The sequence below is a fragment of the Rousettus aegyptiacus genome, unplaced genomic scaffold, assembly GCF_014176215.1.
Source record: "Rousettus aegyptiacus isolate mRouAeg1 unplaced genomic scaffold, mRouAeg1.p scaffold_m13_p_4, whole genome shotgun sequence".
In the NCBI taxonomy this organism is placed as follows: Eukaryota; Metazoa; Chordata; class Mammalia; order Chiroptera; family Pteropodidae; genus Rousettus; species Rousettus aegyptiacus.
Genome location: NW_023416307.1, coordinates 10649370 through 10793548, shown reverse-complemented (window position 1 = coordinate 10793548; position 144179 = coordinate 10649370). Strand labels below are relative to the sequence as shown.

At 36.0% G+C, this 144179-nt stretch overlaps 1 protein-coding gene and 1 pseudogene across 1 annotated transcript; one reads left to right on the top strand and one right to left on the bottom strand.

The window, feature by feature from the left end:
- Positions 1-34339: 34339 nt before the first annotated feature.
- ADAMTS5 (ADAM metallopeptidase with thrombospondin type 1 motif 5) lies at positions 34340-78612 on the bottom strand. Its single transcript, XM_016121319.2, has 8 exons — positions 77061-78612; positions 66896-67028; positions 56847-57014; positions 47724-48007; positions 46146-46329; positions 45611-45786; positions 43814-43989; positions 34340-40883 (listed from the first exon to the last, which is right to left on the bottom strand). Exons 1-8 carry the CDS (start codon positions 78168-78170, stop codon positions 40316-40318), a joined length of 2799 nt encoding a protein of 932 aa, XP_015976805.1. The 5' UTR covers positions 78171-78612; the 3' UTR covers positions 34340-40315.
- On the top strand, positions 41602-41720 carry LOC118602438 (annotated as a pseudogene).
- Positions 78613-144179: the final 65567 nt, after the last annotated feature.

The following is a 144179-nucleotide window of genomic DNA, read 5'->3' as shown; positions in this document are numbered from 1 at the left end:
TTGGGGTAGAGTGAAGGATTAGAGTCTGGAAGAATGCTAAATGTTTCCCTTTCAATTTTCTCTCACGGTATTATTACTGAGTACTAGAAGGCTAGGATGGAAGTGCCTACAAGCCAAAAACTTTCTAGAAATAGAGCTTGCAATAAACATATGGCAGGTCTTTCCTGAGAGTTAAGTACAGCCAGAGGTGAAATGAATATAAATAAAATTGCAATCTGGCTCTAACTGAAATACTTGATTGATTGAAATAGTCCATTTCTCATTCTATCTGCTGGACAAAGGGCAAAGGAAACTTCCTCAGGGAGGAAAATGCTACTGACTTGAATATCCACTTTCTTTTAAACACCATATCTGGTATGTAAAAATAAAATTATACTCTGTGTGAAGAAGAATTTTTTTGAGTAAAGAGAAAAAAATAAACAATCAGACCCATAGTTTATCTTGATATTGGGATGGTTAGAAAACGATTTAAAAATCACAACGATAATCAAAATGTTTAAGTAAGTTAAGTAAAAGATATGAAAAATGAATGAAAAAGTGACCTTTCTATAAGAGAAATATAATCTATCAAAAAAAAAAAAAAGCACACCGTAGAACTGAAAAATAATATATCTGAAATTAGAAACAATTTGGGTTTAGCAGAAGTTTCAGCAGCACATAACAGAGTATTAGAGAACTATAAATCAGGACAACATAAAATATGCAAACTTGAACACTGAAAGAAGAAAAAATTTGAAAAGCTGTATAAGAAATACGTGATACACAGTAAAACAGCGTGGCATGTATATAATTGGGAACAAGAAGGACGAAAAAAGGGAACGATTGTAAAGTAATATTTGAAGAAATAATGGCTGAGAGTTTTCTAATATCTCATGAAAGGTATCCACCTAGATATCAGGGAAATCAAAAGGAGGTAAATACAAAAAGCCACACTTATATACATCATAAAATAGTAATCATAGAAAAAAAATCTTAAAAGTCAGAGAGAAAGATGTACACTTTTAAGATTTGTTTATCTCTCCTTATGATTGTGATTACAGAGAAGACAGATAAAAAATAGGATAATGGAATAAATATAAAATGAAGCAAATAACTGTATGAGAAGGTACGTTAAATGAGAGTCTGCTAAATATTCCAGTTAGACAAAAACTATCGGATTAAAATAATGCTAGAAAGGAACCACCTATGTGATATTTACATGAGTCATGGCTTAAGGAGCATAATATATATATGTTAAAAATAAAGATTAGAAAAGATATACAACGAAAACTCTAACAAAATAGATGTTGTGAATATTTTATCTCAGTCTGTGGCAAACTTTTTGACATACTGTGTCTTTAGGAAACCAGAGTTTTTTTTTTTTTTTTTAAAAAGTAAGGGAATAGAATGGCTCGAGGGATGACAACTTTACATAGTGCTCAAGAAGGCTTTTCTGCAGACCCGCTTGGTAAGAAGCCAGCCATACTGAAATGTGTGAGGAAAGACATTTCATGTCAAGTCATGAAAATGTTCATTGAATATCCAGATCACATTTTTTTTTTCCTTCAGATGAAGGCAGCTTTTATAAATGGGAAGAAAGCAAGTTCAGAATAGAAGATACTGCAGAGAGAGAGAGAGAGAGAGAGAGAGAGAGAGAGACAGAGACAGAGAGAGACAGAGAGAGACAGAGAGACAGAGAGAGACAGAGACAGAGAGACAGAGACAGAGAGACAGAGAGACAGAGAGACAGAGAGAGAAGGGGACAACCACAGGGGAGTTAAAAAAAAAAAGGGAGAGAGATTGAGAAAGATGGGTAGAGAAGAGAGATGAAAGGCCAGACCTGACATTTGATGATATCTTGGGATAGTTAAAACCTTTTCAGCCTTAAGTAACACATGCAACTCAAAATGGCTTAAACAAGAAAGAATATTACTAGCTTATACAGGTAGAATTTCAGAGTAATGCAGGACTTGAGCACGATTCCATCAGGGATCTAGCTCTGTTTTCATTTCATTCTTGGCTATGTGTTCCTCAATGGAGACAGACAGAGACAGAGATGGAGACAGAAATAGAGACAGAGATGAGAGATCAGTAAAGATATAGAATAGAAGATTATATATGTACATATGTCTAATATATATATAAATATTAGACATATATTTATACCCATATATATATGGATAGATATATATATATTTGGATATAAATACATGTCTAATATTTCCAGGCTTTTCTACCTCCCTTGCTTCCAAAAGTGTTTAGCTTTGATCGCTTGGTTTCTTGTACTCCCCAGCTCTCTGAGGCAGGTTCTGCTAGCATCAGACTAGTTCTTCAGATTTCGTGGTAGAAGCAGAGAAGGCTAGATGGCCAAAGGGCACAAAAGCTAGAACTGGACGTGGAACTTTTCTCGGAATTTTATAAACTGGTAGAAGAGAAGAAGCTACAAGTTGTGAGAGAATTAGATGAGTAGGTAATGTTTGAGCAATTTAAATAAAAAAACTTCAGTTGTTTTGGGGAAAAAAATGCTTTTAATTTTAATTACATACACTTTATCGACTTTTCCTTTTATGTTTAGTGTTTTCTGTCTCTTGTTTAAGAAATTTTGCATAATCGCAGGTCATAAAGAGTTCCTCTAATGTTTTTCCTGGATATTTCTCTTTTACATTTAAAGCTACAACCTATTTCAAATTAATGTTTGACTATATGAAATGAAGTAAAGGCCGCATTTTATATTTGTGCCCATGACAATCATTTGGCTCAGCAGTTCAGGTGGTTCATTTTTGATCTGTGTTATCAGCTGTAGCACCTGGGACCAAAAGATCTGCTTCCAAGATGTCTTTTTCATTCACGTTTGGTACTCAGGCTCTTGGACACACACACACACTCTCTCTCTCTCTCTTCATCTCTACATTATGTCTCACCTCAATCTGCCCTGCCTTGCTTGGAGAAAGGTAACCTCACAGGAGTCGGACTTCTTACATAGAGCCTTATGGTTCCAAGAGAACAGGTGGAAGCTGATAGCCCACTCATGGTCCAGAACTGGTATAGTTTCACTTCCTGCATACTCTGTTGTTGAAAGCAGTCACAGGAAAGCTCAGATTCAAGCAAGGGAAGGGAGGCTGACCACATCTCAATGGCAGGACTGTCCACAAATTTGTGTCCATCTTTAATCTACCACAGCATCATATTGGAAAAAATTATCCTTCATGCAGTGAATTACATTAGCAGACTTATCATCATTTAAATAAACATTTATATGTGAATTCATTTCTAAACTATTCTATTCTTGTAAAATTAAATATGTATTAATCATACGACCCAACAATCCTATTTCTCAATATTTTTATAAGATAAATTAAAAACTCTATAAACATAAAAACTTTTTCGTGAATGTTTATCTCAACTTTATTCATAATTGTTCAAACCTAGGAACAACTCAGATGCCCTTTATCTAGTAAATGTTTATTTATTTAGGAATATAAAGGAAAAAAACAATTGAGTTAAACATCGATAAATCTTAAATATATTTTGCTAAGTAGAAGCTAAACTCAAAAGATGACATATTACAGAGAAAGCAAAATTGTAGGGATGAAAAACAGTAAAAAGGAACCAGGGTTCCTTGGCAAAGGGGTTTGTTAGGCAGGGAAAATAAAGGATGTACTTGGAATATCTTGTGGTACCAGAAAATAAGATAGCTCTCGAACTAAAACAAAAACCCTAACCTAGATTAATTATCTAAATATATTTTTGAGCAAACAAAAGGTGTATTGCAGAATATATGCAGAATCATTCTATTTATGTGGTTTAGAAACATCCAAAAGTGAACATACTGTTAAAGGATGCTAGCATATGTGGTCAAAATCTAAAGAAAATCAAGGACATGGTAAACATGCAATTCTGCACACTGTTTTTCTTATTTGCTAAAAACAAAAACATTCTTGAACTTTCAACAACTTCATAGCTTCCCTAATCAGGAAGACTTCTTTATCTCTCATACATCTTTCTATTGTCACAATTAATTCCACCTGTTTTGCGTTCAGTAGATCTAGCGATTGCATCCTCTGGCTAGTAGCCAAGATCAAAGCTGAGGATTGATTTTAGCTCTCTTTTTCTAGAGCAAATAATTCCATGTCTTAAAGCGTATGTTCTCTAATCATTTAACCATTTTTGCTTTATTTCTCTGATCTTCTCTGAGTTTTCCTTATCTTTTGGCTTGAAAACTTTGTTCAGCATAATGCTGGGGAATTGACTACTTCTGAGTATGAGTTGAAGATCTCTTATTTACTGCATGCTGTATCGTCTATGCTATCAGTTAGCAAAACTGTATATATTTGTTACAAATTCAATTCCAAAAATTCTTTAATAAGGTAACTCTTTATTCCACAATTCCTCAGATGCACCCAAGCCTTGTATGGTTCAAGTTTTACTCTCTCTCCACTTTTTCGGATATTTCAAAGTATCATCTCTATTTATGTAGATAGTCCTTTTTTCTAAGTCAGATAGTTTGTAGACATGGAAACATAGCTTTCTATAAACTATAAATAATACTATAATAAATATATGGAGTATAAATTCCACTTTTCCAGAACATGTATGAATTTATTATTTCCATGTAATTTTTTACTTATACAATAAACTAAATGTAAGTTAATAAATATTGAGAGCAAAATAAAAATCATAATTACATTAGAGGTACTAAAGTTACTAAAATCAGAGACATATTTTTAATTTTCTTCTAAGTTTTATAAAACCTCCTGGCAAATAAGTGTATTAGACTTGTGCTAAAACCTTCTCTTAGGAATCTTTAGCTCTTGTGATGTCTGATTGTGAGTCTTTTTGCCTATTACCTCAGCATGTGTGATGCATGCATTTCCTTTACTTATCTTGCATTAGTTTTCATTTTCTTTGCTTTACTTCTCTACTGATAGTGATTACCAATGACCTCAGCTAAGACAGAAAATTATAGTATACATGTGTGAAATATTTTCTATGTCAGTTAATATTTTTGGGTTCCTGATTTTTCAGCGATCTACTTAGGTATAGGAATGGGATTTTTGGAATCAAGATGAATGGTTTCATAATACGCCAAATAGATTCTTTTCATGAATGACTTATATTAGTCAATGGCAGGTGCTGGTCACAGTCAATGAAATGTTTTCCATTTCTAACCTAAAGCGGAGAGATTTCAGTTACTGGCCAAGTTCAGAACTGTAATTTTTAACATACCAGATGTGAGTGGGCAAGTCTGTGTTTGTTGTGAAATTTTGAGAACAGATTTCTAATCTCACTTGGAATTCAAACCACTTGATCAAGATATGAGTATGAGTAACAGAGGACGTTGGTTGGAGCCAATGCTTTCTTTTCATGGAATTAGGATTATAAGACCTGGGTTTGATTTTTAACTTCATACTTGCAAATGGTAAGGTATAAAAAAAGCCTCTGCCTCTGCCTATACCAACGCTCCTCTAAGCAGTCATAGCTGACCACTGTTTTAAGTTTTCTAAAAATAAAGAGTAGATATAATTTAGCTCAAAGTTTACGTGAACGTGAGAGCTGGGGTTTGTGTTGGAGGATAAGAATATAACAGATGGGATGTGCCGAGGATGAATCTCATGATTTTAAAACCTCTAATAAGACATTACAATTCTTATTTTATTATAGAACATAAGTGAACAAAATTCTTATTTAATAAGCTATACAGTTAATGTGAACATCTAAGGGCCTAAACTTAAATTAATATGCTAGAGTTGAATTAACACATGTGTGTGCCCTCCCCTTACACATCGAATTCTCAGTTTTTTCATTTTGATGTTATGTAATAACAAGACCACCCAAAAGGTGGCACTAAAAAACAGATAGTCATTATGTGACCTTCAAGCAAATGTAAATCAATGAAGAGAAAAATAAAAAGAGTTGGGAGACAAGCTTCAGTCTTCTTTTACGTTTAAATGCATACATTGTTCTCTTAGCAGCTTGTAAATATTAAGCAGTAGAGGTGCTGGAGAAGTGCTTCTATTTCAGTCCAACGTAACACATTTAAAATGGATTTCTATGGCAGCCATGTCTGTTTAACACCATTTAGCTTTTAAGACTAGTGGTCTTTTTTTTCATCAGCAGACAATGGCATTTGTAGGCTAATTCGATTTTCTTTGGAGTCATATTTCTAGCATAAACTTTGAACAGATGATCTTATCTCATTCCAAATTTATATATTATTGCATGTCTATGGGTTATAGAAAATGCTGTAGAAATTTTATACTAGAACTGATTTTTATATTTTGCTTTTCTTGGACTCAGTGTAAACAATGAAGTTATCATACAAGTAGATTAAGAATACACATGTATATTAATACGTTTATATCAGATTGCTAATTAAATTTTTTTATAAAAAAATTAGTGGTAGCTACATATTCTAGTGACTGACCGAAAATGTATTAGCATCACTGAATACCAAAAAACATGTGGGCAGCTGATTCTCAAGAGACAAGAGAAGGAAGGTGCTGGCTTTATTTACCCAGTTAGAGAAGCTGTTCCCAGCGAGAGAAGGTGTGTGGGAATGAGTGAGAGGATGAGAGAAACTGGGAGTCTAACAATAGAATACTCCCTACATAGGAGGAAAGGCCAGGAGCAAAGAAGAAATATTTTCTACCCATCCACAAATGGTTTTCTAATGAAGAAGTTCTTGTCCCCTGTGAAGGAGCCTTAAGTATCCTCTGATAATGGGGTGCTAGAGTACACGGGAAATTCATCTAATGCAATGCCTGTTATAATAGAATGCTTTCTAATTATGGAGAACACTAGAAGAAGTAAACCAGCAAAACAAGACACCTGTTAGCTCGTACCTTTCAATGCTTTTTCTGGAAGCTCAAGATAAGCTGGTTGTATCACATTGGATACATTCTAGACCATTTTTATTGATAAACTTAGCTCACCATCAGTAAATGAAAGCCTTTCATCCACGCTGAGTAGAGAACTCCTAATGCACCTGGGCTCTTGGCCTTAAGAGTCCAAAGTCAGGCTTCCATCATGTTGCTTTCCACCTGGTCTCTGACATCAATGAGTCTGTTGGGAGAGGCAGTCATAGTCCTCATTTTTTCCCCTACAGATAGTAATGTTCGAGTGTGAACGTTGCAATGCTTGAGTTGAAAACCCCTCTTACACAGCTAAGCTGAGATTATTAATACAAATTCACTGTAATGGAAACAATAAAGCTCACCAAGTATTCTGCTGCCCTTCCGCATTTTATGGCCCACTTGGCAGTTAGATGACACCATGTGAGCTGAAATGAATTGTGCCACATCTGAGCAGAGGCAGTAAAGATCCCCTGCACAATTGTCTAACTTCTTTCTTTCCCTATTGTGGCCACTGAGGATAATGCAGCACCAGATAGATACTAAATCAGACAGATACTAGAGCCCTTGTTTGCTGGATTACTGAAGTGATCATTCAGTAGAGTTACCTGATAACCTACATGAGACATACAGTACAGATGATAAACTTTTGTTAAGTCACTGAAGTTCAGGGATTGTTTGTTAATATATCATAAATAGCCCATTTTGACTAATGCAGTTATCCAGAGCTTTTGTATGTAAAAGGAATCCAAGTAAGTTTGCATGTTTTATTGGAGGTACTATTATATTAGAGGAAAAATTTCATGGCAGAATTGTGCAGATCTTGGTGGATGTGAGATTAGAGCAAGCTTTTAGAAGGCAGGTAAAATTTTGGGTTGTCGGAAAGCTATAAAGGCATATTGAACAGGGCATTCTGAGCAAAGATGTGGGAAGGGAAATGTTTATAGTACAGTAAAACTGGCTTGGATACACAAAGAGTTAAGTTATAGGGATACACAAGATGAATTTTTCTAGGTATGATGAATCTAGAGTGAGAAAACTGTTTGAGAATCTATATGATATTTTTGAGGAAGATGGCAGTGGAAGTGGCCAAATGGAAGCAGTAGGCAATATGTTCAAAAGATTGTGTTAGTTGTGATGCTCACAACATCCAGAGAAGGAGATATCCCAACTAAATGGCTAGTAGAAAAATTTGACCTGCAATAAATAATTTATAATTGATTTCCTGGAGCATTCAATGATGAGAGACAGGCAGGTCTACAGTCTCAGAACCTCTGGAATTGCTTCTTGGTGCTGGTAGCCTTGGTGACCTTGAGCACATTGAAATGCACTGTCTTGCTCAGGGGTGGGCACTCACTCACTGTGACAGTGTTACCAATCTGGACATCTCTGAAGCAGGAGACAGGTGCATGTTCTTGTGGAGCTTCTCAAAGAGGGGTGGGAGAAAAAAGAGAGATGGAGAGAGAGATACATACAAAGGATAAAAAAGGAATTGAGGATGCTGTGATATTGGAAGATTAGCAGTATCTCTGCAGATATCGATGATGATAAGAGGAACTAATATTAGGTTGAAAATGATTGATTCCTCTTGAACAAATTTTGTTTGAGATAAGGGCAAGCTCATTGGACAGTTGTGTATATAAAAAAAAAAACTGGAACTTAATCAGAAGTGAGTTACAGACTTGAGATTAATGTTAATGGTGGTGATTATTGCCCTAAGATTGCAATTAAAGAAAGAGAAAATCATATACTGTCCCTCATCACAAAGGGAAGACAGAGAGAGAGAGAGAGAGAGAGAGAGAGAGAGAGAGAGAGAGAGATGGGCTAAAAGCCAATGACTGTCAACCTTTATTTCATTCTACCCTGGGAGAATATCTGCCATAATAGCCCAATTATCCACTGGTTTCTTGTACATTTTTTCATTATTTTTGTCTGAATTCATTTACTTAGGAAATATTGTTTAAAAATGTTACATATTTCTTCTTTGGCTATAATGGACTGGCTTAATTCATTCTTATTCTTTTATAAAACCAATTCTGTTGGACCGGATTATACCTCAGTAATGTATGATGCATTACTATGTGAAATGTCCCACAAAATCCAGAGCTTTATGGAAATCTATGCTTTTGTCAATATTTCTATCAGAATTTATAGATTGACTATAGTTTCTATAGTCAATAGAAACTACATAAATCCAGAAAATTTACTTTGCTATAATAAATTTGTTAAATTTAGGGTTAGCATCTTTGGAGAATCCTGAAAATGTACAATGTCTAGATATTAAGATGTGTCCTATGTTTACAAATAGAATGCTTAATATGTATCTATCCTGGTCCTCTGTGTTAATTGGTTTGGTCAAATAGACACTGTAAGCATTATTTTTGAAAATATTTTATGTGTATTTCTTCAGTTCCATAAATATTTATTGAAATTCGTCATGTGTTACACATTCTACTAAGCATGGAGAAAATAAAGATAAATCAGACAGAGTTTTCAAACTCAAAGAACAGAATCTGCCTTCAGGAAAGGAAGGCATAAAAAAATAGAAAATTATAATAGAGTGATAGTGTGTGTTATAGTATAGAGAGATTACTGTGTAGGAGATATGCACAGAAAAACTACTGGGGCAATTCCAAGAAGGAGACACTCTCCTGGCCAAAAAGGTGGAAGAGTAGGAGTTTGTAAGGTGAAATGCAGACAGGGAGCAGAGAGGGCATTCCAGGCGAAGGAGCAGCTGGTGCCCCAGGGCAGGGATAAGATGGTGGTGCTCTGAGGACCAGTAAGCAGTTCAATATGCTGGTAGCGCAGTGTTGAGAGATGAAGCTCAGAGATAAGCAAGAGCTAGATTATAATAGATGTTGCCTTTTCATTTGTTTGTTTAGTTACAGCTCACTTTGTTTCAGAAGAGTATTCCAGTGCCTTGAAGGGCTGGATACCATCCTAAGACATCTGGAGCTCTTCTGAGATGTGGGCAGGCCTCAGGGGAAGAGCAACAGGATCAGATTTGCACTTCAGGGAGAAAATTCTGTTATCCTAGAGGGAACAAAGCCCCAGGTAGAGGGGCCGTTTAGTAAATTGCCACTGTAATTAGTCAGGTGAGAAATGCATCATGAGGGGCTGAATTAAAGGAGAGGCTTTGGTGATGGAAAGAAGGAAGAGATCAAAAATAAGCACAATCTACAAGATTTGTTAATAAATGTTTTCTTAATGAATTATGACTAATTAGGTGTGTGGGGTAAGGAAGAGGGAGAAGTCAAGGATGAATTACAGGTTCAGGCTTGGGAAACTAAGTGGGAAAAGTCATTGCTTGGATAATGAAATGCATTCCTTTTGAGTTCTTCGTAGGCCTGGGAACAGTAATTATTGAATGTAGATTAATCTTAACTATACAGTAAACTCTCTGAGAATAAGTCAATGTCTTTTTTTCTCTATATTTTTTCCAGCACCAAGAACAGTACTAATCACACAAAATGTCATCCATTATCTTCATTGGATTATAATCAATTATAAACAATTCGGTGAATCTGATGCAAGGATGAGGCAGAAAATTAAAATGTTAGTTAAGCCACATTCAGAGACTGCAATGTGCTGATCAGCCCTGCAGCCAGGCCAGGAGGACACCTGCTGAACAAAGGAAGATTTCTACTGGGATTGCTATCAGCCCATTCTCCACACCTGTGAAGAAGAACCAGGAACCAAGAGTCATTCCCTCTGGCTAAAACCATGGGGAAACTATGGATTAAAGGCTAGGACTGCCAGCAGGTCTTTCACTCTACATGTTCTTACCATTTCATGCTACATTCCCTTCCCCTTCTTCACTGAATGACACATAAACTGAATTCCCTGAACACTCAGGGCTCGTCTCAGTGCCTTTACCCTGTCTCTCACTGTCCCACTCACTGCCTCTGAGAGGAGACCACACTCTGTCATCGGAGTGTTACTCCTTTTCTAATAAACTTTCCTTTTGACTCTAACTTTGGCATTTGTATTGAATTCTACTCTCCTCCAAAGACCCTCTTCTCGGTATTGGGCTTGGTCTCCCTGTCACTTGGGGAAATGTGCCCTGTACTGCATCAAATCCAGAATTTAGTGTTATCCATCTAAGAATTAATTAAATCTCAGCCGGAATTCTTTGCATGCAACAGGAACTGACTTCAACTAACATGAACCAAAGAGAATTATGGTGTGTTATTGGAAGTTTTCAGGCTCGACACAAAGTCTGAAGAAACCGGCTTGGATGCGAGCAGAAAGAAAATCAGATGCTGAAAACAAAGCAAGAACTATAGGAAGCATCCTATAACATGAAGGAGCTTGTCAGGAAGCCACTGTAGAAATGGATAAACCACAACAACTTTCTTTTTTTTTCCCGTATGTTCAAGATTCAAATTTCAGAGAGTTTTAAATTATCACTCATATTGAGTAACATCTCCATGGCCTAGCTAGCACAGGGTCAGACCACTAATTATAGATAGTCCCACAAGAAGGGAAGGGGACAATTCCTCAAACATTTGGAAATCATGGTGGTGCTGTTAGGAAGAAAAAAAAAAAGATGTCTACCAGCCAAATATTACAAATATCCACCTTAAGCTGATTATAACTTTTATTGTTTGCTGTTTAGAAAAACATAAATTCTTAGAAACAAAAATGAAGCTTTAGCTTTATGAAGTGCGAGTTTGAGAAATTAATTTTCTGGCTAAAAGGAACGTGCGCTTTCTTCAGTTTAGCTGCTCTCTTTGGCAACAAATTTAATCTGTGATTTAGCACCTAGAAAATAAAATGGACGTTTGAAAAATAGGAGAACACGAGCACTGAACTAATGAGACACAATAAGAAATTCTAGGCTTGGAAGGAAATATTATATAGATTTTACAGGAGAAAATTGAAGAGGGCAGAGGTGGGGTGGGAAAGAAAACATGTGAGAAAAAGGAGGAACACACACAGAAGAAAAATCCAGCCTTATTTGGATAAACTTCGGAACAACATTCATACCAAATCTCTAACTCTTGAGTGTCCCCAGGGAACACCCAACTCTAATTACAGGACTAAGATATGGAAGAAGCCACTTCAGGGCTGTGGGGCCTGAATCAGTCATTCTGATGGTGGCTTTTAAGATGTGGCCGTGGTTGTTTGTTTGGTGGTAGGGAGAGTTTAAATTTACTTCCCCTGGCCTTGGTAGATGTTGATATTTCTTCCATCTCTAATCTCACTCCAGAGCTAGGGAGAGACCTGTGCCAAGGAAGGCTTTGTTTGGTATGCAGACAGTCCTGTCCCTACAGTCAAATCGCCATGAAGGATGTTTACGCAAATGTGGGAAACAGGGTTCTCCTTTTTGAAGTTTTGCTTGGAGATCACTGTGAAGATTCCTTATCCGACCCCTTTTGAGAAAATAAGTTAAAGGGGCCGCTTTTACGTTTGATTTTGAAAGCTGTAAAAGGATTTTAAGTTGGTTTATAGTTGAAACCACAGTTTTGGTGATGTTTCTGTTTTCTTTTATTTCCAATATGTTTTTTAAAGATGACAACAATTCCTTTTTTTTCTGCAAACAAAGACTAGCTCAATCTTGAGAAAGTCCGCGTTCCTTTGCAGAGTAAAATACAGATGAGACATTAGACATGATGGGTGAGAAGTATTTTTTGAAACCTAATTAACATTTTATCAGAGAAATGTGGTTTTGTTATTGTATTAGACACATTATATATCGGCATAATAAAACTATATAGTTAATGTTATAACTCGCTCTGGAACTTTTCAGGGTTTCTTTTCTTTTCCCAAGCTAGAGAGATGTCCTAGAAAACAAATAATAACATAGTTCTTTATTTACATTTATTATTTTACTTATCATCGCTATGTTTTTTTTTTCTTTCTCTATGTAGGAAAAATGATTATGGAAGAGCAGGTAAGACAGGATAATTTTCAAAATTCGAAAATCAGTTGTTTGAGCTGCCTAAGGATTCATTTTAAACTATTTTAATTTGTCACACAGAAAAAAGATCTGACATGTTCCTTCTTCAGAAATATTTTCCTATTCTTACCGCTAGGGGAATTAATACATTGCCAGGGATGTTGTTGCACACATTAAACATCAGTTTGCAAGTTGGATTAGACAACTGCTTAAATTTTTCCAAAACTGAATTTGGATGTTACTGCTGTGATCAAGGATGTGGTCAGGGATGGGAGCCAGACTGCCCGGACTTAAACATCAGCTCTCAACTACAGAATCAGCTACGACCCATAAGTTGTAAATGAGTGGTCTTTTGCAAGGCCATAACTATATATTATAGTTGACACAGAAAATCTAGAAATTTCACTTCATTGGTTGCCTTTTCATTGGATGGTTCTAAAGAAAGTTATAAGAGAGTGTATGTATACATATAGATCATGGTTATATCATGTTTACCTGTATGTTTATATGTGGGTATGAAAATATATATATATATTTAATATGTGTGTATCATTAATAAAGCTGACAGCTCTAATAAAGATTGATTTAATAGTCTCAATCCTTCCAAGCTATCCTAAGAGGAAAACTTTCTTTGATTATCTTACTGCTGCTGTGCTAACCCACTTCGCAGGGAACACAGTTAGAGCAGGGTTAAACCGCTTTGTGCTAGCTCCTTCCTCTAGCACAGGCTACATTTTTGTAGAAGAGACAAGATGAGTTGGTGGATGGAAGTGGAACAGAATTCAAGGTAGATCCTATTTGTCTTATAAGATCCTATTTGTCTTACTTCAGTCTGGGACAGGGGGTATGGCTGAGGTGAGTGCTGAGATATTGCCCCATAAATGGCAATCAATATAATTTCTGATATGGAATATAGAAGAGCATGTTAGTGATGAAAAATTGGTAATTCGACTGGGTTACATTTTTAGGATTTATTTCAGCATTTCTTTCGTTAATCACTATCTGCTTTTTAGGCTGTTGTTTATTGAGCATGGTGAAGCTTGCATGATAACTTGGAGAAATCCCTTGAACTATGTTAATTCAACCTACTATTTACTACAAAATTATGTAGCTTTCTATGCATTTGGGGGGATTATTTCAGGAGAAGTTTGAAATAGAAGTTACGGAACCAAAAGCCATTTTGAACTATCTATTAAAATAAAAAATTTTATTCCTTGAGAAATGCCTACAAAATTGCATTGCATTCATGATTGTATTTACTGATAATTTTTCATGGATGGTAGGTGTTCTTGACATTATAATAGAAGAATAAATTCCCAGCTACAGAGAGTCGTCAAATCTGGGTTTATTCCAGTGTTCTATAAGTTGACTTTGTATGATTTTTCTTTTCTTTCTTTTCTTTTTTCCTTTCTATCTGTTTTCCTTCCTTCCTTTCTTTCTTTCTTTCTTTCTTTCTTTCTTTCTTTCTTTCTTTCTTTCTTTCTTTCTTTCTTTCTTTTTCTTTCTTTTTCTTTCTTTCTTTCTTTCTTTTTCTTTCTTTTTAGGGGCAGGAGTGAGAGTGAGAGAAGGAATTGTAATGTTACCATAAAAAAAGTTTTAAATCTTGCCTCATTTTGAGAATTTACATTTCTACATTGCTGCGTCTTGATTTGGGTGGGACAATACCAATGACACTTATTTGGAGTCTAAGGAACTTATAGCATATTTTCCACTATGAAACTTATATCAAAATTATTTAGAACTTTCTAAATTCTCCTTATGGGTTCATTGTCTATTCATGCCACAGTGAGAACATCATTAATATATGGCTGCCCATCTGGAAACTGAGTGGCAAGGTCAGGTTGAAGTCATGGAACATTCCAGAAAGGTTAAAATTCTAAATAAAAGCTACTTAACTCAGAATGTTTTTCAATAAGTGATGATTGTTTTGGCTTCTGCAGTAGCCTCATTGATGATCTGCCATTAACAAGCTTTCAACAAGCATAATTTTTTTTAAAAAATTTGAACTTCTAAAAGAGGAGTAAGAATTTTACTGACTGTAAGCATTAGATATAGGTATTAATTAAATCTGAGTGTTTTTCAGATGGTCGCACATTGTTACTATCTTTGGTGCTAGCCTTACAGTATACAATAGAGTAGCTGTTAGCTATGGGTGACCAGTGAGCATGTGAAATGTAATGACTGAGAAAAAGGAACGGAATTTTCAATTTAATTTAATTTTAACTCCTCCAAATGAAAAAAACTGAATATAAAATAATTAATAATTTTTATATTGATCATATGTTAAAGGTAATTTTTGAATATACCTGTTGCTTTATATTTTTTTATTAATGTGGCTACCAAAAAATTTAATTCAATTTAATTTTTTATAATTTATTTATTAATTTTTTAGTAGGAAAGAAAAATTTTATAAGGGAAAGTATACTTCCAGAAGTGGAAGTGAGCCTGAGCAAGAGAAGTATGGCTAAAAAGGCCTCCAAAAATTTAAATTACATATGTGGTTTGCATTATATTTCTATTGGATAGCCCAGGCTTGCCTTACACTTGTTAGTGATTCAGAGATGTTTACATTGCTTAAATACACTATCTCTCCTCATTTATCGCCCATAAAATGATAGTTATATATCTGTTTTCATTCATTGATTTAATAATTGGCTTAAAAAGAAGTAACTCTGATTCTTCCAAGTAATTTATCAGTTCCTCAGAGAGTGTTTTGTTTTTTTCTGAGAACAAATTTATCATTACCAAACAGTCAAAGTCACCTAGTGGTCCACAGTGTCTTTCTTCTATAATTCCCTTTAATTCTCCAGGCTAGCCCATGCCAACAACTACGAGCAAGACATTAAAAAAAAGTTTTTGCTTATATTTTTGATTCAGTAATGCCCCTAAAATCTCTTAATTTTGTCTGTTTTAGTCCAGCTAGTATATCAGCTCCTCCGGACTTCTGAACTTGGCCTTAAACTTCTGCTCTCTCTTCTTGTCCCAGATGCATTTGTTAATCTTGATCTGTTACTTCTCATGGCTTTCCTCAAAATGCTGCTTGCTGAATAATATCTTCCCAATTCTACTTCCCCGACTTTTGGGACCCAGGAGAGTGCCAGACTGAAAACAAAGGTGTTGTTGCCATTTGACACCATTCTGGGTATTGAATACAGTACTGTATGGGGTGACTTACTTCTGATTTCCTGTGACCCACAGTCTAGTGAGAGAGGCACAGAATAAACACACACTTTTCTGGCAGGCCGCTTGAACCTACCTTGCCTGCAAGCACAAAAGGGGATGTGCCTGAAAATTTAGTTCTTCCTGGAAGCAGCTCTTAGCCGATTCCTGATGCATGGGAAAAATAAATACCCCGGCCCCTAAATAGAACAGCTTGGAGGTGAGACTTATAATGAATGCAGAATGCCTGTGAACGATTTAGCTTAAGTTCTACTCTATGGGGCTTTGTCGTTAGCATACTTTTGCTTTCTTGGTATCCTTTCTTATCTGGTTCCATCTCTTCACTCTTTTATTTATACCCTGGGAATACGTCAAATATATCACTTTCTCAAAATTCTTATCTCAGTATTTGATTCTAGGAGATTCAACCCCATGTTAGTAATGTTAGGTACTGGAATTGGTTCTTGGAAGCCAGCTCTCGTGAATGGGATTTTGGAATTGGATCACTCAATGCCAGTTGGTAACAGAGATCCTGTAGTTTGTAGTAAGTGGAATGGTGACAACCTCTGGCCTCTTGCAGCATTACAATTGCTGATACTTTACCTGTTGTAAATAGAGGTGGGATACAAGTGAGAGCGGATTCACTGGATTGTACAACATCTAAAGAATTGAGTAGTTGTGGTCATTATAAGAAAGATGGAGTTTTTAGTTACTGCTATTGATGTACTGTAAACAAATACTATACTTTGGTTGGCCAATTGCCACCCCATGGCAGAACGAGAGATTAAGAATTTTGTTTTATAGATGCTTTGTTTGCATTCAAAGAGAGATTTCAAGGGTGGGGGGATAGGTATGTGTCTGCAGAAGGTATTAAAGATAGAGATGTATATTTTCAAATCATCACTACATACATGATATTTGACACAGTTTGTATTAATCAGAGTTCTTAGTAACAAACAACAAAAATTAGCAGGGACCTTTCTAAGAAGAAAAGAATGTTGAATGGATGTTGGGTAATTCACAGAATTGCCAGAAAGGCTGAGAAAGAGGTTCAGAAAATGGTCATGAACGAGGTGCTGGGGAGACAGTCAGAACTGCACAGACAATGATAGTAACACAGATCCTGTCCAGATAGGACACCTGCTACCGCCACCACTGCACAAAGTGGTGTCTCAGCTTCTACAACCTCCACGCTGTTTCCAGGGTTGTCTTCATAGGAACAACTGCTAATAGTCCCCTGGGAAATGGGTGTGGCCGTAGCCAGCATTAGAATGGATTCCTTATCATCTCTGTTTCCTTATCTTATAAATTCCAAATTTGAAGGTCGGTGGGTTCTTCTGATTGGACAAGCCCAGACCGTGTTGTCATGGGTCATGCATCAGCCACCAGTATGATACGTATTTTCTGAACATCAGGAGAATATTTTTGGCAGTCGATCATGTTATCATGTGCATCATGCAAGTTCATTCCTTTCTACTGCTAAGTAGTATTCCATCTTATGTGGCTACAAAAATTTGTTTATATTCTAAAAAATCCTTGCTTTCATCAGATTCTCAAAGGTGATTTCTTATGTTGTCTTTTGGAAGTTTTATAGCTTCAGCTTTTATATTTAGGTTTATGATCCATTTTGAGAACACTTTTTTTGTATGGTATGAAGTAAGTGTTGAAGTGCATTCGTTTCAACATAAATATCCAGTTATTCCACCACTAAAATTCCTTTCCTCACTGTATTTTCTTAACACATTTATTGAGTAACATGTTTATACATTTGAAAGTACCACCCTGTCTTGATTACCGCAGTTTTGCCTTGTCTTGAACTCAGTACAATTACTTCAACTTTATTCCTTTGAAAATTTTTTTTTGGCTATTCTGATCATTTGAATTTTCAATCAGTTTGTTAATTTTTTATTAAAAAAAGATTTCTGTTGAAAGTTTGATTTGAATTAGCAATATATCAACTTGGGAAAATTGACATTTTAATATTGTCTTCCAATCCATGAACATGATATATCTCTCCATGTATTTTCTATTTCAGCAATATTTTAAAATTTTCACTGTAGAAAACTTGTACGCTAATATTTATCTTAATACCTAAGTATTTTATGTTTTTATGTTATTAGAAATGATATTTGAAAAAATTTTATTGTTCCATTGTTTCCTGCTAATCTATTGAATTAAAAATTAATAATTATTAATTAAAATCAATAATTAATTTTAATATTGATTTTTAATATTAATCTTTAATATTATATCCTGTGACCTTACATCATTATAAATTTGTCAGGACGTTATCGATAGATTTTCTTTGTAGATTCCTTGAGATTTTTTAATGTGCGCTATCACACTGTCTTCAAGTAAAGACAGTTTCTTTTTATTCTGTTTGTTAAAAACATTTATCATGAATAGATGTTGAATAAAATAAAATTCTTCTGTAACTTCTTGGTTTATATGATTATTTTTTCTACCTTAAATGTTTAAAAGAATTCACCGGTGAAGACATTTGAGCTAAGGACATTTTTCTCTCAAGTGCTTCTTCTTCTACTTCTTCTTCTTTTTTTTTTTTTTTTTACTTGTTTTCAATTATATGATTAAGGTATGCCTTCTTGTGGTTTGCTTTGTCTTTATCCTGTTTGTTGAGTTTCTTGGATCTGTGGATTTATAAAGGTATTAGCCAAAGAATACAAAGTTTCAGTTACACAAGATGAATAAGTCCTAGAGATCTGTTGTACAGCATAGTGCCTGTAGTTAATGATGCTGTATTTATACTGAAAAATTTGCTAAGAGATTAAATCTTATGTTAAGTGTTTTCATCATTCAATAGTAGTAGTAATAATAATAATAAGTTGTGAGGGTGGGAGAAAACTTTTGAAGCTGATAGGTGTGTTTATGACATAGATTTTGGTGATGGTTTCATGGACATATACTTATCTATAAACTCATCAGGTCGTAATACATTAAATATATACTACTTTTTGTCAGTCATATATCTAGAAAGTAGTTTTTAAAAAAAATTAGAGAAATTTTTATCATTATTTTTATTTGCTTTTTTTTTTTCTTTTTCTGGCAGTCAAATTGTTCTATAAGTAACTGAAGTTCTTTTTATTATTTATTTTTTCAATTTTTTCCTTTAATACTTTAGTTTGCATTTCCTTTGCTATATCTTCATAGTCATTAATCTTTTATTGTCCAGTCTCTAATTGGATATTAAGTCAATCCAGTTAATTTTTCTTCTCATAGATTATGTTCATCAACTCTAACAATTACATTTGTTTTTTAAATCTTTAATTTTTCTTGTCATTATGTTCTTGGTTTTATTTAAATCCTTGGGAATGTTTATAATATTATTTCAATGTACTTATCTGCTAATCCATCGATTCTATTATTTTTATTAAAAATTTTCCTCCTGATTGTGAGGTACATTTTCCCACTTCTTTCCATATTCGGTAATTTTTTATATAATTATAAACATTGTAAATGCTATGATGATAAATGTATGGATTTTGCTGTCTTCATTCACAGAGTATTGAAGTATAATTTGACAAAAAGTTAATTACTTGTGGATTATTTTGAACTTACCTTTCAACTTTTTTAGGGTGGCGTAGACTAGATTTACAATGAAGACCCCTTCTGGGATCTTTATTGAATATGTTAGGCACTCAGGGTTTCTCCAGTTTGACTGGTCAATACAGAATAGTCTCTCACCCTTGTGTGAGTTTTGGATTTATTCAGTTTTTAACTCCCTAGTAGTTTTTCATTTTTTCTCAGGCTTCTTGCATTCTACTCTATGCATCGCTTAGTTTTACCTTATGCATGTTTTTCTTAGTGTTCAGCTAAGGTCTTAAGCATCCCTATGCAGGTTTTGGGGGCGATTTCTGTGGGATCTTCCTCATCATCAGTTCTTTGCCTTGCAAATCCAACTGACTCACTCACTCCAAGCTCAATCCCTGTCCCATCAGCTCAGTGGGATTGTCATGCTTTGCTTGAGCTTCTTTCCTGCTTTGAAATGTAGACATTGCTTTTGGGAAGAAAGGTGCACTGACCACTTAGTTCACCTCATTTGTTTCTCAGGTATCACAGTTTTGTACTGCCAGTTGTCCAATGCCTGAAAATAGTTGTTTTACATATTTTGTCAGTTTTCTCATTTATCATGGGAAGGCAAGTTCAGTTCATAGACAGAAGTGATAATTCTTTATTAAATTTTTAATATCTATTTAATCTGTCAAAACAATAATTCATGATGGTACACTTTTGAAATCTACGTGTTTGTCATAAATACTATATTAAGTGGAATTAGTAATAAAAGCTTTTATTTTGGGAATCTTGATATATCTCTGACTATGAGGGTCACAATATAGCTTCAAATTTGATGATGACATCGAAAAATAAAATCTTTTAGCAAACAAATTCCTAAAAGCAACCTCGAAGCAGCCAAATGTGTTGTTTGCTTTAGTTTTTCATTTATAGTTTTCAGAGAAAAATTTATATTATTTAGAATGAATGAATAGTGCGGGGAGTTTCTCATTCTCTTATCTTATTTCATATACTAGAATCATATTTTTGTATTGAATTCCAAAGGAAATAAACAGAAAGACAAGAAACAATTAGAACATTAGCACGCACATCACGCGCGCACACACACACACACACACACCACACACTCCCCTGTATTGAATGGTAAACTTTGCTCTCTTTTCCTGAATTATTTTGCCATGTAAGCAAACATACACAAAAGGGACAACTAAACATTAGTGCCCTCTGGCATATAACTTATAAAGATGAGTTTCAATAGTTCTCTTTGGAAGCTTTAAAAAGTGTTCTGCCCCAAACTGTTCTTCGAAGAGGCCCTTTCCATTCACAGCTATGTATAATCAATGTTTCTAACTCTAGGAACCATTTACTTTAATCCCTTTATCTACTCTCCCTCCATGTCCTATCTGCTCCTGCCCTAAATCAGACCGGTCCATCACAAAGGGCTTTGTGGATCTGACAAGTCCAGGTTTCCCAGTGAGGACTACAAGTCTCGTGTACTTGCTGAGTGCCTGAATCTCAAAGAGGTATTGGTTTTGGCCAGTATTTGCAGTAGGAAGGGAAGCAATGAGAGAGGCTGGGCATGGCACCGTGCTTGCATGGAAGAGCACACTAAGGTGTTATGGAAATATGGAGTGTTGTGATGACATGAATACAAACTTGGTTTCTTTGAATCAATAGATGAAAGACTTCTGTTAATAGCACTGGCAGCTAATTTGACTTCTAGTCATGAATTATTGATCTCTTCCCATAAAAATGCAACAGGGCAGGTGACCACACATTTTCTAATTAGTGTTGGCATCAGCAAGATTCTGGTCATCTCTCTGTGCATGCATTTTCTTCCACTGGTAAATAAACTAACTCCAGCTGTTTTAGTGCGTCAATTCTTCCAAAGAGCTTGGCTCTTAGCTCTCATTTGGCTCTATACAAACCAAACAAATATTAGGTCTCCAACCTAATATTTAGTTTGACTTCTCATTTCCCAGGTCCACAATACCCATGAGAGTTTCTCACATGATTTCAATATATTTTTATCCAATTAAGCAAGCACTGAGTCAGCACTCAATCTATCTTGAGTCAGTCGGAGAAAATATGATGCAGTATTTGAAAGCATTTATAAAAAAATTCACAGTACTAATTTATGTGCAAGAAATTATCATCTAGTAACTGGAGGTTTAGAAATATCTTGAGGCATTGAGAATGTTATATTTTACCATTATCTAGAATCAGGGTGTACATGTCGATCATCTTCTCAAGTCTACTCAGATCCTTGAGACATATTTTAGTGACATTAACAATAAAAGGTTATAAGTTGAGCCAAAATATGAAACCGATTTAGAGGATAGAAATGTAATAATGAAGATATTATTTCTTTGTCTGGTTGCTTTTTTTCCATTCTTATTTTCCTATTGCTATTAAGTTATACATCTTAGTTTAAAGCTAACACTTTGGTATTTTTTGAAAGATAATAAGAAAGATGCAGAGAAATTAAAAGAAAAAAATAAATAAAAGGGTATAGTGTGGAACCTAAAATTCAAGGAGTAAATATATTTGTGGTCTCAGGACTTTTCAGAAGTGAGGAAGTCTAGATCCCATTTCGATTGATGTTTTGGGTAATGCTTTGTCACTGTGCACTTCTCAACTTACCTAGATATTTCTGCTTAATAATTTAATTCAGTGTACTGTGGTCTCATATTCATTTTGTGATTTTTAACACTTACGTTAGCAATAGATTTATTCATGTTTTGATGTCATTAGAAGGGACCGATAGTTATAGAAAACATCTACAGGGAAATAAAATAAGGGTATAAAGTAATCATCTGAGATATTCACATATCATTTTGAATTTTTGTTACAGAGGTCAGAGGAGTGAACATTCATTCTCCATCCCAACTTTTCCTACTCACATTCTTCCTGTTTCACTCACTGTCTCTCTCTATTTTGACTCGTGACTTGATTTTGTTGGTATATTCAGTTTGTCATTCATTCATTAAATGTGGCTAATAGCGAAGTTCCTTTAGAAGTTTAGCACAAATATAACTGGTTTATTTCAGTGAAAGCTCATCAACTAAAGGTGGAAAAAATGTCAAAAAAATTCTATTTGTTGGAAAATGTGCTAATACAGCTTTTGGTTCCTCAAAGGCTTTGTTCACAATGTGGGATCTGAGGGTAGGGACCTGAGTGGAGAAAAGGAAAAATATAATAAACATGGCAGAAACTTACTGGCATCAAACTGGAGTGCATTAAGAAAACACGTCATGAGAGAACTATGAAAACAGGCTCTGTACTTTGAAAGTGGAACGTTTCAGAGATGCCGATTATAAAGACTGAAGTAATAACAGTGCCCAAAACAAGGTTTCTGTTTTAGGTCTGCATGTGCACGTTTTTATTTTTTATTCATAAAGAAATCTTAGTTTGCAAACAGGATGTATACCAGACCCCTCAAGGATCTAAGAATTTTATCTACATGGAGAATTAATGTGAACACATGCCTTTTTATTTTTTAGAGTGAGCAAAGGTTAAGCTAAAATGAAACAAATGGCAGACCAATTATCTGACTTTTTAAGATTAGAAAGTGTATGAATGAAGAATCAGAATTTTTATTAAAAACATTATTTTAGAATTTTTTTTTTCCTGGAGCGTTTATTTTTTTCTTCTATTTGTTGATGCCAGTGTGAATTTAAATAAGTTCTTGGTTTATTTGACTTTTGATTTAAAAAGAGCAAGGGATGAATTTCAGTCGCTAAATTTGGAAGTATATCTTTGGAGTGAGGTCCTTCTATTTTACTCGAGGAAGTGGCAGTTAAATTGGCCCTTAGAGAAAGGGTATGATTTCAATAACAAAAAAACAGGGTAGAGTTTGCCCATACAGAGGGGATGAGATCAATGAGTGCAAGGATATGGATGAGGGCCAAGTTATTTTTGATGAGTGAGAGTGACCTTATGATTCAGGACAAAGGCAAAGAGAGAAAAAGTAGGAAGTTAGGCTGCTGAAGGCCCCGGAAGGCCAAGACTAGGAGTTGTATTTGAATGATAGGCCCTTGGTAGACATTGACAATTAAGTAGAGCTCCATGAAGAGGAAGAGGGTAAGCTAAAAGGAGAAATGTGGAAACCTAAATGTTTATGGAACATTGTGCTATACGTTATACAAGCATGTTGAATTCCCCATTAGCAGATAGGGAAACTAGGGCTCAGAGACATTGAAAACTTGCTAAAATCTGTAGATGGAGCAGTCAAGCCCAGATTTGTTGAATGAAAACCTAAGCTTCAATAGTGAAAAGATGCAAGAGATGCTTTGGAACTAAAGACCGGGCAGAAGGCTTAGAGAAGGGGGCAGGGATACGAGGTGGGCGCTCTAGCCTGTATCTTGCTAGACCTCATGAACAGTGATGTTAAAGAACATAAGGCAAACAGCAGAATTCTAGTTTCTTATTTTTTTCTTATTATCAAAGTTAATAGGATTTCTGGGTTAGCATACTAGGCATGCTTAATAGTATGCCTCATCTTAACTTCCTATTAAAACACCCATAATGACACACAGACAGAGAGGCTGCAGCATTGTAAATTAAACCTAAGAAGAGAACAAGGGCAGAATTTCCTCTAATTGTATCTCTAGGGTGGCAGATTTGAAATGCACAGTCTTTGTCTGTATAATCTAGGTCTCAACCTCTGATCTCAGACAAGAAAGAGCCACCCAAGTAAGTAGGCAAACACGTCTACCTCTCTACTGCAGGCTGCTGCCGATGAGATTGAAGGGACTATTCTCCTTGGAACATAGGCGTCAACTTCTGTCTTGTAAGCGTACTCAGATTCTAACTTGTTAAATTCAGAGCCCACTTTTTCCCCTTTTTTCTTCTACATATATGCATCTATTTCTCTCTTGAAATTCATTTACAAATTGCATGTCTCAGCGTACCACATACCAGGAGGTAGAGGGAACTAAAGGTAGAGAGAGAAGGAAAAATGGCTCTAGTAGTGCCCTGAAGATCGGAAGAAGAGCTGTGAACTGTGTCTGATTAGAACATTTTCAGAGCAGCGTACTGTCAGTGTTGAAGAAGACACCAGCTCAGTTCACCAGGTGCTCACCGTGTTCCAGAAGCTGAGCCAGGTATTATGCACCTCCTCTTGGCTTTTAGGCGCAGAAAGGAAACTCCCCAAGTTCAAATGGATCATGAAGGAGACTAGTTGTCCTCTTTATTGCAAAAAGCATGGATGGATAAACTTCAAGAATGAGCAACTAAAAAAGCCAAACCAGATGAGCCTATGATAGGAAATTACGGAATAAGGACCAAGAACATTGCCTCAAAGCTGTATAGAAATTCTGTGCTTCCCTGGCTGCATGATGAATTTCCTGAGAAGATTAAAACAATAAGCAACAACAACAAAACTCAACACCTCCGTATTAAAACATGAGTGCCACACAGAACCCAAAGAGCTACCTGAAGACCCAGGATTACCAACCCCCAATATGTAAAGTATATTCCTGGACTGGTTTTTCCTGAACTCCTTTGGGCTCACGTGCTTCATCTATACAATGAAGAGGACAGATATTATGATTTAAAGCAGCGGTCCCCAACCTTTTTGCACCAGGGACCTGTGCTCCGAAAGGATCTAATGCCTGATGATCTGAGATAGAGCTGAGCCGGAGCTGAGGCAGCGATGCTAGCACTGGGGAGTGGCTGCAAATACAGATGAAGCTTTGCTTGCCCACCTGCCTCTTACCTCCTGTTGTGCGGTCTGGTTCCTAACAGGCCACAAACCAGTACTGGTCCTTAGACCTGGGGGTTGGGAAGCCCCTATTTAAAGCTTCATTAATTTTCTAATCTAAATATTATAGTCTTCTTCTTCTTCTTCTTCTTCTTCTTCTTCTTCTTCTTCTTCTTCTTCTTCTTCTTCTTCTTCTTCTTCTTCTTCTTCTTCTGTAACAGGATTTTATTAGCATTGAGGACAATGAATAAAACAAAAATATGCTCTACTAACTTTTCAGCAGTTACTTTAGATGTCAGGGATTTTCCAGCACCAGATTTACAATGAGACGAGCAAAGAACTTGCCTGCAACATCAACTTTAAAGAGCGGGGAGGTGCCCTAAGACTCAGTAATTAAGAAAAAATTTAGTGCTATGTTTAATCAGGGCAAAATAGCCATGATTAACAAAATAGCAATAATCTTAATGAAAACAAGTTATTTTAAAATTCAGATTTGTTTAGTATAAATTAATGTTTATAGTGTTTGCCCAAGCTAATATTCAAATATATGTTTATGCAACCATTCATACAATAAACTTGTAGTGATTGCAAATATAAGAATGTTGAACATATGACCTTTGACTTGAAAGGACTTATAATCTAATGTGAGGCGGTGAAGTCCATGGGGTGAGGGAAGAATCAAGCATTTCCAATTAATATTAAGACAAGGCAAAAACAGGAGAGTATAATAACATAGGTACCAGTAATGTGGGTATTTAGCAGACAGGGTAATTGATTTCGATTGGAAAATGTGTGTAGTAGTAGCAGTCTTCATGAAAAACGTGACTTTTTAACTGTGTAAGGTTTTGTTAGGAAAGGTGATGGAAAGGCAACCTGGGCTGAAGGAATGAAGTAGCAAAGGCACAGAGACTTAAGGATAGAGAGGAAATGCAAGAAAGAAGGCAGCGTTTGTGCCAGATCATACATGTGTATGATCAGATATGATAGTTGAGCTTGTGGTTGGAAAAGTTGCTTGGAGTTTGAATGTTAAGAGCACCCATAATCTGCTGGATTCCGGAGTCTGGCTCTCCAGGGTGAAGAACAGAGCTATAAACACTCTTTCAAGTGTGGGATCCCCACAAATGAGAGAACCCACTGTGTTTCTAAATGCAACAGTGTTTTGGAAGTTGGTAGCTCTGACCTAGTAAACTTAGCCAAGAAGTTTTAGTTAAACATCCAGGAAAACATGCTGCCTTTAGAATTTAGCTTTGAACTGACAAAAGTAATTATTCACTCTCCCATCTGTCTCACATGCACAGTGAATCAGAACCAAGGTAACATATCTTTAGAAATTGACCTCAGTTTTGATGTCTCGTGAGTGATGCCAGTCACTGTGTATCCGGTTTTGAATGGAGCCAAGATTGACTCTTATGATTGAAAATCATTTCTTTGAGAAAAATAACAAAGCACATCAAAGAGCAGTCATTGTTATAAATTGTACACTCACTTCTGGAGATGTAGGTCTTTGGCCTTGACTTGAAAGCTGTGGTGTTGAGTCTTTTAGGAGGTGGAAGGTAATGGCTTTAGACAGCAGAAATAAACGAGAACCTCAGGAATCTTTCTGGTTTGGCCTGATGGAATCCAGTGGTAAGTACCTTGTATGGATCCAAGATGAATAAAAACCTCATGAAAATGTCAGCAAAATTGCATAGTATGTCCTCCTTGATCTTACCTGATCTTAACCATAATGCTTGTGACCTTCTCCCTGTCTCTCTTTCTCTCCTCTCTCTCTCTCTCTCTCTCTCTCTCTCTCTCTCTCTCTCTCACACACACACACACACACACAGACACACACACACACATGCACATTCTTCTTAATCCCCAAGTACTGTGTGTTGTGGTTCCTTTTTGGTTTTAACCAAATTTCCAGCTATTTAATTATTGGTGATTTCCTTTCTACATTAAGATATTGTGGTTGGAAAACAAAAAAAGGAAAGACAGAAAAAACCCTTTCTCCCCCCTCTTTAGTCGATTAGAATAGAATTAGAGCTATTCGAAATGGTCACATTTGAGAATGTATATATTGGCTATATAAAGCCTTTATGTAGCTCTTATTCTTAAGCAAAAAGATTTTCAAACAGAACAGAATACCCTAATATCTATAGCTAGTGACTTACATTGAAAACTGAATTGGTATTATCTGTGGTATTACTATGTTCTTGTATTTCTTAGAGTTTTTGTATTTCTAGAATTCCCTAGAAACTAAAGCATGCTCACTTATAGCACTTACTATTTAAAAATAAGTGCTATTTACACCTAAAACAAAATAGCATTTCAAGATACCCTAGAAGGAACAAAACTTTCATTCTTCTTAATTCTTTTCATTTGGCTATATGAGAAAAATTTTACTTAGCTCATTCAGAAAATGTGCAAACCTGGCTTTGGACACCACACTAATTTTCTAAAATGGATGGGCCAAGGCTGGTTTTCATACATTTCTTGCAATCATTGCATGTGGCTGGAAGACTAACAGTGATTTATAGTAATTGCCTGTCATCAGTCTATGCCATGCTCACCTGCACAATCCATCAATTGTCCTGACAATGCCCAGGGCTCATAACCTACCTGAGGTTATTTGGTTCTTGCATGAGGAAACACACACCAAGCACCAATGTTCCAAGAATGAAACACTAGCCCCCAAGGCCTGCTAGTCCAACTTCCATAGCAGCAAGGAAAAAGGAGTCACAGGCATGTTGACTCATACCTAACTGGTACATAAGAAGTAGTCTCCTGACAATGTGCATCACGTAGGCAGAGAAGACAGGTGTGGTTTACTAAGGCAGGTTCTTTATCCTCAACACTACTGACATTTTGGATGAGATAATTGTTTGTGGTGGGAGTCTGTCTTGTGCAATGCAGCATACTTTGATTCTACCCACTAGATGCCAATAGCATTATGATGAACAAAAATATTCCCAAACATTGCTCAGTATTCACTGGGGCACAATTTCTCTGTACTAAGGGAAAAGTAAGAGTAAGCTTGCATAATTGGCCAACGCCGAATACTGAATGCTTGAATTATATAGTAGTCTATAGCATAAAGGGAATAATAAGATAAATACTTGTTAAAAATACTTTAATGTATATGTACATTAAGCATAGATTGACACTTGTAGAAAACTTATGGGGGGAGGGAAGTGGTAAAAATAAACCTCCACCATTGTGGTACTTCTAAAGCACTCATGTTTGGAAGAAAAGTTAGAGTGTGAGAATGGTAGAAACTTTTTTCTACATTGATCCTTATTTGAACAACCCTTTGGTTTCAATTCTATCCCTCTAGCTAAGAAAAATAATTATAATTTTTCTTCCCCATGAGCTCATTAACTCTTGTAAAAGATATATACTGTATCATTCTAAATCCCCTTTTTGATGTTTTTGTCACACAAAATAAGACATAGATATAAGTTTCTTCATATTTCTAACTTCTTTCCCCTAATGGAGCTTCGGTCTATTTATATTATTTTTAAATCAGGATTTCCAGGATTAAAATGGAAACTTCGATCACTTAGAAATGCTTTTGTCTGCAAGAAAGAGAAAATCCAGTAGAGATTTAAACATTTAAAATATATATATATTCTTACAAAACAAGAATTTTAAAGATGATCGATTGTAACATTGGTTCAGCTGCTCAAGGACCTCGTGGCTAGCTGGTCACCTGCCTTACCAAGGAGGGAGGGTGGAACAGATGTTAGCACTAGCAGTGTCTGCAACATACGTTATCATTGCAGAACGGCTAAAGAATCACTGTATATAGGCAGTGTGTATATAACTGTATCAATATACTTAAAGAGCCTACTTGCCTCTTTGCCAACGATATGACATGGCTGAGACTCTATTTAAATGTATTGTAGAAACTGTTCCATGGAAATATAATTTCTTTGTCTCCTGGGTGTACATCTCCCTGACTGTAGATTTTTGATTTCTGAAACTGTATGTTATTTGCTATTATATCCTAATAATATTACAGGCCATTTTCGCAGGTAATCACTAAACATATTTTTTAAATTATCAGTATACATCAATATGTTCTAATCTTAAGAGCAAAATTTTCACCTGCAAGAAGTCATTTATTAGAAAATTGTCATTCACAATGTATTCTTTTTTTCTGTTACATTGAGTTTCCTCATTTAGTTTCTGGAAGCCCATGAATTCTCTAGAAATTGTATGTAATATTTTGTGTACATTTATTAAGAGAACCGCAGCTTTAATCAGGTTCTTAGAATGGCATTTGACTCAAGAAGTTTTAAGTTCTCATACAATATAGATTTTTCAAAAAAGGGTAAGTGGAGGATTGAAAGAAAAGTTCTCCGAGAGAAGAAATGTTTTCAGGAAAATAGGTTAGCCAGAGAGAGCCTATTGTGGAGAGATTTCCGTTTCTTCCTATGACCTCCCTTCTCCCCTCAAAAAAAAAGAATCTTCAATGACAGTCCTGATTTCACGTTAAATTCTGTCACTGAGTTCATCTAATGGAAGACTAGTCAAAATACGAAAAAATTTAGGAGTTGACCTCTATTGGATTATGAGCTTAAAAATAATGGGCTCCAGAAACACTACCTCTATGAAAATAGTTTTATTTTTTCAATAGGAGCAAGACACAACATGTAAGCTCTCTTTCCTATAGGCTCTAGACCCATTTCAGCAAATGTCTTTTAAAGTCTGTACTGATGGGTTTTTACTGATTCATGGAGAATCTGACTGTCCTTTGTAGGACCAATGTCAGGGGAACTTGTAGGATTTAGGAGTGAGGTTTTTCACTTTAAAGGAACTGGAACTTGATCAGGCCTCCATTAAATAGAGCCAGGTTAAAGAGCTAGACACACTTATTAAATAGCACATTTCTTAAGTCTTCGTCTTCCTAATTAGAGGGGTTTCAATTGCTTGTAAAATGACTTGCAGATGACAGAACAACTTATTACACTATTGTACACATTTGGTTTAATGTACTTTGAAAAAGAAATATGTCCAAATCCACATGTACAATTTATACAAAAACTTTCTTTGCGATTTAAATTCGAGGCCTCCTTAAGTCAGACACTCCTAGTCCAATGACAACAACGACTTTTCGAACATGTTGGAATGTTTTTACAGGTAAAGGCATACAACTGGAAAAACAAAACAAAACAGAAAAACAATAAAAATCCATCATCTTCCTCACCCAACAAGGAAGATTCCCCAGAGCCAGGACAGGTGAATCAAGTTCATGAGGACCATGTGGCTTATTGCCTGTCATTTGCTTGTTTTATACTCGAATGAATATCAAGGGTAATGATTTCCACTTGACTATTAACTATTATGCCTCTATCAAAGTTGGCTTAGAGGAGGATCTAATTCCAAGCCTTTGTGCCAGCTTTAGCGTTTTTTTTATATTCCCACTTGTATCATAGCCACAGTAACTGGGTCTTAACCTTGTTCATTCTGCTTAAGGGTCTAACTTGACAGCCTTTCTAATACTCTACTGTAGACTGAAATCCTTTTTTGTTTTCACCTGTGTTTTCATTTTTTGTAAGTACCGTAAGAAACTGCCACGCATTTAGCAGCTTAAAACAACAGCGAATCATTATCTTACAGTTCTATTATATATGTCTAGGCCTGGCGTGGCTCTCTGCTCTATCACCAGATTGGAATCAGGGTGTCAGTAGGGCTGCGTCACTTTCTGGAGGCTCTGAGGATGAGTCTGATTCCTGGTGCCTTCGTGTTGTTGCTAGAATTCAGTTCCTTGCAGTTGTGGTACTAAGGTCCCAGTTTCATTGCCGGCTTTTGGCTGGGGATTATTCTCAGCTTCTACATACCACCTGCATTTCTTGGCTTGTGGCCTCACTTCTTCATCTTCGAAGCCAGCAATGGAGTATGGAATCCGTCTCATGCTTGGAATTTCTCTGACTTCCCCTTCTGCCTTTCTTTTCTCTTTTAAAAGTTTATGTGATTATATTGCCCCCCCTCCGGTTAATTCAGGATAATATTCCTATTTTAAAGTTTATTGGTTAGTAACATTAATTCGATCTGCAAAAGACTTTCCCGACATTACCTGGATAAATGTTTGAGTGAATGATGACAGGATAAGAATTATGCAGGGACACCTTTAGAATTCTACTTTCTACAACATGTCATCCCAGGAACTGAAGATCTGTCTTAAAATCAAGGAACTGAGTTCTTGCTACCACCTATCTATCTTGATTTCCTTACTTTCCTGGCCTAATACTGGCTCGCTTTTTGTCTAAATGTCAGAGTTACATGTTTAAAATATATTCTTTATCACATTTCTCCACTTGCAAAGACATCATTGACCATTTTCTGAACTCTCTTAATGATGATTATCTGCCTAGATTGCCATCCATTCATTTATTTATCCATCCATTCATTCATTCCTTCATTCTTTCATTTAACAAATTCTATCAAGTACTTATGGTATTCAAGGCACCTTCAAAGGAGCTGGTAATGTGGCAGTAAAAAACAAACAAACAAACAAACAAAAAACAGACTGTGCCCTCAGAGTATGTACATTTGTATCATATATTTATATATATGATATCAGACATATACAAATGAGTATAACATGAAATCTCAAGTGTTAGTAAGTGCCATGAGGAACAATGAAAGAGAAATGGCTCAGTCTGATTTAGGGTAATCGGAATGCCTCTCTGAGAGATAACATTGAAGCAGGGACTTGAAGGGAGAGAAGAAGCAAATTATCTGGGGGAGCATGTTTTAGGCAAAACCTTCTGGTCAGGTTTCGTGCTTACCACAGTGAAGGACAGGGTGGTAAAGTAGCTGGAGCACTGGACCAGAGGGAGGGAAATAGGAGAGGAAGTCAGAGAGGGGTGGGACCTGATCCCACAAGGCTGTGAAGGCCATGGAAACCACACTGTTTTTTTGTTTGTTCGTTTCGTTGGTTGTTGGTTTGATTTTGACTAAGATAGGGTTGGAGAAATCTTCACAAAGGAGTTAAATGATCTGAATTTTCCCTGACCAGTCTGGCTGCTGAAGGAAACAGGAGACCCTATTAGAAGGCATTTGCTATTGTCCAAGATGGGATGATTGGTGGCTAGCAGTGGAGGAGCGAAGAAGTGGTTGTTTTTAGCATAATCTTGAAGGAAGAGACATCTATTACTTGTTCCTGTATACTAATATTCTGTATGGCCTGCCCACAGTGGGTCACAGCTCCAGGCACCTCATCAGGGTTTCACTCATATTAGTTCTTATGTCTTTTGTATCTTCTGCCTGATTCTATCCAGCTCTAAAGTCTGAGCTTCCATCTTTGAAACTGCATAAAACTATACAACTAAAAAAATATGAGAAAACATCTTTGAACAGGCAAAGAGATAGCAAGGAGGCTGGAGAGCAAAGATACAATCTGAATACATTCTTTATAATGTCTAGTAGGTACAACTTATTTAGAGAATAAATAGATACGTGGTTCTCAACACTTGTAAGTGAAGAATTCTTTTAACCTAAAACTAGTTCAACTACTGTTTCTCAAACGAGTCTACTTACAAGCAATGAAGAAACATACTTTCCTGCTTGCTAAGATTTAGATTTTTTAATAATAAATAACAGCAGCAAAAGGTCTGTCACTCCAGCTCAAGGCAAACTCCAAGGAAAGCTGAAAAAGGAAGACAAAACACTATGGGCATCTAGAAGTGGAAAGAGAAATCCATATTATAGCAAATATTATGACTTCGTGATAGAATGAGGTCCTGGGATTTCTTCTTTTCTTCCTCCATTTCTGAGAACCGCCCCAGAGGGTTAATCGTTGTGGGATTTGATTCTCTATCTATGAGATGGCCATGGAAAAGAATTGAAAAAAGGAAAGCTGCACTCCTTTGTTTCTGTCAACATTGAGACCTATGATCCTTCATCCTGGGGGAAAGGCAAGTTTAATTTAATAGATAAAGTGATAATATATCAAGAAACACCCCACAGAATCTGGGAATTAAAGAGAGTTTGGACTTTTGAAATATCTATAGTTCCATTTCTAACCATCTCCTTTGTTCATTCTGTTCCTAATCTATAAGCTACCTCAGCATCACTTTTATGCCTATGACCTTGTATGAACCGGTTCATTATAAGCTATGAAAAAGTTTGTAAGGTTAAATACCATAGTTTTTTTTAACCCTTCCAAGCAATTTATTAGTTTTCAAAATCAAATTCTTTCTCCTTAAACAACAGTCCTTTGTATGCTCTAAGCTCTTGCCTCTACTCTTGCTGCTTGCCTGATTCTCCAGAGTTTCCTTGCCATTTTTTTATTGGAATTTTAGAAATGCTCTTGCTTTTACACAGAGGGCCCACACATTAGAGCATCTAAATACTTCCTCCCATTTTTTCAAACTCACAGTCTTTTATCCACTGTATAATCCCTCTCTCAGACTTATGGTCCATACGGATTTAAGGATCTCAGTGTTTAAAGGAGTTAATAACTGATAATAAATAAAGTCCTTACAACAGTGCCTGGCACTTGGCAACAATTAGCTGACTGGTAACAGTTATCATGTTGTGATAGTCATCTGTAATACTGGAATCTTAAGACCAAGGTCAAAGGTTCATGGGAGAAAGTTTGTGAGCTGTTTACCACAGGTCCTGATCCAAACAGATGTTCAACAAATCTTAGTCATTTATGATGGCTGTTTACATACAATGCTTTTAAAAAATATATGTGTTTTAAATAATTTATTTACAAAGTAAACATCTTACAAAAAAGAAAATTTAAAGTACACAATTCTGAAATATTATTGGATATGAGAAATTCAGTGTTTGCAGTGTATGCCAAACAGTACTGATTTCAGGTTAAAAGGAACCTATGTCCTTAGAAACCTTGATATTATAAATCAATTAGCAGATAAATGTTTGTTAATGAATGTCAATTTTTTTTTGAATTTTCATATGTGAAGCAGGTAGATTATGTTGCTTGCTGTTTTTAATTTAATCCCAGAGTTTTGATGCTAGACAGTCTTACAGGGTGATAGTCTGGTGAGAAGACTTAAAGTACAAGTTCCATGGTACTCTAAGATTGAGAAAGTTTTAATTGTGCCAAAGTGGATGAGGGATAGTAGAAATTATGTCATGCCTAGAGTTTCATTAAAGCCTGTCTTAATCATACTGCTGTAATGAGAATATTTAAAATAAATGGACAAAAGTTTTCAACCCTCAAACATATTATATGCAGTACATACTTTACCCTAGTTTACAATTTACATTTATTATGCCCACTGGAACCACAAGGCCAATGTTTAATTTTACAGTTTAAAGTCACACATAGGGAAATGCTTTACAAAATAGGATATTGTTCCTTGATGAAAAATATTACAGTATAGGTCCCAAACGACTCAGTTCAAGTGGTTTACCTGAATAACAGAGCTGTCGTGGAATGCAGGTTATAAGACACAGTAATGCTTTCAATAGCTGATTTGAGTTTGAAATTTGTCGAAGTTGAGGAGATGTTTTAAATGACACCTGTCTTAGTTTTCCAAGATTTTTTTTTGTTTTTCAGCTGCATTATGTTTACTGCATTATGTTTACTTCTAGAAAATTGAGGGTAATAGACAGCTTATATTTTATTGCTTATTTACACACAACATGCAAATCTTCAATATTTTACTATACCTTGAAAGCATCTTTCAAGATTTAAAAATCTCACTTCTACCTACTTAAGTTTATTTCTTGAATTTACTCACAGATTCTAATAGAGAAATCAACTACTTGTGCCACTGTTTACATCAAATTGAATATATTTCTGTAATTTGTTCAGTTATCTGTAGTCTATTTACAAAGCATGTGCATGATTTCTTCTGACAAATACATCATACTAAAATGTACAAAGTATTTGTAAACTTCTATATTTATGTCATGCTTGAGTATGTAATGCAAAACCACCATCCAGAGACTTTATATATATTTTAATCAAAAGTCTAGCCTCACAAGTCACACAGAGTATAATCTTCTATTCTCAATATGCTCTCATTATGAAGTGTTTCTAATATATTGTGAATCGTTAAAGGAAAGATTGAGATGTAGAAGTTAAGTGTTTACTATGGATATAATATACTGCAAAGCTTAAACAAAGTAAGGCCAAACATACATAAAAATTTGTGTTTTAAAAAAATGAACAAGTTTGTTTGAAAGAAATGCTTGAAAGGAATGCTGATGTCTTGGTAAGTGATGAAACATGACATCTAAAAGTCTGCTACTTCGGCCTGACACTCTCTGAATTCTGATGCCACCCTAAACATCTTCGATGTACATATAGCTCATGTCGCCAAACATTGTATTAAAATGACCATTAGATGCAATTTTCCTAACTTCGAGCATCAAGTTGTTCCCAGTCTTGTCAAAAAACTCGAGTTCTTTCTTGTAAACTGAAAAAATCATGTAGAATAAAATAGTAACTCAGAAATACCACATGTGACAGTTGATCACTGAAGATGTTAGCACCTTGATAAAAATGAGTTGTTCATTGGATGAATCAAAGAAAAACGAAAAAAAAAATAATGCTTTGTTTTATCACAAATCACAGTTTTCCTTACAGTGTTAGACTTAGGGTCACTCTGATGTGGCAGTGCCTTATAGAATGATGGGCCATTATTTTTTTTTTTTTCATTTGACCTATGGATCAGTTGGTGGCACTATCAGGTAATTACCACAGACAGCAGACATAGCTAAAGTGCTAGTAATAATAGGAGTGCAAAAAACTGGGTTAACTACATGTACATTTCAGTCCTATTCTTTTTTAAAACGAACATCTCCTAACAACATATTCCTTTATTTTTCCCACAAAATCTGCATTGAGATTTATGGTATCATGGCACCACAAAGACATTTGTCAGATTGAATGCTTTTCTGATGTGTCTATTTCCATTTTCTTGTTTCACTAATGCATAAGTTTTATAACAATATATTCCCATACATTAATTGACTAGAACCCAGTTATGCATTATAGATTGGCGTGTTTCATAACGACATAGCCCGATAAGTCATTTCTGTAGTTTATGCTAGCAGAAAGCTATAAAGAAGGTTGTTTTTTTATCAGTGGACTTATTAGAGGAAACACATAAATTCCTTTTCTATGTGTCTATATGATAGATCACCTTGATCCTCCACTTGGTGCTATTATAGCTTTGGATGACCATTTCTGTATCCATGGTTTTTCAATTATTTTGTAGCTTTGAAACAATAAGAAATATAATGTATTTTTATGGCCTCAAGTTTAATTATAAATAGATTGGTAATATTCACCAATCATGCCAATCAGATTTTACACTGAGTCATAACTATTAGCACAATCTGTTCCCCTTGCCTAAACTATGACACTGACCTTGTTAATAAGGAAGGAATCAATGAGAGACACATCAGAGCTGGAGATTGATCTGGTCACCTGTGTGTCCAAAAGTGCTTTGCCTTATTGCTGTGACCAGACTGCGAAATCATAGCTAGAAGCAAGATGATGTGATTGGAAGTGTCGCTGCTTGTCCCAAGTTCGGTTTATCACTCCATGAGATTCATTAGTAGTAGTAAAAAAATCACATTTTATCAATGGAGACTCCATATTTGTAAAAACAGTATGACTACTAATGTTTGAATCATTTAAATACAGTTTGTTTACTCTCATCTTACAGTCACTAGAGACTAAATAACATGAATTTTTAAGGAATGTTTCTAAAGCAGCAAAAGACGATATTTGCTTTTATTATCCATGATGTCACTTGGAGGTTATGTGCACACACAACTTTCATAATTCATTAATAGCTCCTGTTCAACTTTATCAGTGAAAGAATGGGCCTGATTCTTAATTATGTCTTAGCTTCAGTGGGAAGCTTCCAGGCTACCTATGTACCCAAGTTTAAAACCTGGACCTTAGTTGTTTGAATAAGTGTTTTTCTTATCTGTGACTTGGAAAAAATAGTATTATTGAAACCCAAAAGACCTGTTAACATAACTACAAGTAATTGACACTACTTGTCATGCAAGATTAAATCGAAAACTTCCGTACAAAGGAAAACTATAGTATCAGAATAAGGATACATGAAGAATATATACATATACACCTGTTTCACACAGAAAGCTTTCTGTAAAAAATACAAAAGCAACCAGTGCTGCATATTATGTAAACTCACAAAGTGTACTTTATACACAAACACGAAGCATAAATTAAAAAGTAGGACAACAGCAAAACATTTTAAATATAGAATTTGCACATATTTTTGTTAAATAAGAATAAATAATTTTATCACACAAATTCACATACCAGTTGCAAAAACAATAAATTACTTTTTTTCAGTGCTGCAACTTTTTTTGCTTGTGATTAATCCCTTAATTCTTAGTTTAATGGGATAAAACTGTTTCCACAGGAAGGCAAATTAATTTGAATTTATTGAATAAATTAAAATAGTGCCCTTAAATCTCTAAAAAAACGAGGCAGGACTTTATTTGACCCCTACTGTTCTAAAAGAAATAAACTTTATTTTCTTCTGGACTCCCTTTGTATTTAATGAAATACTCTGGAGTGTTTAGTTGTGAGTGAGATTAGATTCTTACTAACCTGAGCATTTCAGACAAACATCTTTTGAGAAAGGCTACTTGGCATCATGAATTTTAGATTATTTATTCAAGATGCAACTATAGAAAGGAGAAAGTAGTTCAAAGTCAAACTAGACTAAATTAGATTGTATTACTGAAAATTTTCCCTTTGTATATCATTCTTTCTATCTACCAAACACTCCATTTCTCTGAAATTCGGTTTCCGGTCTAAATCATTTTTCTTAGGAGTTAAGACATACATTCCTTAGTCAATTTACAGGTACTTATACGAAAAAGGAAAAACCTAAAGAAAACTCCTCAAAAGCAGGGAATAGTGGTTTATTCATTCTAGGCTCTCTAGGATTGTTTCAATCAAAATTGTAAAACCTCGTTAATTTGGGGGATAATGAATCATTGATAAATCATATTTAAAAAGTCTATGAATATAGTATAGAGAAGCAGAGTAGAAAACAATCATGTTTGCTCTTCAATTAGTTTTTAATGTTGCCATCAACATACCCACAAAAGACAAAATAAACTTTGTTATAGTTAAATTGCTTGATTAAAATTACTTTGAAAATTGAAAAAAGTAATGTTGACCTCTTTATTAATTTTCTCTGCATAGGCAAGTGGTTGGTTTAAAATTTTATGATTCACTTGAATGACTTTATTCTCTGCTCCTGATAACTGGTTGACCTCCATCAATCAAATGCAGGTTACCAGCCTTATATGGGCCTCATTTCTCTAACTGATAATTCATTAAGAAAAAAGACCACATTTAAAGCAAAGTCAATCTATGAAAAGCCAAAGAGTGATTATCAGTTTTGTAATTTCTTAAGAAACTACTTAAAACAGTGAGACATCCATTCCCCCGGCCCACTGAAATGAATGTGATATATCAAGTTCAATTACATAATTATTTTATATTAAAAATATCTTATAATAAAAATAAACTCTCATGAGCTTTAGGGAACTCAAACAAGTGGCCCCCTAACATCTTTATATGCAAATCTTCACAATAGGCACATTTGGTATGATTATTACACAATTTTATAAAAACAATTGGCTTTGTGACACTTCACAAAGGAAAAAAATTCCAATGAAACGAAACACCTCAGGTTTTCTGGGGTGGAGGGATTCAGTTTACTATCTAAAAAGAGATTTTCATGCATACGATTGTAAAAATTTTCCATGTCAAACTATTCAAACTTACAACCTACCTAGGCAGGCTATAAAAAATAAAAGCACAAAAATTCTCAAAAATCATCATATTTCATCACTCGAACACTTACTGGTATAACCAAATGCTTTCCAATCAGGAAAAATCTTAAGTGCAGTATCAGTATACTTGGATTTTAAAAAATGCAAGAAATTATTGCCTATAAGGTGTGGAAACAGTCTTATTGATATTAACCACTTTTTTTTTTTTTTCACTAGCCACATTAATGATAATCACTTCTGGATGTGGCCAACTACCAAGTGATCTTTAATATTCTTATTAACTAAGTCAACAAGAAGTCTAAAACATTGTAGGTCTTAAAGACCCTTGAACAAAACAACAAACAAGCAAAAACAAACACATTTTAAAGGCTTGCTGGTAAGAGGTACACCAGTATCTAAAGTATTGAATCGTGATTAGAAAACTCTTTGCTGTGTGTATTGCATGTGTATAACACATTGTGAGATATCAAATGAGAGCCATAGAAAGGGAAAGCGATCGTGAAATATAAATTGAAAATATGAAGTACATTTTTATCCATGTAAATTCTAACATGAGGAAACTAATTTTTAGACTCTTGAATACCATTAACATACACACACACACACACAAACATGACTTCTACAACTTAATTAGGCATTAATTTGGCTGGCTGCCTGAAAAAATACAGGCCATCAAAGGTTTAAGTAGATGGACCCGTGTATGCACGTAAATGACTAGATACACTGAGATCCTTTTCAGATTTTCTCAGAAGATGCTTGCTGTCAAAATGTTTTTTGACTAAAATTTGATCTCCTGTTGTCTAAAAGTATACTAAATCTTATTAAAACAGCAGCAAGTTCTTAATTTCCAGTAAAACATCCACAGCTCTTTCTGGAAACTGAAAGGAGTTGAAATAGCTGTAGACCTACTTTGGTCAAACACTTTTTTTTTTTTTAATAGAAATATATATATATATTTATATACATATATATATTTTTTTAATAGAATCAAGTGATATAAAGTGACATACCAAGGGATAATGTTTACAAACAATAAAAATAAGCTACTGTGTATTATGGGTGAAAATGATTATGATGCCTTTGAAGACATTCTGTAAGAGGTAGGTGACAAACGGGAGACTGCTGTTCTGCCATCTTCAAATGTCGCCTGATTCTACATTCATCAGTGTTTTTTCATTCTTGAGAGTCTATGGGATGCTCATTAACTCCCAAGTTTTTCTGTATTCCCAAGTCACCACTGTCATATGAAACAGTGCGCATTTCCATTTGGTCAAAGGGAGCAGATTCTGCCCATAATTGGACTCCTGTTGGCCATGACACTGAAGAGTGACTTTCTGTGCTTTAGGTAGACCTCTTCTTGTTCACCACAACCAATTAGTGATGAATCATCCAGTTCTCTCGGCGTGAGATTGTAACCACAGGCTAACATTTCTTCAGCAAACATTGCTTAAATGCAGAAGGCCTCTGAGAGAGAAGACATCCTTTTGCTAACTTCCGGTTTCCATCCTGGCACTGCACCGTCCGAGTGTGCCATCCCGTGTCACAGGTCCTAGAACAGGCAAGCCATGGGCCTGTCACCCACTGCAGCTGTGGAGTGTGCGATCCTACTTTATTGCTGCCATGGCTAGTGACAGAGTTTCCTTTTTGAGTGGACTTATTGGGAACAAAAAAACTGTATCGGACATCTAATGCTTTAGTTGGGTCTGTAGCAAGAATCTGCACTATTAGAATTTCCTTTGTGGCTGAATAGCCCATCCCATGCAAGAAGTCATCTCTGTGGCTCCAGCCGCTGTAGTTCATGACCGTTCCATTGATGTCAATGATTGTTTCCGAAGTGGAGATCATGTACTTTCCATTGATAAGGTACTCACCATTTTTTTTCTTCAGGGCTAAGTAGGCAGTGAATCTAGTCTGATCTTTGGCTTTGAACTGTCGGACTTTTATGTGGGTTGCGCCTTCTGGAATCCTCACAACATCAGTGTAGCCCTTACTGGAGCCAGGAATGTTCACAGCAGAGAGAGGAGGAGAGAGTAGAGGAAGGGAGAGAGAGAGGAAAAAATAAGCAAATCCTGAACAAATGGATAAACGAATAGAAATTCTCTAAAAGTCTTGCCTTACCTTAACACAAAATATTAATGTATTTAGGATATTAGTTTAATTTTGGCTTCAAAAATTAATTATCTTAAAATAGAATTGTGGTTACACTATCGTTGTATACGTTTTTATTATGATGTTCAAAAATTAGAATGATGTTAGCAATCTGCCTTCGTTTTAAAATTTCATACTAACTTTATTTAGAGATTTACAAAAACATTATGCATCAAATCCTATCATCCTTACAAAGCTACTTTATGTTCTGGCACAAATGGGGTATATATAAACACAAACTCACAAAAATCTGCCCTCGATTTCATAAAAATGTTTAAATTAATGTTTCTCAAACCTGTTTGAGTATTAAATCACATGGAGATATTAATTTAAACCTAATTTTGACTCCCAGAACCCAAATCAGTTAAATCCTTGTCTTTCAGAATGGGGCACAAGGAGCAGTCCTTTTGGATTTTATCACATTATTCCAAATGACCAGTGGGGGAACCATGGACTTAAGTGTTGTTGAACAAGAGGCAGAGTAGAGGCTCTGCTTCTGTTTCTACTAGAACTCTGGGTTAACTGGCAGGAAGAAATGGAACATAAAATTCTGTAGCTGGGTCTACGGTCATGCCACCCCGAACGAGCCTGATCCTGTTTGATCTCAGAAGCTAAGCAGGGTCGGCCTTGGTTAGTACTTGGATGGGAGACCACCTAGGAATTCCAGGTTCTGTAGGCATAAAAAATAAATAAACAAGGGATTGTAAGCTAACAAGGTCCTTGAAATCTGTGAGGTCAACCAAGGGTTGCCTCGCCAGAAAAAAAAGAAAAAGAAAAAAATCTGTAACTGGATAACCAGAGCTTGCTAGTATTGTTAAAAGAAAAAAAAAATCTCTAATGCCTTAGCAAATTTCTCCAAATGCTTAGTGTCTATGAAGCATTATGGTAGATTGAGTGACACTTTATAGTAGGTAACAAATAAGATAGGTCTTTAATGATCTATCCTTGGCTCAGGAAAATGGGCAAAGGCATAAATATCTCTAATACCCATCAGCTTGCCAAAAATGCTAGGATGGAAATGCTAGTAAGCGGCAAGTGACTATGACAGTGAGAAGGAGTCATCTTTTACCAAAATCTTTGCCCCTGTAAATAATTTCATAGTAAGATTTCTGTGTCTTTACTTTCCTAATCATTTAAATAGAAATAAATTGCTCATGCAGTTTGACTGATATGTATAAAATTTAATTATTTATTTTCAAATTCTTACTCAAGCTTAGAGGTTTGAGGCAACTTATTCATATACTGAAAATACAAGTGTGTTTCCCCCATTCAAGCATTTCCTATGATTGGAGAAGAGGCTCCTTTCCCCACAGGCAGTCCCTGTCTATGGGGCATCTGGTCTACCATGACTGCCAGACAAGTCAGAGCTTCTTACTGTGTGGAAGAGAGAAGATACAATGCTGATGATATTGCTTATCCATTCAACTAGACCCATTATTTTTATTTTTTAAATGTATTTTGGATCATATTTCATTACAAAACTTTTTTTTTTTAAAACATATAATATCAAGAGATGATATGAAAACCTGCAGTGGCTTTAAACGAAGCCAGGATGGATGTTGGAGATAATATCTCATCCTACATAAAAAGCGTATAAAGTGGGGCTGTATTAAAGTGTTTGAATAAGTTCACTCCAGAGCTAATATAATGGCAGGGCTAGGCTTTGAAAATGGGCCTCCTGACTCTTATATACTATTCTTTACTCTGGCTTTCACCAGCCACATAAAAGTGGGTAAGTCCTAAACATTCACAGTTCCCATTCACTCACTTGTTAAACAAAAGCTTAGACTTGATCATTTCTAGGGTGACTTGCACCTTTGAAAAAAATAAAAATGCAGACTATAAGTGAATTTGCAGGGCTTGTGACCTAGATGGCCCCACAGGATTAGATGAATAATGATCATGTCACTTGCAAATAGGACTAGCAATGCATATTTTAATTCAGAATAAATTCTAAAGCCATACAATTTTTTTTATCACATTAAAGATAGTTTTTTTTTTTTATATAGTAACATGGTTTGTAATTGCTTTAATAAAACTTTCCTGTTAACGCGGTTTGCCTGTTACTCTCCAGTTAAAGACAACACAGGACATCAGGACTACAAGTGTATTTGGTCAGTGCACTCAGCATTAAAGTGGTCTGGCGAAGAAGAAAAACAAGTGTATCCAGCAGACCCTTTAGCTGGCTCAGCCATCCTTGCTGATAGCATTATATTTTATGCCAGAAATTGGGACCTTATAAACTTAAATGTTCAAAGCAAAAGTATAATCAAGGACTATGAGAAGAAGCAGGAAACAGACACTATTCTTTATAGAGCACCTTTAAACTGGGGTAGTTAAAACGGAATTGTTGTCTACGCCACGGCAATTAACTCAAATTTTGCAACGAGAGATGTTTTGTCAGGAAAATTACAGCCCCGTGAGAATTTGTTAAACCATAAAAAAAAGTAGTTAGGAAGGAAATGAGCTCTCCTTTCCTAAATTATGTTTCTAGAAGGATGTAAGATACTGCTAAAATGGGATGGCACTGACTCTTTTTTCAGTTTTCATACTGCGAGACCTTGACATCACAGCCACCAGTTCCCCAGCTTCCAGAGGTGCCATGAGCTTTCACCTCCTCTCCTTCCCTTCTCATATTTATAATGTGTCACCAGAGCCCTGCGAGGCCTCCTCCCACAGACAGCCTATGACGTCACATGAGTCCTCCATCAACTTTGCAACAGTCGAAAGCTTCATTCAGTCCATGCACAAGCAACTGCTGTATCACATTACCTTTTTTTATTGAAGGTACCAATAATCTTGGTACAACTGGAGTTGTCTCCTCCACAGACTCCACACTTGTCATACTGCAGCTTTGAGCCAATGATGCCATCACAGCCAGTCCGCACACACTTCCCCCGGACACAGACGGAATTACTGTACGGCCTACATTCGGTTCCATCGGTCACCTGAATATGAGAAACCCATCAGTGGTGGGAAGTAATCGTGCCCAGGCACTTAATTTCTTAGTTAAAAAAAGCAAGTTTTAATTTGTGAGTTTTGAGTTTGATTGAATAGATAGTACATTGAAAAATAAACAAAGAACAAAAAAACCCCTATAGTTTCCAGGAGTATCTAACCGAAGAATCCTTGGCATAGTGGCAAAAATAAGATCGGGGGCAAATCTGGGCTATGCACTTTCTCTCTTGAGCTTAATTCTGAATGCGTTTGGAGGACCCAAGTACTCATCTCTATTTCTGTACGTGTGACATGTCCCCATTGGATAGTCTCGCTTTTTTTACACTGATAGAAGCATTCTTTTCACTCAGCATGTAAGACTGTCTGTCACTTGTGTGGAAGGCAGAACAAGAGCAGGCTCAAGAGCACAGAGATGTTTCTTTGTTGCATAATGTTATTATAGCAATAAATCTGAAAATCTACACCTGACATTCAAAACTTCGTAATGGTTGAAAAGCCCTCCCTATTGTGTCAAACTGTCAGATGCTGAAATCGAGACAGGTTAGTGTAGGAAAAAGAGTCTGGGGAAGTTAGGGAGAAGTACTTAGTGGAAAAAAACTGAATATGTTTAGATAAAGGGATTATTCTGTATTTATGAAGCTAGTTATAAAATCACATATGGATTATTTGTGGTTTGCGCATATGAGTGTATATAACATGTCATACATGCAAAGAGACATATTTTATATTCGTGTGTATATAAAATTCTTCATATATGTGTGTATGTATGTGTATGTGTGTGTAAATTGAAGTAGGGTACACTTCGACAGGTTAATAGCATGCCAGATAGTTATAGTCCCGGTGATATTTCTGTTTCTATTTCTCTATAATATTTAAAATAAAACGTATCATTTTGTAATAAAAATAAATTACTTTAAAAATTACATTAGTTGGACAGCAATTTATCTTTCAATAATGTTATAAATATCTGCAGGCTAGTTATAGAGATGGTTTAAAACATAGCACCTATTTGCAAATTAGGTAAACAGCATTTAAATTGCTGCATGACATTAACTGTGAAAAATAAAACCACAATAATTTAAAAAATATTTTGTAAAAAATAAGGCATAATTTCACACACACATAATGGGTACAGCTAGAGAGACATTGATTCATACTAAAGGTGCAAGGTATTTAAAAGTCTAGGTCAGATGATGATCTTGACGTCTATCTTCATGAGTCACCAAAGGAATTCTTGACTAAATGTTAGCAAAATAGAAAGATGTTTTGCTTTACAGTCCCCTTTATAGATGTGCCTAGGGAATGCTAGCTGTTTTATGGCTATTTTGAAGTTAAGATCACACTTCGCCTTCCTTGACAGAGAGGGAGATCATACTTTGCAAAAAAATAGTTTTTAAAACCTTTGTTCTGTTCACAAAATAATTTTATGCATTCTATTTATTTTATTAATGTTTGAAAATATAGCAATTAGAGAGATGAAAATAAAACCCTTCAAAATCGAGCCATCCCCCCAAATAATGACTGTTTAGATTGGGTATCTGCAGGCTCCATTCCATCAAATGCTTTCCTCCAAGGATGCCTACTGCTTCTGGACAGTAGGTGAGCAGTTACCTTTGGCGAAAACACCACGTAGTAGCCGGTGCCCTTAGCTCTGCAGGTCAGCTTGCACACGTCCCCCGGTAGGACGCCGGCATATTTGGGAACCCATTCCACGAATGTCTTGACTCCTTTCGCGTCAGACTGATATCCATTTTTGGCTTCACATTGCTCATGACGAAAAGATTTACCTAAGAACAAACACGTCACATTATTACTCTACCATTCCACAACTTACACAAATTCTTGTGCATTTAAATAATTATTTTTAAGAAGATGTTAACTTTCTTTCAGAGCCTCTCTACACATGATTGTTGAAAGATTTTACTTCTACACAGAGTTGAAAACAGTAGTTATTTTCTTTTGACTCCTTGAATACTAAATTATTTATGGTAATAATTTAAAACCACACATGTATTTGCTATTGATTTGCACACTACACTAGCGGAACCGTGCGGTTCAAGATTAATAGGCTATTTCTCTAGCTTCCCCTATTTATTACTGCTAGAATGCAACGTGTGGTGATTGCTTGCCCCTGGGAGCAGCGTACCATTGGTGGGACAGGGTGTGACGCCGCAGGAACGGTAGATGGCCCTCTTTCCCGTGCAGTAGCGGCCACTGTTTCTGGGTGCTGGGTTATTGCAGTGGCGATAAGCAAACTGCACTCCTCCCCCACAGGAGCGGGAACACTGGCCCCAGGACCCCCAGGACCCCCAGTTGCCGTGACTTGATGTCTGCAATAGAAAATAGAAGATATTTTAGCTCGGAAGGGAGGAAAACATTCAACATGTGCATCAGGAAATCACTTGCATTCAATGACAGTAGAAACTCCATCCCACATAGAGTTGAGTTTAATGCTGGTCAAAGGTATTGAATGTTCTGTAATTATAATGTGTTTCCAGTTCTAGGCAATTTGTCTCTTCTGCTTCCCATGCCCCATCCCCACACATAGATTCTGAGTGCTTCACCCTAAGGACATAGCGCTCTGCAAGAGTTACTTTCTGGTGTCTCTGGGCCACTTCGAATTCTCTTCTGATATTGTACATTTCTGTTAATAACCACTGAGCCATGGTTAATGTTTTGTCCACTCCGATCTTACATCTTTAACAAAATGTATGACGCTGAGGGTTTTGCATGGCACTGGACATTAGTCGATCGTTTGGATCTTTTCTCCCTCCTTAGCGCTGAGGCTCTACAGTGCCTTTGTTGACATCACACATCCTGCCTGTGACAGACCCTCTGCCACATGCATAAACCTATTTGACCTGGGTTTGGCTTGATATCTAATTAGAGTGTCACTTCTCTATTGCCCCGAGAGGAAATGTGACAGATATTGAGGTAAACCCAGGCCACATCCATACAGCAGGAAGCAAAGAGCCCTGAGGTGATGCCCCAGGTTTATTATTCCAGAAACACTGCAACAGGAAGCTGAGAGACTCCAAAAAGAAGGATGTGGTAGACTCCATTGCTGAGGGAATGCCTGAAGGAGGTCCTCTGACTGCCCATGTCGGGTGTCTGAGAAGGGTTGGCTGTGTGACAGCCTCGAAAGACAGCAGAATTGAGTGTATGGCAACATTTTTCTAGGGACTTTGGAAATCTCGTGAGAGTGAATGGATGCTTTGCTTGGGCCTTAACATTGAGGTGACAGTCGCTGACCTGAAAGTGGACCATCTGGGGAGGGTGGAGGTGTTTCCTTGGAGCAGGCGTAGGTTACTGGAGCTTCTAAAGTTAGAAGAACTTGCTGTGAGGGGGGAAACATGACTATTTTGGAGCTTTCCCAGTATGCATGAGGACCATGTGTCAGTTCTACTGCTATTTCCTCACTGAATTTAAATAAATGTATTCTGGTAACCTTAGTAAGAGAAGTTTGAAAGTAAAGTTCCAAAAAGTGAGCCCTACTTGGGGTCTCAAGGAGACAGAATCTGAGCACCTATGATCTCCACGTCCTCGACTCCTGACAACTGGGAATGACTCCTGTGCTGAAAGGAAGGAGCAGCAAAAAGATCTCCCAAGAAAAAAATATTTTAACTAGGAAATCAAGCCTTCTGGTGACAGTCCCCACACATGTCACAGGAATGTGCTTCAGGTCTTGGGTCTCCAGGCATTGCGTGACAAGGAAATCACTTACTGAATAATATTTTTTCTTGGTTTTGTCCACACACTTGCCCTGCAGGCAAATCCTCCCTTTCCCACATGGCGTCCCTTCCACAGCCGGCAGCTTCTTGGTGAGACACACCATCTGGCCCTGGCGCACCACAGCACACCACAGGCGGGCGCACACGTCCATGCCCGGACACACCGAGTACTCGGGCCCGAACGTCAGGTTGCACTGCTGGGTGGCATCGTAGGTCTGTCCTGGGAGCTCTTCAGGGCCCAGGATCTGCTTGCGAGGTAGATCTAGCAAACAGTTACCTGAAAGAAAAACCAAGGTTGATCACTGTTCTGTGTTTAGATTTCAAACCACTGAAATCATGGATCTAAAAATGAAACACTCCAGCTGGTGTCGAAGCCTGAGGCGCCCACAGGTGGCCAGTGTGAGGCCCTGGGGAGGGGCTCCGTGGGAGACGAGGCTGGGTGCCTCCTTATGCTCACCAATACCCAACTTCCTCCAGGATTTTCAGTGCATGGTGGGCTCTAGGGTATCTATAATAACAGCAGTGGTACGAGTAAATAAAAATGTTTTATAACAATTAGTTGTGAAAATAGCCATTGTGCTCACAGACTAAAAAAAATTAAGACAGACCTAGAAGAAATAAGATAATGGACATAACAACAACTAATAATAATAATAATATTTACAACATTGACAAACTGAGTTTGTTCTTGGCGCTCTATTTATATATATCTCTCTCTGCACTTCCAACTTACCTCTTCTTCATGTGCCTGCCATGTCCCCTTTCTATTAATTCCATGACTAATAAACAAGGTGATACCTCATTCATTCATGTACTCACTCAGAACAATGATAGTTGGTATTATGCCTGATATGTTCGGTTAGCACCTACGATGCCCTCACAAAATTACTAGATATTGGGAAAACAGAAAAATGACCCTGACCCACCCTCAAGTTCTTCCCATAAAGTGAAGGAAAGAGACTAAATAAAGCATTTCTCTCAGACCGATAAGAATTTTAAGAGTCACAGAATAAAGGAGCAAAGCGAGAAGAAAATAAATAATCTTTGGTGATTTGGGCCCAAGTCCATCTTTGTCCTCCTTTCTCTATCCTTAGTGTCAGTTACGTAATGTCGTTAGTGCTTGCTGGGTATTTGGAACGCGTCTGCCCCCAGCACATTGGTGCTCTCCTTGCAGGGCGGAATGGGGAGTACGCAGGGACGTGGGAATCGGCAGAAGCCGGCACCCACATGGATGATGCCAATTCGGAAGCTGAAACGTGCCTCACCTCCCCGCAAAAATCTTCCCTAAGGATACGTGCTCGGTGAGTTAATGTTGTAAATTTTCAGTTTCTGTATGTTTGTACTCGATTTTAGGATTTACCCACTGATTATTAATAGTGTTTAAAATAACAAATATTTGTTACACATTCGCGCTATTCTCAGTTCTTTAAATGTACTAGTTTATTACATCCTCACGAGAACTCCACAAAGCAGATCTTGCTGTTTTCTTAATTTTACAGGTAAGAACACTGAGGAACATAAAGAGACATCATTAACCCAAGGTCACAGAGCTAATAGGCTTTGTGCTCAGAGCCTGCCCTACTTATCATATACCATCTCGACTCTGCTAGCAAGTGGGTAGATTTCTTGTTTTATTGCTGAAAGCTAAGTGCATGTAGTGATCCTTTAAATGGTGGATATCATGCCAAATAGTAGAAATACCTGGTCTCAAGTCTAATTCTGGCAAAACACTAAATAGCTGAGTGTTCTTGGCCAAGTTTGTTAACTTCTCCCTAATTTATTTTCAAGCTCTGCGACTGTTTCTTTTCTCAATGTGACCAGAAAAATACAAAACAAAGACAGTTACTACTAAGCCCAACATATTTAACAATGATTTAGATGTATTCAAGTTATTCTTTTTATTCAAGAAAATAAAATCAAATTTAAATCCTACTTTCCACTGAGAAATGAAGTATGCAGCACATTTTAAATATTCTGCAAATATCTTTACTACTACCACATTCAAGTTTTCTTCAAAGTGAATAGTTTAGAATGTGTCAATCTGTGATGAAGGCATTGTATGAAAATGAATAAAGAGCAAAGTTCCTATTTAAATTCTGAGCCAGAACGTTTGAAGAGGTAAAACTTCTTAAGGCAAGCCAGAAAAAGCATTAAAAATAAGTATCCAGCCAAAGAGAACTTTGGGAGAAAAACATCAAGTTAAAAGAAAAACATCAACATCAAGTCAATAGCAAAGAATGACAGTAAAATCTCACTAAGCTTTGTTTGGAAGACAGAGTAAGATTAGGCACTTCAGAACCCCATAAAAAAGAGCATCATGTAAACAAGGGAATACTCAACAGACTGCTCATGTTAGAAGACTGTCAAGGAATCTCTGAGCAGCAAGAATGCTTTCAAAAGTGCTTTTTTAAGAAAACTTTTTTTATTTTACTAAAAAGCACAGATCATAAGACTGGGGAACTAAATATTAGCTGGGAAGTCTTTACACGTGTGGGTGTGTGTGGAATGGGTCTACCTGGTTTATCTCTAGCCACAAGTCACCACCTCTCTCCATGGATGCGTAGCCACCAACTTCCTTTCTACCTTACTAGTATATGATGAAGGAAAAGAAATGTATAACACAAATGATTTGAAATCAGCTTATGAAAAAGGGAGACTTCGAGTGGTGGTGTCTCTTTACGTAGCTTAATATCACAGTATGTTTTAAAAATGAGTAACACATTTTCTTTGCTATTAAAATTATGGTATTCCAGTTGTATAGTTTTCCCTCAGAAGTCACCTGGAGATGATCTTTTCCTTAATTTTAAAATAAAATAATTTATTTTAGAATTACCATTCATGTGTTATTCCAATGTTCTCGATATTAGGATTTGTTGCTGCATTAGTTTCTTTTTACCGCGAAATATATAGTCTATCTATTTCATTTACACGTTGAATTATTCTTTTGCTATAAAATAGGTACAGATATCGCTACCGAATGGCAGACTAACACCACGGAACAATAAAAACAATCAATGAAGAGCCTTATTCTGAATATCTCAGCATAAAATAGTTACAAATCTCAGTAATAAGACATTGAATATAGATTTTCCTTTTTTCAAAACGTGTGCATTTGGGGGGAGGAGGTGGAAGAGGAAATTAATCAGTGTCTTACTCAGTATCATTTATGTCGATCTCTACAAGCGCCAGGCTGCTGCTGACTTTTCTTAAGCTGTTTCACTTTTATTCTCAACCACCCCTTCACACCTGCTTCACATGGCTTTTAATCTACCCTCGTCTGAAATCCTACACGCGCCCCGCTGCCAACTTCTTGTCTGTTTGTTCTGCTCCCCCGACTACCAAGTTGCTTTTTCCTTTTTCTCTCCCTTTTCTCTTCTCCCTCCTTTCCTTTCTTCCTTCCTTTTGTTTTAACATTTGGCACAAATAAATGGATGGTTTCTAAAAAAGAGACAATAGAAATGCCTGCATGTTGCATATTTGTTTTTACTATCCGTATTAGATTAAATGTGGCAAGTAAGGTGAAAAATTATAAAGTAGAATGCAGTAATTTGCAATGGACAGATAAAGGAAAGGATGGTCCCTCCATGGACACGAGGTACACCAAAGGGTGATGGAAAGTATGCACAGATCCAGGAAATGGAACAGAAAAACCTTTGGTTTTTTATATCTGACTTCTAGCCCTGTTTGTCTTTCATATTAATCATGAATGGAAATTAGTGAATTGATGTTGGTTGTTCTTTATTCTTCCCATTTCCCCCCTCCCCACTCCGCCCCCATTTCTAGCACTATAGTTATTTCTGTCTTCTATTCCTTGTCAGTATACAGGTAAGAAATTCACTTTTGGCGCAAATATCCATGCCCTAGGAGAAATCGATTAATATTCCTCCTGAAATGAATTCAAAGGAGCTTGAAAAATACTGCAAACTCTCCTCTTTTACTTTCTATCATCATCTCCCTGGCCCTGTAACTCTTCTTTTAGTCTTTATTTGAATGTCTGACATTAAATAAGGAACTGATGATATTAGATACAGAGAATAAACTGATGGTTGCCAGATGGGAGAGGGAGTTGCAGGGGGCTGGATGAAAAAGCTGAAGGATTAAGGTGTGCAAATTGGTAGTTACGAAATAGTCATGGGGATGCGAAGTACAGTGTAGGGAATACAGTCAATAATACTATAATAACTATGTGTGGTGTCAGGTGGATACTAGACTTCTCGGGGGGATCACTTCATAAATTATATAAATGTCTAACTACTATGCAGTATACCAGACACCAATATAATATTGAATTTCAACTGCAATTGAAAAATTAAAATTAAAAAAAAAAAGAAACTGATGAGTTATGGGACCAGTGACAGATACCCTAATGAGGGATTGACAGAGGAATAGACAATTGTTTTTTGAACAAGAGTGATTCAAAGGGTCTGTTTGTGAAACTGTTAGCATTAGGTACGCTGTTTAGTAGATGTAATTCCAAGGACATTAGATTAAAATTTATTTGTATTAGAGGCTGAAACACAGTTTTTAAAACATATTGGTCACCATGGACTTAAAATATGTCTTATTTGTAAACTCTCTTAAAGAACATATTTATGGTGAAATCAAGATATTATAATAATGGGCTTTGAGTTTTATGAGGACTACCTTAAAAACAGAATGTTAACTCTAGTAGACTTAGTGCGGTGATCACATTGTAAAGTATATGAATGTCAAATCATTATATTATACACTTGAAACCAACATTATATCATCTACAAATGATACTTAAATAAAATAGAACCTTAAAAATTAAATAAATAAATAACAGAATATAAGTACAGATGCACTAGTGTTAAAAATATGATAATGTTACGATCAAATTTATGCCAATAAAGTTTGACTGAGATTACAATAAAGCTGAATGTTAAGATCTTATTATTAGCTTTACAGTCTAGACTTACAAAGGATTCTGAGAATTGAGTTTCTAATATCATTTTACCTCCAAAGTTCTGTGTTTAGTAAGTGACTATACACTTAAATCTTTAAATATGCTACATGTCAATTTTTCAAAGCCGTGTATAGGTTTCCTTCTGCAGCCTGTGTCATGGGTATTCTTGAGCTGCATCTGCTTAGGTGGTGGCCTTTCTCATCACCTGGCGCTGTTGACTTAGGGATACAGCGGACAGAGCTATCGTTTTTGGTTTCAAGGTTATTAAGCACTTGAGAAAAGAAATTCAAGAACCTGCTTTCACTGCACAATTTCTCTGCCGGCACTTACTTTATTTTGAAGGATCATACTCTTAGCCAGCTCGCCCAGCGCTAACTTGTATAAACACTGCAGAATGTGTACAAGTATCTTGGCAAGGCTGGCAGAGGCTGGGGGGTCCCCATACACAGGGCTTCTCTTTTTCTGAATCACAGATATGCAGGCACAGTTGTTTTAGAGTATGCACATTGACTTTGCAGCCATAACCTAATTGCTACATATTTCTTGTGGGAACTAAATCGGGAAACACTCAGTATTAATGAATTTAGATTAGGCAATGGTTGAATGCTACAAATGTCCTACTACTTATGGCTAATAATTTTAAAAACAAATCAAATGATTTGAATTTAATTGTACTCTAAGACCTCATTTCTCCAGCATTGTTGGAGATGGGAGGGAGACAGATGAGCTATTATCCATAAATAGAGTTTTCCAGATAATGAATTCTTCAGCTACCATCTAAAAATTGTAAAAATTTTCTGAGAGTATCTACTTGAAAACAGCAATTACTTTGCTGCATTTATATTAGTGTCATAATTTAATCCTTCTGAGTAAATGAAAACCAGTTTTTTTCTGAGTATTGATTTTTGTATCATGCTGAAATATAGAGATACCTTCACCGATCATGCTGGTGTGATAGGGCTTTTGACCTTTTAGAAATAGTACCAGACCTCTGAGCTTTTAATATTTTAGGGCAACGTCTTACAGCTTTTCTGGTTTCCTCCTTCTTGTCAAATGATATCATTTCTTGCTCCCAGTTTACCTGTCTGAAGAGTACTCCATTCCCCACCATGACTATGTTATTGCTTAAAATTGTTAATGACCTAGAAAATTAGAATAGAAAAATAACTGAACTATTCTTACTACATATGAATAAACGGCTTCTAAATGGAAGCTTGCGTTGATTTCTAGGTATGAAGTGGTATGGCTTCATGATACCAGTTTAGCCTTCTAACAGGATGTATTTGTTTGCTTTTCTATCATCTTGGATGTTGACTTTCTTCTTGATTCTCCTCAAAGCATTAAAATGGAAACATCAGCACCTCGACCATCTTAAAATCATGTTTACTAGTTCTTATTGCCACACTGTCACTTAAACTGACTTAAGCCAGTTTTTCTGATTGAAGTTTAAAAGTTATTAAATTACTTGAATTCAGATTTAAATGATAGTGCTACAGAGAGCACTGCTATTTTAATTCTGCATCTGTGCATGTTATTTTGAAATGAACATACTGAGTTTGCCATTGCGTCACATCGCAAGGCCTTTCTTTGGTTCTCTGTATTATGAAATTATTTAATTGATTATAGGCTACTGATAAGAACCAAAGTTTTTAATTTTTTAATTAAAAAATTAATTTTGGGGTAAAATGCAAGCCTGTCTAACCAACATATTCAAAAGTGAAAAAGTAGATATAATGAAATAAATTTATTAATAAATTTATGAAAATTTATGAAAATTTAATGAAAATTTGCTGTCTAAAAAATTTGATAATTGAATTTATTTATTCGACATTTAGAAATAAGAAGTTTTGATAAGATTTTCTCAGTAAATAAGATCCATTTCTATTAAAAGTGTGTTCTTGGAATCGTTGCCAGTTGGGATGGGGTTTGGGAGGAAGGGTGAAAACGAGAAGGGATTAAGATGTACAAATTGCTAGTTAAAAAAAAAAAACAGCCAGGGATGTAAATACAGAATAAGGAATAGAGTCAATAATATTGTAATAACTACCTATGATGTCAGATGGTTGCTTATTGGAGAGATCACTTTGTAAGTTGTATATATGTCTAATCACTTTGTTGTACAGCAGAGATTAATATAATATTGTACGTCAGGTATAATTTAATGCTCTTGGTTATTATCTACCATGAGGTCCTTTGGAATGGACAGAGAGATATATAAAATATGTAAATTGGTTGCAAACAATATTAAAAACTGATCATGAGCTCTTGAAATAGAAATAAGGTTAAAAAATGAAGATAATACTGAAAGCATATTTACTGCTTAGAAAGTAAGATCATGAATTCCACAAACATGAAATAAATGAATCATTCTAAATTTATGGCAAAAAGAAACAAAATTCTGCACAACGTTGTAATTAACTGACCTAATACTTGCACAGGAAAAAAAAATTTGGTCCCACTTTAGCCATAAGTATTTGCTGCCTTAGCAACTAAATCCGTTCATAGTGATTCAAAGTTTAGCTCAGCCTTTTGGAATGTGTAACGTGTGATGTTGAAATAAAATATTAATGTGATTTCATTTTCAGAAAGCCTGAGGGGGAAAAAAAAACCCAGCAAAAGCAATATTAAGAGAGGAGATTAAGATTCCACCCAAGAGGGATTTTATTAGATATTGACTTGATCAATGTAGACAGGCACATAATTGACTAAACATTCATTCTGTGACTTTGTCAGCACTGAATCAGCATTGGAAACTGAGCTAAACAGAAAATTATCACTTTACTATTAGTCTATAGGAAAAGCCTAATACACTGATTCTTAGTACTGTTTCCAAATCTTTGAGATATTGGGATATCCTTTCAATTAACCAAGGATATGTATTTTGTATTAAGCAAAAATTTAAAGCAAGTTGGGCATTTTTAGGAATAGAAAATTTTAAAAGTCCCAGTTAGATAAAGCATTACCACTAACAGAACAAAAAATGAGTTAATGAAAAAATTTTGCCTACAAGATACCAAAGAATTATGCAGCAAAATTTCTTTTAATGTGAAACAAATGGAACTTTCAATTGTTTTGACATTATGTAGCCAAAGTTCAAGATGGCCAGCTCACCAAGAAAGTACAGAAATATCAAGCTATGCACTTTGTGGAACTAGGAAAAAAGTTTTCACGGATTCTCTTGATTTAACATTGAACCCTACATCATGAGATCAATTTATGGACAATTACTATGATCAAGAATTTCTGTCATATTCGATTCAACCACCATTTTTAGAGACAGATTTTAAGAGAAAGAAAAACAAGAAATGAGAGTATATCCGTTTCTGTAATATGAGAAAGTTGAACTAAGTAGTCTCTTGAAGTTTTCTTCCAAGTCTAATGAGTCTATTCTGTGTTTCTAGTATTTTAAAGTAATAAAAAATGATAGAAAATTTGCAACTGCTGGTTTCAAATATTACTAAGTGGTCATAATTTGTTATTTGTAAAGACTGATTTCTTTAGTAGTTTTATGTAATTCACAGCACTAATCCCAGATTTGCAACATTTAATACAGTATGTTGTGCTCTTGAACTGTATCTAAATGAGGAAGCCAAAGCTTTTCTTTTGAAGTTCTTAAAAGTGTTTGCTCACCATTCAGATTGATTTTCTGCTTCTACGGTTTTTACTGTACTTTCAGGAGAATCTGCTGTCAGGATGAAACCAAGTTCTTCCAGTGAATGCAAATCTAAAGAGTCTCCTTTCTTGGTTTTATGTGGCCATAAAGAGAATCTGACAAAATTGTCACCTACATCTTAACCACACCCCCAAAATAGAAATATAACAAATAATTTTGAGAGTCATATTAATAGCAGGAAAACAAGATGTCTGCCAGCATTCTCACAGGAAGCTCGTGGCGAAAGGGGGAAGAAAAGCCAAGTTCTCAGGGCACTAGCTGAGCATTCTGTGTGGTCTCCCACACTGCTTCTCCTTTGAACTTTTCAATTTAAAAAGCAAAAATACCATAGCTATAATGCCACCAAGGATGTTGGCATTACACACCAACAGACAGTCCCCTTGCTCCTTTTATTTTTTTGTCACTAAACCACCATTGTCTTAGAGGGCAGCATAAATGTCATAAGGATATAAGGAAATCAAACTTGTACTAATCTGGTTTTCTTTCTGAGCTGATGTTGTGCTTAACAATACATACCATGGCCATCATCCAGGAACTCTGTGATGGTGGCTGAGGCGCATTTGGACCAGGGTTTGGAAGCATCAATGCTCGTTAGGATGGAAGACATTAAGCGCTTATCTTCCGTGGAACCAAAGTTCTCTTCGCAGAATTTGGAATCGTCATGGGAGAGGCCAAGGAGATGTCCTAAGGGAGACAATACAGGAAGTATAAATGAGTGATTTTGCATTTCTACTTTTCTGTGACAATTATACCAGCATCTGATTCCTCCCCTTGCTCCCACCACCCCCCCCTGCACCCCACAATTGTATGTGAGTTCATTTTAATTGCCTCTCACACAGAGAATGGACCCCAAGGGAAATTAAAGCTGCATGTAGTTAGAAGCAGTCACTTTTGGTGAACATTTAGAGGAAATCTGAAAAAGCACACTAAGGAACGGATGTTCCCATAATCCATATGGATCACATATGCTCAATGATATGTAAAAACAAGGTCTTATTTAGAATATAGAATTTGCAAGGCAACTGTGGGATTATGTCATAGCCCTCACTACATATTGTTGTAATTACTTGTCTAATTTTCCACCTTCTCTGATCAACCATAATACTCCCACGAGATCAGAGAATATTTACCCCCATTGACTGTTGAAACTTCTGTATTTAACTCAATGTTCTGCAAGTTGCAAACACTTAGTAGATGACTTCCATTTTCTTGGCTAAGTTAATAGGTAGCTATAAGAGGTGACTGGGGGAGGGGCAGTGGGAACGAAAGAGGAGTGAAATTAGCAACTTTCTGGTTCCACGCAAACATCAGCTTGTTTCACCTTTTCGTTTCTTTTCGTTATTTAGTGAGTTGTGAATGCTTACTAGTCTCACAAGTAAATGGCATACTTAAAATACACATCCATTAAGAAATGTCTAAAATGCGAAAATGCCCATCATGAAGTAGTAGAGCTTGAAGAGAAAACAAATACTGGGAAGGGAAGTGATTGTCCAAAACCACTCGGCTAGGTGGTGTCGTGCTTACCCGCCTCCCCAGCCACTGCCATCTTCATTCTACAAAGTGGATATTATATTGCAAAAACAGAACCACGTACTTATAAGTTGACTAAATTGTTTTTATTACACAAGCTTCATTTTCACATAAAATAACATTTTCCAATAGATCTAAAATACCGTTAAAAATAATTCTGAGACAGCATTTTGTAGAAACTCCAAAAAGTAGGCAATAAATACTTCTAGTAGTGTTTTTGGAAAACTTTAAGAATCATACACAAACCATTGTAAAAGAAAATCCTATAGGAAAGTGATGACTGCATTCTCTAAGGGTTTCTGAACGGCAAAGACAGAAATTTAGGTCATTCCAACGAAAAAGTCCAGTGTGCACCAGTAAAACCCAACAGAGATGAAATCTTTCACACTGCATTCCAAATGCTTTTGGCCAACTTGTTAAATCACCAACACCTCATAACAAAATTGTGCATCGAGCAGCTGGTTGCCATTCTGGCTGAAATCAGGTTGCTAGGGCTTGGTGACCTTCAGAGGCTCCACATTTCTATGCTAATGAGGCAGTTATTTACTTCAGTAGCATTCATTAGGCTAGCAAGTGGGAAACCCTCTCACCACACTCACGTTTTATTTGGTCAGTAAAGCAAATGTGCATCACAGTCTGCAAAGTATGTCTCAAATAATATGTAAGTGGAGGCTGGCAGAGGCTCATTTTGGGGGGACCACAGTTTTCAGGGAACCACATTATCACAGAAAAACAGAACCTTTCATTTATGTCCTATTCCAAAGGGCTTAGTTACTTAGTACATCAGACACGTGTTGAGAATGGACTTTGTGCTTATTGAACTCTTTTTCCAAGGTCAAATCTTTATCAGCTGACACTGGGATCTGTGTGGAAATTTCACACTTGAGTTTTTTTTCACTGGTACAGAAAAGGGAGAGGGAAAGTGGCCTAAGGTGACCTCTGCAACATGATATTTACTTGAATCCAGGTTTTATATTTTTTAAAAAATATAATTTTTGCATTCTATTTCATAAGACAGTCATATTTATTTAATGGACTAATAGTCTTTTCCCTCCAAATATAGCAATTTTTATATACATTTTTATTATTTCATTAAGGGATTGTCACTTCATCTGGAAGCTGGATTTTTGATTTCTGATTTAAAATGCAGGCCATGTGGCAAATGCTAAATTCACTTTGAGAGGCCCTAGAGAGTACCTCATTTTTTTCTTTCAAACAGCATGGTAAGGCTTATAATTATAAAGATTTCCATTATATAACCAAAGCAGTTTATTTAAAAAATATTTTGGCATAATTTCGACATAGTATTGTAAATTTTATGCTCCTTAAATTTACTAGTTTATCTATGTAACTTAATTTCTGCTGAAGATACATATGAGACATTCTTACGTGACCATCAGAAGAGATTGCCATTCTGAGCATGAATAAATCTTAGTTCCACTTCAGCAAGAGCTAAAAGGAGATGTGAATTTTGTAAGCTCTCCAAGAACCAGTCTGGAGCGGAGCGCCTGAAGGTCCATTTAGAGACGGATACTTCAGAGGGCAGAAGAATGTTCTGTCCTCCATGACAAAAGTCTGTCAGCTGGTGGGACAGGGATGCTCTCTCAAGGGCAATGAAGAGTCAGGGGCAATCTGAAAAAAATTTAAGCACCCAGAGAAACAGGCAGCCTGTTCCACAGTAGCTGGCACCAGGGCAGAGTGAGAGAGACTCATGTGACTTCCCCGCAGAAGCTAGACAGGAATTGAAATGGAAGATCAATGTGAGCGATGTTTGGATGCTCTTCAGGAAAGACGTGACACACATAGCAAAGCCTGTGACCAGAGAGAAAATGGTATTTACAAATGTGGTCCCCCAATGATTATGTTAAGATATCTAATGTCAATCTTAAATTTGCCAGCATCTTAGAGCCCTCAAATGGCAAAGTACATATAAAAGCATAACTTATTTAAAGGGACACAGTTACTGTAAAGAGAGCATACTAGAACTCTACGAGCTGATCAACAGAGAACAATCTAGAATCTTGGAAATTGAAAATGTGCCCCTGGCAACAATATATTTTGAGTACATGTTGCGAAGAGAAATCAGAATTTGTCATTATGTCACCAATCATCTAAGACAGTTAACTTTTCCAGTGAAAGTTTCTTCATAAATCGCACACAGATATTTAAAATTACATTTCTTCAACAAACCACCTCTCACCGGATTAACATAACTGGGATTTACATGTGTCCCAGAGAGTAAAACAGCAAATGAATATAAGGAAATGTTGGGGACAATGTTTACAGTTCCTTAAGTAATTCATGGCTGTTTTTATTGAAAATGTATTTTATGAAGAGGTTTTAGAACAATACAGAGTGATGTTATTTGAGGGGCGAGGTCTTAGAGAAGGTAGAAAGATACCAGAAACCCATTGAAAGACAATTCTCATTTTTTTTTCTGGAAAAACAAAGAGATAGTTCTTTTTAAAATCAAAGTATAGGGGATAAAAAGGTGAAGATGTTTCAAGGTAATTTTGAAGAGTAAAAGAAAAGATTTGAGGAAGCTAAACCAAGCTCCTTCAGAAAAACATAACGTGAAAGCTCCAAGTGAGAGATACAAAACGGAATGAATTTGGGGCAAAAATTCACTGTCAGGGCTTCAAGTAGAAGTCCCAAAGTCTTGATTTAAGGAAGAATTAGTATTTGTATTTGCAAACATTTATAATCAGTAGACAGTTAAGCCATCTTACTTACATTACTATCTTTCTTAGTGAATCTTTAATTCTTGATTGATGTATTTGGACATTTCTCGCCTAAAATTCTGAGGTAATTAAGTATCGAATACATTGTGTATTGGGTGTACTTGTTACTGACATTCGTACTTACGTACTAAATAAGAAAAAAGTGTTGTTAGAGAAGTCAGAGCGAAAGTTAAAAAATAATGTAACTGTCTATTCCAGTATTTTCCCAAGTGATGTGCACATCAGAACTCTATCTTGTTGTTTAAAGTCATTAGTAAAAATCAAAGTATAAATCATGCTTTTGTAGAAAATGCTGATCTATTCTCAATAGATATTAAATCACATCCTAAATACAACAGTCACGCTAATGAGTGCTCATTGCACAGAATAACATTAGGAAGGAGTTTATTGCAATTAGGCTAAGGAAATGAATTTATGATAACGTATGTTAAAACTAAGTCTATAGGGTAAGAGTCTGAGTTGTACAACTCAGATATAGCAAACAATTAGTCATCTGATAATTTTTCTAGTATAATTGGTTTTTCTTAAATAAATATCAATTTATTAAATAAACTTTTTTTAACATTCACAATATAGATTTTAAAATCATCTTGCCTCTTTAACTTCACAAGTAAATCCGGTGTTAGAAAATCTGAGAAAATGTACATCTGGGCAGACACATTACTTTAAAGGAAAATGTTGGTTCAGCTACTTATTCAACTCAAGTATTACTGTACAACCAAGGCTGGCTTATAACATTAACCTTGAGAAGGAAAGTGGTTGTTTTTCTAAACTTTGGTCTGCAAATTAAACAGAATTTCAAACTCTTGTCTCCTGACCCCAGACTGACCAATGGACAAGGGGACATAGCACTATATCCTCAAAAAGTGTCACAAGAAGCTCCGTAATGTATTTATTTAAGAAATCACTGCTCAGATGAAGCATCTGTTTCTTAATGAGGTCATGTTTTTATTTTACCTAATTTTCCAACTGGGATTATTAAGGTGCAAGAAGGTCTCGCCAGGGGTTGAAAAGTGAGTCAATAGTTCCCATGGGATCAGAATCTAGAATTTTTGAAGAAGGGAACCAGGAGCTCCAACAACTGGATCACAGATGTCTACTCAAACGCAAATAGTGATAAAACTCTTAAAATTCTATTTCAAAATGTTACACATAAATGGTAAATGTTTTAGCAATTACATAATTTCGGAAGGAAGAAAACAATTTTTTTTTCACCTTATAGCTAGCTGTGTCAATATCCATTTGAATCAAATTTAAGCTTACCTCCTTCAAAATAAAACACGGGTAGTTGTTAGATGGGAGGGGGAGTTGGGGGGCTGAGTGAAGAGAGTGAAGGGATTGTGAAGTAGAAATGTGGTGGTTGCAAAGTAGTCATGAGGATGTAGAGTGCAGCGTGAGGAGGATGGTCAGAGGCGTGGTGATGACCACGCATGTGCTGGGTGGGGGGCTGGACTTGTCAGCGAAATCGCATTGTGGATTGTATGGGTGTATGACGGCTGTGCTGTGTGCCTAAAACTAGTATGAAATAATGCTGAATGTCAGCTGTGGTTGAAAAAAAATGGAATGCTAATAAATCATGAAAGAAAGGGTAGTGTCAAAATCTTGTGCTCTGGAGCCAAATTAAGTAGATTCGAGCTTTAACCCAGTAGCACCCTAGTCATTGACCTTAGACATGTCTGGCAATGTCTCTGTGGGTCAGTTTCCCCCTTTCTTGGTGAGCCATTAAAAGTACTTACCTCATGGCATTTGGGAGGATTAAATAATATAAAAGATGCAAACTTCTTAAACTATAAACGGGACACATAACCAATGCCCAGTGATTATTAGCCAATTTGTTGTTTTCACTGATGTCATGAGTTTGTTATACTTTTACTTATGAGTATTCTAGTCTTCAGTAGTTTTGAAAAGTTTCAATATTACTAGACACTCTTGATTTGGGAGAGGAGACGTTTTCTAATCATAAAAAAAAAAAAATCATCCATTAAGTGTATGAATGTATTTACTTCTCATGACAGCTTCAACAGGTTAGGTTTCCACACATGTGATAGATAATCTATCCGCCTTCCCTAAGAACTATGAATTTGGATTTGATTTAAAACAATATCTGACCTTACACACTAAATCTCTCAATATTGCTAGACATATAGCAAAAACCTAGCCCCACCTTTCATCTGAGGGCCAAGAATGACACAGTGTGGCATTGCTCCAAACTAGATAAAAAAAAAAAAAAAAAAAAAAAAGCTCGGTTTGTGTTGATTAAAGCTATGGGTTTGTGGGTAAATACCAAGTTTAATCCTAGCTTCCTTTCACTTCACATCTCACAGCCAGTCCTGACATCTGATTCTGTACACTTGGCTTTGGTCTATGGTGTTTCCAGGGCCTCTGCAGCTTTTCAAAACACAGCCTTGTTTAATCTAATCATCTATGGGAGCAGTCACACAAGGATCAGCACAACCGGCGAACCTACTCTAACCACAGCAAAACACGCTCGGCCATGCTGTTGTGTCTCGACCATTTCCTAAGTCTCCAGTTGAATATTTGGCTTTGATTTTTTTCAGTTGCCTGGCTTTAGCTTAGGAAGCATTTTGGAATCTTTCACAGTGAAGAGATTCACTTAGCACATTTTATAATTAACTACCATAAAGCAAAGCTTCGGCAAGTTTGCAAATCATGGATTTCATTAGTCTAAATAAAATCAGATTGCTCCCCCTAGCATATTAGAAACTGGCTCAACATCAATAAAATTATTATTTTGAAGAACCATGTGTGCAGCAGGTGAAATCTTTATTATTACAAGCCAATAATAAAAGTTTGACAAGTTAAAAATATAAACTCAAAATGTAAACTTACATTCACTTGAAACTTTCTACAGTTCACATTTGGATTGTAAAATGGCTATAACCACATTCTTGCCTTCACTCAAGGCACAAGGATGGGGACTATGTTCTTGATAGTTTAAAGCAACTTTCGTTAATGCCCTAACAATTTAGTCAGTGTTTACATGCACCCAACGTGGAAAGGAGGAAGGCAAATTACTACTGCTTACGGAGCATCTAGACTCATCAAAATCTATTTTTCAGAAGTCTGTATTGACATTAGTTGACTATGCGCCTCCAAAATCTAGCTCTTTTTTTTAGAAAGAATTAGCAGAAAAAGAGAAGTGCTCCAGTTAACATGGGGTACTTGAAAAGAGTCACTTTCTGAAATGTTCTCTTAACGTCCTTCATTCTGACTTCAACACCACAGATTAGATAGAAAAGGTTCCAGAAGGGACTTTAAACTTGCCTTCATCTTTCTTTCTAATTCTCAATATAGGACATATATTAGGTGGAGGAAAATGAAGAAAATTTTTACTCAAAAAAATGACTTTGTATTTTAAACCACTATATATAGAAAAATGAAGCAGTGAGGCGACCTACTAGAAACTTTAAGTCAGTTAATGAAATGATGTTCTTAACCAAATGTATCCTTTATGGCTTACAGAATTAATAAAGTAGAAAGATTATGAAAACAGCCTGGGAATTTTCTTCACGGCTTATGTTTTGTTCACAGTAACATTTACAGACTGTGTGCATGAAGCAAATCGCACATTTTGAAATGGGCTCAAGCCACTTCAAAACACTCTAGCAAAACTGAGGTATCACAGCATCATTTTCATCACCATATGTAGCCTGTATCTATAACCTCCAAAGCTGGGAAGTAGTAAATGTCTAATAAAAGGGAAGGGAGGAAATTACATGAGGAGAATGAAGTAGAATTAGAACTCAGAGCATCATTAGCTCATTGTATGGCTTCATGCGACAATCTTAGAATAAAGCACTGGAAACAGATCTACGAGCGGCACACTAGCTGCAGAGGCAAGACTCTGGAATCATATACAGATGATTAGGAAATGTTTTGTAAGGTTATCTTCTCTAAATTTTGTAAGGCTCATACTTTATAACACATGTTCACAATTTTAGGGCAAAAAGTGAAATTAAAGAATAATAAAGCAATTAGAAAATAAAGTGGATAAAAGCCAGACCCCTTTAGGAAGGGGGAATGAAATCCATATTCCTGTATTCCCAGACCTTAAATTTCTCAGATTACGACATATGTAATGTAAAAAAGAGAAAAGAAAAAGGCAGACTTTGAATGGAGAATTAATTATAGAGGCTTCTAAAGAAGTAAATAGAGATGATTCAATCAAGAAATTAAAGGGGACTCACAGTTATCGTCGTACATCAAAGATTCAGGTTTGAGTTTTCACATAGAAACTCCTATTTCTCCTACACTGTTGTATTGAAAAAGTATATCTAGTTTTCTTGTATTATTAAGAAAAGTTCTTATTGTACATGCCTAGTTTTAATAAAACATTTGTTCTCATCAGCATCTGGCTTCTTCCTTCTCAGACTGCTGCATCTGCCTGATAACCCAAGACCCGAGGTTTAGACCTTTAAGATGGCTGGGAAAGGAGATGCTGAAAGGTTCTTCATTCCAGCCCAGGTGGCTTGAGGATCACCTCAAGCCCCAGAGAAGTTGCATTTACTGCCACAGTGGTTCTTGTGCAGGAAACCGACACATGCTGTCAATGTGTGAAAACAGATCACTACAGGGTTCAAGGAAGAAACAGTTCTTCCTTCAAGGAATTTGTAATCTCTTCTTTCGAAGATCTGGATTTAGGCCTCACGACCTTAGGGATGGGTGATTCTACAATTCAACTCTGTTCCTTATTCCTCCCCATTCCTTCACCCAGCCTGAGATGAACCAGCCTCTGCCTTCCCGGGGATTCAGAACCTTTCTTATGGGATTTCTCTCATCCTGAATAGTGGTGATTAATTACTGGCGTACTTTTAAAATTTCCTCTGTTTAATTACAATCTTCTTTGAGTATTTGGACTGATCTGAGTTTCCACTGCAGAACTGAAAGGTTGCCTTGGGCAGCTCACGCATGTCTCCAACTTACTCATGAATATACATAGATACGTAATAAATATTGATTAAGGATCTACATTAGGCTACAGTTTTAATCAGTTCCTTTAACAGTCAAGAGTGAGAAACAAGTGAAGACATGATCCCATCCCTGAAGCACAAATGGCATATGGGTCTTAAAAACACTTTCAGCTCTTCTAGACCAGCAAATCAGAAAATGTAACTAAAATTTAACTACTGATCTCTAATTTACTGCTACAATATGTTGACGTATGCAATTACACTTCTGATTCAAAATTATTTTAACTCACCAAAAACAACATAGCAGGTAGACATTGGCACCTTGTGAAATCTACTCTGCCTACTAGGAATGTGGAAAAAAAGTTTTGATTTCTATTTAAAAATTTTAGTTTTAGCCTAAAAATGGTCTTTTTAATAAAATACAGCAAAAAATTACAATAATTATCAAACCACACTTTGCCACCCAAAAGATGATGCTTACAAAGGATACATTACAAAAGTAAATGAACTATTTAATTCAAAAGCAAAACAGGTGTCTATGTGGCTATAAATAAATAACAGACGGTATCTATAATCTACTGAATTTGACCCCAAAATAACTCCATAAAATAAGCCCTGCTATTCCCATATTTCAGACATGAAAACTGAAGCTTAGAGAGTTTACATAATATGACAACATGATACACATAGGAAGTAACTTCTCACCTACCTGGTATCCTAGGTTGATGATTAGGAAACACATATTCCTAATTGCTGGGATATTTTTCAACCATTAGCTCAGTCATCAACTTCTAGTTTTAGATTTAGATGTGTTTCTTATGACAAATAAATCAGGTTAGTGACATCTGAAAACACACCCCGTTGACTGTGGGCTTGGTTTCATTTGCCTTGCTACTCAAGACAAGCAGGCATGTTTACCATAAGCTATCGATTACCAACAAAAAGGGGCTGTTATCACTCACGATGGAATAAAACATGATCAATTTCTGTGCAAACTGCTTAGCCCTGCATGAGTCAGTAGCGTCTTGACTACCTTCTAAGAGGAACATCTCTGCATTCCATAGTCTACTGTGACAAATTTCCTCTAAGGGTCAGTTAAGGATGCTTAAAAGACAGTAGCAGTAGCAAATTTCTCTTATGCTTTTAAAGGACCCTGTCACCAAAGAAACATCTATTGTGTGCCTGCCTTTGCCTTCTCTCTCCTCTGTTAGTTAACCCTAAAAGTGCAAATATAAACAAATTTAATCCCCAACGGTACATTTGAACCAGGGGAAATCTGGAATTAATTGCCAAATACTTGGGTTCCTGTTGCAGCTGTTCCAAGTGTTTGATTTGGCGAGGAAAGAGAAAAGGCGCTGCATACCAATTTCGTGAGCCACAGTGAAAGCTGCGTGGAGGCCATCATCTTCGATCACAGCACAGCTGCGCTCCGGGGCACATATGGTCCCAACGTCTGCCATTCCCAGGGTGTCACATGAATGATGCCCACATAAATCCTTCCCAGGAGAAAGAAAGAAATCATTAAAATCAATTTACAACCAGAAGGAGTCACCTTGTAGAGCCCACTTGCTTACTGCAAAAGGCAACCCTGGGGTATGTTTATGGAATCACCTGTTCGGTTCTGGACATGTTCCAAGGACAAACTAATAATGGCGTTGAATCTTCTCAGCTGCTCTGGTCCCCAGAAGCACAAAAGGATGACGAGACTCAATTACATTGAAAAAAGATGTCATAGGATTGTAGTTTGTCCATTATAATAGCAGTGGGGCCTTAACAGAGCTGTACCCCATATATGCAGGCACAGAGATCATGGATCCCTTTCACATATGGTCATGCTTAGAAAAGCTTGATATTCTGACCTACGTTCATGCTAACTTTATTGCAAGATTGTCCCAATAATTATTTTCCATCACAGAGGAAAACTTCGACCACATATTTGGGGCAGAATATTAATCTATCAATATTTTGGATAGAAAACTCAATTTTAATCCAAAGGTAATTCTTCGAAAGAACAGCTCTTAATTTTCAAACTGAGTTGTAATTTCGTAGGTTGTATCTTCGGAAATTTATGCACCCTCACTCACAGAATTTCATGTATTTCTCAACTGGATTATCCTCAGAAAATATATGTAATATATTGTGTTTATATAATTGAGTGTATGCATTTTCTTGGTAAGAGATTCTCAAAGGGGAACATGATCATTAATGGTTAAAACTTACAGATTTAAATGAGAGAGACATCAACAAGACAATTTAAAATTGTGAAGCATAAAGAGATAATATAAGCCAATTTTTTGACATGATAGATTTATAATGCTAGTTGAGTATTAACAAACATTAGAATTTCTTGTGCTTGAGTACTACTTTCAATGAAAATTAATTGACTGTGTGTATATTTAAATCTCAGACAGCAAGATAGTATCCTAGTAAGCCATAAGTGAATAACTATAGTATGAAACAATTTTTTAAAAAATAATAATTATTATGAAAGATGATAATTTACTAGTTGAAATAATGTGTTGTTTCTATTGTAGCTATAATCTTTTTATCCCCAACTACACAATTATGACTTATGATAACAACGCAACAAATATTTGGTTAATGAGGTGAATTGTGACATAGCAATGTAGACCTCACACACCTTTAATATGTTATACACTAGTAAGACCTCAATAGACTTCAGGAAACCAGCACAAGATGTTATTGCCACCAATATCATCTATGAATTGTCAGATACTCTTCTAACTCTTCTCTACTTCTCTGCCTAAAAACCTAACTAAGGTGAAAAATATTTAAAAGATACACCCTATGATCCCTCTAGTACATTTTTAGGTCCTTATTGTGTCTGCGTATTATGAGATCCCGGCTGTGATGAATTACACTGTGGCTGCCATGTTATTACAGCTTCAGACAGTGGAAGTCTCGGCCAAGCAGCACTGGTGAATCAAGTCACCAAACCAACAATAGCCTACCAAAATTTCTTGTGTATCCTTATATGTCATCTGGTGGGATCTCAAATTACAGCTGTTGAGAGCAAATTAGTAGTTTTTAAAATTGAAATTGGAACACACTTTTGCATAATAATCAGTCTTGGAAATAATAATATAGTACAATACATTTTTTAATCCCTTTTTCTCCGCAATCATTTTAGTGACTTTAAGACCAAATACCTAGGTCATGGTTTAAGTGAACTGCTAGACACTCTAAGTTATTTCTGCACACACATATTTTTTAACTGAAGAGTTCCGTTTATCTTCATAATTTGGGATTCATTATCTTTGAATATTAAAATTCAAGAACTCTTTCCCCTTCTTGCTGTTTACCTCATTAATAAGCTTGGATGAAGAACCACAGCAAATGGAAAAGGCTCTCCTGTACTAAAGGAAGTTTAGATGGGGTTTTTAACATCTCTGTTTACTGGGAATCAGTTGCTCATTAGAGACCCATTAATCCTCCTTGTCATCCTTGAATTCTATTTAAATGCTTCTGGCCCTTTGCTATGGAAATGTGTGCATGTGACAAAATTATGAGAAGAAGCAATTATTTTTTTTAAACCCCTTGACTACATAGCCGCGCTCTGTATATTTCTGTAATGATAATTATGTAAACTGGCAACTGTTTCATTGAATTCACATAATTTCAAACATTAACAGCCCAGTTACAGTTTCATCATCAAGAGTAACAATAAATGCCTGCATTTTTTTGTGTGTGATCCAATATTCATTCCAGTGTGTTAAAACTCAACTTGTACATCAAATTATTAAGAATACAGCACATCATACTCATGTCTATTTCTTATTGGTGATTTATAACATTTACAGGTGCAAGCCTTATTTGAAGTTTATAGGAATTATTATTATTATTATTATTATTATTATTATTATTATTATTCAGAGTAGAACAAAGAATACCATTGGAGCAATATCATCTATCTATCTATCTATCTATCTATCTATCTAATCTATTTATTTATCTATCATCATCTACCTAGGTAGGTATATATCTGAATCTAGAGACAGGGAATCCTGAAGAGATGTGAATCACATACAGTATTTACACAAGAAGTAAATGAATTAAAAGTGCTGACAAGAGTTTTTATGTTTGGTCAGTGTAGATCTTCAGTGCAGATAAGTTATATCTTCATTATGTTAAAGATGGTTCTTCTCATACAGGATCAATATCTTATCACCATGATGCAGTCAGGAATACAATGGAAGATTCAGTGAATGTGAAGGTTGTAAGAACATGCAGAGATTTAACCAGTGGGCTTGTGGTGTGGTGTTGGCCAGGAGACATGACTGAGACATTGTATCTAACTCAAAAATAGGGCCAGGACAGTTGACAAGATCAATAAAGACTTGACAGGGAGGTCATTGACATGATAACTAATCACCAGGTCTGGTCATTTATAGGATTATGAATACGGTGATATCTGATTTATCATGGCATTTAGAAGAACTAATAGTAGCCCAGACCTATTCTTGTAGTTGGAGCTGAAGCAGGAAGACAGCAAAATATGCTACCTCGAGGAACAGGTGCCATGAAGACAGTCTAACTTGGAGAATCTCAGTGGACAGTACTGGGTGGGAAAATGAACCAAGCAGTTGTGAATGTCCAAAGCGGAATAAATAATGGTTGTCGCAGGATTTCTAGCCTTGCCTGGGAAATGGGTCCCTCGTGTAGCATAAATGTGCTGAGGGAAGGGCTAAAAGAAAACACATCCTGATAAAGAGCTGCAGAGACAACAGCCAAGATTAAGAAAGAATACCTCATACAGGGGAATCTGGAGTTATATATCAGACACCTGTGTTTCTATAGTATCACCATCTGGTAAGAGCAAGCGTAGGGCTCAAGGGAAGGGCACAGAAGAGGATTTAGCTAGCCTTGGCCATCTACTTATCTGTCTACCAAATTCCTATGAAGAGGGATTAGTGATAGATGAATTAATCTGGTGTGGAACATATTTTAATCATAACTATTACACAAACACACACATGCTATAATTTATATTTTTCCTGTGGATCAATTTTCGAGGTGTCATTTGGATTTCTGGCTACCTATATACCAATCCCCAATAGTAAAGGTCTTGATTTGGACTTCAGTAGAGACTACATTAATTGGGCCTGTTAGTCTGACTATTACAATAATTCATGTTATACAATCTCCATCCATGTTCGTGCACACAACTAAATTCTATTCCCATTTTGGAGAATGAGCATAGAAGCTGGTTTGAGATAACAAATGGAAGGCAGGTTGCTCTTTAATTCTAACTCCATTAGTAAGAATCATTATGTACATCATTTGTATCTTTGAGACAAAGTTTCCTCATCATTAACAAATAGAGTTTGGGCCAGGTGATCTCTGCAGCTTTCCAGCTGCACACACGTGTTGGTATTAAATGAAAACATTCCAATTTACAGGTTGAGAAATTAAAGTTCAGGGGCAATAAGTGTCCCGAGTTGTAAGCTTGAGATGAGGGAGCTGAAATTCAAACCTATACCTAAACACTCCAGTTCCTGAACTTACTTTACCATGGAATTGTTAATCATCACATATGTTATTCTTGACATTACTCTTATTTTTTACATCCATAAATTGTGCTAGGTCAAGCAAATTACCTTTTTTTAAAAAAACAATGATACAGCATAGTCTTTATTTCTATGGTGTGCTTGGTACAACTAAATAATTTAGAGATATACAAATATGCAAAATGCACTGAGAAAGATGTTCTAGAAAACTGCTGGATAAGAAACCGGGTGACATCATTAACTTGCCTCTTTCTCTCACCTACCACATCGAACTGGTCACTCTAAGTCACTGACTCCATCTACTAAAGATTCATATAGCTGTCCTCTATTTCTCATTCATTCTATTCTTCCTTCTTGACTGGCCTTCACCCAAAGCTTCTAACTGGTCCCTTTGTCTCCTGTAAATTCCCTACCTATGTGCTACCATTGGTTATCTTCTTAGAGCCAAGATTTTATAAGATTCTGCAAACCCTCCAACATTTATTAACCTTAGCCTGGCATTCAACCTTCCACAATGCAACCCAAGCTTCTTGCTGGCCTCTTGCATCTTCATGATTCATCATGTACACTATTTCCTACATCTCTCATCAACATTTTGGCCCCTAACCTTAGCCCAAATATTCTTTCTGCTAGAAGGATTAATTAACTCACATCTACCTCATTTTAACACTTCTTGATTCAATCTCTGTCTCTCAATTTTTAATGCCACTGCTTTCATTTAGATCATCTCAAGTCTCCTCTTGAAGATCACTGAAATAGTCTGCAAAGGCTACCCTTGGATCCAGTATAACTACTTAGGCCAGGAGGCTCATTTCAGAATGCACCTCAAGAAAGGAGGTAATTAAGATTTAAGGTCAAATGAGATCATATGGGTGGGGCCTTGACCAAAGAGGATTAGTGTCCTAAAGGAAGAGACACACTAGAGCTATTTCTCATTCTCTCTCTCTCAGTCTCTCTTTTTCTTTCTCTCCACCCTCCCTCTCTATCTCCACCCATCCCCCCCATTTCCTAGTCATCAGAGGAAAGGTCACATAAGCACACAGTGAGAAGGTGGCAATCTACAAGCTCTTACCAGCACCTAAAGATGCTGGAACCTTGATTCTGGACTTCCCAGCATCCAGAACTGTGAACGAATATATTTCTGTGGTTTAAGCCACCCAGTCTCTGGTATTTTGTAATGGAAGCCCAAACAAACTAATATACATGGTGTACAAATTTTTTTCTATAATTTGGTTGTTATTACCTTCTCTAGACTAATCTATCACCCTTCCATGCTGATGTTGTCTGTCCTTTCACATCTAACCCCTTCCATTTCACAGAATCACCATGCTGCGTCTAGGCCATTGTACATGATAGTCTGGTGTGTCTGCAAAGCTTGTAACCTCCTTATGGGTTTGACTTACTCCTACTCTTTCTTCCAATTTGAACTTAGATGGGTTAGGCAAACCTCCTCGCATACCTGCATGATATCTAATGATCACATCTATCATAAAAGTCATCAAACTATATAGCAATTACCCATTTCCTTATCTGTTTCCTGGAACAGATTCTTAGGAAAGGGGCCAGTTTTAAACCCCTGAATCCCTCTCTGCCTATTAGAAACATATTGAATGTCCAAGTAAATTAATTATAATTTTAGTTTAGAGAGCACTAGACCTAGACCAGACTACTGTCTCTCTCTGCCATTCCTCAGCTGTTACTCTGAGGAGATTATTTCTATTTCTCTTTGTACAGATGTCTATCTGTCGAATTACGATAATGATACTAGACTTGTAGGTTGTTGAAAGAATTAATTATAAATTGCTTTATGATTATGGACAGTACATTAAAAATAATCCATAAAAGCTGGTTTATTCCAAATAAATTCTACCCCCTCTTCAAGGGTCAATTCCATCCTATATTTGCAATGGAACCTGTATAAAGATCCAGCAGCACAATTGATTGTTTCCTCCCTTCTCCTTTTGCAGACTTTATTTATAGCTCGGTTTACAGTATTTATCAGAGGTTTCTTAACATTAGCCTTATACATGTGTCTGGTACGTCTTCCCTGGTGATAAGCCTCAGTGGCCAGGGACCAGGTACTTTCCATCCTGTTGCCTTTAGATGCTTAAAGTGCCTCCTGGCATGTGCTTAATGAGAGAAAGACAATAAGAAAACAGATTTTGTGTGTTGTGCTATACTGTCTCCAATAGACTTCAGATTTCTCATAATATTCTTCACAATTTATGGATTTATTTTTAATTGTGATATAATTGACTTATAACATTATATTAGTTTCAGGTATACAACGTATCGTGAAATGATTACTACACTAAGTCTAGTTAACAGCCATCATGACACATGGATATCAATATTTTTCTTGTGATGACAACTTTTGAGATCTACTCTCTTAGCAACTTTCAATTCACCAATCATTTTTCAAATGTCAACTAGAGCTGCTTAATCTGCTTCTGGTCTTTCCATTTCCTAGATATTTTGCCTTTAATGATTGGGGTTGACCTGTAGGCTACGAATCCTTGCTAAGGGTTCACTTTTGACTACAAATGGGATTTGAACTCAAATATGCGATTGAATTTGTCAATCTAGTCAGCAAGCAAATGAGAAAAAGCACATCCTTCTTCTCCCTTCTCTGAGCTCCCGATCTTCCTCTAGAGCCTCCTATTGTTAGAACCTAATAAAGAGTCAGCTTGTAAAGGAGAAATGCTATCTGTGGAGTCCCCAACACAGCATCATAAGGCAGAACATAAAGAAAGGTGTTAGCTGAAAGACAACTGCCTATTAACTGGCACACCGAGGATTAATAAAATTGAAGGAACCTTTTATATTACGAAGTCTCGTAGCTGGTTTAGTTTTAATCCAATGCTTTTAATCTATGAACCAGTGGAGCTTTCACTGTGTTGAGCCTGGGTGAGGGGATGTTAAACAACTGTCAATTTTGTTATTAAGCAGGTAGGACTTTTGTTTCTAAAGAGGAACACGTGATCTCCAAAATAGGTTTCAGAATTTGTCTTTAAAGAAGTTACTTTAAAAGAGGAAACCAGGAACAAGCAAAGGGTTCTGGAAAGCAAAATTAAATCCTGGAGAGATTAGATTTCTACTGTTTGATGTCAAAAATAGTGTGAATTCCAGCATAAGTGCCATTCCAGGATGAAAATGGTTCTTATGCCAGAAAACTGACTGGTGCTAAAGTTTCTCTAATTAGAACAGTACTGACTGCTGGGGTACAGTCCTGACAACTAAGCATGTTAGTTAGATAAATGAATTACTAGCACTATTCTGCTGACTCCCAGATGCAATGTTCAAGGTGGCCTCAGCTAGTAAACAGGAGTGGAAAACGTATCCTCACACATTTGCTTCATGCCTGAAAAACAAGCAATTTTGGAGAAGACATCTGGACACAAAATTTGAACAGTGCTCAGAGCCCATCAAAACATGGATTTCATGGCTTGGCGTCTGGCTGCTAAGCAACGTATTTCTTACATCAAAACAGAGTTGTAAAAGAAGATCCTGGTGCCAGCTCTGGTTATTTCTCATTGAAAAAAAAATTGACCATGAAAATTTTCCTTCAGGCCTTAAGAGATCTGATTTCCATGGGATAGAAGAGCTCAGATCGTTTCTCCTCTAGCCCTCTTGTTCTCCGCATTCTGAAGTATTAGGTAGAGATTAACTTTACCTTTTGAAGTCCTCTCAAGTGAATGTTGCATCATAGTCTTGTGAGAGTTTTCTCAGCTCCCTAATTAATAGCAATCTTTTAAATTAGGTGCACGTATCCATAATAGACATGCTTTCCAAATACTTGGTTCTCATCAGTTTGATGTATATACCAGAGGGTCAGCCACAAATTAAATGAGAACTGCTTTACAAAAAGTGTGCTTCTACTTGGCGAGAAGGCCAGGAATGGCCCATGTAAAATACTTTCCATGTGTAGACTAGTTTAAAAAATAGATGTTATTATAATACTTATTAAAATTAAGATAGACAGTCAATTTATTTCTTTCTTGTTTATATCTATTTAAAATATACTGATATATTTCAGAGCTTAGAAAATAGGAACTGTCACCTAACCCGAAATAAAACAAATTCAGAAAAAGCAGGAGATAGATAATTTGAATCATTGACTAGTTTTCCTTTTTTTCTGGGAACCAATTAGGAAAAGTATAGGGCAAGAAGTAAAGCAATGGAGTCTTCTATTAATTTTTATTTATCTTAAAAATTATAGAATGTGAGTTTGAATTTAAAAATGAAAGCGAACTATTAAAATGACCTACTCTTTGGAACAGCATGCCTACAAAAGTATTTTTTCCTCTGTCTTTAGAGAACTTCCTTCCATAAACTCTCTGAAGCCTCTTTCTTGGCAGCTTCTTGTGATGTAGCAAAGCAAGAAATCCAGACATGGAAAGTCGCTCACGAAAAAAAAAAAAAAAAAAAAAAAAAAAAAAAAAAAAAAAAAAAACGCCACTTGGAAACCAAATAAGAAAGCAATAGTTTTATGGGAGAACTTCACTTCATACTGAAAGCTACAAAATAAATGTTCTTCCATTCCAAAGATTTATGTTGTGCAGAGAAATTAAAGGATGGCTTCCAGATCACTTAATGAAGAGAAAGATTTTCCACTGTGCATAGCACTGTGCCCTGCCTAGTTCTCCCTAAGCTGCTGCCCGCCGGCATTCTTGTTTACATGTGGTTTACATTTATGTCCACCCCATGAACCGCAAGTGTTTCTCCACTCCAAATTTATCAACACTTTTCCTTCATACCAGGGACGCCTTAGTAAAAATAGGACACTTAGGTAGTGGAGCTAGGTGAGTCTGAAACCTCCTGTAAGCTGTCGGTGAGTTTCCTGTCCCTGCTCTTCCTTGCTCTATTTCGTACCACGATTTTGCATAATATTTCAGTTTCTCCTCCTTCATCTACTCTGGATGGATCTCAGACATTTAAAGAATGAGCTTTAAAAATCAATTCTTACTGGGGGGAGTCTGAGAGGCCTGACTTAAAACTGCCAATCAGAGCAGAGCTGTGAGAACTGAGGCTCAGAGCTCTGAGTGAGCCAGGCTCAAAACCAGCCCAGCCTTTGTGTCTGAATGTGGCCTAATGATTGTGCCAATAGATATTGTGTTCTTCTCAGAACTTCTGGGCCTATTAAGATCAGTGCCTTTCCCTTCCTGTAACCATCTTCCTTAAAAGAGGAAATCCTGGGAAAACATTCTTCCTCATGTCTTGACACTTTGCCCAGATCTATCCACACTGGGGCTTCAGAAACATTCATCCAGAACCCAAAAATGTTAAGCTGGATATGACCTTTCACTGGCAGCTGCAGAGCAGCAGGCGGTGCTTGCGGTGCGCTGGGCAACTGGGCAAAGGACTCACTAAAAACCCCCACAAGATTGGGTTTCTATATCCAGCCACCCTCCTGCATTCCTTCCTTCTCAGGAAGGAGATTCCACCAGGACTGAATATGTAAGAACTGCATTAGGAAGCCAGATTGAAAAGAGTCCTTCTTTGGGGAAGTCTTCCTTCTACTTAATGTAGAAGAGGTTCCACTAAGAAGGTATGGACATTTATCACGGAAGGTCATGGAGAAGAGTGATGACAATGGATGAGCCAGGACGCCCTGTCCATTAGGTTGGACAAAGTCTTATTTTGGATTCACTGGAAAGCAGAAGATCCCTAATTCCAAAGCCAAACTCTCTTTCTCCTTTTCCCATTTAGCTATTTACACTTCCCCAAACATTCTAGTCTATTCTTATCACATGTCTGCATCTACTACACCATGTCTCGGACTAGAGACCATCTGCCTGGTTCTTTTAGGTGGGGATAGCTGCTGGGGCCACCCTCCATACAGGAGCAGAGTTAGAGTCTGGCTGGGTTTCCTGCAAGAAACAATTAAACACATCCACAGTGGCAGGTGGTTTGTGGGGGAAGCAAGGCCGTCAGGAGGACTGTGTCTTTGACCTACCTCCGTACACCAGTGCTCGGACCACCCACCCAGGCTGGACCTACCTCCCGAGTAAACAGAATGGCCGCATCGTAGTGCTCCTCATGGTCATCCCCCAGCTGGTTGTGCTGGTGCTGCCACTTGCAAAAGTTCTTGAGGGTGGTGGCCGCGTTCTTGCTCACCTCCAGGGTCTTGTCCTTGTCCCCCAGCACCACCACCTTCACCACGGCCAGGCGGATGTGGTTCTCAATGCTGGCATGGCTATACAGCTTGTTGGCGATGGACGCCAGGGTCAGCAGGTAATGCTGCAGGCCCCGGCCATACATCTTCGCCATGGACGCGTCAGCCACCAGGAGTAGCTCCACCTGGCGGGCCCGGGAGATGGAGCGGCGCCGCCGCCGCCACCACGTCTGTGGTCCCTGGCCCCCGTCCGACGAGGGAGCCGACTGGTCCAGCAACCGCGGGGCCAGCCTCCAGCGTCGGTCCGGGCTGCTATGCGGCTGGGGGCGCTCACGCGGCCCTGGCGGAGGCGCAGGGGTCTCGCAGCTGGTGCGCGGCGGCAGGGCCTCGAAGCTGAAGCCCTCGCGGGTGTAGGCGTGCAGGATCCGCGCGGACCCGTCTCCGTACACGCGCCCGGCCTCTGCCTCCGCCCGGGACCCGCGCAGCAGCGGCTTCAGGGTGTAGCGCGCGTGCTTGACCGCGAAGAAGCCGTCGAGACCGCCGCAGAGGTCGAAGACAGCCAGGGAGCGGGGGCTGCCGTCCACCGTGCCGCGGTAGAAGCAGTGGCCCGGGTGGCGCCGGGTTGCGTTCGGCCCGCCTCCTGCGGGCACGAAGCCAGCGGCGCCCACCGAGCCATCCCGCTCCAGGTCCAGGAGGAACCTCCGGCCGCCCGCGTAGACGAGATAGCCCACCTTGCCGCCGCCGGAGTAGATCTGGTCGATGTTGTGCACGAGCCCGCCGCTCCTGAGCTGCGGCGCCGGGGTGTGCGGGTGGCCGGGAGGCTCGGCCCGCTCCTGCGCCTCCTCCCCCTGCCGCCGGCGGGGCTGGGCGGCCGCTGCAGCAACCCGAGGCTGCCCGGCTTTATCCTGGGCAGGTGTCGCGGCGCGGCCGGCCGCGGCCAGGGGCAGGCGGAGCGCGCACAGCAGCAGCAGCAGGGACGCCCACCCGAGCAGCATAGTGCGCTGCCCGCGGGGAGGGGCTGCGCGGCGGGGACTTGATGGGTATTTGTTATTCGCTATGAAAGTTACCGGGGCGGGAGGTAGGGGCACACACAGACTTGCTTGCAAGTTGAGTCAAGTGTCGGAGGGAGGGGGGACCCGGCAGCAGTGCCAGCGCGTCCGGGCCGCGGTGCCAGCGTGCGAACTTTTCTTTGTTGGTTTGGAAAATGTTTGGATTCGTGCTCCGGAAAGAGGGGGGAAAAAAATTAGAAAGAGCAAAGCAGGGTTGCGGAGAGTCAGCAAATACAAGAAAAGGGGAAAACCTTAAATCCGCCCCAAACACAGATATTACTCGCTGCACCAAGAAAAGTAAGGAAGGTGCCGCGCGCCAGGCGGGCGACTGGCGAGCGCTGCCTCCAGCCCCCTCGCGGCCCCGGACCCGCCGGCGGCGGGGCGTCCAAGCTCCGGAGCCCACTTCCTTCCTTATTTTGTGGGTTTCCTTGACTCTTCTGGAACCAGGAGGAAGGGAAGAAAGAGAGGGGGAAAAGCCATAAAAATTAAAACAAAAATGCCAGGGGCGGCCTGCAGCGAGCCCGCGAAGCGGCGCGTCCGTGTCCCTTCGGATGCAGTGGCTTCCTGCTCGCCGTCATCCCCAGTCGGCCGCTGCGAGCGCCGAGAGCAGCGCGAGCGCTGTGAAGATGCGAGGAGGTGGAACAATGAATTTATAGCGGCATGCCATCCTGCAATGGCAATTTCAACAATTCGTCACTGCAAGCTGCCTCTTAAAGGGAGAGCTTCCCCCACCACTCCCACCCTTCGCGGTCCGCGCCTAATCGGATGGGGGAGGGCGGGCGAGGGGGGCGATCGAGGAAAGGGAGACCGGGAAGGAGGACGCGACCCGGCGAGGTGGAAGGAGGGACGAGGGAGGGAGCGAGGGCAAGAGGCGGAAAAAAAAAAAAAAAGTATTTGGGTAAGAAAAAAAAAAAAAAAAAACAGATTTTCTTGGCCTCATTTAAAGCCACAGCAGCTCTGGGTTTGTCTGATATTTCACAACGAAGAGGGGTTGGCTAACCTCGGCTTACCTCATCTCCTGAAGGGGTGTTTGGTGTGTTTTTAAAGTTACTGAGACATTTCAAGTCTCTCCCTGCCTTCTTCTCTCTTGATTTTCTTTCCCTCGGTAGGAAGTTCCTGCCGCAAGTTTCCCCCCTTTGCACGCCCGTGCACCACGGCCTCGCAGACCGTGCAACTCCATCCACCGGCCAAGGGCTTTCGGCTTCCCGTGCGCCCACTCGCCCCGCGCTCCTCTCGCCTCCTCCCGGCCGTCCGGGTACCGAGTTTCCTCCCTCCCCATTCCTTGGTCTGCGCGCTCCGACGCTCGTCGGGTTAGGGCTCCGGGTGACTAATTTCTCCCAGCCACCAGCAGAGGGGCCGGACGGCGCGAGAGCCGCAGGCGCTTCCTGGCGCGTCGCGGCCCCCAGAATGTTGATGTGCCCCCGGCGGGGCCGCCTGGGAACTCCGCGCCTTTGTGTGCGATCTGCCGGCTCCCCGGTTTCGCAAGCGTGCTTTGCGTCTGTGCCCACAATCTGTCACTCAATCCCAGAAGACTGGAACTTCCTTTGCTTTGCTTGAAGAAGGCTGGGCCGGAAAGAGTTAACTCTGGAAAGGAATTGCGTTCACTTTTTAAAATATTAAAAAAAAAAAAATCCTTCGAATTAAATGATAAATACTAGTGTTTGTATTTATCTCTCCAAAAAATAACTACGTATCGCCTTAGGCCCTGACTTGCTATCATTCTCAGAAATTCCTTTTACTAGAAATAGATGACTGGAGGGGAGGGGGCATGCTTATTAGTGCACGAGTGGCACTGTCCCTACCGCTTGGTTTCTACTTCTTCATTTCCCCTAATTATCAACTCTAATAGAAAAGACGGAAAAACCCGATGACTTTGTAACCACTAACCTGCTGAAGGTTAGGTCTACTGTAAGCAGGAGCATCCTCCTCCCCCAAGCAAATTAATGAATACATCAGTGAAAAATGTATTTGGGTATCACAGTTCTGTCTTTCTACATTTGTTTAACTAACAGGGACGCAGAGGCCTCAGTGGACCCCAAGCTGCTGTTGGTTTTCCCATATTCCTTGCTAAAAGATCTGACTACTTTTTTCAGTGAGCGAATTGGGAAGGTCCTGGACAGACTAGAGGTCTTCAGAGTGGTGAGGAGCCTCAGGAGGGAATCCCAGAATTGTCCAGCAATGATGCCCAGTGCCTGTGCCTGGAACACCCTCTGGAGTCACCTGGGAGGCATGAGAGTGAAGCATGTCCTGGGGTTTCATTCACATTTATTATTGAAGTGATCACTGGGGTCCCAGGCCACCCTACAACCCCTATCGGATCCTGAAATACCTCCAGACCTTGAGAGGAAGCTGCTATTGCCCAAGGCTATTGTCTTTTAATTCGTAATTCCTTTGTCTCTCAGTGGTTAGTTAGTTGCCCACAGATAATACCACCAGTTGAATATTTTGAGGAACTAGAGATGTTCAGGGGCAGAATAGTAAAGAACATAGGTTCCTTCAGTCTTCTTTGTGTGTGGTTCTTGTGCTTATAGAAAGTAATTTTTTTTTTACCAGCTTCAGTGAAAAATACTTCAATATATTTGACACTAAATACCATCTCTAAAACAACTTTGATTCAGTAAGTGTAACCAATTTACCATCATTAATCTTAAAGGATCATTTCGATAGGCATTTTAGGTGACAATGGTTTAAATTTATTAATTATAATTATTTACATTTACAGACATGAGATTTCTTATTTAGCATTTAAGGAAATTCCAGCTGAATTTTCTTATTAGTGAAAGTTCTCTTTCAAAAACATGACATTTCTCACGTGAATCGTACATCCAACTTTTATGTTTAATTTTAAGTTCCATTAAATAATGATGTTTATACTCAGATTATTCAAATGTTTAGAAATATGTTGAAGAAAAAGACAGATAAAGCTCCAAATGTGAATATCAAGTACTAAATATTAGAATCAATTTCTACTTGTCTATAATTTTTATTTTTTTGTGAAAGTAACTTGGGTATTTTAGGAAGTTCATTTGGTAATACTTTTAAAATATTACCCTAGTGGATTAGGATGAACTGCTATGTTCAAAAAATTCATGTCTGTCTGTCCAAGGAAGAAATCTGAACTGAATAGAAGTTTTTATTTACTTTTTTTTTTTTTACAGTAGTTAGAGAATGTTTAGGTGGACTGATTGCTTTATTATTTTATTATTCCAAGTACTGGTTTTATTTGTGCACGTTTAATGGGAAATTTCCACTGCATTTGTACAGCATATGATCACACCTGATATATAATTTTACATTTTCCAAAAAGAAGAGACTTTCTGCTGCAGACTGTTACAGTGGGAAGTGATCTTGAAGGTCATATAAGGCAACTTCCACCATCTACCGATGAGAAAACTGAAAGTAGAGATCAAAGTGACTTCCTGTGGTTAAAAAGTCCACTAGTGGCCAGCTCTCTGGCAACCTATTTCCCTTACTTCCTTGATTGGTGTTCAATCTACAACACCTCTTAAAATCTATCCAGTTTAGCAAATACCTGCTGCAAAGTGCTCTGTGACGTTCTCTGAAGGCTTATAAAGATGAATAAGCCGTGATTAATGTTCAAAGAAGCTCACAGTTCAGAGATGGAGCCAATTCTACCAAGAGGTACTTGGAACACAAGCTGGGAAATAACAAGCATAGAGGGGGAAAAAGTTAGAGAACAACTTCTGCAGGCTCTCCGAGATCTGTATTTCCAATACAGTTTCACTCCTCAGGGTTTGCGTATCCTCGTAAGTAGTATTTCCTCCTCAGTCCCTATCTGTGATTTTAAGGGTAGGAGTAAGGAAATAACTGACAATAAAATATTCCACTCCGATCAAACACCTCCTCCTTACTTCCAATGGAGAACTGTAGAATCGCGGCCTCCCAATTCTGTGTGTTAGTGTTTCTTTCCCACATCAAGATCCCTGCCCCAGGCCTTGGAGTATTTGGAGCTCCTTTAATATCATCTCCTTCAGCGGCAGGATAGTGGAGGCTGGGAGTAGAATGTGGCAGTACCGCTTCAGGCTGTGTATGCTGCCCGAAAGACTCTGGGCCAGCCTTTTCTTTCAGTGCCACTTGGCTTTGGAAATTCTAGTTCTCGCAAGACTTCCTTCAAAACCAAAGATTATTTTAGGTACCTCGTATAAGTGCAATTATGCAGTATGTATTCTTCTGTGACCGGCTTATTTCACTGAGCCTAATGTCCTCCAGGTTTATCCGTGTGTTGCACATAAAATAGTCAAACTCATAGTAGCAGAGAGTAGATTGTTGGCTGCTGAGGGCTAGGGGGAGGGGAAGTTGTACTTTTCAATGAGTATAAAGTTTCAGTTATGCCAGAAGAATAAGTTGTAGAGATCTGCAGTACAGCGTGGTACCTGGAGTTAATGACACTATTTTGTACACTTAAAGAACTACCGAGGGTAGATTTTGAGTTAATTGTTCCTATCAAAAAACAAAACAAAGCCAACTATAATATTTTGGGAATAGGGAAAGGAGTAAATTCACTATGCAGCTTTGATATGAATCCTAAATTTCTAAGGGCGAAACTACATCCGAACAGTCCTTCTCTCTTTTTCCAGCCCCTTACCTCCCTCTATCTCCTTCTATATCTCATAAGGTCTAACATGCATCTTAACACATCAATACAGATGCGCAGTTTTGCATACATTAGACACACAACGCACATCGGCATGTGTGTGCACTCACACATACCCCAATTCAGTTTCCCCTCTAGGCTGCACTGACAGGTGTTTAGAAAGTCCAGATCAAAACTGAGATAACAGGAGAAGAGATTTTACCAATACTACTTTGCCCCTTGCAAAGAAAACTTTCTTGGGACCTGCAGTGTAGATTTTTTTTTTTTTTCTGGGAGGTTTCTGCATTCCTGGTAAAACTCATAACATTTTTTTCTGTTATCTGCCTAGGACACATTAAAGAAGAATCTATCTGTTATGATGGATAACATATGCTTCGAAATCAGTTTTACTTAATATTATAAGAAAATAAATTTTTAGAAAAGCTACATTTTCATTTTCTAGTACACAGAAATTTAATGCTGCATAAAAGTCTTCAAATGAATAATGTACATGTGTATTATTTAAGACATACAGGTGCTATCTGTAAAGTAAAACTGACAAGTCAGTTGTATGCTGACCAGCTGCGAAATGTTGTTTTAGCTTTTCTCACACAATTATGGACATATTACTTGCTTTTATGAGTTACTCGAGTTCTGTTTATTCCCCTTATTTTCCAGAAATCATCTCAAAATCAAACCTTACTGGAAACACATGGAAAATCATGAATTTCCAGTCTAGAGTAATTTGAAACATTTGAGGTTTTTATTTTTTCCTACATGATGGCAAATTCAAGCAAAGATGTCAAATTACTGAATGAGTAGTAGTAGTTGTAATTGTAGGAGGTAGAAGTTGTTTCTGAGCCCTGCAATTAGTTTTCTTTTCTTTTTTTTAAGTTACATTACAATAATGCCTTGCTCAAACTCTAGAATATCACAGTGTTCCTTGAAACTATCTAATTCCTCCATATGAAATGTATCTGCCTATTCTGATCAGTAAGTGAGAAGATGAGCTTAGTCCCAACAATGCTGATAACCATCAATTGGTCACTGCCTCACTCATCCTTGACTAATAAGAAAAAGGAGACAGTAGCTACCTAATCAATAAGATTCCCCCTTCACCCCCACTCATGATGCTTGGGTTACTGAAAGCTGCTTATTTGTTTAAGAAAGAGAGATGCAGTATTCTCTTTTATGATGGCTTATGCAGTAATATATACCTCTTTAATATGCACCTTTCCTCATCAAGTAGTACAGGTGGAAGTGCAGTTATCCAGGTCATGATACTACCTAAGGTTGGAGGTTCAGGTAAAAGCATTGCAGGTTTTACTTTCTTTTATTTAGCAGATGCCATTCTTTCTATACCCCTCTTCCCAACCCCCAAATCATACTGAGAACCAGAGGTGACGATCCCGCCATTACTGGCTGACTGAATGAAGATTCGATTCTAAGTCCTTGAAAGGAGCCAGTTACATGACCATCACCATCATCTCCTTTACTTTTCTCCTACCAGCTGGCCAGACCTGGGCCTGTTGCAAAGTTCTCTTTCATCACTAGCTGAACTGCCTCTTATGGTCTTTGAAAGTATGGGTGGATGAGCTTGAGGCAGCAGGAGAAACTGAGGAAGTGGGATTCAATTGATTTTACAGTTCAGGGAATTAATCTTGGCCCATATGTACCTGTGTTCTGCCCAGAAGTCAGGCTAGCACTTTTGTGCCTTTTATTTTCTCCTTTCAAGAAACTCTTCCAATTCGTCTATACCCTTCCCGGTCTAGATTAGCTGTGAAACAAGATTCTTCTTGCCCTTCAGTCATGGGAGGCTTCAAATTCTTTGAGAACAGAGGTGGGTAAGAAAAGATGAGGTTGTGGTGCCATTACTCATGAGACTCAAACTGATATTCAAAATCATCCTTTAAAATGAGTCCTCTTCCATATCTGCCCACAAAGGTATCAGATTCTTGATAACCCATGTCAGGTTGGGCCCAAACATTTTAGGTGACGGTTCTGAAAGAACTCTTTGAACGGATGACTTTAGAATTAATTACCAGTATGGTGGTGAACTATTAAACACATATTTAAAATTAATTATATATTCTCTAGCATATTTTTATGCATCTCAGATCCTCACTTATTTCTGCCAAAGCATTAATCAAATAGGTCATTATTTCATCCATCTATTGGCTTATGATGTGTCTTTCTTTTAGAAAAACCCAGTGAGGGCAACTGTGCAGATTGAAACTAAAGGAGGTGGGGGCCTTCAGGTATGACACAGAGAAAGCCTCTCACATATATTCCACAGCTAAACTCTACAGAGTTTTCAGAGAATCCAAATATAATTTTAAAAAAATAGCTGGTAGTCAGAGGATTAAAGGGCAAACTATCCTGATTGGACTCTCTCCTAGCTTTCAGACAAACAGTTTACCCTCCCCAAAGTGCAAAACAATGTCTTGAGACAATGAGGTGATTTTTTGGCCCTCTCTCTCTACCATAAACTTCATTTTTGCCTTTGATCATTGACAAATCTGATGGTTGGGTCCCTCCTACACAAGTAAATTTTTTGCATACTGAGGTAATGTTTCCATTATTCTCTTCTTTCCATACTCTTCTTTTCTCTCCCTTCTTTTTCTTTGACATTTTTCTTCCCCACTAGAATGCATGATTGCCTTTGTCACTATTGTAACTCTAGTTTCTTGCCCCGTAACTGGCAAACAGAAGGAAGAAATAGACACATATTAACTAGGCAAACTATGTATCCTCACTATTTTTTTTTAAAGTATGTGTAGATGTGTTTATTGATATTTGTCTGTCATCCTTTTAAAATATCCTTTCTCTAATAATAAAGCCATGCCTTTTCAGGGACACCCAACTCCACATGTCTGAGTCAAATTGATCCCATTCCTGTCCTCTTCCCATGGGTCTACATACTTGATACCAAACCCGGCAACTCTGAGAGTCCCATACACTTGATCGTAGCAGCTGTTTCCAGAAAGAGCTCTGCCCATTGGAGTCCCACTCGGGACAATCGCCCAAGTCATTAGCAAATCTACTTTTTCTCCATCATCGAAAGAGATATCAAAAAGGATATCTATAATAAACACCCATAAATTCTTAATGGTTTCACATAATTGAAGGTTATTCTAATTGCTGTAATGAACACCCTCAGATTCTCAGTGGCTTTACATAATCAAATTTTATTCTTTGCTCATATCATAGTTCTTTGTGGGTTGATAGCAGGCAGAGTGCTGTTCCATGCAGTCATTCAGGAATTAAAACTGGTTTCATTCTGAGATCTTACCCCATTTTTCACATGTTGCCTCTGAGGCTGGCTTATGAAGGGAAGAAAGAGGGAGCAGACAAGGCACCCTGCAAGTGGCATACTTAATTTCTGCTTATAGCCCATTGGTAGAAGTAGCCCTACGGCCCCACGCAGATGTAAGGTGGAGGTAGGTTTCTGGGGAATACAGAGCAGCTGTGAGCTCAAGAAGAAGAAAGGAAAAGAAAAAAATTCTTGTCATTTATCTTAGAGATTCCACCAAACAGAAAAAGACTAAGAATGAAGCCAAGCAGTAGTGAGAAAGACAAGAGAGAAAAAAATAAGAAAGGGGGATAAAATAAAAAAGAGAAGATAATACCATTAGAATCTTTGAATCCATCAATGTCAATAAAATTTTTATTTATTTTTTTAATACTATTTAATTAAGAATTCTGTCACCTAAAACAGAAAGAATCTAGATGAACACTCTGGTTTTGCTTGCCATATTATATCTAGTCCCCAGCTCAATACTTTGCATATGTTAGACCATCTAAAAAATTTTTGGAATCAAAGATTATAAGAACAAATAGTCAATGTTAATATAATGGTCTGATATTAGCTATCAAGCTTATCTCATACATTATTCCTAAAAATAGTTGTCTCAAGTAACTAATAAGTGTGTGGTCACTTACTCTATAATTGTATTTTCTGTTATTCTGTTCTATGTTGCTCACTGTATCAAAATTGTCAAAACCTTTTATCTGGGTTGATATACTAATTACAGAATTTTCACATTTATGATTAGTTAAAACTGAGATTTCAATTTTATTTCTGTTACTCTGTTTATTTAATCTTACTAAATATTGCAAATGTGTGAAATTCTACAATGTCAGGACCCGTAACACCCTTCCAGTGTGAACTCTGTGCCTAACCCTGCAGGGCAGAAAGATACTTATTATATAACTTCTAGTAGTTAGAGAAAACTTAGTAGTTAGAGCTGAACATTATAACAAAAGTTTCCCACCAAACTATGTGGCATGGGAGTAGCCGAAGATGTACTTGTGCAAACTTTTTGGGTGGAAGGGCACACTCCTCCAAAATCAACAACAATGACAAGCCCGGATAACTAGATACTATCTGTGATTCTAGGGAAATTATTTAGCCCTTTTTGTACCTATTTCCTCACCTGCGAAAGAGTGACAATTGTAACACATATCTTACTAATAAGGTTAGTAGAATTGGCCTCCCATATCCAGTAGGGTTCTTATTAAGATTGAGAGTTTACAAATCTGTGAAGTCCCTGGTACAGAGCAAACAAATAATAAATGTATTATTATGATGATGATAATGATGATAGTGATGATGATGATGATGATGATGATGATCTCACCACAGCAGGTACAGATTTAGTTTTTACTCTTTTATGTCTACTTATATTTTAACTCAAAGAGTGCCCTGATAGATTTTGAAAGAGAATCACTAAGGAATCACTGTGAAGAATACAGATATTTAAGACTGTCCAGGTGCTAAAGTTGGAGAAAAGCCAGCCGTAAAGTAGAAACTCCAAAAAGGTTTAGGGAGATGTATGTTCTGATGGTCCTTACCCTTGATGTCTATATCAACTGTAAAGAGGAATTTTAAAAGAACACTTTATTTTTCCCATATATGCCCTCCTGTGTTTCTACTCCCTGATAGCATTAAAGTTATTTTTCTACCATCACCGGGTATGAGAACTTCATCCCCATCTGTACAGGCTTCCAGCATCCAGCACAATGTCAGAACTTAAAGTTTCTCGACAAACATTTGCTTACTTGATTTTAATTAAATCTTTTTTTTTTTTTTTTTTTGGTTTAAATTTCACAGGTTTAGATGAGGAGAGACAAAGCAAAACATTTTAATTTCTGTTTATGTTTTATGACCTTGATCTGAGTTGAAGGTAAAAAGAGAGAATGATGGCTTATGAAAGTAATCGTGACCATCTATACTCAATTTGATATAACTTTTGTATTCTACAGGCCTACGTCCAAGAGAATTCAGGTGAGATAGTGGTCGTTGGTACTTGAGGGAAGATTCAGTGACATGTTTTTTCTATCACATGATACAATATTGGGACCTTAGGATTAATGGCAATGGTAATCTCATTTCCAATCACTGGGTGGTTCCTGAAGAACTTTGCTATGTAGTACACAGCAATTCATAGTTAAAAATGTGGTCGGTATATGCAGTTGCCTGGCATTTCTAGTTCAGAGTTTCGCTTATTTGTTTTGTTTTGAATACTCTTTATCATATAACGAGCAGCTAAAGCAAAGAGATTAAGCAAAAACTAAAACCACAACTCTTTGTTTCTTTAAAAGTAATCATCCGAAACCACAGAATGTGACCTTTGGAAATAGGGTTGTTGCAGATGTAATTAGTTAAGATGAGGTCATGCAGAATTAGGGTGGGCCCTAAATTCAGTGACTGGTGTCCTTATGAGACACAGATACACACACGCATAGAGGGAAGATGGCCATGTGAAGATGGAACAGAGATCTATCTGAGTGGCACAGCAGCCATGCCAAGAAATGCCAAGGACTGCTGGCAACCACCAGAATCTAGGGAGAGGCTGTATAGGATTCTTCTCTGGCACCTTCAGAGGCAATGTGACCTTGCTGATCCTTTGATTTGGGACTTTTAGCCTCCACGATGTGAGGCTAAACTAAAACTTTTTTTTTGTTTCTTTAAAAGGAACATTTCTTCAAAAGAAGTAATTATTATTGTTGGTGGTAGAAGTGAAGAGGACACAAATAAGTATATGACAGTTGTATTTTAAGGCAGAAAATAAACTGGATATATCTAAAAAGGGAATTCAATAATGGCTCAGATGTACTATTTTACTTATACTGTCCAGAACAATTTTACCTATATTATCCAGAAGCATTAGAAAAGGAGGTAGATGAGATGGTAACTCTTAAGTTGTTCATGCAATACAGAGTTTACTCAACAAGGGGATAAATACTTGGAAAAGTTGCAAAATGGTGAAATGTGTTGTTATGCATGAAAAGCACACAACTGTGAATTTCCATTAAAATGAGGTTTAAGAGAAAGTCAGCAGTTCAAACATCTACGAAGCTATAGGTGGTGAAGGCAAGACAGACAATTAGACTAAGCACCCTTGGAGTAAATACTGGTTTGAAACTTCAGAAGAATTTTATTTTTTGACACATGTGAAGTCAACAAATGCATTATTTGACTCATTGCTCCAGAAGTGTTTAAGTGTTCTCTTGAAGAGAAGAAGCTCATGGAGAAATAACATATTCAATGAAGAAAATACCTTCCAAAATATTCATTCACCCATGAGATGGGTAAGCAAACACGAGGATTTAAGGAGGCCAAGGATAAACTGACTCATCTACTTTTTTTGTGGCAATGTAGCATATTTTTGGATTAAAACTCACTTGTTTTCCTGTTCTGTCATTTCCCAACATTAAGAGACTTGAATTCAAGAACTCCTTGAATGTTTATTGACATTCCAGTGAAAAGAGTGTAAAGCATGGCCAAATTCTTTAATTTTTTCCTTTAAAGATATGCATAAGTACTTCATGCTAATGTGGTCTTTTAAAATATGTGAGCTGTTAATGTTTTCTTGACATATCTATAGACTACTTTCGCCATACTTCATCTTCTAAAAAGCAGTAAATCCCAAATATTTTGGGGATCCCTTATCCCTTTAAAAATTATTGAGGATGCCAAAAAAACTTCGTTTTATATGGGATCCTTAATATGTGGTTATATCTATTAATAGCTACCATAATAGAAAGTTGAATTAAAAAAGATTGTTGATTCATTTAATAATAGTAATAACTTGTTACATGCTAATATAATATATTCTTTTAGAAATTAGAAATCTTGAAAAATATATATATTTTAAAAATATAAAACTATTTTAATTAATTGCATTGTTTCGTGCCTGGGTCTTAATTTATAAAGGTGACTGAGTGACATCACATAGAGGTCAATGCCATTGGAAAAAATTTGATTTATTTACAGTTCCCCTAGAAACCACAGGCACAGCTTACTTCACAGGGCCATAGGAGGGATGCCAGGGTTTTGTCATGAAGCAAAAGCAGCAGCTGGGGATGGTGTGGGTGGGTCATGGCTTTTATTGGGGTTTTCGTGGGAAAGAGGCTAGGGAGTACAGGGTAAATAGTTTAGGGTTGTCTAGTTTGAATAATTTTGGTGGCCTTTGGGCTATCAGTATGGTCTCTGGTTGCCTGGTACCTGGTCTTGGAATGACAAGGCAGAGGAATAGTGTCATCTTCAGTGTATGCATGGGCTAGGTAGAGGAGGTATAACTTTGGGTTGGTTAGTTTGCATATCAAAGAGGTGGTCCCCAGCTGTATCCCTTTTTACCTCTAAGAATTGGCTGCCCCTGGGAAGGGCAGCAGTATCTCCTCAACCAATAAGATTTTTTGAGATGTCAAAACATCAGAATATACAGAAAATTAAAAAATATATATTATATCTATAATAAAAATATATATTATATATAATAAAAAATATATAATACATCCATAAACTCTGCATGCAGTTGAAGATAGTGATTTGGAAGAAAGCACTAATCAGGGTGTCAGTATGATCGAACGAGGGCCCTCTTCTGGGTCACAGACTTTTCATCGTGTTCTCATATGGTAGAAAGAGCTAGGGAGCTCTGTGGGGTATTTTTTATGAGAACTCTAATCCCATTTGTTAGCACTCATCTTCATGACGTAAGTACCTCCCAAAGGCCTCATCTCCTAATACCATCATACTGGGCACTAAGATTTCAACATATGAATTCGGGGAGGACACATTCATTCAAACATAGCAGCACCATAGAGAGAGAAAATAGAAGAGCAGGTAAAAGATGTAAGCATTTATCAAGAAGGGTCCACCAGAATAGGGAATACAGAGAATGGTAGAGAAGAAGTATATGAAGAGAAAATACTTGATAAGTTTCCAGAATTCATCAGTTCTGAAGTTCGCTCTGAGTACCTAAGTGAATTAACAAAAATGCTTTCTATTTAGACTTATGCTGAATATTTCTAACAGGAAAAATGTTAGTTTATCTTACTGGTTACGAGTGGGGGGTAAACTAAATAAACTTTTGACAAACTATTTTTTTTTTATTCTGCAAAAGATAGCTAACAGAAAACAGTGAATTAATATCTTAAAAAGACTGAAGGAAAACAGTTGTAACCCTGAAATTTTACTCTCAGCTATATTATTTTCAAAGAAGATAGAGATTTAATAAAATTTTTTCAAGACTAAGAAATTTTATCATCAGCCAACAAGCTCTTACATAGCAATGGATAGAAGATAAAAAACAGCAAGAAGAAAGGTCAGCACAGAGCAAAGGCATAGGATACAAGATAAAAGGATGGATGCAAAATTGACGTAATGTCAATTAATATTTTTAATTTCAACATAAATGAAAAACAGCGCATTTCTATGCTTTTTCTTAAAGCATTTATCTAAAATGATAAACTGGGAGAGATTATTATGAGCTTTAATACAGAAGCCAACCAGCAAGGGCTCTCAGTGGCCAAAGATGGGATGATTTGAGCAACCAAATAAAGTATTATTGAATTTTAACCCAAAGCATATAATAACGATACAAGTGTGTATACTGATATAAATATATTATTGAATAAATAAATAAAAAGAGACAAACTTCCTATACAGAATTCCACGTAATATGTCAGTACTTTCTCCTTTAAGTAGATGGAGCTTAGCTCTTTATCCCTTAAATATGGGCTGCACTCAGTGATTTTCATCCAATGAATAAAGCATAGAATGAGGGGAAATATATTTATGGCGGAGAAATTCTACAAACACAACCTTACCTGGTGATCAAGGCTAATAACGCCAGTGATAAGTAATGTTGATAGTATGTGCCCCTGATGTGAGGTGATGAGAATGACATTTCGTCTTCTATCTCCATAATCTTTCTTTCAAATGCCCAAAACTTCAATGTAATCATGAGAAAAACACATTGGGGAAATGGGAGACTAATGTTAATGAGAGCATAGAAACGAGAAGGAAAAAAAGAGGAGTTATAAGGAGCCCAGTAGGCTTTTTAGTGAAATGACAATGTAAGTATAGAAAAGAAAATGAGAGAAAATAATGGCCAATTTAGACCCATTTGGAGGAGTGAAGAGAACTAGTGAGCTTGTAAAGCTTTAACAGTGAAGAGAGAAGAGAAGAAAAATGGACAAGTAATGTGTAACGGTATCCAGGTAGGGTTTTAAGTTAAATGTTAAAAAGAGAAAATCGCCCGGCTAAGCTGAAGAGAAAGGGAAAAGAAATAGATTTCATTTGTGGCGACAGTGTTTTAGTTTAGGAAACAGTTAAACTTTGTCTCTACATGGGCCAGAACTCAGACTAGGTAGGTAGACAGGGCTTTCTTGGAAGGTTCATACATAAAGCTAAAGGGAAATAACTTTCTTTTTTATTTTTTGGAGTAACCCACAGTGTTGTAAAGAACACAGAGCTGTAGGGTGGTATGGAGGAGTGTGTGTGTGTGTGTGTGTGTGTGTGTGTGTGTGTGTTTCCTATAAAGGGCCCCAGGCACCAGATTTTCATTTCCTCCAAAAGGGAATTTTAGAATAGTCACTTTGACCAGATATAGGTGTGGCAGGAGGAAATTCCTAGAAAGTACTACAAGTCAGATTTTAGGACTATGTATTTTGCATCAAAGAGATCACTCTTTGAGCTTTCTTAAGCTTTAAAAATGTCAATGAGGCACTTGTTTAACTACAGGTGGTTCCTCACAGCAATGTGACTTATAATGATTCACATGCTCGGTGCTCTGCCAATTACTCAGAGGCCTGGCAGGAGGCCACACACAGCTACATCATTGTCGCTGTCTGTTTTCTGACATGTACTAATTACTTAGGACCCGATGGCCCAGGTCCTTGACTTCAGATAGCCTCCTGACAGCCTATACAGTTCGCTCTGCCTGGGGTCTCTTTGGCTCTTGGTCTCAAACATGACCCTGTCAATAATCAGTAATAATAATTATGTGGGATACATATGTAAAACATTGCTATGTAGCCTTGTGCATGTGATCTTTCATTTCGTACCAATTGGTACCAACAACCAAATATTTATTGATCACTTACTACATGACAGTCACCATAGTAGTCATTTTGGATAGATGAGTATATATAATCCTTCAGCAAACCAATGACAAGGACATTATAAATTGTAATTACATTAAAGTTTTGAAAATAATATGTATTAGGCAAAACCAAATAGCTGGTATGTGGCAGAGCTGGCACTAATTCAAGTTTTCTGACTCCAAATCTTGGTCCTTATTATATAATATAGTCTCTCCTCAGGAGGCCCTTAGTTATTCATTTTTATCCATAAAGTATTTCTATCATGTATACTTTCAGTAAATTAACTATTTTTGCGTGTCTAGTTGCTGTATTATTTAAATATATCGACTATATATAGCCAAAACTTTCATACTATACAGTGCATAAATTTATAATTTAATGACAAATGATTTGTTTTAATAGAAAAATAGTGATCATATTATGAAAATATTGAGCATCAGGTTGTTGATTAGAAAACCTTTTCTTATTACATCATTGTATCTGTGGGAAAACCAAAGTCAACTGGAATCATTTCTTTTACAGCCCAGAGGTTAGCTGTAATTTCAAAGACTGTCTTATAGTGGTCTAGAAAAAGAATTAGAGTAGAAAGCAAAGTCTTTGAATGAGAAATCACATCTTTATTTTTGTTTCTTTGAAATAGATGGTATAAAGTTAACCTAAAATCAGAGATTCAGAAATCTAGCCAATTCCTTTTAGCTTGCAGTTGTCCTTGTCAAGACAACTCTTGATGATTCTAATGGGTTATTATTCAGAGGTGTGAATGGATTGTCTTCTAATATCAGCTTGTTGGCTACCAAAAAACCCCCCTCAGATTCTTATTACCTTGGTGAATTTTCATGGTCTAAGATCTGATGATTAGATTTGCAGATAAGAATCTGGGCCTTTCATCTCCTTAGCTCACCTACTTTTCAGTGCTGATAATTCTCCTTGATACATAATTTCTTTGACACATTAACTTTCCTGATGAAGCCGGTAGCTCCTTTAGTCCTGGAAAACATTTTTGTCCCCTCTCATCATGTGTTGAGTCCAATGATGGGCTTAGCAGAGAATACTTTCTTGTCCTGGACATAGTAGTGAGATTTAATGTATGCAAACATAGAGTTTTATGTGTTCTCCCCTCTCCCTACTAGCAAGTTATTTCTTAGGAAGTTATTCCTTAAAAGAAATTATTCTTCATAAAGATTTACTGGTAAACTACTTGAATTATGTGACACTAAAATGTTGAGAAAAATGAAAAACGATAAAATTGTAACCCAGAATAACATCTTAATAGGAAGGTAATTATATTTTTTGTGTATTTTATTCCAGCCTTTAATTTTATAATTTTATCAGTTGTGCTTTTTATTATGCAGATTTTTTTTTTGCATGGAAATATAAGGACTTTATTTAATTCCCCAACCACTCAGGCAAAGGATCTAAGAAAACTGAAATGACATGGGTCACATCTACATGTCTGGTTCACAGAGTTTTTAAAAATTATAATGGATTCTCCAGAAACTTTTTATTAATTCTGTCAGGGGACAATTAAAAAATGAGTTGGATACTGAGAGAAATCTGACTCTATAATTAAGAGTAGGATTTCACAATCTAATTATTATATTTTCAATTAAAGCTGAGCTCTTGGTATGTAGATTTTTTTAAATGATAATGGGCTTAGAGTAAGTTTGTCCATGCCTCCGAACCCACTAGTTCTTCCCTATTTCAAAATGTTTAGCTGTTTCTTTTGATATTTATTCCTATACCGCTAAATAATATGTTAATAATATTATTTCTTGATTTACAAATTTTAGTCATCACCCAGGCTTCTTTTTTTTTTTTTTTTTTTTTTTTTTTTTAGGTGAGGCAACCCTTGGTTGACCTCACAGATGCAAGGACCTTATCAGTTTACAATCCCTTATTTTTTTATTTTTTAGCCTACAGCAACTTGTCTTCCTAGGTGGTCTCCCATCCAAGTACTAACCAAGCCTAACTCTGCATAGCTTCTCAGATCAGACAGGATCAGGCTTGTCCATGGTGGCATGGCCATAGTCACCCAGGCTTCTTACAGGACCTACGGACTGATCTATCATACAACCGTCTCATCCATTTCTTCTCTTTGTAGGTACCCAATAAAATTAAACAAAATTTTAGATAAAATCAGTAGTTACAAAAGTCCTGTTTTCTCAATATGTAGAAAGCAAGGTTGATGGCTGAAAGTGAAGAAAAGGAAGGGAATGTTGGAAATTTGAGAAGAGAGAAGGCTATGAGATGGGTTCTCTAGAAGAGTAGGAAAATGGATTGGTTAATCATTTCATTTTAGTGTGTTCTTGAGAAGGTGAGGGTGAGGATATAAATACTTATGATCAATTTTGCATGGTTTTAAACCCCAGAAATAATTTTTAAAGGAAAAAATTTTATCTAAAAATGCATATGACTCATTATACTATGAGTTTTCATTTAACTTAAATGTTATGGCAAACTGTATACCTTGGTTAAAAATAAATAAGTACATACATTTTGAATTCCAAAGACGAGGCACTTGTAGTTGAAGCAAGCATGCTCTCTTTACTTACCTCAGCTAAACCAACTAAAGGCAACATCATAAATATGTTAAAGTTGGATTATAATAGAAAAATTATAATTTTTCCAAAGAGCTAAAAATATGGACCAAACTCACCAAAAAAATAAGTATTTTGATTATTTACGGATCTTAAGTAGTATGTTTAAGAGGTAGCTTGCTGTGCTAGGAATAGCGTGGCTTTGGGGTTGAAAAATCACGTGTTTAATTTCAATCTCAACTCTGCCAGGTAAATTTCCTCATCTATTAAAATATCCAAAATAATATTTTTCTCATCTATTAAAGTGAGAAAATTACCAGTTTCTACATCTATTATAATAACATTTCCGTTTCAGCAATGTTGGGTGGAGAAGTCATTTTTATATAGTACTGGGTACTTTGGAGGCCTTTAATTATTAGAAATAGCTTTACTGCAGAGTTACAGAAGAGCAATGTTAGGGAGTAGTCCCTAAGAGATTACGGTGAAGTTTAACCTCTGCTCAGAATAAGAACTGGACCATTTTTGTACCCTTGGAAATGGACCATTCCCAGTATAAAAAGGATGCGAAATACCATGTACATAACTCTTGCTACAGCAAGTTTCTCCATTATGTTAGTTTATCTTCTTTTGAACCACGATACAAAATTTGTGAAGTGTTTGCATGTGGCCATTGCCTTCATGGCCCTGTGAAGCTTTGGACATTTATAAAAATTTGATGTAAAAGAATCACCATGCCCATGAACTAAGAATGATGCTGGTTTTCAAAAGAAAAAGAAAAGCAATCATTGTTTATTGTATCTTGACTTTTTGTGCAATTGCAACTTGGATGAGGATAAAAAGAGAACTATGCTGGTTTATTTCCTAGACTGTTAATTAAAAAAAAATGTTTAGATGGAATATAAATATAAATATATAAAGTTATCAATGCTTGTTTTGTAGAAGAATTACTAAACTACAAATGCAGTTTGATTAAAGTTCTAGATTAAGTATGAGCCAGAAATTTTAATGAAGTGTAATACTGACTGTGCCTCATTTTTTTTGCAGCTATAAACATGTCAATAAACCACTGTACATTTTTACACAACAATAAAGTCTAAAAAACTTATATAGAAGGAGGTGGAAATAAATATGGCATGCCATTTATGCTTAAAGCCAAAACATGTCAAAGTCGATCAATTGTTAAAACGTTTTCAAATGTTCAAGGAAACAGAACATCCTTATTGACAGCTGATTTAGTCCTTGTTCTAACAATTCTTCACATTCCTTACTTCCACGTGTATCATGCTCCTAAGCTACGCCTTGTCACCCACTATCTTTCCTTTCTACACTGCCAACCTACTTGGAAAACAAAACAAAATAAAACAAACAAAAAAAGTGAACCACTCCCTCAGAGACTTGCTTCGTTCCTCACCCTTCCTGCACTGCCTGACCTTCTTATGGTCTTGGAATTACCCCAAACTGAACACTTGCAGGCCAAGGACCTGGACAAAGTAGGTGGACAGTAAATATTTATTAGGTGAATGAATGAACTGCATAAACAGCCCACAGTTCCCCTATCATTTTGTTTTTTAGTTAATGGCATTAGCAACCATTCATTTGTTGAAGAAAAAAAAAAACACTTGGATTCCTCTTCATTCCTGACATTTATTTGGTCAGCAAGTCCTGGCAATTCGACCTCAAAAATAACTCTAAATTTATCTCCTTCTTTCCTTCACCTTTATAATATTATCTCACCTAGGGTGCTGCTATTATTTTTTTTACTGATCTTGTCTCTGTCTGACTCCACCCCATTTTTTTCCTACATAACTTCTAAGGTGAACACAAAAATATATCTCATGAATCCTTACTGATATACTATACTAAATATTGAGAGTTCCCTACTTCTTACACACATTAATCCAAAATATTTACTACCATATAAAAGGCCATCAATAATAAGGCCACAGATTACCTCTTACTACTTCATTACTAGCCTTTCTTTTATTCAGTCTGTTTTCTAGTCAAACAGAATTTCTTTCCTTTTTTTTCCCCAAACACCCTTTACTCTTCTATTATCCCTATACTCTTTTACTTGTCTCTGTTACTTGAATGGCCTTCTTTGTCTTATTTATCTAGATAACATGCATTTAACCTATAATTATAGCTGAAAAAAAATTATGATAAGCACCCCGACTCATGGAGAAACTAATCTACCGTCTTCTGTGCATCCACTATGAATGAAAAAAAGGTCCTGTAATGAATCATAAATTCCTAACTGGGCAGGTCGTGTTGGGTCATCATGCCCCAGGCCTATAACTTCTTTAGCGAAAGGTTTTTAAGCCAGCCCTGTCCACCGTTTTGGTGCATCTAAGGTAATGTACTTTTAAAACGGCCCCTTTCAGACTGCTCCTTAACGAAGCTGCAAAACTCATTCTCTGGAGCATTTGAGATCTTGCTCCCTGGCATATGTCATCAGCTCGGCTCAAATAAACTCATCAAAATTATCTTTACATTTGGATGTTTCTTTTGTCGACACCACTGTTATTGCAGGGGTTGTAATTACTCTTGATATGTTTCTGGTCCCATGAGACTGTAATAATCTCTGTAGAGGAATCCTGGTCCTATTCTTCTTTGTACCTATATTAGTTTCCCATGGCTTTTTAAAACAAATAATCACAAACTTGGTGGCTTAAAAGAATCAAATTTGTTTTCACACAGTTCTGAAAGCCAGAAGTTCAACATTAATCTTGCTGGGCCAAAATCCAAGTGTCAGGATGGCGCACGTCCTCTGGAGGCTTTGGGAGATAATTTCTTCATTGTCTCTTCCAGCTCCTGGTGGCTGTCAGTGTTACTTGCCTTATAGCCTTATCACTCTATTCTCTTGCCTTCTCGGTCACCTTGCCTTCTCCAACTCTCAAAATCCTTAATTTAATTACATCTGGAAGTATGTTTTTTTTTCTTTTCTAAATAAGGTTACGCTTATAGATTCTAGGAATTGGGACTTGATACTTTTGGGGACCACTGTTTAATTCACTACAGTTCACTCTGGCCCCCAAAGTTTCATGTCCATCTCTCGCACACAATATACTCATACCATCCCATCATTTCCAACAGTCTCAACCCATTACAGTATCACTTCAAGTCCAAAAAAACCTCATTTAAATATCATCAGATTAAACATCCTGCATCTCACAACCTAAATCATCTGAATCAGGAATAGATGGGACCCTGGGTATGACCCGTCCTGAAGCAAAATCTCTTTCATCTGTGGACTTGCGAGGCTAGAAAACCTCTTCACAAATGGTGGACTAGACATAGCATAACAATTATAGAAATTCTCATCCCAAAAGGAAAACATAGAGGAAAAAAGGGGGCCACTGGTCTGATGCAAATTTGAAATCCAGCAGGACAAATTTCAGTAGGTGTTAGGGTCTGGGAATAATCATCTGTGCATTCGAGGTTCTGGTGTTTTGCCTGTGTTTCCACACTGCAGGCCTCTAGCTCCAGCCTCTCTGCCCACGGCTCTAGCTTCTGGGACCAAGTCTCTGCATCTTTTTTCTTGAATGGTAGCACATATTTTCAGCTGATTAGTTTTATCAGCCGGTTTCCTGCTTCTAGAATTTTGGTATTCTGACAGCCTTCTTCCATTTTGTCTTGTCTTTTTCACTTTCACTGCAAGTGGACAGTTTTTGCTGAGACAACATTCTTAAAAAAGTGTTGTGGCTCTCCAGTGTATGTCATAGATATTTATTCTATTAGACAAAAGTGTCCTCCTAAGATATTTCCTGTGTAATCCCATCCCTGTTCCTGCCTTCTGCTGAGATGGCTGAGATGGCTGAAGAGATTCATGAGGCATACGCCCAGCCTCCTCAGCATTAGCACAAAGTGTGTCAGCCACATTTTTGACCTTCTCTCCGGAACACACTTTCCTAATAGTGAATCTCTGAATTGTAGCATCTATTGCAATCTGGAAAGGCTGAGAATTTCCCCAATTATTGAATACTGGTTCTTTTTTGTTTAATAATTTTTTCTTCAACTTACCTCTTTCCACTCATATTTTATTATAAGCAGAAAGAAAAAAGTATATCTTGACAGTTTCCTTGAAATTTTCTCAGCTAAATATTCAGGTTGATTGCTTACAAGTTTTGCTTTCCACACAACTCTAGGACATAATTCAGCTAATATAGCGTCATTATATAACATGAACTGTCTTTCTTCCAATTTCCAATAACATGTTTCTCATTTCCTTCTGAACTTTACCAGAAATGCCTTTAACACCTATATTTCTACCAGAAGTTTCTTTAAGGTAATTCAGACTTTTCCTATCATGTGTCTCAAAAATTTTCTGCTTTCCCATTACCCAATTTCAAAGCTACTTCCACGTACTTATTTATTTGTTATAGCAGCGTCTCTCTTCCTAGTACCAAAATTGATATTAGTTAAGCTTCCACCAGAGGAACAGAATAAGTAGAATATATAAATTTAAAGATATTTATTGCAAGGAACTAACTTTTGCAACTGTGGCTATGTCAATTCAAAATCCACAGGGCAGGCTTTCAGGAAGGACAGGCCGGAATTCTCAACCACCATCTAAAGCTGTAGTCCATAGGCAGAATGTATACTTCTTCAAGAATGTCCTAGTTCTACTCTTAAAGCCTTTCAATTGATTGAATCAGGCCCACCCCGATGATCAAAAATAGTGTCTTTTACTTAGGGTTAACTGAATATAGACTTTAATCACATTTACAAAATATCTTCACAGTGATACCTAAATCACTATTTGATTGAGTGACTAGAGACTGCAGCCTAGTCAAGCTGACACATGAAACTGACAATCATTGTATTCTAGTAGTTAGGACAGATTCTCACATACATATGGATGATGTCTCACTCTGTGAGCTATACCCCTGCTGTACTTGACTCTTTGGTTAGTTTCTTAACTAATGTCATCATTAACATATTTCAGCCTCTATGCCCGGGCTGTTTCCAGATCTTGAATCATCGCCACTGCACAATTTTCCCTTCCTCATTTTGACTTATTGTCATGATGCCTTGAGCATTGGTATAGAAAATCATGACTAAGAAAAGAAAGGGACTAATATTGAGTTTCAAGTATTTAATAGGTATAAAGACACGAACTTTTTAAAGTCTTTTTGCTCATTAAATTTTTTTGAATTATTCTATCTCAGTTTATTTGAAAATTAGTTTATTCTCCCTATTAATATTTTACATTTTTCCCACATCTGTTCTTTTTTCCCTAACTCCCTCCCAGAAGTTATCTAGTGATAACCACTTCCTATACACACTTTTCCAGATTCTCCTAGAAAAATTTCAACGGGTCATATCGAAGGTAAACCCTCAAATTCTTCAAGATGTGGACTACTCTTAAATTAACATTCTAAAATATGGAAAGTTTACCACTCAATCAAAGTTGAAACCTAAACTCTCAATCACGTCAAAAATTAAAATAATATATATTATCTCTTTTAGTTCTCTTGTTCGTCATGAATTATCAAAGGCTACCCATGGGGACTTGGCTTGTGCCCTGCAGTTTTGTTCCAGTCTCTATGATACGAGTCATTAGGCCTAGACACTGTAACATATTGAAAAGTTAATGTCCTTTGCTATTTTTTTCACTAGTTCAAGGCATCAATTTTAACTAAATGAATTCACTTAAGTTTGAAAATTATCCTCTTTGATAGAGAAAATGGGAGTAATATATAAGGTGGGTAGTCTTTGAATGCCAGCTTTTAAACTTATATGGATTGATTATTTATGCTTCTATTTGGATCTTACTCAGAGTATAAATCATTGAATGAATGATAAGTTTTTATCGTTCTTAGCATTTCTCAGAAACTTTAGTTCGGTGTTCAGCTTCCTTAGTAGATTTTTTAAGTTGTAATTTATCTTTAGTAACTACTGTTCCCCTCTTTTATGTTTCTGCTTGGAAAATATTCCCCAAACTAAGGGCTCTTAAATTGCCATAAGTATATCAGCATTTTTTTTTTCACCAGAAGCATAATTTTTAAATACTTAGAATTTCACTTCTGATGTATCACCCACTCTCTTAATATTTCCTCCCTTTCAGAGTTCCTATTCATGTGGTCCTTCTTATGATTCTGAGTTTTTAAAATCCTGGTCACTGAATCTGGAATTTATGTTTGAAAGGGTAGGTAGTGTGCCAGACAATATGGATATACTAAGTTGTTGAAGTTTACAATTTCAAATTGGGTCAACTACCCAGGGAATTCTTGATCCTGTTTGGTGTGAAAATTTGAGTCAGGTACATTCTGTGAAATATTTTAATCTGAATTTCCGTTAAATTGACTGGAAAAATGCCAAACCATGTGTTGTTCATGATTTGTTTTTCCATCCTACCTCCTCCACTGTTACCCACATGCATCTGACCGTAAAAGGCCTTCTAACTAGGGCAAACCCCTCCGTTTTTGGGTTCCTCAAATGTTTCAAGCTATTTTTCCAACTGTTGGGGTTTGGCAAACTCTTGTCAACTTTTTGCCAAGGTGGTTATTTTTTCTTTTTAATTTTAAAACCCGAGTGTATTTCCAGGGAAATGCACTCCATATGTTTCTTATTTATTTATAAATCACTCATAAAAATAGTTTCTAATAATTATTTTATATTCACAATATCTGTATGCTATTCTACACCTGCGCTTTAGTCAATTCAGAAATGTTTCCCCTTTTGTATTTTAACTCAGATAAAAAATTTTAAACCAAATTCTAAACTCAGATGGGCCAGAAAATTGAAAGGATGGTAAAATGTATTTTTTCTTTTTTTACCCTTAATAGAAATGAATGTTGCCCTTTTGCTTAATTCTACAAAATATTAGGTCCATTTAAACAACTAACAAATAACACATGCAAATAATTTGTTAGAAATCAATGCGGAAGAGGTTCTTTACATTGTGTTCTTAATTGCTAGACCTGTTTATTTTGGAATTTACCTCCTTTTCCACTCCTCCAGAGAGACATTTTCCAGAAACAAATACAATGTTGGTCCTCAAGTAGAATTCTTCAGAATTCTTTTTATATTTTTCACATTAACTAAAAATTTTCACTTGACTGTAAATCTTGTCTGAAGTCCCTAGCACTTGCACTGAATTTTGACTTTTTTTTCTCTCTCTTTTCTTTTAATGTATCCTATTGCCATTCAATTGAACTTTTGTCCAAAGTGTGATTTCCCTGAGTGCGCCTCTACCTTCATCACCACAGTGTGGCTGTGCTCCTACCCATCACTCAATGTCTCTTTTAACAAGACTCCTTGTGTCCATCTTTCTCCTCCCCTCCCCCAGCCAGCCTCCCCCCTGCTACCTAAGAAACTGAAGAATTGTGTTGGGTGCTTTAGATGAGCCTCAGTTAATTTGTCTGATTCTCAAAGACAGATATATAGATTTAAATCTCCACGAGTGGTAAAAATAATTGGTATCCAGTGATCAGCGTTCAATTTTAGCTTGCATATATAGGTTCAAATTTGTAATGACAAAATCAAATTAATCTTACTGTGACAATATGCAAATATAACCCTAGAATCTGAACTCAGGGGTAAAGTTCAGCTACCTTTTAAAATTCCAGAGAAAGAGATCATGGAATTGTTTATTAATCAGCCAGCCAGCAGAAAACAAATAACGCATTTGATGATGATTAATCCAGGAAGCTTTAATAAAGAGACTGTTTTCAAATGAATGGGGAAACAAAGAATAGTAACTTGGGATAATAGTGCTAGCAGTTGTGCATGTATGACAGAAAAAGAGGTGGTATCAATTTCCATGACTTAGGAAAGAAAGAGTCTGTACTGTGGGTCACAATGAGAAGAAGAACAGTGACCTTTGATTGAAGAATGTAGCTAGACTGAGGCAACCCCACAAGAAGACACTTTCGGAGGTAAATATCCTAAATTTACTTCCCTCCTCTTTTTGAGCAAACCTAATAGAACCCAGAGGGCAATGATGTTAAATAATATAGTCCATATAGGTTAGCCTCCCAAGAGAGATAGTAGCGTGGAAAAAGATAAGAAATGGATTTGGATGGCAAACATAAAATTGTCTGGGACATATTGAAAAAGACATCAAAGACTTCTGTTTAGTAGAGATATAAAGAGGACACAGTGCTGACCAAACTTACTGGGCTGGGTGGTTCTAGGTAACTTCAGCACCTAAGTAATTAATCTATTCTAATGATCTCTTGCTGGTTGGCATCTCCTATTGCATATGGACAATGAACATGATCAATAAGAGGCTAATCTCAGGTCTCTACTTGAGAATGGGGAACATAATGCTCTCAGTGTGAGTATAAGTCCGAGAAGGACTATCCTGCTGGAGGACATGGCCTTCAGGGAATATATTTAGTTCTCATGCTAGGTTTATCAAATTTCTTCGGACTGCAATCCTCGGATCCAATTATTGCAGTTATCACTAATCCCTTGATCATGCATAACCCTTAAAAGAAGAACCTTCAAAGAGCATGGGATAAAGAGTTAGAACACTTGAGTGCAAATTTTAGTTTGGTTCTCAGAAAAGCCATTTAACCTTTCTTAAGCTTTAGTAATGCTTTAAGTGTTACCTTTGTCATTTGCTCCTTTATTTTTATTTTTTAAATTAATCAAAGTTTATATACTCTTTTACTTTTAATTTTTTAAATTAAAACATGACAGGTAGAAACACTTTGAAAACTACAAAGCTATTTGCATTGCCTTCCCAATCATAACCATCCATATAGTTTTAAAACCAATATAGAGGTCTGAGCTTCGGTTACAGAAATTCTGACTGGGTAAGTGTAGATGATTTCTGGTGATATGTTTTTATAAAGTTCCATAAGGGATTTTGATGTGTGGTGGGGGCAATTGCAAAACAGAGTTCTATGAAGTTGAAATGATGGCTTTAAGTGTTATATAATGCATATTACTCTCTCCCTCTTAGTCCTTGCTTCTTTGTTTCTAAATATTGTATGTTCTCACTCACTTTTATGAATTTTTGTTAGAACTATGCACTGATGAAAAAATAAGAGAAGAATAGAGCACTGGGCAGATTTAAAGATTACCCTCTTTCTCTAACGTAATGATTTTCAAACTGTGTGTAAAACTCTAGGATTCAACAGAGCTGCTTCTGATTTTTTATCAATGTTTAATTTTCTTTCTATTGTTTACCATTTATCTTTCTATCTGTCTGTCTATCTATATATCATCTATATCTATCTATATAATATATATATATAATTGTCCAAAGCCCCCAATAAAAAGTACTATTACCTTCGAATTCAGCTGTCTATGAACTTTTGAATATTGCCTCAGAATTCACTAAAGCATTAACTTGAACTTCAAAGTATATCTTTACTTAAAGACGATCAATTTTAGAAGAAATCCTTTTCTATAATATTTTTACACATGCTTAAATGTCTAATAAATGTAATGTTGTTTAAGTAGGTTTTAATTTTTCACTTTTTAAGATAAATCAGTGTAATGTATGTTTGCTAAAGTAAAATAATATTGGAAAAAATACTCCTTTTATATTTGTGATCAGAGAGAAAAATCAAGGGCGTCTGCTCAATGGATGATTGAAACATAGCTTAATTTCACTTGTAAAATAATGAGTAATCTCATAACCCTTTAATGTGACAATTTGGTAGTGATTGCAAGCATCTGTTGTAGGTAAGGCATGCCAACATAAGAATTTAAGTGATTCAACTATGAGACAGAAATTTATCACTATGAGTTTTTTCAAGAATTTGAATTGGTTTAGAGTGTCCTGAGGTTATAAAGTAAGTCACTAAAACCTGCTGCTATTTCAATTGCTTCTGTGTGTCTTATATTTTTTTAAAAACTGTGTCCATATTTTCTCCAAAACACTATGTAGAGAAATAAAATACTGAGGTTCACATAAAATGGAAACAGACTGGCATAATCTACACTTGAAATTTTTTTAGTTACTCAACACAGTTTTATTTTCTTATTGATTGACTCTGACATAAATTTTAACTTGTCAAACAAACATATCAATGAATACTACTTTCATCTGGTTATTAATTCTAATGACTATATGGGTGAGATTTTATTTAATAAACATTTTCCTTGCTAAAAAAATACAACTTTTGTTAACTATAGATCTTATAGATCTTTGTCCCCAGAGAACATACTGGATAATAGGTCAAAAAAGGATAAATGTGTATCATGATTTGACTGGTTGAGACTTGGTGACCATAATTGCATCCTTCTCTTCCAAAATAAATTTTCTATTTTCCCATTTCTGTTTCAGGGCTGTCTAGCTTCTAATCTACTTTAGTTCCTAAGTTTCCTCAGGTGTGATGCTGATTCTCATTTATTTCTTCAGGCAGTTGAGTTTTCCAATAGAGAAAGTGGATGTCTGGTTCACTAATTTATTAATTTATTCATTCAATACTAATTATGAGCCAGGTACTTTTCTAGGCATTGTATTTAAAGAAGCAAAAAGGATTTTAGAGATTCAATCATTATACTTCAGTGATTAATATTTTTCTATTTCACAAGCCTTTAAGGTTTTTGTTGTCATTGCTACTTTATTGTTCTGTCTTTTCTCTCTTAATATTCCTTTGAGATATCCAATCTACATTACCTTCCTAAATCATCTAATAATATTTCTTTAAAAAGAGAACTGAGACTAGCGTTCTTATGAAAGTGACTTATTGACAGAGCAGTCTCAGGAAAAACCTTTTAAGGGAATAAAGAAAATAAGATGGACTAAGGGAGAAGCTAGGCAAGCATGTTGTTCAGGAAAAGTCTAGACTGACCCACAGGAAACTTGGGAGTATGAATCACATCACTGAACTTGTCTTTCCCAGAGGCAAAGGGGGTGAACTGTTAGACTCCATAACATTAGTCATTGTCTGTGAAACAGCCCACGGGTAGAGAGGTTTACCTTCCATTCATCTCTGGTGAGTCAATTCTCATTCTCCAATGTTCATCTTCTGGAGAAGGGTGCTGATGTGAACTGTTAACAAGAAACTCCTATAACTCCTGAGGGGTTAATACAGTGGCTCAGTAAAAGGAATCTGAGTAGGGAGTCAAGAACTTATGTTGCAAATGTTTGGGGGAAGAGGATAAATTCCATTATGTAATGGGAATAATGGTTTTGAGATAGATAGTAATTGATAGAAGCAAAATTGTACATGTCATATAACGGCATTTGGAATTTGGGCTCCCAGATAAGTCTTATCGTAGGGAAAGATCGGTTTCCTATGATTAGTTTCCTCCTAAAAACTCTATATAACACAGAGCCAACACTATGTTTTCATTATGAAATTGTACAGTTACAGCATCAGCATGATTCAGGAGTCCGGGCCATGGCTATACGCTCTACAATTACTCTATCTCACACTCAACATGGATATGTACTCACTGGGATGCCATTACCAGGTCCCAAGCACAGCACCCACATTGCTCTGTCATCGGCCAACAGTAATAAGAGACCATTGGAGTCACCATAGCAAACCACACACTGTCACAGTCTCTGAAAGAACACAAGCCCTAAAAATGGTGAAAGCTTTTGGTATCTCTCCCTACATTTTAAATACAAGTTTACACGTGCATACAATAGTAGGCACTAAGACTTCTCTAGGAATTGGTGGGTTTCTTGTGGCTCCACAGGCTTTGTCAATATACTCGAAGACCTTCTAAATTCACCATTCCATTATTATCTGATTACCAAGATGAGGCATTGGAAAATACCTATCATAGAACTGAGGTTAAATGCAGTAAACACTGACCGGAATTAAATCTTACCTCCCAAATAAATATTATAGAGTTATTTCTAAATTTTATTTATAGGCCCAAATTAATCATCTAAAAACTACCATATCTGGAATATTAGAACAAGTTTCAGTTAGATCCTCATAGGTTTCCCCATGCCCTCACTAACTAGCTAAAACTTCATCGGGAGTAAATTACGAGGAAAAATATGTTGCTAGTTTCCAATCACTGCTAAGACACGATAAACGCTTGTCTCTGGAACATATTAAAAGGATTAACCAAATTGCCTGAAATACATCATATTGGGCCAAGATATACTATTGAACCAAGGTGCCACTGAGACTAAACCACATCTACCATGTCATTGCTATGCCAAACAGACCACAAACAGAAGTCAGATGCCTGACCAGTTGCTCAATGACAGCAATAGGCTCCTTAAATCTTCAATAAGCGCACAGAAGAATAAATAAGGTCAAGCCACCAGCCCCAACCCTCAAGCCTTTACTACTGACAATACCTCAAAGAGATCTCTCTCAGCTATTCCTTGAAACAAATCTTAAGACCGAATGGATGTACTCGGTCTTGCTCAGGTTAAGATTTGGCAGGAACCAAAGTCTTCTTGCCAAGTCTGTGTCCAAGGAACCTCTGCATAATCCTCTCCTTAAGAGAATCAAGATCCTCAAAGCTAGTCTACCTATCAATAATGCCTTTCTTTCTAAGGATTTAATTTTGGATTCAATGTTTCTACAAATTGTTGCATCAAAAGTCTCATATCAGAGTTTAAACATAGCTGCCACACATAATTTCTTTTTCTTTTTTTCTTTTTTTCTTTTTTTTCTTTTTGCAAGGATGGGATCTGGAATAGTACCTGAGTGGTAGGCTTCCCAAATGATCTGTTAAAAGCTATTAGTAGCAGTTCTGAAAGAATTTATTCTCTAGTAAATAAAAACCTTACTAACTAAAAAACTCAGAAAATAATGGCATAGAAGTGCCAATTATGTGCCACACAGAGTGTGGGGATAAAACAATGAACCCTCAACAGACCTGGTCTATCATGAGCTCACAGTCATGTGCAGAGATAGGAAAGGCACACACAGAAACATGTCCCCTAGAGCAATTATGGTGTCAATTGGAGGTGAGCATCCAGTGCAATGGGACATGAGAGAAAGAAATGGCTGCTTTCATCTGGAAGAATCAGGGAAGTCTTTATAAGAGATGTCAGATGTTTTTAAAAAGATTTTTGGTCTAATTTTCCTCTAAGTGTTTCTTATAAACACCAAAATTATTCCCCTAGCACGATTTTTATTATAGTGGCAGCAATCTCCAAGACAGGAAAATGGAGAAGACCACAAACCCAGGACTTGGCCCTAGACATATTCACTACATGATAATGCATAAACAAGTGGGCTGGTCTGTCTAGGGTCACTCTTTATATGATCAATTAGCCCTTCTCTCTCTGTGGACAGAGCTTCCCTGTGATGTCTCTGGGACCTGGTATCTGCGGCCCCTTCCTTTGCTCACTGTCCTGTACTGAATAACTGTTTCCTTGCCAGATGAGTTGATTTAAGCCATTAAAAACAGTTTGTCTGTTCAATCCTGTTAAGTCGTATTTCCACAGGGGAGACTAACACTGCAGGCAACTCCAGGTCACAATTATTCTTCAAGTCTGTCCTTAATCAGTTTAACATTTGTGGACCAAGAGGCTCATCAGCTAGTGTTTCTCAGAGACTCTGGGTCATTTGCCATGAAAACATTGAGGTTATTGTTAAAAACGTAGATCCTTGAGCCTCACCCGAGGAATCTGACACTCTAGGGTTGTACCTAGGAATTGGAATTTTAATAGATACCCTGTTAAACTGTATTCACAGCGAAAGTTTGAGAACTTCTATCTTACTTTATCAACACTATCAAATGGCAATATACTCTTAGGTTAGTCAATTGATTAATTCATGTATCTTGTCACATGGGGTCATTCTGGCTCTATTTGCATTAAAGAATGCTTATGAGAGTATAATACTATGCCAGAATAAACTATAATTATTGAAAAGATCAACATCTACTCATTATGTTTACCTAAGTTCCCCTGAGTATTGACACTCACATCAAAGTCTCTCTTAAGAACTAAACATTTAGTATCGTTCACACAATCTGTTTGCTTACCAGGATGTCACTTGAGAGTAGAGGTGATCACAAAGAACACATAAAGGGGTTAGGTTTTATTTGTGTCACCTTTTCTCTTCATTGCTATAGCACTTGACCTCCCAACTCGACTGGCTTAGGTGCGCCCCACCTGGTGTTTAGGCCACAGTGGTGTGTTTCCAAATGAAAAGTATTAATAGACTACTTCCCTTTCTTTTGCCGGAAATGTTTTGCCAACAGGAATTCCCCTCCCCAAGATGAAAACTAGTTAACCTGACAAAGAATGTGCACCACAAATATTTATAACTTTTTTTTCTTCTCTTTTCTTCTTCTTTTTTTTCTTTTTAGATCACGTCCTTTCCTTGTTTCCTAACTTTCTGGTGGTTTTCACAGACAAAGCCATAACAAGCTTTTACGAGGGCTGTTGTGGAGGTCAAGTAATTTTTGGCACTTTTATCATGATTGAGGGTGGCAGCTCTACCGTCAGCTTCCCATCAGCTTCCCAGAGGAAGTGGGAGCACTGCTAAAAGCTAATATATATAAAACATGAACAGCATCCACAGGGCATCTACTCATGTCTGTCCCAGGGGTTCAGATGGAAGGCTTCGAAATAAAATTAATTGGCTTTGGGTCCCGGCTCTACTCTTGTGATGCTGGAAAAATGGATCTTTCTTTCTTTCTTTCTTTCTTTCTTTCTTTCTTTCTTTCTTTCTTTCTTTCTTTCTTTCTTTCTTTCTTTCTTTAAATGAGGATCTTAATACTAATCTACAGGTTGTTCTAAGGATTAAATGAGGTGCTTAGAACAGTATTTGGCACAAAGAAAAAAACTTGAAATAGTAACCGTTTTTATTCTTGCTGAAAACACATAAAAAATCAATTTGCAGAAATATCAACCTGACTTCTGTGAGTTCAGGATCTTTAAACTATGATTTGCTAGAAAACAAAACAAAATTTTAATGTCAGCAAGTATTAGTTTCTTTATAGTTTCAAAGTATAACTTGATAGTTATCTAAATTTGGCTCATATTCTGATATCACAGTCAGACATCTATGATTTATGGATAAATTGTTTATGAAACAAATCCTGTGAACATTTTCTTTCACAAAATAGTAAATTGTTTATTTTCTTTGTGACAATGCTACCTCCAAGAAAAATTTTGAAAAAACAAAAATTATTTACTCTTTTTTTTTTTCTGTTTTTGACTTTCTAGTTTCAAAAATTAAGTGTTGTTAAAGTACAAAACATGGATATTTTGTGGAATAGGGGTACAATTTTAAGACGATGAATTTTTGACAACATAAAATACTGTATGTGTGCATTTTCTCTCTCATTTTCTTCTTAGATTATACCCCAAAATTGAGTTTCAGAAGCTCGTAGAATTCCCATATCAGTTACACCCAAATAAAAGTAATGAAATTGTTCCATTTCTATTGGACATGCCACAATAGAGTAGAATTGAAAGCACTTAGCAATGAACATGTTTCTACTACTGAGAAAAAGTTTCCCGTTAACGAAGCAACAAGTTTCTAGTTAAGTTCATTTCAAATTTATACATATCTCATTTTTAAAGAGTAGAATATTAAATCACTGTCATAAAGTTATCAAAAGATCCAAAATTATGGAAATACAGACTATTTTATTTTACTATGAAAATGCAAATATGCAGACTCAATGGTTAATAATTGTCATTTATTAAGTACCTACTATCTGCCAGACTCTTTGCGTTATAACATTCAATTGTAATAATATCTCTAAGAAACAAATATTCTTATCCCCATTATGCATTTAATTAAACTGATGATCAGAAAGGTTTCATCATTTGTCCATGGTCACATTTGTAGTGAATAACAGACTGCTGTTGGAATCAATTCCTTCTGATGCTAAAACAGGGTTCTTCCTCCAGCTTAGTGAGATGGAGTCCAGCAGGGGAGTGTTTTCAGAATGTGGTTTCTGAGAAGGTTCCTGCTCCAAATATTCTTTCACTGATGACTATGATGCTTGAAATTTCTCCAGAGGATATTTATTTCTGTGTCTGAAGAGATTTTAATCCATTTAGAATCTCACACTAAAACTCAACTGCACTCAAGGTTAAAATAAAGTTTATTGACTAACATCTTAAAAATTATTGATGAATTTCTGGACAGAGGTTTTGTGAAGTGGGGAAAAGAATTGTGCTGAATGGGCAAGGGAGAGAAATAATGAAAACTTGTTACTTTTGCTACTTAGAAATTATGTCTTTTTGGTTGTTTCTTCCCTGGCCATGCAGCTTTTAAAATACAGAATTTAAAGAAGAAAATATTTTGCTAAGGGAATGATTTGTAACACTCACATTTGAGAAGGGCAGTTAGATATTCCTTTTGATGGAGTGTCTTTAAAGTGGTGGGAAGTAGTCTGTAGGAAACATTCACTGGTAAACAGATGTCACTGGCTTGTAAAACCACATGAATCTGGAAACATGCTCTATCTTTAAGTGATACACGAATATATTAATGGTCTGCTGGGTTATAATGAGGACTATAATTATTTGAAAGAAAAAGTCTTGTTACAATCGTAGGGGTTATGGATATATATGACTGAGTACTTGCATGTGTATATCAGTGTGTATTTAAAAAGTTGTGTGGGAGGTACTTTGTAATTGTGTAAATACTGCATTCCTCATCAAGTTTTTATCCACAGTTTTAGCTTCTATTGGTGTCTCTTGGAAGAATTATTTGTTTTTCCCACAATTGCCAAATGGTACTTTTCAAATTCCACCATTTCTTCTAAATTTATTAGTTGTCATTCTAATGTGAGAAAAAAAAGTGTTCTTTTTTTATTTTCATTCTAGTTTTCCCTTTGTGTTGAACAAGGTGTTTTGTCCATTTGCTTGTTTTTTACCTAAACCATATGATAGATTGCTATTATGAAGGTAAGAGTGGTTCTAATGCATCTGCTGTTACTCATTAACATATATGGGAATTGCAGGGCTTCTCAGAATATGAAAATAAGTTATTCTGTAAGTTCACTGTGCTTTTGACTATTAGTTCCATTGCTGCGTTTATTTACATTTTCTGTAAAAAAAAAACATGAATAACACATATGTAAAGTAAAATGTATTAGTTTTCTAAACCATGCATTTACAGTGATATGTTTACTGTCTCACAGTTTTTTGGAGGTCAGGAATTCCATGCAGCCTTACTGAGTTCTCTGATTCAGAGACTCACCAGTTTACAATCCATTTACTGCCCACTGAAAACCAGAGACACAGCTCTCAAACAATGAATTTTGTTTGGAAATACCCCAGCTCCTTCATCCCTCATGGGTGGTAACTGTAAAATTTGTGTTCCACATTGAATCCCAGTTTTCCCAGTGGAGTTAAGCTGTAGTCCTTATAGTGGTCACCGCCTTTTGTTAGCGACCTTCTCTGTTTGTATCACTTCCCAGCTTCCACACCAAGGCTCTTTTATATCCATAAATAAAAGAATATATACCAATTCTTATCTTGAGGACTGCTTCTAAGGCACTCCGACCAGACATCTCATTCTTTAGATAGTTTATCTTCATTATTCTCCAACCTAGTATATAAAATTTATGTAACAGTTCAGCTGATCTATTTAATCCAGTATGAAAGTATATTAACAAATGGCCTTAGTTACACAATGATAGAAGTGTTTGTATTCATCTGTACACTCCCCAATCCTTATGGGTGGGCACTGCGAGTCACAAAATGCAAAACCCATAGGAATGAGATGTGTTGCCAAATGAGATTCCCAAGAAAAAATATTTAACAAATTTGAGTCACTGATCACATTACAAACATATGAAAACTTAGTATACAAGAAATCTGGCTCTATATACACATCAATGGTGAAAGGGCTGATTGTTTACTACATAGTGCTAAGAAAACCACTCTTTCTATGGAAGAAAATAAAACTTTAGATGGATTAAAGAAGTAAACATGAATATAAAAAAAAAACCATGTAAAGCTAAAAAAAGTAGAAATTTATCTTTTTGATCTAGAGATGAGAAAGAATTTCTTAAACAAAACATCAAAGATGAAATTGTTGACACTGTGATAATATAAAAATGAAGGATTTTTTTTTCTCTCAACAAGGACACTACAGATGAAGTTAAAAACAAGCTGCCAGAATGGAAGAAATATTTGCAATATCTAAAACTGAAAAGGAGTTACCAAAAAACATGAATAAAACTCATAAAAATCAATGGCGCATAAAGATAGCACTATAAAATGGGCAGTATCAATGAACACGAAAGTAGAAAAAGAAGCACAAAAAATCTTACAATCATATAATAGGATACACAGAATATTTGGTATTAGAGAAACTCACATGAAAACAATAAGAGAATATAAATTTATATATTTAAGACTAGAAAAAATTACGAATTGGGTTCATGTCAATTGTTGGTATGGTTATGGAATCTGTTGGGATGGGCTAGTATAAGCTATAAAGGTGAATGACACCAAAACTTTGGTGGCTAAAAATACCTAAAGTTTATCACTCATGCTCCATGTACATATATTACAGTGTCAACACTAGTCCTCTTTAAAAACCCAGGCCTGTATAGCACAACCAATTGAAACATTGTTGATCGCCATGCCAAAGGTACCTACTTGTCTCCAGTCACATGGAATTAAAAGAAATGTCATGCATTTCTGGTGAAAGTGAAAACTGCTATACCCATTTTGCTGAGCAATATGATGATACTTAGTTAAGTTAAGCTATGGCTCCAACTCTTCTCAATGTTACTCACTTTTTAACAATTTTCCCAGACTAAGAACAGACATCTCTTAATTGCTTTCTGCCTAGGTTGCTGCAGACTTTTGGTCTTGCATTTTAGAGTACCTATTGCATTAGACCCTCCTAGCAATTGGAAAGATAACCGTGCATTGAAGCTACCAATATCACTGAAGTGGGGCACTTGGGCCTTCCTAGGTCTTTCTTAAAGACTAAAAATTATTTCTTTTACAGTTAACTTTTTTTAAAGATGTCATTTTTTATTGTAAACAACAACAAAAAATCAAAACAAAGCGTTTCTTTTATCTAGGTGTTTCCTAATAATACATGACAAGTAGTGGTCTTACGCTTTCTACATTGGTTTAAAAATTAGATTTCTTGTTCCCTTGGGGCTACAATCTATCAGGGCTGAAGATTTTTAGTATTTGTTTTACACTGTGTCCCTCATACCTAGAAGATAATATATAAATAATAGACATATGTTATTGAATAAATAAATAAATAATGCTTACTCCAGTTTCAAGAAGAAGATGAAAATGAATTGAAACTTTAAATATTCAAAACATAAATAAGTAACAGAAATAGAAAAACTTGAATTTGAGATATTAGAAATAAGATCAAATGATGAATCAAGGACTTGTTACCTCTAAGAATGTTTTGGTTAGTTTTATATATTGAATTTTGTCCCCTCAAAATTTATATGTTCAAGTCCTTATCCCAGTATTTCAGAATGTAACCTTATTTGGAAATAGGGTCGTTGTAGATGTAATAATTTTAGATGAGGTTACAATGGAGTACAGCGGGCCCCTAATCTAATGTGACTAATGGCCTTATAAAAAGAAAAAATTTGGATGGAGACAAGGACACAGGGAGCACACCATGCAAAGATTGGAGATAGGCTGCTATTAGTTAAGGAAGGCCAAAGATTTCTGGCAAACCACCAGAAACTAAGGGAGAAGTATGGAATGTTTTTTTTTCCTCACAGCCCTCAGAAAAGAACAGACCCTGCTGGCATCTTGACTTTGTGGGCTTCTAGCTTCTAGAACTGTGAGGCAGTAAATTTCTATTGTTTAAGCCACCTAGTCTGTGGAATTTGTTATGGCAGCACTAGCGAGCCAGTACGGTCCGTAACAATGATCTTATTATTATTATTTTTAAAATAATAAATTTGTTCATTTTAATAATAAAAGTAAGATATGTAAAAGAAAAAGCCCAAACATCGAAAAAAATATAAAATGAAAAATGAGTTCTTTATTCCCTCTATTTTAACTCTTTAGAGGTAATTACTTTTAATTCTATTTTGTAGATTAATTCAGAAGAGATACATAACAATGATCTTATTTTTAAAAGTTGACAGAGGCTGGACCAAAGTCAGTAGCCCAGAAAACAGTTCTCTCGTATCCTCAGATTTAACTAATGTAGAGAAGAAACTCTCTTTGGGTGTATGTAGTTAGAAAAATTTGAGCAGTGAATGGAATATTTATCACTGAAATACAAGGTGTGTATGTGTGTGTTTGTATGCGTGTGTGTGTGTGTGTGTGCGCGTGTGGATATGTGTGTGCATGTGTGTATGTAGAAAGAAAAGAGCTGGTTGAATTCATGAAATATTTCTATTTCAAAGATTAACAGTTGCCAGAGACTAACAGGTCTTACTCAAAGGTTTCACATGATTAAGCTATGGGTAAGAAAACATATTTTTCCAATACCTTATCCACTTTCCTAATTTTGAATTAAGACTCAGTAAATTCAATGAGGACCCGAGGTCATTCATACCTAACTTAAGCCTATGGGTCTGAGAACCTTTAAAAATGGGGATAATTTAGCTGCTGTATCTTACCTCAAAGATAAAGACTAGGCCCACTGTTAGGAATACATATTTTCTCACTTTCATGCTTTTCTACAGGGAGGCAATCATGAGATAGGATGGGAACTTAGTATGAAGGACCCTTGAGGAGATAGTCAGCGGAAGTGCTGTCCTAACACACAAGTGAAGGATAAATGGCAAAAATACTTTTACAGTGGCTTCATAGGGAATGTCTAGAACAAAATTCATTTTCCTTGCTATAGCTGGGTCTTTGATGACATATCTGTACAATATACATAAAACAATAAAGCACATGCCCATGGTTGAGGAGTGAACTTTTCCATAATTCCTTAAAAGAACACCATAGATACTCAGTTTATCTTTTCTTCATCAGAGATTAGTGAAGAAGCAATGAGCAGTGAACCAGAACTGGGCATTTGAAATTAGGTGGAGACTGGAAGCTGTTTACATGACTTTTTTTTTTTTCATTCATTTTTTTTTTTTTTTTTTTGTACTGTTGCTTTCCCACATCCTATTCTGGCTCTTTTTAAATTTCATGTTGGCCATTCAGAGCAAGGGAACATTTGTAGGAACATGTTAACCTGTTATGGAGAAAGCTGCCCTAGCATTTGAGGCTTGTGTGGGAAGGAATGCCTCAACCACAAGCAATTCCTGTTGGCATTCATACTAAGACAGCATCTGAGAAAATGTTTCTACCCTTCAAAGTGTAAGAAAACATAAATTAAAAAAAAAACGTATTCATTTGAATACTTCAAAATAACCTCTACTTAACTAGTCAGAGCAGGGAGTTTGTATTTCGGAATGTAGTCAGAAGGTACATGTGTATTTTGTGATCGATCTATTTTCACATTTATTTTTACTGAAACAGATATTAGATTACCATCCTAATTTTGAAACTATGCGTTGGCAGAACAATTTTTATGTTATTAGTAAGATCTATGAAAATAACAAAGGTGGAAAAATATAGTACATATAGAATAAAGAATATACGGTAATGTCAAAAGGGGAAACCATAGGAAAACGCAGAATCATTGGTGTTGGCTACTGACTGGTGATGCGTTAATAACCATACATTTATACAGACAGAACTTTATTTTCGTCATTCTGTTTGACTAAATAAATAAAAAAACAGAGGTATCCAAACTGAATTTTTCCTCTGCTGTTATTAGCCATCCAAATATTTGCGTTCTCTTTGAGTTAGGGTTTTAGTCTAAATAGCTTTTAATAAGCTAAAATAAGTAACTTGAACTATTAAGTACTGGTGGAGTTTTTAATTTAAAAAATTAATTTGTTATGCAATGGTGTATGTTAATTAATACTCAACTCTATGCTAATTAAATGTTTTTTCAATGGTATTACATTTACTAAAATATTTAAATAGAAAACAGTGTTGTTAAAAGTTAAATTTTTAAAAAATTTTTGTTAGATTGAAAAAACTAAGAGTTTAAAAAATTCCTTAAAATATAATATAAAATAAAACATAATAGACTATTTTAATTACCCAAAAGTATATATGAAAACATACCATGCTTTTCTGTATAATTTTTACTAAAGTCATTATTATAAACTTAGAGATGTGTTCTTCTAGAACATGTTTGACTTTAAAGATAATAGAAAGCTTTAAACTGAAAAACATTTAATTTTACATAAAAGTGTCATCTGAAAGGACATCAATTTTCCATCTATTATCATTAATAAATTTTACCCTAAGGTATTAATTGGTAAAAATTATGGAAAAATGAAATTGTTTGTTGAAGACATGAGCCAGTTGGCTCTCTGTCCAACACATGAAGACACAACAGGAAGGAGACCAGGAGAGTGTCCCCACTAAGAATCCGATATGAAGGCGCTCTGATCTCGAGACTCTCCGGCCTCCAGAACTGTGAGAAATAAATGTCTATTGTTTAAGCCAAAAAAAAAAAAAGAAAGAAAGAAAAAAGAAAAAAAAAGAAAGAAAGAAAAGAAAGAAAGAAAAGAAAAGAAAGAAAGAAAAGAAAAGAAAAAGAAAGAAAACAAGAGCTAATTAATATATTAGAGTGGAGGTGGGGTCAGACATCAGTAAGAAGGGGGGCCTTCAGGCCAACTAAGGAGGTCTGCACAAATGGCATTCTCTACATCTCAGTCTCTGTGCTTCATTTGTTTGAAAACATCCTTTTCTCAACGGCAATGGTTTGACCATCATTATTGGCCTTGGGACCGAAAGGCCCAGTCTCATCATGCCCTTTATCTCTGAGATGGCGGTCCTCTCATCCTCTCGTTTCTAATCTCCCCATGGAGTACACACTATTTTTCTGATCCCATCCACCATTCCCTACTTCGATCCCTTCCACTCAGCATTAGTTTTATGCTTCCCACGGTTTTGATGACACAGCCAAATTCCTTTTACCCTCAATCTTCCTATAAAACTTTTTTTCACTTTTTTTCTCTGAAACCTGGCTCACTGCTGATTACACAACAACTCCTTTTGTGGTGTCAAGTGGCAGCTGTATCGCTTCAACAAACTTGGTATTATGGGCCTAGAGATGGAGTAGGCGTGTCCCCTGCATCTTTTGCTTCACTGAAGATCTGAGACAATTTTTATTTCATCTTTTTTAAGTTCTCCTAGTGTTGAATCTCATGTCTTTGGATTGTAACACTATTTACTTTTCTTTGGGTGAGTGCCTGCTGATTCGACGACAGATACTTTTATTTCCTGAAGATATTAGCCCCTAGGTAAATATTATCCTCTCCAAAATACTTTTTTCAAAATTTTGTGAATAATAACATCTGTTAGACCTTTATATAGATGAGCCTCTGTTTTTCATTTTCTTTTCAGTCTTGTCCTTCTCCTACCTCAGCCTCTCACTCAGTCATGATTTTGTTGTTAACAGCAACTGCAAAGCATTCTATCAATTTTAAGTGTACCACTTTTGGATCCCTCACATTTCTAGCTCATTCCATCCAGTACCCTGACTCCAATAATCCTTTGATCCTACATGAACTCACAAGCCATTCATCCTATTGCCTTTTCTTTGTCCCATGTCCCCTAATCATAGAGTCACCATATGTTCTGGTTTGCATAAGAGAGCCTTTGTTTAAACCTATTATTTCAGCATAATGATTAATAGTGCCCTGGTTTAGATAATCAATTATATGGTTACTTTACCTAATGTTCTCACTTATCTTTTTACTCAGGGTAAATTTATAGTCAACTAAAAGCATTACTACTTTTCAACAGCCTTGTCCCTCTTTCCCATAATCATTGCTTTGGCAAAATTCCAATTATAGTTAAATCCAACACTCCAAATACTTTACATTTGCATCTGCATCTCAATGTGTCTAGAATCAAACACAGAACTGTGCTGTCTGATCTCATATTAAATTCATGATCCCTAACTTTAAGGTACCCTTTATTGCTGTCAAGTAATCGAACTCTATTCTCCAGGTCCATTTACTCTTCTGCTCTTCCCGATGATTATTTTCTATTTTCTTCTTTCTCATTAAATTTCTAAAACTTCTTACTCCAGATCTATACTGAAGTAATAATCTCTTTCATTGGGAAAAGTGAAGCAATCAGAAAAGAACATTGACCTCAACCCTCCAAGAACACCTGCCCAGCACCAAACAGTCTGCCTATGTGCTAGATGCCACTCATCTCACCTCCTGGACCCTTCTTTTTCTACCATATTCCAGGCACAGTCTATTTACAAATGCCAACAGGTCATTTTCAAAATAACCTATCTATCTTCACTGCTTCCAGGCAATTGACATCTCTTAAAGGGAGAACTGTGTTAGCTGAACCACTGCTCTTTTTGCTCTCACCCACCCCTTCTAGCTTATTTGCTGCATAGCCATTAAGTGGTAGTGTTGAGATATACGTTACATCATATAATTTCTCTTTTCAAATCTCTTTTCAAATTTTATTTCAAATTGTAAAAGCAAAAATTCAACAATGGCTTATAATGGCCTATAAATGTCTCCTTTCCCCTCCCTACCTTTCTAATTTTATCTTTCACTACCTAATCCTTGTTTATTACCTCAGCCATATTGGTTGCTTGCTGCTCCTCAAACACTCCAGGAATCCTACTTCCTCAGCAATTTTTCACTGTGAGTTTCTTGTCCCTCAGATACCTTCTCCCCCAACCTCCAATGTCATAGATCCTAAATTACAGGATACCTTTTCTCTGAGGCTGCTGTACTCCAATATTCTTAAAATGTGAGTTGCATCCCAAGCTAGATTCTCCTTATCCTTCTTCTCTGCCTTGTTTTTCTCTTTAGGACTCTCTCTCTCTCTCTCATTCTCTCTCTCCCCTTTCACAATCAATTCTTTTAATAGAGACTTAATAAATAGTTACATATTTCACGTGTATATATAGTCTTTACTTGAAAATCATTGATGACTTTATTAATTGAGGAAATAAACAATATTATTTTTAAGAACAGAAAATCAAATGATGAGGAACATGGCCAGAATATTCCCTTTCCTACTCACTAACTGTAAAACCTTAGTCAAATTGTATGACTTCTCTGTTGCTCACTTTCTTTCTTAGTCTAAAGGAGAAAAGACTAAAATTGTACTTTATTTTTTCTTTATTATTTGGAGATTAAATACAAATGTATATATAATATTTATTATAAAACCTAGTAGAAATTAGATTAATAATATTTTCATTAGTTTTTAATCATTATTATTAAAATTATTTTGGTATTGATAAGATGGCTGATAAATTTTCAGCCTCTATTTCAGCCTTCATGACATTCTTGCATTATTTCTGTGGAGTTATTAGATTACAATTATAATAAACATATCAAAAATTGGTATAAAATCAAAGCTTAGCAAATTAAAAATTTTGCTTTTATACTAGGCTATGTTGAAATGCAAATTTTTAGGTGGTTTGATGTCTACAGAAAGCATTGAGAGAAAAAAATACACCCCTTATATAACTCAGTCAAATACCTGTATTTCAAGTATGAATAATTTATTAACAATAAGAATTTTGGGTTGACAAGTTAGAGCTCCAAAATTGCTGGTAGTTCACTTTATCTGAATTCTCTCTGAAAAAGAGCATAAGATTAAAGCGGCAAAAATTTCAATCGGAAAGGGCAGTTCTAAGACAATATTAGGGTTTTCATAAACCCAGATTTTGAGACACTGGTCAAAACCTGATTCTCTTTGGTTGTTCTACATAAGTGACTTAATTTTTAGAAAAAGATATTATCACAACATCAAGCCTAAAAAAATGTCTAATTAATAGTTCTGTTTCAAGTAATTGCTAATTGGGTGAGATCTAATTTCTTTGAACTTTGATTCTTAGAGTGATGCAAAGTTAGTAGGTCACTAAATTTTTTTTGTAGAGAAAGATGAATAATAAAAGGTTTTAAAATATTCCTCATCGTATAAAGTTAAAAATAAAATTTTGCCCCAAATTGTAGGATAAATTTTTTTCCGTAGATTGGTTTGTCAAATTACAAATATGACTATGTATTTTCGCATATGTAAGAGAATATCTATTTTAAATATAGTCTTTGAAATGTCCTTTGCTAGAGTTTGAAAAAAAAATTACACACATAGAAGAGATTGTTAAGGGATCACATTTAAAAGAAAACGTTCTTGCAGATGAAAAGTGTTTTAAAGAGGAAGCCGTTGGCCTTATATCTGAAGAGATCTATTTTACTATACCTAACTACTCCCCTATATAACTTGGGACTAGAAACAGCCTCTCACTTCTACCATGTAAATACCAGTACACTGTAAATCCACCCTTCTGCCAGATCTGATTGTTGCAAAGAATAATTCAAACCAGAAATACTTAAGTAGGGAGAATGCATATCAATCTGGCCTTCTTTGTGAATTGCTTAAAACAACAGCTTCTTGGCAGAATAACCTGCACAAGTTGCTCTTTAGAGCAAGGATCAGTATCAACCAATAATTTTTCTTAATGTCTCCAAGGTACTCAGAGGGTGGAAACATTGTGAAGATAAGTCAACGCCCTTCTTATAGGCTTCAAATTACTGGCTGTTGATATTTTGTGAACTGCCTGCTTTTAATTATCCACATTCATAGTGGCCGGTTAGCAGGTGAAATTACTTAACTCCTCAAGGAATACATGTAGGCTCAAATCAGCAATTTTCATTAATAACCTCTTTCCTTAGAGGAAACTTATATCCAGTGAACCCTCCCAGCTGCTCCCATCTTATAAACAGAATTAATCTTTATCATTCCCTGTAAGCACTTGAAAGTCTACAACAGAGAAACCAGACACACCACCATGACAACTCTTCTCAGTCAAGCTGGAGGCAAAGACAAACAATAGATGAAGAGAGCCTGCTCAAAAGTCTCTTCTCCAAATGACATGGACTGAGTTGAAAGGGACTGGGAAACATCATCTCGCAGGAAACACCTACAGGGGCTTGAGGCGGGCAGCCATGATTTGAAGGCATTGTGGCAGTGCAGGAGCAGATCACACAGAGAAACAGGAAGACTTTCAAAAGAAAAAAAAGTTGGAACAGGGTTTTAGTCCTGATGTTTGGTTTTCCCCTTCCCCTGGTGTGAAACTAGCTTGAAGGCAGACAACCTCAAAGCTACAGGAGCCACAGGTGGTGATAACTCACCTGACTGAGTAGTGAGAGCAAGACGACAGTCATATGTAATTTCCAGCCCGTTTCCATCATTACTGTGTTTAAGGCTGCAGATTCTCTGTCGATTACAAATTCATTAGAGCTAAGGATAAGACCTCCTTTCAAATTATACCTAGTCCTGAAAAGGTTTAACTAGACTCTATATAATTTTATACACTAATTTAGCTATATTTATATAGTTATTTAAAAATTTTATGTATTAAAACATTTTAATTTATATATTTTTTATTTAGCTATATATGCTATATTTGAATTTACTTCATTAGATTACTTTCTTCCTAATACCTACATGAAATTCATAGAAGTAAGAAAGGTAGTTTTAATGAAGTTAAGAGGGAAAATAGGTTATTTATAACCTTGCAAACTTGGAGAAGGACAATGTTGGTATCTCTTTGCAAGGTGGGGCATTGTAAATCTGAAAAGAAAAAAGTAGAATGATGTGTTTTGGATCCAGAAGGGTTGGACAAGAAGTACAATGTGATAGGTTGGGTATTAAGAGTTTTGCTTGGAGCTAGCAGGCTAGCGACTGTAGACACTTTCATTTTTCCTTAACATATATCCTGGTGTTTATGGGGAAAATGTGCCAGGTTGCTCAGTTTATTAATGAAGTTGTAGAATTTAATTAAAATTCATGGCATTTAGATTTGCCTAGCTTTTCCAATGCCTATTTTGAAATCTGGCATCATTTATGCTGTTTCCTAGACTTCTTAAAATTACTCCCACCTACAGACACACTTTCACTTGATCCAATTAATGATTAGGAAACAGATTGTCATTCTTTGCTTCTACAACTCAGATGCATGCATCGTCTGGAGGGCATTTTAGTCTGCTAAGGGTAAAATATATCTACAATAAATATAAATATTATATATAATAAAATAGAAATATTATATATAGAGAGAGATTCTGTTTAAATGTGTGTCTGTGGTAAAGTTATTAGAGCTAATGAATAGCATTATTTTGGGATGAGTTCTGCTACTAACTACTCGTGTGAACCTAACACATGACTTCTCTAAATTTATTTCTTCATTTGGAATTCTTAAGCAATTGGAATAATGCTCTTCTAGTTCCCTCGTGGGGACACAATTGTAATATTGTATAACTTTGCATCACCAGTTTTGACTGAAAGAGTGGGAGCTCTCAGAGTTACATTTTATGACCTACGTTTGACAAAACTTTGCTAGCAGATGTGGGGAGGGACGACTTGTGGAATTCCTTGAGGTAATGTTATGTTATACCAAAAATATCTACTAGGGTTTTATAAAAATGCCAGAGATTTTAGTAGAGCCTCTGGAATTTTTTGCAGAAATATTTTACACAGGAGCTGTCATTTCTAATGTGCAAATTTTGTTATGATTTCATCATCGAACACTTTATCCTCCTAAATATATTTTTAAGAAACAATCTTGAGAGATAAATTCTTTCACAACATAAAGATCTCTCATTATAAAGTGTTTAAATTTGCTTAATTTCAATAGAAGAATAATACTTTAAAGTTTAAAGATATACACATATGTATATATTTTAAATATAATTTAAAACTATATTTAAAAAATAAATATATATTTAAAGTATTTTATGTATATATGAAATGTTTTCAATTTTGAGATGGATAATTAAAAAAATAATTTGTTTAACTATTTCACCTAATTCATTTTAAATTCACCTAATTTTTTGAATTATTTTACAAAGGCAAGATAATCTAAGCATGATGTACTATTACCATAATGTTGCTACTGTATTATTTGTTCTGGTAAATTTTTCGATTAATTAGGTATTTGAAAACAGATTTTTATAATTTGTTTTGCAGAGAAACTTAAATATTTCCCTGAGGTCACATGAAACTTGGTGGCAAAATAGAAATAGTAGCAATCAATTAGCAGTGCACAGAAACACCCTGCTTCATGGCCAATTATAATCTTATAAACAATGTGTGGAAGCAAAACTAATATCTTGCTCTTTATTCACAATGAGCTATGGATCAACGTGCTCATCACATTCTATTCAGGGAAAACAAACAGCTTCACACTGTGAAATAAAAACAAACCAAAATATGATGAAACAAAGGAATATAAAAGAGTTGTACTTTCCAAATCTAGTTCCTCCCAAATAAACAAAACCTTGGTAATTATGCTTGGTGTGATGGTTAATGTTATGTGTCAATTTGATTGCGCCCAGATATTTGATTGAACATTATTTCTCAGCATGTCCATGACAGTGTTTATCTGTTGAAGGCCTGTATAGGAAAAAAGGCTCGGTAAGAAAGAATTCTCTCTCACTGCTTTTCTTTGAGCTAAGACATTGACTTTCTTCCTCTGGCCTTGGACTCAGACTAGAACTTGTGGTATCAGCTCTTCTTGTTCTCAGGGATTCAGACTTGGATTAATACTATGCCATTGGCTCTCCTGGGTCTCCAGCTTGCTGACTGCAGATTTTGGATTTCTCAACCTCCATGAACATGTGAACCAATTCTTTATAGTACATTTCTTTAGATAGATCAATCAATAGATCTGTGTGTGTGTGTGTGTGTGTGTGTGTGTGTGTGTACTAATGGAACCAATTATACACACACACACACACACACACACACACACACCCCATTGGTTCTATTTTTTTTTTTTCTGAAAGACTCAGAGTAATATACTTGGGCCTCTACTTTTTTTTCTGATATATCTCTTGTGTATATGATCATCATGTGAGAATATTGCTTATTTAACAACATGAAAAGCTTAATTACAAACTCAGTAGCTTAATTTCTTATTGTAGTTCCAAATACACTGAATTTATTTAAATGCCTGTTTTGAATTTTTGTCTGTTTGTTGTTTAGTGGTGAGCCAATCTTTCAAAAATCCAGACTCTCTTGCAAAAGTTCTTTACAAACACAGGTCTTTTTTTCCTAAAATATTTTATGCCATTCTTTTCCAATTATTTTGTTTAATTTGAAGGGAAGAGAGGGAGAGAAAATGTGGGGATCAAAGCAAATGGCCAAATAGACCATATAACTTCAGCTATAAAAGTTATCAGACATGAAATTGAAAAAAGATTATCAATAGACCCCCCCCCCCCAAAATAGATAAAAGATGGAGGATATCACCAGAGAATTGAGTCTATTTTTTTTAAAAAAATATATCAAATGGAAAATCTATAACTGAAAAAATAAAATAATAAATACTAAGAAAAGAACATAACAAAAATGTAGGTTAAAATAAAAATTATAACATACATATAATTGGAGTCACCAGCAGAGAAGAAACTGAGAATGGAGCAAAAATTATATTTTAAGAAATAATGATATAGAATTTTTCCACTCTGATTATAGACCTGGAACCATGGATTTAAAAACTTATGAACACCAAAGCAAATATTTTGAAATGACTATACTTATTATAGTAAAATTATTGAAAGCCACGACAAAGAGAAAAATCTTAAAAACAGCCAAAGGGAAAGAATACATTACTTTCAAAAGACCAAAAATAAGATTGGTGTGCAATTTTTAATGGAAACAATTAAAGACAGAAAACACTGAGATGCCATTTTTTAAAAAGCTATACGAATATAACTGCCAAACTAGACTATTCCCCAAAATAAATATTCTCTACAAAACAGTGAAGTAGATAAATTTTCATATAATAAAAAATTTCAGCTTTATATACACAGTGAGGAAATACAACATCAATTTTTTGTGCAGAATTAAAATTATCTTAATGGAAGCATAGTAAATCAGTTAGAAATGAAGACCTTGGAAAATGACAAATTGGTGGGTAAATATAATATAAAATTTACTGCTTAAAGTAATTATAAGAATAATGATAATATTTGTATGATTTTTTAAAACTCACACTAATGCAGAATTAGACATCTCAATAAAATCATGTAAAAGTTGAGAAGAGGAAATAGAATTGAACTGCTATAAAGTCATTACACTTACTAAAAAGTGTTAACATTTAAATTTAATATAAAATCTAGTAAAGAGAGGATACATTTTGCAACTTCTAATATAACAATGAGTAGAATAATACTACAATTTAACAATAAAAAAAGACAGCCCAATTAAAAATTGGACAAAGTACTAGAGTAGAATTTCTCTAAAGAATATATACAAATAGGCAGTGAATACATGAAAAGATATTTAAACATCACTAATCACTGGGGAAATGTAAATCAAAACCACAATGATATACCTCTTTATATCCATTAGAATGATTATTACCAAAAAGAGCAGCCAAATAACAAGTGTTGACATGGATGTGGAGAAATTAGAATTCTTGTGTATTGCTGGTGGGCATATAAAATGGTGCATCTGCCATGCAATATGTTATGCTGATTTTTCAAAATATCCCAATTAAAATTACCATGTGAACCTAGATTCCATTTCTGGGTATCTACCCAAAAGGATAGAAAGCAGGAACTTTAAGAGATATTTGTACACTTGTACGCATAATAGGATCTTTCACAATAGTCAAAAGGCAGAGCCACCCAAGTGTATATTGATGGATGAATGGATAAGTAAAATGTAATTTTATACACACACACACACACACAATTAAATATTATTCAGCCTTAAAAAGGAAGGGAATTCTCACACGTGCAAAACATGAATGAACTGTGAGGATATTATGGTGAGTAAGGTTCAGTCACAAAAGGTCAAATACCGTATAATTCCACTTATAGGAGGTACCTAAAATAGTTGAATTCATAGAGACAAAAGTTGAGTGGAGTTGAGTAGAGGGAAGAATGAGGAGTTACCATTTAGTAGGTATGGATTTTCAGTTTGGGAAAATGAAAAAAGTTCTAGAAATAGATCGTGGGAATAGCTGCACAACAATGTGAATGTAATGCCACTGAACTGTACACTAAAAAATGGTAAATTTTATGTTATGTATATCTTATCACATTAAAAAAAATAACCTTAACAACAAGAACAAAGAATAATAATAGAATCCATTACTAACAGGCTAATAGAGGGTGAGGAATGAAAAAAAAATACTTAATTTATCTAGAAAAGCAAGAAGAAATCAAAGAAGATACAAATTAGAACACAAATAGTAAGATGGTAGAACTAAATCTAAATTTAATAGACAACGTTAATGATAACGATTGGATTAAAAATAAAACAAATAAAAATGAGATGACAAATATATATTTGTTGATTCACATTCTCCAGGTGAAATCTGAACCTGACGCCTCCGCGTGGAGGGCGAGGAAGGACTGAAGCAACAGGCAGATCTCTCTGAATGGATAGGTGGTTGTTTTCATAAGCAAGAGAATTTACATACTTTCCTTGAGGGACTGCGAGATGATTAGACGTCTGCATCTGCCTGCTGAAATCTTAAAAGTTTATACAGAGGTTTAAAAGAGGTTCGTGAATAGTATGTATGGTCTCAACACCTTACTGTCTCTTAAAATAGCTCCCAGTGTGGGAATGGTGGGTGGAATGAACATTCCAAGGATGGATGATGAGTGAGGAGCTTCTGATTGCCCAGGTTCATTTTGAAGTTCAATCAGTTGCCACGTCCCCTCAATGACCTCCTCCAGCAATTCTGCTTACTTGGGGTGCATCTTTAATATAAGGACATAGAAGTGTTGAAAGAAAGTAGAAGTAAAATATGAATAGTGCGAATAATAACCAACATGAAGCTGTGAAACTATAATAATATCAAATATTTAAGGAAATTATGACGAATGGAGATACTCAACAGAAAAATATACAAGGCCTAAATTTGTATAGAATACTTTATTCTCAAAACTGATTAAGTAGAGAAAGAAAGACAAATTCATAATTATATTTGGAGATTTATATGTACTTTATTTAATAACTAATGGATGAAGCAGACAAAAGTTCAATATGGATATTAAAAATTTAGACAATATACTTAAACAAGTTGGTGTAATACATATAATATGTAATATGCATAATTAACATAGTAAAAATAAAAATATTCAAATAATATCTTCTAAAATAGCATCAAACATAGCAAATACCTAGGAATAAATCATATGAAAGAAGTGCAAAACCTTTAAACAGAAAATTACAAAGCAAACATTACTGAAAAAGGGAAAAAACAAATCAATGCCTTAATGTCTTCAGATTATAACTGAAAGACTCATCATTTAAAGATATCAACTATATTCTCCCAAAATAGTAGATGCAAAATAATGTCAGTTAAAATCCTGGCAGGGGTGTGTGTGTGTGTGTGTGTGTGTGTGTGTGTGTGTGTGTGTGTGTGTAGATTATACATGAATGAAGAAATTTAAACGGTTAAGTAGAATAAAGAAAATCTTAAAGAAGAGTGAAATCAAGAACTTAAACTACTGGATATTATATTTTATTATAAAACTATAGGAAAAGCTATTGACAGAAATAATCCAGTAGAACTCCAACAAGAATTCAGAATGACACATGCATGTAAACAATCACATCGTTTATAACAAAAGTGTCATTGAAATGTAGTGGAAAAAAGTTCTTATTTTCAGTATATAATGCTGGATAAATTGAGTGTTTCTATGGGGAAAAAAAAGTAAACCTTTACGTTTTTGGGAGATGATGCCAGGTCTATTGGATATCCAAATGGAAGAAAAATTGAGTTAAACTTTTTCTCACATCTCACACCATATATAAAAACTAATTCCAGATGGATTAAAGATCCAAATGTGAAAGGTAAATTAATAAAGCTTCCATCCAAAATTAAAGGCCATTTTTCTGACTATGACATGAATAAGTTGCTTTATAATTTGATTGTGAGACGTCAGTCTTGACAGAATATATGCTATACTCTATGATACCATTTATATAGAGTTCTCCTTCCCTCCAAAAGTAAAATTATTTAATGATGTTAGAAATTATAATAGTAGTGACCTTGGTGGATTAACTGCTGTGAATTTGTACCAGGTTGCTTCTGGAGTATATTGGTTATGTTTATAATACCATTTACAATAGTATCAAAAAAAATAAGATGCCTATGAATAAATCAAATGAAAGATGTGAAATACATCTATACAGATATTTATAATATAAAAATGGTGGAGAGAAGTGAAAAAAATGGATAAATGAATGATGTGATATTTTCCGAAGCTGTAACACCCATTATTGTAAATATGTCAACTATAGTCCTAAAATAATAAATACAAAGCAATCACAATCAAGACATACATTGTTATATTTAAATATCAACTTATGTATATTATGCTTTAATTCAAACATTAGCACAAGAAAGAAGACATTAAGTGAATCGTAATTACATGCAAAAATAATAGAGAAATATGTTGTAGATGCAGTGCATTCTTGTTCTTTCACGTTTAGAAAATGAGGATGTATGACTATCTAGATATGGTGCTAATGCATTCCATTCCTCGTGTCAAATTTCTCACCTTCTCAAATTGCATATATGCAGACGTTTGGGACTTTTATATCTATGGCATTCTGGGAAATGGCCTTACCATTCCTCAGTAATATTTTACAAGTGAACTTGATGTGGAAAGGCTCGCTGACCTGAAGTATATTTGTTTGATGGTAAAAGTGTTAGCATTCTTCTCAGTGACTATGGAGCACAGTGATGTGTATGTGTATAAATATCCTGAGGCCCATTATAATGCACTTCATCACATAAGATGTATCGTAAAGGAAAATTGGACTGAAAGTCATATATTAGTTTGCTTTTTCATTTATAACCAAAATCTGTGACTGAGCAGAGCATACAGCATGTTCATATGCAAAGAATTTATGAATGTGAAGTGACTTAACCAAAGTAAAAGATATTCAATTTACATAATAATTTAATAATTTTATTATAATTCTGCTTAATATGTTATGGAATTGTTGGACAGAAGATTTGAGAATCTTTAGAGGTAAATTAATTCAGCTTCCACTCGACATAGAATTCCTCTAACCTGTGGTTTTCTAAATGTTCTTTTAACACCTATAGAGATAGGAAGGTCAATATTATAAGAAGCAGTTGATCACATTTTATAGACTTCTATTAAATTATTAGAAAACTCTTCTATTAATCTAAAACCTGTTTTCCTGTCATTTTTATTTATTTTTTTTAACTCTCCCTGTGGCGCCACATAGTATAAAAGTTTAATTGCAGGCAAAGTCACATAAAACTTCAGATTGTTTACAAAGTTTTAAAGTTTTCTAGATAAAATAGAATTGAGAAATGATCTAGTATATTTTGAACTAGGCAATATATTGTGTTCAATGAACAATTTTTAAGTATGTATTTTGATTTTTCATAAACAATTTGCTAATTGACTTCTACTTTTTATATTTATATTCTCCATTCAAAAGTATGACATCAACTCAGTTAATAAAGCCAGAAATTCTTGAATCCTTTCTTGCCTAACTCTTCACATCTAAACCATTAGCAAATTCTATACGTTGTACTTAAATGGTCTGCCTACCTCCACTTTTGATTTCTATGAGTCCTTTCTTCTCATAACTAGTAAACTTCCAAAATTATAAAATCACAATATTTGTAATAGACAACCTACTAAGATAACTCAAAATCATCTGCATCTCCTCATATTTATACCATTGTGCAATTCTCTCTTCCTGAGAGTTGGATGACCACATTGGCATCTAATGAGTAGAATATCACAAAAGTCATGGAATGTCACTTCTGATCTTAGGTTATAAAAGACTGTGACTTCTATCTTGCTTGCTCTCTTGCTCTGGATCTTCTCAATTACTCCCTAATGAAGTGAGCTGCCATGCTATGAATTGCCTTATGTAGAGGTCTATGGCACAAGAAAGTGGGGGTGGCCTCTGGTCAACAGCCAGTAAGGAACTGAGGCCCACAGTTCAACAGTCCCCATGAAACTGAATCCTGCCAACAACCACATAAGTGAGATTGAAAATAGATTTTTCCCTATCAAGCCTTGAGATGCCTATACCCTCAGCCAACACTTTGACTGCAGTCCTATGAGATAGATACCCTGAACCAGAAATCCCAGGTAAACTGTGCCTGTATTCCTGACATATAGAAATTGTAAGATGATAAATATTGTCTGTGCCTCTAAGTTTTGGGGTATTTGTGACACAGAAATAGATAACTAGTACATATTCCTTCTCTTAAAACCCTTTAATCACTTTCAATACAAAAATCCCTGTTGCTAATAATGCAATAAACGGTCCACTGCCTACAGCTCTATTCTTCCCTTGTGCTTCTTTTCTACTTATAGAGCTTTAGACAGTTTCTTTTAGCTCTTGGAGCAAGGGAAGCTCTTGTCCACTGGAGCTTTTGTTCATGATGATCTCTCTGTGCGCATGTTTTCTTGCCCTCTCTTCTCCTGGCTGGTCTCTTGTCATCCTTTTGTCTTCCCTGAACCTCTGTTAAAGCTCACCCTAATCCCTTACTTTAACCATATGTTAGGTTCAGGCACTTTTCTAATGTCATATAATTTTAATTTTATTGAGGCGCTTCTTTTTCTTTTTGTTTTCAATTTGCCTCTCTTACTGTCCTGGTAAAGCTAGGATTCCAACATAAAGCCCACGGACCCCCACTGTACCATACTGTCAACAATGTTGAAATGTGTTGGTTTGTAACACTTTATATTTACTATTCTAAGTTAATACATTTGTTGTCAAAATTTATTCGTAGTTTTAGAGGATGCAATTTCATTAGAAAAAAGTTCGAATAGTATTTAGTATAAAAAGCAAAAAATTTACAACAAAGAACAAGTCAAAATGAATGTCAGTTACTAGAGCTTTAATCTCATTATAAAACCGTATAGGTTATTTTTGGTATAGCTTTATTTTTTTTCCTCAAATTTTACATTGTGAAGAAACAATTTAAAATTTTAATTATTTGTATAAATTTATATTACAATCAAAATTTTAAATCCCCCACATTTGATTCTTAGCTGATAAAGGAACACATCATATTTTTCTCCTTTACCTGCCATTATGTCCAGCCTGAAAAACTCAATGTAATAAATTACACTGATATAAAATACTTTATTTTAGTATCTTCATAGTCATATATTAAGGAGAGAGTCATCAGGGATATAAATGAATTTTGAGAAAATAGATCAGAGCGTGGTCATATTTTAGGTTTATTCTACCACATTTTCTTTAATGGTTGTGAAAACTTGACAGACTAAGTAACCATCATACCAAAAGTATTAAAAACCCAGAGCTTGAAAAGCTTTAATAATAAAAAAATTATAGAAATTCTTAAAAATAGAGTGATGTTTTGGTACTCACTTCAGTGAAACTTAATAGCATTCAAGATGTGAGCCCATTACTTACTTTTTCCCATATTGGGTACCTAAAATCCAAGTACCACTTTCAGTGTGATTTATTAACAAGATTCAAACTATAAAATGAATTCATTCTCCGTCGCTCAATTTTATTTGCCCGATTTATTGAAAAGTTCCCCAAACTACAAGGAAAGACAGTCAGTCCTTTTTTCCCTTTGAGACTATCCAAGCTTCTTTTCTTTTTTCTTCTGCTACTTGCCTCAGGGACATTTCAAGCTTAAAAGCATCGGATTGATTTCTGTGCCTATTGGTGCTTTCATTTGCCATCTGTTAGTTGAAGTATTTATAAATTTAGAAACACAGGAAGATAGAACATGAGAAATTGGGGAAGTTTGAATACATAGGACAGAGCAACTATTAAACTCTTTGTATGAGCTGTCGAATAGCTTGATATAAAATTAAAAAAATAGAATTTTGATAACGTTGGTTTTAAGAATGTGTAAAGAATGTTAATATATACTGGGGTTTTTGAAAGCAGAGAATTAGAAAAAAATAATGTTCAAATATTGTTAACTTGTCAAAGACATTATTGGTGAAGGAAAAATGTAGACATTAAACGAGCGAAAAAAATGTAACACTTTTTAGCTTCTCGATCATTTTATTGTTGCCTTGAGAGCAAAGGAATCTCTAATGGAATACAAAAAAATCACATACACTAAAGAAAGGCAATGAGATTAACTTTGTGAAAGTATTATGATTTAATTGTGTAAATGCTTTTGTAATTTGTACATTGTATAAATTAATTCTTTACAAAATTGGCTGAAAAATAAACACCTTAAAATAATTTAAAGGTATCTTTCTAGGGTCTTAAAAACTCAATGAGAATAACTTGAAGGATCTTTACTTTATAAATTACTCTGATCTTTTGATGGGTTAGCATGCATACACACACACACAATTTGAACAACCAATGTAAAGTATTACTCATTTGTTTATGTGTCTAGATTTCTTGGCATCCCCTCTCCCTTCTCCTCCCCTCACTGCTTCATGTGTTTTGCCTTATTTTCTGTACTTCCCCTCTATTTCTCTTGTGACTCCGTGCACCTCCTTATGGTGGAGCCTGGCCAATGTCAACCATTGTTCCCAAGATGTTTACTACCTCAATTAAATCAAGCTACAACTGGAATGTGCTTCCAAGATTTCTTTTCCCACAGCAGTAACTGCTCCCAGAAAAAAATGCATTTGCCTAATATGTCAACAGCTGGAAAATCTGTGGTGGTTGCAGTTTATGATCCACAGTCAAAGCCCTGACATCAGTACATGCATGAGGCATTAAAGAGGAAGGAACTCAAGACATCAAAGACAATACACATGGGGGGGTGTTTGACCCAAAACACCCCTGGGTGTTTTTTCTCATATGAACTAATCTTCAGAAAAGAAGTATTATAATATAATTATGAGAATTTAGAACCATAAAGGACCTTAGAAATCAAGAAATCATTGGGTTTACATGCCCGATAACCTAGTTTAGAAATGCGAACCCAGGTAATGAGGACAAGGAAAAGCAAACTTAATGACTTTCAATTATATAAAATTTTTATACAGACACAGGTTAATACTTGAATTAGGTTAGTCTTTTTACATTCACAGTTTTAAAAAATTGTATATAGGGTGTGTATATGTGTGTATATTGTGTAGACATGAATATTTTTTCCAGTATCAGTTTTGAAAAATCTTTTTTTATCTACTTACACAACAGAATCAGGATTATTCTATGTTTTTTATAGGCCTAACTTTATATAATCATAAACATATTATCATGTAATTTATTCAATATCATTTACATATAACTAACTATACAACACTGTAAAAGTCATGCTATAACTAGTAGTTGATATATAAGTTACTGTACAGTTATGTGATAATATGTTTATGATTTTCAGTTTTATAATTTTAAAAAAATATTATAAAATCAATAAATATTTGTCACTCCAGGGCTCACACATTGTTATATAACTGTGAAAAAATAGGGGGCCTCAAACAGTCAAACAGCATGACTATATTGCCTGGTAAATAAAATAGTTTTCAGTCGATGTAGTGGAAATATATCTGAACTAAGAAAAAGAATTAGGTTCATGTTTTGCCACTAACCAGACATATAGCCTTCGGTAAGTCACTTTTCTGATCTGGACCTCATTTGAAACATCATGAGATAAGCCCAGACATCTTTATGTCAATTCTAGGATACTCAGAGACTATTTTGAAAACAAGGAATCAAAATTTAAATCAATCAAATTATAAATGTTTGGACTGAAGCGTAGTTAAAGTGGTAATCAAAATTTGCAGGTAATACTCACTTCCTGAAAAAAGTATTGCTTATTTCTCTCAAAAATAATTTCTATTGGTGGGCAGATGTTGAAAGAGACACTTTATTCAGTTCTCATTTTTCATGAACATGTTTACTTGGTCAGCTTACACTAGACAAAATATTAAATCTGAATAGAAATTAGGATCCTGCAGTTTCAACTCTTCATCTTTTTTTGATTAATGAGTTCTGAGGCCCAGACAAAAAAAATCTCAGAAACTCGCTTAAAGAACATATAAGTTTTATTTATTTTTGAGATTTTTCTTAGATCATTGACAAATACCTTTACTGGTTAAACTAATTAAAATTTATACTTTTTTTGTGAACTTAGATGGTTCTTTCATTACTGTTAAGACAAATTTTTTAATCTTTATTATGCCCTTCAAGATACTTTATGTCCTTATTCAATTCTATATCTCTAGCCCTCTCCCACTGTTACAAAATTCTTCTCCCTGTTGACTACCTCCCCTGTGGGCTTCTCTTCATGCTGGAAACATTCCATGTTCCACTTCATCTCAGGGCCTTTAAATACACACACACACACACACACACACTTTTAATGTGTTTTTTTAAATAAAAATTGTGCAGAGAGTCAAAAGTCAAATTGTTCTCTGTTTATAACTAAACTAAGTTCTGAAAGTTATGAAAAAAAATTATCTGCTGCCAAATTGATTCTCATTCCCAGGAGATAGCCACTTTCTAAGCTTTTAGATTTTTTTTTCTATTACTGTCCTCCATTTTTCTGTGTAACATATGTATACTACTTTTTCTTGAGTTTTTATTAAGGTAGTATTACTGACTCTCTAATTTGAAACATAGCTCTCATAAACACACTTTGTTCTACAAATTACACATCTACATCCACACTTCAACTTGCTGCAATTATATCATAATTTTAAAAGTAAAAAAAAATTATAATGTATTTTTATACTAATGTTATTTTCAAGTGAATCATGGTTATATTTTCTTTTTAAAAATTATTTTTTGTTTCTTGATTTTTTTCTTTGTCTCATTTTGCATGTGGCTGTCAGTAATTTATTCCTAAATTCTTATACTAAAAGTCTAAATCCCCCAATAATGTGTTTAAAAATATCTGAGAAAAAATAAAACTTTATTAATAGCTTGATCTCCTGGAACCTGCTGTCTCCCTGCTCCCATCTGGGTGGACTGCTTTTGGGCTTTTTGAGTTGTCATCTTGGAGTTTATCACTGTAGTCTTAGAACTTTTCTACTTTTTCATGTTTTTTGTTAACGCTTCTGCTTCCTGGAGACCTCATCTTTTTCTTCTGGATTTCCTTTGTCGACTAGTGAAATGCGTGCTCTTAGATTTGTGAAAAATGTGCATAGGGAAGGAAGTTCATTTTTTAAGATCTTGTTTTTCTGAAATTGTCTTTGTTTTGCCTTCATTCTTGATTGAGAGTTAAGCTGGCTAGATGATTCTACATTAGAAATAATTTTCCCTTAAAACTTTCAGTTATAAATTTTAGAAATCCAAAGTATAGCACAGTGGCTATAGTCAATAATACTCTACTACATACTTGAAATTTTCTAAAAAAGTAGATTTTAAGTTTTCATAACACATACACACAAAAAGTGACTATATGAGGTGATGTGTTAATAAACTTGATTGTGGTAATAATTTCACAAAGTATACTTGTACTAAATCATCACGTTGTACACTCTAAACATTTAATTATTATTAGTCAATTTTACCTCAGTGAAGCTGGAAAAAGGAAAAAATAAAACAAAAAGGTTTATTACTCACTCACACTAAATCATCAGAGAGGTTGTTCTTACTCAGGCACATTACTGATTATGGTAGGAAAAAAAAACCCCACTGGACCTTCTCTTATAAATCACTTCTATCCATACTCATTGGTCATGACTAGTCATATGGCCCCTCTTATCTTCAAGGTGGTAGGCAACTGATCCCCTTCTTTCCATCTAGAAATAGGTATAAACCTGACATTAGTTAGTGACCAGCTTTCATGCACAGCAGGCTGTTGAGTTCTAACCAGAGCTTAGAACAGACCGCTGTCTATGAGGTAGACAGCTCCTGTATATATTAGTCTTATAACCAGATAGAAATCTCCCCAAACACTATCCTCAAACAATGTACTATAAGTACTTGTCACTGTCATATAGAAACCAGGAACCACAGTGAGAAGGGGATTCTGGAAAATATAGTACCAGGCCTCTTCTCTGGGATTTGTGGGAGACATAGAAACAGCTGGGGTTAGTGAAGCCTTGTTCCATAAACAACTGATCACACTCAGAAAAGGTAATTAAATTTTCTAAGTTCAACCAGCAAATATGTAGCCAAACTAATCCTTTATGAGACCAATGTCCTGTGATTCCAAGTTCAATATTTTCATCATGCTGGTGTGTCTCAGACTTTGTACAATTAAATTTGTACCTTCCCTTTAGAGAACTTGTCCTGATATATGTTTTAAAAGAAAATCAATTCATGAGAAAATACAGTGAAAATTTAGAAAGGACCATGGTCCTGGACAAATAAAAAGAAAAGATGTCCCAAAAATAAAAGGAAGAATCTAGGAATATTAAAGCAGAAGAGAGAGATGTGTTCCTGGCTCCAAGGGACCGAGAAAATCAGCAAGTAGGACCAGAGTGAACAGGCAGAGCAGACAGCATGGTATTCTCAAACTTTTTCAGGAAAAGAAAAGAGAGAGCTTGAAAGAATGAGAGAAAATCCTGCCAGGGGTGAGGATGAAAATGGATTAAAGTTTGGAACTGATCGACGGTCTGAGACAGTTATGGGTCTGAGATTTCTCTCTCTCTCTCTCTCTCTCTCTCTCTCTCTCTCTCTCTCTCTCTCTCTCTCTCTTCTATCTATCTATCTATCTATCTATCTATCTATCTATCTATCTATCATCTATCATCTATCTATCTATCATCTATCTATCTATCTAATCTATTAATCCAGAGAGAAACTGAGTGTGAGAAAAAGAACTACAATTAAAAGATAGATCCTGAAGAGAGGAAGAGAGGTGAGATTGAGTAAAAGGGTTGGCCAAAAGGGTATAAAGTTAGAAGTTCAAATGACCATGGGCGATAATTTAGGAAAAGACAGTAAAAGAGAAATGCAGAGTGGATAGGTCCTAGTTTTTTTTAGGAGACGGAGACATAGATAAGATGTCGAAGTGAAAGCCGAGGGATGGTTCTGTGATTGGGGTGGGGCAGCAGGAGCTGTGGGAACCAAGAGCCATGTAGTCATGGGATCATGAAACCCTACCATAGCAAGGATGCGTTTTTCCATGATAGGACTTTGAAAGAAAATCTTCTATTAGAATTGAGCAAAGGAAATTAATATGAATACCATATTTCCTCTTTTATTTTTTCTTAGTGGTCTATGGTTCTCTTTCAAATCAACTCCAAGCAAAGCAATAAACATTATAGAAGGAATGTCTTTTGATATGTATTAGCTTAATAATAGGTGCTTCCTGACATTAAGGAAAATATTCTTTAACATTTTTGTGGTTGCAATAAACACATGGCAAAAAGTACCAAGGAGATTCTAAATTGCCAACATTTTTTTTTGCTTTTGCTTTTAGATTTTGTTTCATAATTTCAACTGATGAAAATAAGAGTTTAATCAGGGGAGTATGAATATGAAGATTTTTGAATTTATGTGACACACAATCAAAGCATTTTCGGGTTTTTTTTTTCAATAAATAACATGGTAAAGAACTTTTGCATTTTATACCAATGAACCCTGCTATTGATTTCATTCATTGTTTTTTTTCATTTGTTTTGTTTTGTTTTGTTTTGTTTTTCATTGGGGGGTGTGGATAAGGACAGATAAGAGGGTTTTTTCTTCTCTTTTCCCTCTGTTGATTTCTTCAGAAAGAAAGATTAAAATTAGTACTAAAATAGTAAAACAATTTACAAATTTGCTTAGCTGTATAAAGTTTGCAAATCTCTAGGCCTTGGGACCCAATGCTTTAAGGTGCCTTGCTTTATCCTGAAAGGCCTCTCCTGTGCTGGAAAGCTTGTTCTTTAAACAAAAGAAAGTCACTGCCTGGTAACTTAATCTTTGAAAAAGAGCTTAGATTTTCTGCCAACAAACAAGAGAAAGCAGTTTTTTGGGAAAAAAAAAATATATACTTGAAACTAAAAGCTTGAGAGGAAGGGGAAAATAACTCCTTGAAAATAATTACTACCTAGACCGTTTCATCTGTTAAGATGCTTAGTGTTGGGTAAAAGATCTTGGGTATCATGGCATCTTGTCACCAGCTCCAATTAGAGACCACTCCAGAGTTCACTAGTAGGAGGAAGCGACTCACAAAAGATAATTTTCTCTAAGGATATTCTTGTTTTTCACTAAGGAAAGAATGAGCCTCTCCCCCCTCCCTCAGACTGCTATATTTTTAGAAGTAAAAATAACAGCACAACAACATTTTTTATTGCTCTGGAATAAAGCATGCCACATTTTACTGTTAAATGTTACCATGATGATAAGAATCTGATTGAATTGTTGTTTTCAAGATTGTTGCTGAGTGTGACATTGAAAACCTTTAAAAGCCAGATGTGTCAGGAAGTGATGAAAAGGAACTATTTAAAACAAATATATATTGCTGACTTTTTAAATATCTCTAAATCCTTTTCAGCATGAAGTTTGTATTTTTCCAGTTTAATTTTTCTTAAATTATATTTGTCTGTAGTTTACTCTGAAGTAGTATATTAGTCCTCTTGAGCTGCTATAACAAAATACAGTCTGGGTGGCTTAAGCAATAAAATTTTATTTTCTTATGGTTCTGGAGACTAGTAGTCGAAAATCAAAGTTCAGTTAATTCTGTTTCTGGTGAGAGCTCTCTTTCTGGTTTACAGATGGCTGCCATCTCTCTGTGTGCTTACATAGCCTCTCCATAGTGCACAAATGTGGAGAGAGAGAGAGAGAGAGAGAGAGAGAGACAGAGAGAGAGAGAGAGAGAGAGAGAGACAGAGAGAGAGAGAGAGACAGAGAGAGAGAGAGAGACTGAGTAAGAAGGGGAGAGAGAAAGAACCTTCCTTTTATAAGATTATCAGTCTTACTTGATTTAGGGTCCTACCCTGATGACTATAGTTAACCTTAATTACCTCTTAAAGACCTGTTCTCCAAATACAGTCACCTCAGGGGTAGTTAGGACTTTCACACATAAATTCTGGGGGGACAACATAATTCAGTTCACAGCAATTCCATATATATAATATAGATGTTATGCATAGCATGTATATGCATGTGTGTCTATATATTTATGTATGTATTACAGATTTTTTTCAGTGATGGAAACAGGAAAGATGATCTCTTTCTTGATAACAATGCATTATAATAAAGATGCGAATGTGACTAAAGGGAGCATTTGAACTTGAATTTTATAGCCATTGTTATGTTTCAAATTTCCAACAGTTTACGTTTGGGTTACGCTTAATATTTCTTAATATACTTCCAGGTCAAATGTTCTGTGTGATCCTTATGATGCATTTGTAATAGGAACCCTGTCATTAAGCCTTGGCTAAGGAAACTGGGTCACAGCATAGTAGAAAGAGCAGGAAGTGTACTGTGAAATTAGCAGATCAGGCGAGAAGTTCCAGCTCTTCCCTGTGGGAGGATGAATGAGTGGTTTGGGATATGGGACCCTCTGCTTAAACGAGAATGTTCTTTTGGATGAAACCCTATGGTTCCTCCTGGCTTTCAAATTCTGTGTTTCTATGAAGGACAAAGAAAATGAAGAGATGCACTGTTAGCCGCACAGTGAATTTAATAAAAATTGTGGGTTTAGAACCCTGTTTTCCTGACTTGCAGCTAATGGAAATTTCCAGAAATATTGAAGTTCTAGTGCCAAGTCCCGCATCCTAATTCTCTTGACGGCACTGGAGACTTTGTTTTACTTATTTCAGTGGTATGAACACAGAAAAGAACATCTCCCTTTAAGGTTTACTGGGAGAAAGTACCTGTTTTATGTCCTATAGAGAGGGCTGCACTTTTCCCTAGAAAAGGGAAAAAAATTGATGACTGCAGATGTTTGAGAGGATGACTATAAATTCAGTGAGCTATAAACAAGAATTGTGATGGAAATAAAACGCAATGCCCTTATAGGGAAACCCAGACATGTGAAGATTGGTACATGTGCCTTGCGTTAGGTTTTTTTTTCTTTTCTTTTCTTTTTTTTTTTTTTTTTAAAGAAGCTGTGGTGATACTAAGGGTTTGCCTGTAAAATGAGACATGAATGATGTCTGGCAGATCCAAAGCACAAAGAAGAATCTGAGAGCTCTTGTGTTTACACTTGCACGATGATGGTTGTAAGCAGATCTTTCTAAACAAGACAGAACAATTTAGAAGGATTAAGAGATCTGAATTTAGCAGAGCGTGCCACAGTTTTCCTCTTTTCTAGTGCTTCATGAAATTAAGCTCCCTGTGCTGATAAACCTAGAACAAAGGGATTTTGAAAGTTCCTCTTAAGAAATGTGCTCTCTATGGGATCTTATTGCTTGTCACTTGAGTTTATAATGTGGCTTCTTTTGTCCCATAGGGCTATCCATTTGAGTTATTTTCCATGTAGTAGCAAACCATTTCAATGAAGTAGTTCTCCAAAGCTAGGCAAGAAGGCGTATAAATTTCCAGTCTCATCTTGAAAAGAATTGCTTACTTACATTCAGAATATAATGGAAATGTCCTTCAAAACAAATCATCCTTGTTTTGTTTCCATTCCAAGAAAAATTTAATTTGGAGGTAAATTTCAATACAATGCTCAGTCACTTTTGATTTATCCCAGAGAAAACAAAAAACTCTCGTGCTGGAACCTTTGTCCAATGTTGTTCTGGGAGTTCATGTCTCAGGCCTGCCTTTCAGGTGAAATCATATCATGATTAATCCTTTGGCTACTGCATTAAACTAACACTCTGAAATTCTCACATTCACCCCATGTTGGGAAGAAATTTCCAGCTGTATGGGAAGAGCACTTACGTTTTGACACATTAAATTAAAAGTAATCCGGAGAATAGTCATAAAATCGTGAGTAAGTCATATATCCAGATAGTTACATCACTGAGTACTGCACATTGAATAAGAATGCTAAAAGCATTACTATGTACAAAAATGTAGGGCCGATTAGCAGATTTCTGCTGACAGAAAATTTTATATGTGATTTTATACATATTAAACTATTTCTTCGTATATTAACATAATTATATTCATAAAATACAGATGATGCATTAATATAATATTAAAGTCTGCATGATATTAACCATATAATTATACTAACCATGTGATTTTTACATGGATCTCATTCAATGAAGTGATTTTTGAACACTTAGACTTCAGTGTGCTGATTGACACTGCTGAAGAAACAGATGAAGAGGAAGGCAGCCCCCTAAGTGGAGAGCACATTCAGAAAATTCTTCATTACTGCCCTTCCCCACATGACTGCTCAGCTCCTGGGACTCAGTGAGTAAAATTATTGTTTCTATCATACCTTTTTCTACAGTCTTTTGTAGAAAACAGATTTTCCTTGTTTCGAAGAAACCATCAGCCACACCCCAAAATAGAGAACCTATTAAATTTATGACTTGTTTTGGTTTGAGAAAAAGGAAAATTTAATTTTAATAAAAAATCAATTTATGGAATACAAAAGATCATCTGTATTTTGTATTGACTCTAAGATAAAGACAAAGTGCCCTTGGACGATGCTGTGAGGACAGATGGCCAACTGCCTCATGGATTGTGCTTGTGATTGGTTGTTGTAAGAACCAAAACTTATCACGTGACAGGCAGGCCTGTGACTTGTGTGAGGCGAGCTGGGGGACTTCCTGTTTTCACTTTCTACTGGGAGGGTAGCGACCTCGCAAATATTATTTATTGCCAATACTGTGAGATCGTTCGCACACTCCCATTTTCTTCCATGTTTAGGGTAAGACACATGATTTTAACACATGACTATATTTCTACTCTGTCCCTCATAATCATCTATATACTTTATATATATAAAAAAAACAGTAAAAGAAGTGAGTTGGAGTGAAGTGTTGGTTAGAAAGGGCAGGGAATACGGAAACAATGTAATATTTTGTTTTCCGAGAAAGCATAGTTCAATACTTTTTAAAAAAAGCTCTTCAATTAGAGAACCAAGGTCCACAGTAAGTCTTAGAGCTGCATTTGTTACTTTTTATGACAGATACTGCCCTGTGTGCCTTCTTTGACCTGTTCCTTTTGGCGGTCCTAATTCTCCCACCTCCATTAGACTGTTACCCTGCAATTTGTCAGGATTTCTAGAAGATGAAGAACAACGCAGAGTTGTGCCACCAACAAGAACTTTTGATTAGCACATTCCACATCACCGTGTGTTCCCAATTATCTCTGAGATTTGATTAGATGACTCCAAAAGGCTGTAGACTCAACTTTAAATTAAATACAAAGATATGATATTGTTAGAATAATACATGTAATGAATCTGTGGAATTCTCACATATATTTTTGTGTAAATGTATTATTCGTATACATTTTTTTTTTTTTTTACCCAGGCCACTATGGGATTGTGAGTCTTTTCCTGATATGTTTGAACAAATTTTTACATATAAGTAAAATAACCATCGTAACCCTCTTTGGGTAGGTTGTCTCTTTTTTACTTTTTGATTCCTAATTATGAGATTGCTCTCATTTGTTTAGATTACTTTATACAATTGTAATCACATAAGAAAAGAAATTTTATTCATTTATTCGGCAAGTACTTACGGTTGTTTTTTAAAAAATTTATGCTTTATCAAATGAATAACACAGAGGAGTTTGCAGAAGAGTGGCAGGCTCTTCCTTGTCCCAATCAATTAGCAGCCTCATGAGACAAG

Excerpts from the sequence above, each read along its gene's own strand:
- ADAMTS5 (XM_016121319.2), bottom strand. The coding sequence starts at position 78,170 with ATGCTGCTCGGGTGGGCGTCCCTGCTGCTGCTGCTGTGCGCGCTCCGC. Across the intron at positions 43,990-45,610 it reads ACGTGGTGTTTTCGCCAAAG|GTGACCGATGGAACCGAATG; the intron begins GTAACTGCTCAC and ends TCTCATATTCAG. Across the intron at positions 40,884-43,813 it reads GGTACCTTCAATAAAAAAAG|TAAGGGCTACACTGATGTTG; the intron begins GTAATGTGATAC and ends TCCTGGCTCCAG.